The following is a 127,383-nucleotide window of genomic DNA, read 5'->3' on the forward strand; positions in this document are numbered from 1 at the left end:
ACAGACATTGATAAATAATTTATTGTTCACCAATTAGGAGTGGCTTCACAGATACTCTGAATCTAGTTTAATGGCATAATCTAATTATGTCAGCCAGGCCCAAGATTGACAAGTGGGGAGGGAGTGATATTTTAGCAATTCCTACTGTCCTCCCAGAGACATCACCTTGCCAACAAAGGTCTATAGTAAAAGCCATGGTTTTCCCAGTAGTAATGTATGGAAGTGAGAGCTGGACCATAAAGAAGGCTGATCACCGAAGAATTGATGCTTTTGAATTATGGTGCTGGAGGAGACTCTTGAGACTCCCACGGACTGCAAGAAGATCAAACGTATCCATTCTTAAGGAAATCAGCCCTGAGTGTTCACTGGAAGGACAGATCGTGAAGCTGAGGCTCCAATACTTTGGCCACCTCATGAGAAGAGAAGACTCCCTGGAAAAGACCCTGATGTTGGGAAAGATGGAGGGCACAAGGAGAAGGGGATGACGGAGGACAAGATGGTTGGACACTGTTCTCGAAGCTACAAACATGAGTCTGACCAAACTGCAGGAGGCAGTGGAAGACAGGAGTGCCTGGTGTGCTCTGGTCCATGGGGTCACGAAGAGTCGGACACGACTAAACGACTAAACAACAACAAGTGTCCTCCCAATACTAACATTCTTACTTTGAGGAAAGATCAAACTACTTTGACACTGGTTTAAGTATGCAGTAGAACAGTTTCTCAACCCCCAGGTGTTGTTGGACTACAACTCCCATCATCCCTAAACACTGGTCCTGCAAGCCAGGGATGATGGGAATTGTAGTCCAACAATAGCTGGGGACCCAAGTTTGAGAAACACTGTAGTAGAAAATGCTCTACCTGTTTCTTAACACTGTTTTTGTATATTCCAATGGCTTACTCTGTAGACCAGGTATGAGAAAACTTTGGGCCTCTTGATAGTGCTGGACAGAGATGATGGGAGTTGTTGTTCAGCAGCATCCAAAGGACCAAAGGTTCCCAACCTGCAACACCTTTTTCAAGGCAGGATACTAATACTATTATGGAGGTGATTTAACTGTGAGAAACAGCATTCAAGTTTTATTCAGTCACGTGAAAGATGAATTCAAGACTGTGCTTGTTCAAAGATTCTGTCAGTGGAAGTTTTTTGTGTTCAGAAGTGCACAATTGTGCATGTTGGAAGCAAGGAGGTTTGCTCTTATTGGGGAAATGGTAAAAATGTACTTCTTAAAAATAAAAATGGCCACACCTACCATTATCTTATTATCTAGACCACAGTGCACTCTGAACCTTTAACGTGCAGAATTTTGCAGCATGCCAATTTTTGGCAAATGAGCAAAATGAGAATCCTGGAGAAGTTAGAGCTCCACAAAAGTAATGGGCTTAGATGTATTGCTTGGTTTGCTTATGAAAAGGGGGTTAATATTCTAGGCTAGGACCCAAAACTCCACATTAATATAGTGACTGAGACTCTCGTCCCCCACTTCAAACCAAACCATTTTCGAAACCAAGAGGAATGTCACTAGTTGCTGACTTACAGCCTAGGTATACAAATCACCATCTGAAGGACAAGGGCCTGGATTTTATTTATTTGTAATGAAGAACAAAAGAGAATAAACACTTTCAAGAACAAGAGAAAGGATAGGAGTGAGAGGAGGAGGAGGAGTGAGCTGTGACATCTCAAAACAGAATCCACTTTTGTACATTGTGGTGTTTGAGTGCTGCATGGTGGAATGCCTAAAAATATTGAGGTCTGGGCTCATTCTGCATCCAACTGCACCCAACATCACACCAGCTTTTTCTATTAAACTGTGCTAAGGTGATTTTATATTTCACAAAATCTACAAAAATGATATTTATCTTTTCTTTCTTGTAACAGACTGAAATTAAACCTTAAAAGGTTTTCAAAGCTAACATTAACTAAAAATACAATTATGGGAAAAACTGTGAAAGGAAAGGTCTAATCTACAACAAATCATGCTCTATTTAAAAGCTTCATAAAACAGTTTAGTGTGCTTTTTATTTGGCTCAAGGATGCCATCGACAAGGCCTGCCTTAGGCTCACAACACACGCTTGAAGGGAGGAAGAAAAAGCAGCTAGTCACAAAGTTCACTTTGCACATATGTTGTGAAAGCATTCAAGACCCCCTGTACCCCTTTTGCCCCACACTACAAATTTAACCCAGTAACTATTATGTGGTACTGCAGCCAACAGCAATTCAACAGGGAGTTCCTTGGGTAATGGAGAGTTAAGAACAAAGAAGTACCGTATTTTTCGCTCTATAAGACGCACCAGACCACAAGACGCGCCTAGTTTTTGGAGGAGGAAAACAAGAAAAAATATATTCTGAATCTCAGAAGCCAGAACAGCAAGAGGGATCACTGCGCAGTGAAAGCAGCAATCCCTCTTGCTGTTCTGGCTTCTGGGATAGCTGCGCAGCCTGCATTCGCTCCATAAGACGCACACACATTTCCCCTTATTTTTTAGGAGGGAAAAAGTGAGTCTTATAGAGCAAAAAATACGGTATGTTTTATCATTTGGACAAGGAAGAAGAATTTAGTTTGAAAATTGCAGACACACAGCTCAAAAATGAGAAAAGAGTCTGGCTTTTTCCATTTAATTAAATAAATGTATACAGGCATACCTCATGTTGCGTCTGCTTCAGGTTACGTCTTTTCAAGTTGCGTCCTGTGGCAACCTGGAAGTACCAGAACAGTTACTTCTGGGTTTTGCCGCTTGAGCATGTGCAGAAGTGCTAAATCGCACTGTGCATGTGTGCAAACGCTGCGCTTCTGGATGTGAACGCTTTGAGTTGTGGACGTGCCTCCAGGATGGATTATGTCCGCAACTCGACGCAAAAATCTATACATAACAAAGAATCAGCAATGGGTTGGGACTCTTCCACTGTACAGTGAAGTAATTAAATGAAAGGTTAATTTCAAAGACATGGTAATTTATCTCATTTCTACCATTCTCATCACACTGCAGAGCAAAAGGGGGAAAGTTACGGGAACACCCATTGTGGCACTGATGGATTTGTCTCCAAGGCCTGTAAATAGGGCACAGAATAGCTTCTAAAATGATGGGGAGTAGAGATACAGATGGACTGATTATAAGAGGTGCAATCTCTTACTAGCCGGGGTGTGTGGTGTCATAATGGACCTGCTGCATGAACTGTGGCTCTAGTACAAAGGGGTAGTGGGGGGTGTACAGGAAAAGAGGAGCTAGCATCTTGCCTTATGATGCATGACCATGCATTGCTGCTGCCAGGATGTAGCAATCCCCTTCCTCCTTTTCACCCTGTGCCCAGCAGCTGTTCTTTCCCCCAACTCAACATTTTTGTTACAACAGAAATAGAGGGAAAGGGAGAACAGCAAATAACATGGGGGAACAGGAATCTCTCCTTGCCCCTGACAAGCAAGCAAGCAAGCAAGCAAGCAAGCAAACAAACAAACAAACAAACAAACAAACAAACACACAAACAAACAAACAAACAAACAAACAAACCTGATTTGCAGCTTTAGGATTACTGACCACACAGTGCAGAGGGAACAGCTCAATGCCCTGAACCAGCCAGCTGCCCAACACTTTTGTAAATATTGCAAAATAGAGCTTCTTTAGGGCTCAGTTTCACTACTCCGTAGTAACAGAAGTCAGGAGCAAGATGTAAAGTCCTGACAAGTCACAATATAAACCTGAGATTTATTTATTTGGCAGTTTTACCTCAACATCCTTAACTCATAAGCTTCTGTACGACTCCCATTTAAATCACACCATATGTCACTGTTAAGTGTCAGACAATGAAAATAATTTAAAGAAAGTGGCATCCATTGTCCAACAATACATTGAAAAAATGATTAAGTATCAAATTAAATAGGATAAATAAAAGCATATTTACATTTTTTTTCTTTAGAAAACCAAACCTAATAAATTCAAACTGTGCAAACTGAAGAACATCCAACACTCAGATGTTAGTCCTTTAAACTTTACGTTACCAATCTTACAAAAACCTAATATTCAAAAATACACATTGCATCTATTGAGACACAAAGAAATTGCAAAGAAGTTTAAGACTAGTAAAAGAGTTATCACAGGCACTTCACATGTAAACAATCTACAGTACAACTGAAAAAAAATATTTTGGCACCAACCTAGAATACTGAAAAACCCACATAAAACTTGTCCTTTATACTGTATCTTATTCTGCCATCATCATCATCAATATCAACATCATCATCATCATCCGCCCAACTAAAATACGGGAGATGGTACAACAGCAAGAAGTGCAAGAAATTAGGGACACAATCTTCTGGAAACTGGAAAAAAATGCATCACATGATTTATCATCCAGATTTCTCACACCATGCTGCAGTGATTCTTTTGTTGTTGAAAAAAATGTACATAAAATAATTTTAGACTTCTTTTAATGGAAATGTGATTAAGAGCTGCTATGCATATTATATTTTTAGCGTGGCCCCATAATGCACACACTAAAACCATAATATATGCAAGACAGCATTGCACATTTTTCAAAATGCATCCATGACAAAGAACCAGCAACGGGTTGGGACTCTTTGCCATATAAAAATCTCCAAAGCTCTATGTTTCTTGTTCATTATAAAACGTGTGCAGCAAACCTAGGAGACAGCCTAACACAGTGTAGCATAAAATAGGAAAAAGAAATAATGAAATATTAATAAGAGAACTCAGAATGTGTACTACCTTGAAAAAGAGATTTTGATAATCTCAAAATCCCTTATAGCTCTGGATTAAGCAAGCAAGCAGTACAATTCTTTACCATACTGGAAAACTGTCAGTTTAACATAAACATATGTTTAAAGTAAGGCGCGGTCTACAGGTGAAACTCAAAAAATTAGAATATCTTGGAAAAGTTCATTTATTTCAGTAATTCAACTTAAAAGGTGAAACTAATATATGAGATAGACTCATGACATGCAAAGCGAGATAATGTCAAGCCTTTATTTGTTATAATTGTGATGATTATGGCATACAGCTGATGAAAACCCCAAATTAACAATCTCAGAAAATTAGAATATTAAATGAAATCAGCAAAACAAGTATTGCAAATAGAGCAATACTGGACCTCTGAAAAGTAGAAGCATGCATATGTACTCAGTACTTGGTGTGGGCCCCTTTCACATCAATTACTGCCTCAATGCGGCGTGGCATGGATGCTATCAGCCTGTGGCACTGCTGAGGTGTTATGGAAGACCAGGAAGCTTCAATAGCAGCCTTCAGCTCTTCTGCATTGCTCGGCCTCATGTCTCTCATCTCTCTCTATGGGGTTCAGATCAGGCGAGTTTGCTGGCCAATCAAGCACAGTAATCCCATGGGCACTGAACCAGGTTTTGGTACTTTTGGCAGTGTGGGCAGGTGCCAAGACCTGCTGGAAAATGAAGTCAGTATCCCCATAAAGCTCGTCTGCGGAAGGAAGCATGAAGTGCTCCAAAATCTCCTGGTAGACGGTTGCGTTGACCCTGGACTTAATGAAGCACAGTGGACCAACACCAGCTGATGACAGGGCTACCCAAATCAACACAGACCGTGGAAACTTCACACTGGACTTCAAGCATCTGGCATTGTGTGCCTCCCCATTCTTCCTCCAGACTCTGGGTCCTTGGTTTCCAAATGAGATGCAAAGGTTGCTCTCATCAGAAAAGAGGACTTGGGACCACTGAGCAACAGACCAGTTCTTTTTTTCTTTAGCCCAGGTAAGACGCTTCTGACGTTGTTTCTTGTTCAGGAGCGGCTTGACAAGAGGAATACGACATTTGAAGCCCATCTCCAGGATCCGTCTGTGTGTGGTGGCTCTTGATGCACTAACTCCAGCCTCAGTCCACTCCTTGTGCAAGTCCCCAACACATTTGAATGGTCTTTTCCTGACAATCCTCTCCAGGCTGCAGTTATCCCTGCTGCTTGTGCACCTTTTCTTCCACACTTTTCCCTTCCACATAACTTTCCATTAATGTGCTTCAATACATCACTTTGGGAACATCCAATTTCTTCTGCAATTACCTTTTGAGGCTTTCCCTCCTTATGGAGAGTCTCAAGTGTCAGGTCAGCAGCCTTCCCCATGATTGTGCTTCCTACTGAACCAGACTGAGAGACCATTTAAAGGCTCAGGAACCCATTGCAGGTGTTATGGATTGAATAGCTACTGCACCTTTTCACAATATTTAATTTCTGAGATTGTTAATTTGGGGTTTTCATCAGCTGTACACCATAATCATCACAATTATAACAAATAAAGGCTTGACATATCTCGCTTTGCATGTCATGAGTCTATCTCATATATTAGTTTCACCTTTTAAGTTGAATTACTGAAACAAATGAACTTTTCCACAATATTCTAATTTTTCGAGTTTCACCTGTACAATATCTGGCCTGCAATCACTTCTGATGGCTTAGGGTGTTCCTCTGAAGGAAGCTGAACTGGAATCAATCCACATCAACACACATCATGGCAACAAGTTGGTTCTCTGAGTGTCCTGTTACAGGCAGGAAAGCTGTGATGCTTTAGATGAAGGTATTTCAAGAAGAGCTTGAACAGTAACTCCAACTTTCACAAGGCCCCTTTCTTCCAAAATGTGATGGGGCAGGCAAAGTCTTTCCTAGGAAAGAAAATGACTTTTCAGTATGGTTTGTTGCTGTTAATGCCCACACAGACATCCTAACTTTCCAGAATAGCAATTTACTCAAATGTCCTACTTCCTCAGGGATTGGGAACCTCTGGTCCACACCCAGGTACAGCCCATGGAGGCTTCCCTTCCAGCCCTTCCTCCTACTGGAACAAGTTAAAGACATTCCTCCTCTCCCTCCCACAATTGTTCATACTTTGAAGAAAGGCCTGCCCCCAGCAGTTGTTGAACTACAACTCCCATCATCCCTAGCTTGCAGGACCAGTGGTCAGGGATGATGGGAGTTGTAGTCCAACAACAGCTGAGACCCACGTTTGAGGAACATTGGACTAATGTATCTTGCATGAGTCTGTTTTATTAATAAGTTTTCCCAGCTTATACTAATCAACAGCAAATTCTTCATCATTTGAGCAGGTCGTCACCCCCAAACCTATAAAGCCACACTATTGCTGAGGTTTGCTCAAGTGAGATGGGGAAACCTGTGGCCCTCCAAATGATATTGGACTCCCAATTCCTATCAGTCTCAGGCAAAATGACCAGTGGCCCAGGTTCACCCTCTGGCATTTCCAGGTAGGGTTGGAAGACTTCAGTGTGAAATCCTGGAGAGCCATTGCCAATCAGTAAAGTAAGTACTGAGCTACATGGACCACTGGTCAGAGTCCTGGGAAGGCAGATTTTGGAAAAGGGATGACAACATCCCTTTCCCAAAAGATCTAGCAAAAGCTAAGCTGATCTGGTTGGTCAATCAGAAAATCATTTCAGCATTTTTACCTGTGGGACACCTAGTTTTTTGCAAGCATCAAGGAAGTTTTCAACATTTCTTCGGCACTTTGCCATACTGAGTTTAGGCTGTTAAGAGGGAGATACAGCTGTCATTATTAATATTTTTGCAAAGAACTTGAAGCTTTACATTACAAATATACAATAGCAGCTCTGATCACTTAAAACAGTGGTCTTCAACCAGTGTGCAGCAGCACCCTGGAGTACCTTGAATGATGGTCAGGGGTGCTGTGGGCAACACTGGTCTCTGTCCCTCTTTCCTTCCCTCCCTTCTCTGATGCCCTCTCACATCTCTGCCTACCAAAGGCTTGCACAGCTTTTTACTGCAGCAGCCCTGGCTATAAGCTCTGCAGGCAAACTCTGGGAGGCACCTCTCTTTGGGGCGGGAGGGGGGGCACCAACTCAGAGACCAGGGACGGCAGCAGTGGCTGCTCGGAGGGCTGCCAGCTCTGCAGGCAAGGAGTGGTGCAACTGGGCTCCTGAGCCCGACAGGGGAGCCACAGAAAGAATGTAGTTGGTCAAGGGAGCCATGGACTCAAAAAGGTTGAAAACATCTGTCTTAAATTATCACTTAAAGCAACTGATCTTAAGGCACAAGGTTATAAGGAGGCTTACATAAATGCATTGTGAAGGGATGTAAAAAAAGGGAATGGCCATGTCTGTTTTGAGAATAGATGGCTTACTCACCACAGCTGGTGATGGGACATGAATACTGGCAACAGATCGAGGTCTTATATGATTGGCTAAATGGCACAGAACCACCCCATCCATTAATGCTGCTCCAATGTCATCTGGCAAACTGACCTTCAATCGCGACTCTAGATTCTAGGAAAATAAGAGAGTACAATAAGGATAATGCTCATTTCAAGGCCACTTTAAAAGAAGCCAGGTTTCATATTTTCTGTGTGTATTATTTAACTAAACACATTCAAATGACATGAACGTTAACTCTGCAAACCAAGGAATTCATTTCAGACAGAATAAAATTACATTGCGCAGCTGCTTTATTTGTTCTCTCTCTTCCCTTAAGTGCTCCATTTTCCTCCTCATTGTGAATCCGGGGTCTGCGGCACTGTAGTCCTGGCGAGAGCGGCCAAAAGCTGCAAATGGAACGAGGAAAATCTGAGGAGGTTTTGTTTCCTTAACTAAACTGTTCACAAGAGTCACTACCAACAAGACAAAAAGCCACTGATATTAAAACTAATCTCAGTAAAACGTTCCTGTACCACTTGATGACTTGAATCAGAAAAAAACTTTCTGTTGGATACCTGGATGAAGAATACTCTGGATTTATGCAAATCAACAGAAATCAAGCATATTGCTGACAGTGTGGTGAAGCATATACAATTCCAGTTGTGTAAATGGATTCTGACTTGGGCTCAAACAAGCATATAAACTACTTTGTCCCAAGAGAGATCATTACTCCATCTGGCCCAGGACTAGCTACTTCAAAAATAGCTCTCCAAGATCTCACAGTGGGGCTTGGAAATATGTCTGCCTGGGAGCCATTTTATTAGTGAAGGAGGAGATTGCAAAGCAAGGGCTCTGCAACACCAAGGCTCAACTCACATCTAGCCCCCCTCCCCATCCACTCACCCAGAGGTCCCAGTGTATAATTTTTTTTGGGGGGGCTGCTTTGGTTCAGGGTGGTGCCCAACTAAGTCAGGCTTAAAAGCAGACTCAGGGACATCAAGCCACAGCAACTAATTTTAATGGGTCAACTGAGCTACATACAACCAAATAACCTTTGCTAGTTTTGTTCAATCTGCATATGACTATTCACATCCTCCCTAACCACCTCTGTATGATTCTCTGCTGAAAAATCACCTTCTAATGTGACTATTTGATTCTCCTACAGCAGTTTGTGAAGGACTTCTCATGCAATTTCAGCATATGTGAAAATATATGAATTATATATCCCAGCTTCTAAGAAACCCACAGCAAGACTGATAAGAGCAATTCTATCCTTTTGCCACCTCCAAAATAACCTATTTTCCATGCATCCCTTAGATGTTCAGTATGTGTGGAATGGTGCCTACCTGATCTGGGCTTCAGTCCAAAAGGACCATGAGAATTGCCATCGGCCCTTTCATAATCCTAGGGGTGGGGGGAGAAGGGGGATGTCAGAAGGCCCCAAAACATAACTAAAGTCACACAGAAGATTGTTTTCATGTGGCAAGTACATAGTCTTCCTTGACAGAAAGGGGGAAATGTTTTATTTTTTTTTAAATTTAGCTCAATTATAATACTGTATTTGGGGAGATGCTACACCAAGATTGCTCACTCCTTTCTCTCTTCTCTGCATGCATAACAAACATTGGCTGTCGCCAGGGGAAGCCCCAAGGAAATGAACTGGGCTTATACAGGAGAATCTTTTCTTTGGAACACAAGCAACACTTAAAACATGAATTCATCAATAATTCATTCAATAATTATTATTTTTTGGTCATGAAAATGGGATATACCTTAAGCAGTTAGAAGCTTACTTTTCTGTCATACATTATAGCTACTGTATAATATACTCCAGATAATTCTTCAGAAGAACTGTCTTTGTACAGTATTCTCTAATTTAGAAAAGAACGGCATATTTCATGTGAGTTCCATGCAGCGGTGTTAACAGGTAGTGAAAAACACACTGACACAAACAGACTTGTACCTCAGATGACACAGGAGACTGTGGGGACACATTAGTATTATCACTGTCTTGCTAAAAAGAAACCAAAAAGATGGAATTATAAAATGAAAGATATGTTTTTAAATAAAAAATTGCATGATTATGAACATGTATGATATACAAGTATTCTTACACATAGATGTATGATTGAACATGTGTATGCAACAACTAAGACATGGCTGCTCAGCAGTTTCACAATGAAGGATTTGGGAAGTTTCTGAACCTTGGTCCTTCTGCAAGCGGAACAGTGTGCCATTTTTAATACTGCATTTATGGCGCTGAACTCAGGAAACTGTCTGCTGGAGAGTTCAAACTGGATGCCATGGCCAGCTGGAGAAAGCAAAGAACTAAGCACAAAGCTAACAATGGGAAGCCCTAGTATTCACTGGGGAGTGTGGTCAACATCTACATTAAAGCTATTAACTGTCATTAAATGGTCAGATATAGAAGTCTGTATGAGCTTTTTTTGTATGAGCTTTTTAAAAAAATGATACCTGGTTTCTTAATCTTTCTAAATTCCCACTGGAGTTTGCCCCTGAGGCATCCACCAACCCCCTTAAGTTGAAGAACACAGCATATCTGGTGAAAAAACTTCTTAAGTGATTAAAAACTAGGTGTTATTTGGGAAGCTTCAACAGTATAAAGACAGAGGGGAGTGGGGAGTTGGGACACACACACACACACATGATTCAGCTGCACTAGGAATTCTGCCAGTGAACTTCTAAGTAGAAACTATGACCTGGACACTTCTGCATTCAGGCAATGACTGGGTTCATCACATTTTCCCATTTCATCACATTTTGCCCAATTTGAGTTAACATTTCAGTCAAAGACCCGAAGCAAAACAATTCCTGCAGCGCATGTGTTTGGTTGCCTTGCTTTCCTCTCCTTTTTACCCCCTTTTAAAACCACTTTGTCACAGAATTTATTTTTTTAAAATCAAGGTTTTGAGAAAACCAAAGATCCCACTGGTCCCTGCATTCCAGAATACCCCCTCTTTCAAAACAACAAAGCTGATTCAAATAAAAACTGCTAGAAATGAAAAGTGTGCACCTTACCCCATTTGCCGCCTAATACAGAGCAGCACCTAAAAAAATTAACATTACCAGCATGCACTGCCACTGTTAATCACTTAGTGGAGATGGCAGTGACAATGAGAGAAGCAATAAGGGGAAAAAGTGGGGGAGACCCTAAACTCCATGCGAAGTTCAAGGAACTGAGCCTCAACACTTTAGAGGCTCATGTTGACAGACACCATGGAAACAAAGCATCAAGGTACCCTACACTGGACAGGATGAATTCCACCTTTACAAGCAGCATCGGCTTCCCAGAGGTTCAGAAGTTTTGTACATGAGCCTAAAGTAACGTTACAGCCAACTGGATCAGCACAAGTTCCAATTCCTTATGTAGTTGGCTTCTTGTCACAGTGCTAACTCACCTCATCATTTTCATTGCCACTTGAACTCTTCCGGGAAGACTTGTACTGAAAGGCAAACAGTTTGTTTTAAACAGCTATTTATACCATATCATTTATGTTATGTTGCCAGAATCCACTCCTTAGCTGTGCTGCTGCCTTCTGGACCTGTGGCCACAGTTCATGCCTTTTCATGCTGTCCACAATGTCAAAAGTCTCATGGGCATTTTAGGGTGGCAACTGACAATTCTTGTGTTTGAGTGGGCTGAATCCTGCCCACGGGTTAATGATCCCCAGCTTAAATCTTCAAGTACAACAAAACATATTACATGTTCTAAGCAAAAAGAAACTGAAGGACATATATTTTACTTCCTTCCATATTGCAAATGTCTTTTATAAAGCCCAGCATGGTATGTGTTTCTTCTCCACGATGTACTCAAAACTGGATTTTGAGGAAGCTAGTTTAGCAACTGCCTTTCTGTAAAATTACTATTTCCGGAACAAAACTGTTTAAGGGTTTGGTGGGGAACTTGTGGTCTTCCAGGTGTTGCTGGACTACAACTCCCATTATCCCTAATATTTTCAATATTGTGATATATCAACATCATGATATATAAATGGAAACTGCTACTACTTAAAGGTCTTAAACTGATAACTGATGATATTATCAATCACCTCATGGTGACTTTCAACAGCAGGAAAGCCAAAATGTATCCCAACAGTATGGCAATGAGTCATAGTGCATACAAATAATAGTGCATACAAATAATCTGAGACTGTCAAACTGCCAGCAGGCCTGCTAGGAGACACAAGCGGCAGCAGCCTGAGGATGGCAGAATCAACAATGTTGGGGGGGGGCAGAAGCAGTGGCGGCCTGCAAGGCCTTGTGGTGGTGATGGCAGTAGTGGAGGCAGCCTGCAAGGCCTTGCAGCAGTGGCAAAAGCGGTGGTGGCCTGTAAGGCCTTGTCATGGTGGTCACACACCCCTTTTTAGAACCTAACTTCGAAGCTGCATGGATTGGGGAGAGGGAGAATTCTGAAGCAGCTATGTGACCATTTTAACCACAAATATCAATCAAATACCGATTTAAAATATAGTTTGCTTTGAAGTGTGACACTGTATTGCGCTTGTCTTACTGTACATCCCGGAATTTTTAAGCGTCATGAGTGAAACATCTGACAAAGTCAGCTTCATAATGGAAGACATTCTATATTTCAATCCAACTTGAAGCTTCGCACAGAAACCTCAGTTATGCCCACTGGGTTCCAAGGGAAAGACTTCTATCCTCAGAAAGCAGGCAGTGCCCTCTGGTGGTGAACTCTTACTTTCAAATTTAAGCTGTGTTTCTGGTTCTAGAGTTCAACACAAAGTCAAAGGGAAATGCCAGCAAGTTGAAAGATTTGGGAAATCTTAACAGCAGAAGTAATTTTCCCCATCCTGCCATCAGTATAAATTTTATTTATTTTAGATAGCATGGAAGAAAGACAGGTGCTTGGAGTCTCGTACCAATATGGGAATACAGCTGAAGAGTATGGTTAAGCAGACATTCTAAAATACCTAGTCCAGTATAAAAGGCTGAAAAGCCAATAAAAATTTTATTAAAAAAAATAAAATAAAAGGCAAGGCATTGCTCCAACAGCTAATGTCATTGCTATGCCTCATTTTGTAATGGAAGTAATTAAAGACATAGACATGGATGTGGTTGCAGGTTAGTACAAACAGCAAATATTGGATACTTCCTGAAAAGGACTAGGCACATTTATAGAGAAGATTTGCTGATAATTATAACAGCCTTGCAAATATGCACAGAAAAGTTACTAGATTGCTGGGAGAGGAAGGATGTGAGGAGGCAGGCAAAGCTATAGCCTTTCCGATGTAGCAAGAGCATTTTCTTGCAGTGCAATACTGAAATCACTAGACCCTAGAGCATAATCCTGCTCAAACTCTTTTTGCACGCTTTCAGCCTCTTCTCTTCTTCTTCTCTTCCATAATTTGCATCAACTTTTAAAAAAGAGAGTTTGATATCAACCACTGTCTGAGGTTCAAATAAGTCAAATTAGGCTTTGGTTATATGCTTTGAATGGACTAAGATGGAAGTTGACACTGAAGTAACACTGAACTTCAGCTGTTTTTAAAAGGAGTAGTTTTTGTATTTAGATTGTGTGCATGTGAGAAATTGGCTATTTAGGAACACTTTGTGTGAAGAGTTGCAATCTCTTTAAATTATACCAAATTTCAAGTGAGAAGATGGAGTCTAGGGGAAGAATTTTTGTTCACTGAATGGATTTTCTTCCAGCATACTCAATTTGTACAAAGTAATGTCAATCACACAGCACTTAGCTACATAAAGTGCTTTTCAGCACTTCCTGTAACAACCATGCAAAATTGCTCTTTATTTTCATTTTATTCAGTAAGGAAATCAAGGGTCTCAGTGGATCTAGGCTTTTGACCTCAGTCTGCAAGTACAGCTAGACACAACAGATATTTTCCTTGTATATCCTCCAAATGCTTACTGACTTAAAACAGAAAAGCTAGGAAAACACTAATTCACGGTAAAGCAACCCTCATAGGCTAAACATGCAACATGAAATAATGCACAAAACCAACTAGTATTTGACACCTTGAGCTGTCATTCAACAACAACATGCTGTTGAGGGGGGAAATTCCATTTCAGTTGTCCCTTGCCAAAAGGTATGGCCAGGGTGATACCTTAACCTAGGCTTTCCTTTTTTTATATAATAAACCTTAATTTTTGTAGAGATACTCAGGCCGCTAATCAGATTAAGCATCAAATTTGCCACCATAAAGGAACAACATACCTTGAAATATTCTTTTCTGATTTGCTTGCTCCGCCTCCTCTCCTCATTTTGCCAGATAACTGGCTGCATGTCCGGCCAGTGTTGCTCATTTGGGTGGTCCTTCCGATCCTCCAGTGACTGATGGGAGAAATAAGTAGCTTCGTAAGACAAGAAATTCCACTCTGACCTTCCAGCAAGCAGTTCAGATTAAATTATGTACCGTATTTTTCGCTCGATAACACGCACCTGACCATAACACGCACATAGTTTTTAGAGGTGGAAAACAAGAAAAAAAAATTCTGGATGAAACAGTGGATGTATCATTTTTGTGCTTCATGCTGTGGCCACAGACATGTGATTTGACGGTGAGTTTGGAGTAGCCCAATGCAAAAATCCTGAGAATCCATGTGGATCTGTGCTTTGTAACCACGTTTTTGCACCACTGTGGCCCCAGGCAACAGTGGGTGCATGATTTTTTTGGTGCAGGTTGTAGCCATGGACATGCTATGTGATCTGATGGTGAATTTGGGGTGACCCAATGCAAAGATCCTGAGGATCCATGTGGATCCGTGCTTTGTAACCACGTTTTAAGTGGGGAGGGAAGGAAAAACAAAGAAGGGGCAAGGAGAACGAGAGGGGTGTGCAGAGAAGCAGCTGGCTAACAATGCAGGAGAGGGGTTTAACGGGAGGGAGGAAAGGAAGGCAAAAGTTTCCCCCCACCCACCCATGCCAACCCTCTTTCTCTCTCTCTCCCACCTGCATGTTTTCCGGCTGCCTGCGAGTCCCTAGAATGCTGGACGCAGCAGCAGCAGCACCAGAGCACGGAGAGGAGGAGGTGGTGGCTGTCGGCTGCGCTCCTAGCCGATGGAACCTGAGCCGGGTGGGCCGGAGCCTGCGTGCAGTGTGACTAAGAAGGAATTAGAAGGAAGGACGTGATCCATTCCTTTCCCCTCTGCTTGCCAGGAGGGAAGGGATTTCCCTGCTCTTTGTTGCGTTTGAGCAAACACAGCAACCGAAAACAGAAGAGGGTGGGCAGTAAGACCCTGAGGCAGAATGCAGGAAAGCAGCAACCTCCTCTCTTTAGCCTTCCCTCCTCCACGCGATCTGATTTTTGCCCCTGTACTCGGGCCAGTCAGCTCTAGGGACCACACATTCACTCAATAACACACACAGACATTTCCCCTTACTTTTTAGGAGAAAAAATGTGAGTGTTATAGAGAGAAAAATATGGTATATCCTGGTCCTCAGAGTAGTCTGCTGGAACCACCCCCAATGAAAAAATAAGTAGGGGCTCCCCAAACCAGGGATGTGGAACCTTTTTCACAGTCAAAGGTCACATTTTTTCATGGGCCACCTTCAAGTGGCTAAGTGCCAGTAGGGTTTGGGGCAACAGATGCATAATAGGCTACAGGTCAGTCATGCAAAAGTCACAGGCTTGGAGGGTCACATATGGTCCCTGATCTCGAGGATCCCCACTCCTAAACAAAGAGCTCTGAAGATCAGAGAAGAGTTTACTGGCTGCACAGCTAGATTCACCCCTCATTACTTCTTACTTAGGGCATTGTAAACTTGCTGATCAGAGCAATGAAGATGTTCCTACTTCCAGTCAAGAAACTGAATTACATTTGGTACCAACTTTTTTGTTTAAGATAACAGTACCATGTGTAAAAAGTTACTGAGAGGAAAGTAGAAGGGTAGAGTAAGAAAATGACTATTAAAATATTACAGTGGCCACTAATTTTCCCATTTAGTCTAAATTATTGTCATTATGTTTCCATTTAAGTAGCCTTGCAGTTGGGTACAGGACATACAAGAGAATGTAGTGAAAAATACCCGAAGACTGATGCACACAACTACCTCATTCAGGCACAGCACTAAACTATGCTTTATACTAAAATTTTGTATTACATGAATGAACCTGAGTGACCCTGAGGTTAACATATTCCATTACCTATCAACTCTTTTGATGTGGCCATTCTGCTTCCATTTTTAATTAACCAGAGTTTAGCATTATATCTGAATATGGACAAACTGTGATTAAACTGTGGGATACTCAAACAAGCCAGTTTCAAATTCTGGTTCATGAAGCTGGCTTGTTTCAATAAACCGCTACACTTGATCTTAGCCAGAAGGCTGAGAAGTGATAAATGGTCATAAGATTAACCACATTATGCTATGGGGATTGTGCTGAATTGTGTTTAGCTGAACACATGTGTGAAAGCTTTCTATCTCCTCATGGCTAAATAATGCCAACCAGGTTGCCGCATGTAGTTATGAACTTCCATGTTTCTGGAATAAGCAAGCCATTCATGTGTATGACTCATGCCTCAAGTCTCTGAAAGACTGCTTCCTTCCCCACACTCTCCTGGGTGCCAAGATCAGCAAAAGGGGCCCTCTTGATAGTTCCTATGCCCTCAGAGGCTTGGGTAGGCCCAGGAAAGGGCATTATCTGTGATGTCCCCTAAACTGCAGAACTCCTTCCCAGCAGAGGTGTGTCTGACACATTCATTATACAGTTTCCGAGGAATACTGAAGTCGCACTTCTTTACCCTGTATTCTATTAAAATTTATAGCCAAATAACCAGAACAAGGAGTGTTTAGAGTCCCAATCAGGTGTCATCTTGTTTTGACACAATTTTGGCTACTAGTGTATATGCTGGAAGACACCCAGAGTGGCTGGGGCAACCCAGTCACATGGACAGGGTACAAATAAATTATTATTATTATTATTATTATTATTATTATTATTATTATTACCTCCTGCCCTGGGACCTTAAGGTAAAGTGTGGGTTGATAATGGTTGGTGATGGTAATAATAATAATAGCAGAAATTCCTCATGCGTCTGTTTCACTACACCATGGAAGAGAAAGTTCTTCATTAATAGGGGGAAATGGCCTGATACATTTGTCAAGGCAGTTTATCAAAAGGTTTGCACCTGGAGAAAGCAGGTTAAAAGTGCAGTAATTTAAAGATCAGCACTTCTGGGAGAAAACAATCTTTTTGTATTCTATTTTTGTTACATTTGTGCCAATGGCTAGAACTGTCAACTACCCTCCAGAGTCTGTATAGTACATTTGGCTAGTTTACCACCATACATGGCCATGGCCATGAAATCAAGCCAGTCAAGAAAGTAGGAGCAAAACTATCACAGCTGTGCAGACAGTATTTTGGATCCTTATGTATCTCTGCATTACCTGCCAACTGTATGGGGATGATGGAGAATTTGCTTCATCTGCTGAAAGACTAGATGAAAACACACACATAGTTTGTTAGAATGGATTTTTTCATCTTTTACACTGAGCCAAGTCAAGCAACTTACAATTATATACATATCAGCAAAAAAAGAGTCTTGTATCAAAATGACCTAGACATATATTTTTAAAAAGGGAGGGAGGGAAATCATTCTTATGGGCTATGTAGATGTGGGTAATCACACTCAGAAAGCTTGTTTACTAAGGAATAAACGAATCTAGAAAATCACCATGTTCTTAGTGTTCACAGCTGAGAAATCTTATAATAACTATACTCAATGAGAGTCTCCATTAAGGAATTCAGGTAACATACTCTGGAAGAAAGAATTTAAAGAGGGTTGTTTCATATCATGACTTGTCTTTTGGACGTCTATCTTGTGGAAGTGCATTCTTGTCACAATACTGAAGTGTTAATTTTAATGATTAATCAGCTGTGCTACATATCTTTGAAAACTTAACACCAGAACAAATTGTTTTCTCAAGTACTCAGAAGTTTAAAAAAAGGCTTTCTGGACAGTTGTTTAAATACATTAAGAGATCAGGAATTTACAACTGTTAACGCTGACTACAGCAAACAGTGCTGTGCAATAAATCAACATGGTATCTAGGGAAAGCTGTCTGCGTGCATTTCAAAGATCCATTTTTTTAAGCACACTTGTGCCTTTATCTCTGCCCTTAAAACACTCTTGAAATCTATGTAAAGCTTTGTAGGCTGTTTAATTCTGAAACACCTCGAAACCAACAGTTATGAAGAGCACCCTTGCACAGTGATATATTCTAGAATCAATTTCTGCTATCTGAAGGTAATGTGGAACTTTTGAGAAAGAATTAGGCACTTCTCAAGCAGCCTTTATTCAACCATCCCCACCATCATCACCACCACAGGGTTCACCCAAAGTATTTTACTACTAAGAAAAGCACAATTGATACCTTTTTTCTGATTCCATGGTCTGTTTTGGTCTGTTTCTTGTACTTGCTGAAGTGGAGTGATTCAGGAGTCTAAAATCAAACACACAAATGTGCACTTGAAACCACAAAAATTTCATGCTGAAATTGTGTAGTTTAAAATGCATTTGAATATTTACTGTCCAGCTCTGAGAATTTGAGCAAAAGTTTAGAGTCCAGATATCTCTACATGCTAATAGTCAGAGGAAAAATATGTTACTTTAACACCATTTTTATTGTTCTTAACTAATTTGAAGCCTGTTGTTTTTGGGTTACATGATCAAAGAAGGTGACTATGAGAATCACTGAGAAACATTCAGTCTGACTGGTGACTTAGTGAGGAAGATAGTACAGAATAGACAATATTTGACTAGATGCAACACTGACAATGGGGAAGAAAGATTCAGAAAAGGAAACATGACAGAAAAAAGCTGAGAAAAGATATGTGGTATTTCATCACAGAGAAGTTATTTGAAGATAGGTACAATAGCCACGCTCTTGATCTAGTGAGACCCAGAGCACCCCCATCTATTTCTGAGTCAGATGTACAGAGCATGCCTGAATATTGGACACAGGCAGAAGCATTTCCACAGTCAGACTTCTAACCATTGGGAAGACTTGCAGGCACACTACCCATAACCAAAAATATAAGTTGCCCCGTGAAGAAAAGAACAACACCTTTAAAAATCGCTCCCCTGTGTAAAGTTTCATCACTTTCATCCTCAAAAAGTATTTGTATTATTAAAATTCCAATATGTTTTCAATTTTGTTTTTATGTGAGTCATAATGGAATAATACAATTCTTGCCTCTATTTTTAAACTGTTGCATACGAACTGCTCTGAAACTGATTCTGATAAAGGGCAGCACAATTATTTTTTTAAAAAAAACACAAGCAAATAACGATAATCAAGCAATTCTATTGATGGAGCTGGTACTTTTAGAGCCCACTCCAGCTCTGATCTGTATCCTGCCCTATGCTATAGCTCCCCAGTTTGGGGTAAGGATTCTTACTACTTTAAGCCTTCGCATCTTTAGCAGCACACCAAAAAATGTTTTCATAGAATCATAGAATTGGAAGGGACCGAAGGGGTCATCTAGTCCAAGTCCCTGCAATGCAGGAATTGTCTGTTTGTCCCTTGTGTTGTCAGCTGAAATTCATGTGCCATAAAAACAAAATACCTTGATGCGCGTCCTGCGACCCTTGTCCTCTGGAAGAGCTTTTCACTGAATGAAGTTCTATAGCTTAATGGTCTCCGTCTGAATTCGTATTTCATGTACATCAAAACCCAAAGATGGAAGAAGGAAGGAGTAAAGGTTGACAGGAGAGGACAGGGACGTCATTAGTATAGTGAGCAGAAAGTAGTAAGGAGGTAGAGCTTTAACAGGGTTTAAAAGACAAAATGCTTAATGGTTGAGCTTTGTGTTACTCTTTTTTCCCCCTTTTTTCTTTTTGACAAGGCAAGAATCAGAGAATTTTGAGTAATCTTAGTTTACGCTCAGTCAGATTGCTAAACTCAGTTCATTTCAATCATTCACAGTTTTGCACTTACCAGTTTTAAAGTGGACAAATTGCACTCAAATGTTAGCTGCAGAGAAGCAATAAAGTTTGTTCATGTTTATCAACACTAAATCTCAAATATCTGAATATTAGAAGAGTCTGGTTGCTGGATTAGGCCAAATGCCTTTTGAGTCCACCCTGTTCTCAGTGGGCAACCAGATGTGTCTAGGAAGCAGGACCAGAGTTTGATTGATTTCTTGGTTAAGCTTCTGTGTCATTTGCCAAATTTTAAAACTCCACAAGCCTTTAACACAAAATGCAGCCAGGGGACTTGCATATAGAGTTCGCCTACTGTTGTGATCCAAAGGCTAAATACCTGTTCTTCTGTTCTTGTTGCAGCAGCTGGGCAGCTATTTTCCTTAGGTCAGTCACTTCCTTCAGTTCATCATCTTCCTCTGCCAATACCTGACCCTTCTGAACCCTAAAAAACACCACAAACATTTCTGTTTTAAATCAGAATGCCAGAGAAACAACAGAAAAAAACTAAGATTCCCTCCTCCAACAGCTACTCATATTTCCCATTCTAGATATTTTTTAGTACCCACTTGATTTGCATAATTTTAAGTTGTTTTAATCTGGTTTTAATATTGTGCGGTATTGTGTTTTAATACTGACGTTGAGTTTTTATTGTTGTAATCTGCTCTGGGACCTTCAGATGAAGGGCAGGCAATAAATCTTCATAATCATCAATACTAGTTAGAATGCCCAGTTAGTACTGCTAGGGAAAATACCTCTTCTCATCTCCCCAGTTTTCATTTTCTTCTGTTTTCTGAGACTTTTCAGTCTGCTTTGCTCGTTCCTAACATGCACACAGGGGTGGGAGGAAAAGGAGAGAAAAGAAAGTGTGCAGGGGTCACATTACTGAACTTCACAATATGTAAAGCGGGTTGCTAATATCCAAGTTATTCTTTAAGATGCTACCTTAATATACGAGATCGATGGCCCAGTTTGCACATCTCCTTGATCACAGGAAGCCACATCCTCTGAGCTGGGGTCAAGGTAATCACACACTTCTGGGTCTGGTCATCAGGGATGATGACAAAGCAAGGGGGGGAAAGGGAGATTTATTTTATACAGATAGATGTATAGCTCAAATAACAAAACAGAACTCCCTGAGACGAACATATAAAAACTAAACCAAACCAAACCAAGGCTGGCATGGCATATTACATTCACAGGAAACTATGATAAAGGTGGTTATCTATATATTTATTATAAAACAGAGACAAGTAAGTGGAAAGTACCATTATAAGGAAGAGAGGAAGTGTGGTGCAGATGACTTACAAAATACAGAAACATAAATCTGTAACTGAAACTATCAGAGGCACAAGGAATACAAAAAATAAAAGGCCCTATATTCCATGAAGAAAATTTGTCAGCCAATTAGATGTTACTTATCCCAGATTTCTTGAGGGACTTGTGGAAAAGAGAGATGTAAATTTTCTTTTTTTATATATTCAATAAAATCACACCAAACTAAGACAAAAGTGGTTATCTTTTCTTTTTTTAAAAAAACAAGTATACCGGTTTTCATGTAATGCAATTTTCCATATATTAATTCACCATAATGAGGTGTTAATTTCAGACAATGTTTTCCCTCTCCGGGCGACTGGTAGATGTGCAGCAATAAGAAGGCAACTTAACAAAGGTTTTGATTTTCTATTCTCTCCTTAAAAAAAAGACAATACCAACATAGGTGAGAATTATTTCTCTTTTTTGTGGGAGTGGGGTGATCTTATTTATTTCATCAAAAATGCATAAGGCTTCAGGAAGGACACATTCCATTCTTTCACGTGTCCTCCTATGGCTGCCAAACTTGTGGTTCTCATAACAAAGGACTAATCCTCAAGGCCAAACCCTTGCAAGGTCAAAGAGAGCCACTGCAAGGAGATTGAAAGCACTTGCTTATTTTTAAACAGTTTCCCAAGGGAAACTGTTAGTGTAAAACACGGTTGGGGAACTTCAGGCCAGAGGGTGGTCAAATGTGGCCCTCCCAGGGCTTTTTATCTGGCCTTCAACACTGCTCTACAACATCCTCAAATGCTTTCTTTCTGGCTTCAATGGGTCCTTTTCTATGAGAATGCCCCTTGCTTTCCTGGATGGAAGATGGAGGCATGCAGAAACCTCTAGCTTTTAAATGTGGCTAGAAAGTACCCTACAGTGCATATCTATTGCTTGACCCATTTTGCCTCTGGCCATTCCCAGCACTGGCAAGTGCCACCGCTGCCACCTGAAGATTACTCATAAGGAAAAGTGGCTATCAGATGGAGGATAAGTTCCCCACCCTCAGCTTAAACAACAATTTATTGAAACAAGCCAGGGTTAAACCATAGCTGATTATCCAGGCTTCTTTCAAACCACCATAATTTAAACTGACAAGGCTTTCCAGTTAGTGTAAATCGGTATGCTATCAATTGTCTCCTCACGGCTGAGGTAGAGGAAGAGAAGGGGAAGTACATGTGCCCAATGTTCTTTGAGGCCTGTAATCAGTAATGCAGTGTTACGACCAAAGCAGAAGAACTGTGAGTACAAAGAAGACATTCCTGAGAACCAGAAATTGGAACTCACCTTTATGCAGTTCAGGTTTATTTCCTAGTAACTGATTGTCGTTTCTGAGTGTCTGCTCCCTTGTCGATTCCGATACCTGAGAGTGAAGGCTGATTGTGTCATCATCGGATGGCTGAAAAGAGCAGTTAAGAGCATAACCTGCATATTCCACTTGTTGTTCTGATAAACTTTGCATCAGAAAATCAGCTTCCCACCACCAGCAGCAGAGGCCACTGTGGCACACTGCTGGAGGGCAGGCCTGTATGTAGAGCATTTCCTACTCACTGAGACAGGAGAAGACATATTTTCCATTTAATAAGGTATCCAACAGATGTCAAGTTTTAAACGAGCTACTTAAAATGACCTAGAATCATAAAATTGTAGAATTGGAAAGGACCATGAGGGTCATGTAGTCCAAACCCCTGCAAAGCATCTTTTGACCATGACTCTGAGATTAAGAATCTCGTGCTCTACCAACAGAGCTATCCCAGCTCAATGAATGTCAAAAGTACACAAGTTCAAGTTCTGTTTGCTCAAGACACACAAAAAAAATAGGGGAATCCTTCAGGGTTATTTCATTTTACCACCATGAAGCTGGTAAGATTTAAGCTGGTACGGATTTAATGTTGAGGGATTGTTTACTGGATGGTAAGATAAACGTCGCCTGGACGGTTAAGTCCAGTCAAAGGTGACTATGGGGTGCAGTGCTGGCATGGGTAATGCTTCAAAACACTGCTGTTAAGGATAAAGTATATAACAAAGCAGGCAAGCTATCTTATTGTACTTTACAGTCATTTTTAAACTGGAGTTTATTGAAATCAAATGGATGGAGATTTAGCCAAACTAAGAATTCTGAGACAATGGAAAGCAGTCAGAAGAGATGTTAGAGAAACCCACTGCCCCTGCTACCTCTTTCCTTTGAGTAGTTTAGAAAGGACAGGCTTACTTCTGTTGTAGATAACCTTTTATCCCCATTATCGCTGCCAATGCCAGAGTCTGGGCCGTGGTTTTTATTTGGATAAAAATCTTCCATACTGTAATAAAAGAACAAGTACCTTAATTGTGACAAATACTAAGACGCAGGTTCTGGTTCTCTGAGTGATGAACAGCCACTTCTTGTAGAGCAAGATGCTCTTTTGAAGGTGGATTATTTACAGAGCTTCTTGGTATTAAAAAGGTGTGTCCCACTGAGATGCAATTGGACAATCACAGATCATAAAAAGTCAAAAGGGACTGACTATATTGTCTGATAATCCTGCAAAATGTCAACACTAGAGCTGTGTCAGGCAGGGTGGATGGCCACTTCTCCCTGTTATTTGTGGTTACAAGTCCTGTGCTTTTATCCCAGAGTTTTCCATACCAAATCACAACACTGACCCCAGAAAATACTCATTGCCCCACCTACTCCTTATTTTACTGTAACCAAAAACATACATCACTTATTCCCTACATTCCCACCCCTTTCTCTGCTGTTTCCTTGTGTTTATTTCATATTGGAATCCCTTTGGAAGAAGAATCTTCTATATCTCTTCTTCATAAACCTCCATATACATAGACGGTACTATATAAATAGTTCATGTTAGGAAGAGAGGTTAGTAAACATGTGCAGAAGTCATCTTCCTAGGATTATTGAAAATTTTATTTATTATAGAAAGATGGACAAGGGATTGAGCTTAGCAGGAAAAGGTACCCTAATGTGTTTCTGCAATCACATAAAGGTTATTTTTTGTACTGCGATCTGAACTAGTACACATATGCACAGTTAGGGAAAAACCTGGGGCAAACGGCTCCTGTAACAATTCCAAGCTTAATTTTACAAAGTCAACATACAAAAACAAAAGAAAAAGAAACCAGAATATATGTTGAATGGAATGCAACACAACAGAGGAAAACTGCTCATCCTTTAACAGCTCATCCTGTCTATGGAGAATGGTTATGTATACATTTTTTAGTTATTGAATATTTACAGAACATTCACAACTGGTAAGAAAGGATCAGGTCTCTGCTTGTGAGGTGTGAACTGCCTCTGAAAGACAGGCCTACAGGCTTTTCCCCTGCTGGCAAGAACAGCTTCTACCAACTCAGTGTGCCCCCGATGTTTTGATACTCCCATGCTGACTCGGCCTGATGGGAGTTGTCGTCCAAAATATCTGGAGGGCATCAGGTTAGGAAAGACTGGGCTAACACATGCAATGCTCACTAGGACCTCTATTTAATAATGCTAATGCTGCCCCAGTAAACCAGATGCAAGTCTGGAGAAAGTTCTAGTTGTCTAGAGGCAATTTTAGGTGCCAATGGTAATTATGCAAATATGCTTATTACAGCGTACAAGACAACTTTTTAACCTCTAAAAAGTCAGGGGCCATCTTATACGCCAGCTATGGGTTCACTGGGCAGCAGCAGTGGGCTCCGCACTGGGAGGAAGCTGCACGGCAAAGCTGCCCAGTGATGCTAAGCCAGCTTTGCTGGGCGGCTTCTCCCAGCGTGGAGCCCACCACCTACTGGTGTGGTGGCGGCAGCTGCGGCAGCTTAGCTGGGCAGTAGCAGTGGGAGGCGGGCTCCGCTCCGCACTGGGAGGAAGCCGCCCAGCAAAGCCAGCTTCGCTTCGCTGGGGCAGCTTCACCAGGAAGCTTCCTCCTGGCGCGGAGCCCGCCGACCACTGCCGCTGCCCAGTGAAGCTGCCGTATATAAGACTGGGCGTATAAGTCAACCGACGTATTAGGCGACTGGGCATATAAGACGACAACCCCCAAATTGGCAGCTACCAATTTGGGGAGTCGTCTTATATGTCCAGTCGCCTAATACGCCGGAATCTACGATACTTTGTAGGAGAAATGTTTCACATTTGTGCCAATATTTAATCAATGCACTGACTCACTGGTAGGAAAAAAAGGACACTGAACACAAGCAGTGTTCTTAATAAAGTTCATAAAATAACAAAAAGAAAAATATCCTGTAATGTGTCAAATATCCTGTAATGTGTCGGTAGTGCTCTGGAAACAAGACCGGATCATTCGGAACCCGCAAATACAGGAGAAAAAAATGAACAGAAGCAAAATAATAAACATTATTAATTTATAGCCAACGATAAGTGAACTTACGGAAATATGTTCTGAAAGTTATGTGAGTTTAGACTTGAAAAACTATGTTGTACTTCTGACATTAACTGAGAAGGATTTTCCATTCCAGGAAAATAATGTAATTGTTTGACAGTAGGTGGCAGACTTCCCTTTCAGTAAAACTGATCAATTTCTAGTACAAGTAGAAGAAAGCAACTTTCACATTACATATAGACCTGTGTAGCCACAGGAAATGCAACACTTTTCATGAGTAATTCCTTGCTCCCTGCCCCTCCTTTGGTACAGCTTTGAGGAGAATATTGGAACTTTTGTTTTTAATCATGAGGGATGAGCTGAAAATACCTTTAAATATATGGCATTCTTTATGGAAGATTCTGCACAAGTGGAAACAATTTAATTCAACAGTTAATTGCTATAATGCTTAGATTATTCAGAGAACAAACTCACTGTGAGAACACACCCTACTGAGATGGGAAAGAATCTGCACAAAAATAGTAATGGGAAAGATAGCATCCTAAAGGCTACAACAACTTTTACTTCAGAAGTACTGAAATTATTGCAATAAAGCAAACTCAGAGCATTTCTCCTTCAAGTTTGATAAATGCTCATTTTACACATTCTGAAAAGGGGAATGCAAGTTTACCTGTCCGTGAGCGGCTGGGAAGGTATTCTTTTACCCAAGGATGGAAGATCCAAAGAATCCGGCTTTTTATCTATTCTGAGGCATGCCTGAATGCTGAGGAATTTAAATATGTGTACTTTGCCCTTTAAACATATCTGTTAAGAAGCAGATGGGGAAAGCATTCATTTAGTCAGATGGGAGGATTTACAGAAACCTTAGCACCATTTTTATTGATTACCTCCAATCCTCCCCCAATACAGTATGCGTAACACAGCACAGCACATTCCCATCTGTACCCTTGTAGTACAGATAACTGGGTAGATTAAACAGGACTAAACACATCCATCAAGTTCAGCAGCAGGTATTGCTGCTCACCTTTCCTCAACAGTGGACTGGTTTTTAATATTATTTTCCCTGCATCTTATTTGAGAAGAGTGAAACTCATCTCAGAATATGACCAGTTGATTATTACAAAGGCATGCCCCACTTCTGGCCACTTTCCCCCAGGCATATTAAAACCAACATTGAAAAGTGATCAAGAAGAAAAAGTGCTTCCACAAATGGATTTTGGTCAAGAAGCACCTTACTCCATGGGCAGCTAGATGAATAAGTATCTCACATAAAGAATTGTTTCTACTTTAAAAATGAGAAAAGAATGTTTTAATTGAACCTGTGCTGGTGGTATCTGCATTGGATTATTGTCCAAAATTATGACTTGCAAGCGATGTAGCTTCCTGAAACACACAGGTATTTCTGTGATTTTATTACATGAGAAGTCCAGCTTGACCAAGGGAAGGTCTCCTAATTCTATTGGTGGGAAAGGGGAAAAAATCAGAAGCTCATACATCAAAAATATTGATATTGTTTAAATGAATTAACAAAGAGGCTGGAAGGAAATACAAGCTTACCATCAGGTAGTATATGAATATTATTTCTTCTTAAATTTAATTCTCGTAATGACTGCAGCTTTCCAATTTGCTGGGGAAGGACTTGGATCTCATTACAGCTAATATCCTACATTAAGAAACAATGAGTCAGAATGTCAAATAGTGACTGAAATTTCAAAAGCATACATTGAAGAAGGTGGCTAAAGCAAATGAGTATGTTTTAAGGAATGCATGTGCTTGGAATTTGGTTACAGCATTCTTGAATTTTGCAATAGAAAGGAAAAAAGGAGATATCCTAAGAACAGAGGAATTTTGCTTTTATGCAAGGCATATTTTTTAATCTTAAATACTCAAATAGATTTTTTAAAATTTAAATTTTTAGCCACCCTTCAGCATAAAGTACCAGGGTAGGTTTAAAAAAAAGGTAAAGCACCCCTGACAATTAAGTCCAGTCACGAATGACTCTGGGGTTGCAGTGCTCAGCTCGCTTTACTGGCCGAGGGAGCCGACGTTTGTCCCTGACTAACTGCAGCTACAAAAATCTGAAAGAAACTCTTGCAGATGTGGCACTGTCTGTGCTGGACCATTGTCTTGCCTTGGTAATGGACTGGATGAGAGTCAACACACTCAAGCTCAATCTTATAAGACTGAGGCACTGTTAGCAGGTGTTTTACTAGATTGGGAGGTTGCCTGCTCTGGATGGGGTCGATCGGGGGTACTTCTGGATCCTTTGCTGTCTCTTGGGGTTCTGATGTCCTTGGTGGCATGGATTCCCTTCATCAGCTTTGGCTGGTGGCCCAGCTGTGCCCCTATATGTACAGGGATAGCCCAACTTCTGTTGTCTATGCTTTGGTAACCTCTAGGTTATATTACTGCAAATAATGTAGGGCTGCCCCTAAAGACAGTTTGGAAACTTCAGCTGGCACAGATTTTGGCAGCCAGGTTGCCCGCTGGGGCAAGATGATTAGAGCCTAATGCACCAATCCTGGCTTGACTGCACTGGTTGCTACCATATTTTTCGCTCTATAAGACGCACCAGACCACAAGACGCACCTAGTTTTTGGAGGAGGAAAACAAGAAAAAAAAAATCTGAATCTCAGATCCCTCTTGCTGTTCTGGCTTCTGGGATAGCTGCGCAGCCTGCATTTGCTGCATAAGACGCACACACATTTCCCCTTACTTTTTAGGAGGGAAAAAGTGAGTCTTATAGAGCAAAAATACGGTAATTATGTTCTGGGCCCAGTTCAAAGTGCTGATTTTTACCTAAAACCCTTAAGCAACTCAGGACTGCAATATCTCAAGGGCTAAAGGTAAAGGGACCCCTGACACTTACGTCCAGTCGCGAACTACTCTGGGGTTGCGGCACTCATCCCGCTTTACAGGCCGAGGGAGCCGGCGTTTGTCCACTCCACAGACAGTTTTTCTGGGTCATGTGGCCAGCATGACTAAGCCGCTTCTGGCGCAACGGAACACTGGCACCAGAGCAACACACGGAAACGCCGTTTACCTTCCCCCCGGAGCGGTACCTATTAATCTTACTTGCACTTTTGGGCATGCTTTCGAACTGCTAGGTTGGCAGGAGCTGGGACCTCAACGGGAGCAATAGGAGCTCAACCCATTGTGGGGATTTGAACCACCAACCTTCCAATCCGCAAGCCCTAGGCTCAGTGGTTTAAACCACAGTGCCACACGTGTCCCCTACCAGGGTAGGTTAGAGTAATATAATTTACAATTATAAACACAGATAAATTGCTAAAATTATAAAAACTGTTAGAACTATACCATGTAATTCTGCTTACATGGCATTACACTTGTAATGTGGGAAAGAGTGAAGATAAGATGACTAGGAACAGTCATATATATGGGGCTGGGGGAAAATCTTTATTTACAATATTCCTTTTGAATCTTGATGACAAGGAGATTGTAGATTATTGACAAGTAGCAAGAGCTTCAGAGTTCAGATGATTTCCATCTTTTGAGAAATATCAAATAAGTGGGATATCAAATGAAAAAGTTCTATTCCTTAAATAAGGTAAGTCTTTTTATGGAATGAAATCTACTAATGCATCTTTAAAATGAGGACTTAAGCAGATGCATAAAAATTAATCCGTTAGATTTTCACTATTTATTCCATCCTAGAAGTACCATATTGGCCTGAATATAAGCCTCACTTTTTTTTCCAAATTCTGACCACGAAAAGTTAAACTGCAGCTTAAATTTGTGACCTTACAAAAATTGGCTTTTACGATATCGCTGCTGAAACAGACATGTGGTAAAACGGAACAGGTGTGAGTGCCTGTGAAATTTTAAGGGAGTGGCTTATATTTCCCGCCCCGAGCTGGCCACAGTGATCCATGCGATGGTCATCTCCAGGCTTGACTACTGTAATTCGCTCTACACGGGGCTGCCCTTGAAGCTGTCCCAGAAACTCCAGTTTCCGGGGTGCAAAATGCTGCAGCGAGGCTCCTCACGGGGTCTCTGCCATGGGAGCATATTCACCCAGTGCTTTACCAGTTGCACTGGCTCCCGGTGGAGTACAGGGTCAGATTTAAGGTGCTGGTTTTGACCTTTAAAGCCCTTCACGGCCTAGGACCCTCGTACCTACAGGACTGCCTCTCCCGTGCCCCACGGAGAGCCTCAAGGTCCATAAATAGCAACACCCTAGTGGTCCTGGGCCCTAAGGAAGTTAGATTGGCTTCAACCAGAGCCAGGGCCTTTTTAACACTGGCTCCGGCCTGGTGGAACGCTCTGCCTCATGAGACCAGGGCCCTGCGGGATCTGATTTCTTTCCGCAAGGCCTGTAAGACAGAGTTGTTCCGCCTGGCCTTTGGCTTGGAGCCAATGTGATTCCCTCCCTCTCTTTCTTTTTTCTTTCCTTCTCCTCCTGCGTTGAGGCTATATTTTATTTTAATGTTGTAATATTTTAATGTTGTGTTTTAATTTTGTTTTTAAGTTGTAATCATTCAACTTGTTTTTATTATTGCTTGTAAGCCGCTCTGAGCCTGGCCTTGGCTGGGGAGGGCGGGGTATAAATAAAAAAATATTATTATTATTATTATTATTATTATTATTATTATTATTATTATTATTATATTCGGGTATTGTCTTTTTTTCCCCCTTTGAATTTTAAAGGTAGGTGCAGTTTATATTCGGGTGTGGCCTATATTCGGGCCAATATAGTAAATTGCAGGATCCAGATAGCATTTCAGTCACAAAAGATATAATTCATATTTTTGTTTCAAGCTACATATAGCACCATTTGTTTAAAATAAAGTTGAAGGAAAACTCATTGCACTTCTATTGAAACAAAAGGATTGCTCTGGGATATTTAAGTATGAATGGATTAATTTAAATTTGCCACTCACTGTGGTAGGGCTTACTACTAATTGAGAATTGGCCCAAACAAAGAATTAATTATAAAGATTCAACAAAGAGAGAAACTATACCATGACACTCACCAATTCCATTATATCTCTCAATTTTCCAATTTCTTCGGGAATGGACACAAGTTTATTATTGCTGACAACCAAAACTTTAAGCGGCAGATCAAACAAGTATTTTGGCAATGTTGATAAAAGATTTCGACTAAAGAGATTAGAGAAAATATATGGTTATGTCTGGCAGCTATCACCATTCAGATACAGAGATCTACAAGCCACTTAAAACCAGCATGAATATTTGCTCAAAATTGTTACTTTAGTGAGAATCTCATTGATAGTAAAGTGGTGTGGTTTTTTTTAATTCTCTTTTTCCAATCAGTACAAACACAAAACTAAAAAGACACATACAACAAAAACAATTAATAACAATAATAACACAAATTGACAACACAAATTTAGATACAGCAATATCCCTATGCCTACTCCTTTTTTATCACCACTCTCTCCCCCCTCTATTTCCCACCGTTATCAGCCTTGTCACTTAGATATTTGTTCCAAATTTCTTCATATTTATCCATTCTTATTTTGCGTCGACAAGCAATTCTTTTGTATGTAGCTAATCTGTCCATATTATCAATCCGTATGCTCAGTGAAATCTTTTTGCGACTCTTCCAATTCATCAAAACAAGTTTTTTTACTTCTAATTTAATGCAATACAACCACTTTTTTTTTGGCCCCTTGAGATCTTCCAAGTTTCCGGAATATAATTTAGAATTAAATTCGGTTCTCCTAAATAACAATTTCTTTTTATTACTTTTGCTATAAATATCCTCACCTCACTCCAGAATGGTCTGATCATCGGGCAGTTAATCAACATATGTATTAAGTTCACATTTTTACTCCCCCATCTCCAGCAATTATCTGCACTTGTTATTTTCTTCTGATTTAATCTTGCTGGAGTCCAGTGTACTCTAAATACTATTTTCTGTTGAATAAGTCTAAGTCTTAAATCCATAGAGGCTTTTTCTATTGATTTTATACTTGTCTCCCACATATCATTTGTTATCTGTACTCCTAGCTCTTTACACCATTTTTGTCTTCCATATTCTAAATCGTATTTCTTCCTGTTAAGTAAAGTTTTATATAGGATTTTTTTGTTTTCGTTGCAGAGATTAAATCCTGTAACAGCATGCGTGTTTCCAATGCAGCTATAGCATCAGGGCCAAACTGCTTTTCCAACATATGTTTCAATTGGATATATTGCCAATGTGTTTCACTGGTTAGTCCATACTTTACTTGCAAAGTCTTATATTCCACAAATTTGTAGTTCTCATCAATTAATTGATTCAGTGTCAAAATACCTTTTATCATCCAGTTTTGCCAAATTATTACTTGATTTGCAATTTTTAATTTTGGGTTGGCCCATATTGTTAATTTCTCATGCTGATAAGGGTTGTCCTTATTATTTTTATTTATGTTCATCCCCCCAAAAAATTTATATCTGTTGATGAGGTCGCTGCAATGTTGTTTTCCTTTCTTATTAAAGGTATTATTTGGTTCATTTTCTTCTGTTTTAGACAGACAGCTAGAATTTTTGTCTGTCTTCCTCCCTGATCCCAATATGTTTGTCTTAGACATAATAAGCTGAACTCAATTTTTTGAGCTAGTACAGTGTTACCTCGGGTTACATACGCTTCAGGTTACATACGCTTCAGGTTACAGACTCCGCTAACCCAGAAATATTACCTCGGGTTAAGAACTTTGCTTCAGGATGAGAACAGAAATCGTGCTCCAGTGGCGCGGCAGCAGCAGGAGGCCCCATTAGCTAAAGTGGTGCTTCAGGTTAAGAACAGTTTCAGGTTAAGTACGGACCTCTGGGACGAATTAAGTACTTAACCTGAGGTACCACTGTATACTATTCAGTTCTAGTGTTTGTTGTTGTATTCTTTCATATTTAACCCTAGATGGGTTATTTGCCCTATCGCCCCATAATGTTTTAAAATAATTTTTAGGTTATTTTCTTTTAATCTTTGCATCTTGACCATGTTGGCAGAGAAAGATATTATCTTCCCTCAGATATAAGCTTTGTAGCCTTCCCATTCCATCAGTCTTGACGTTAATGATTTGGAGTTATTTTTAAAATATATTTGCGTTTCTGGCATTATATATTGAATGAACTTTTTATCATTTAGTAATGATATATTAAGATACCATCTCCTCATACCTTCCTGGGTATTGAATAGATTATATTCCAATATTACTGCTGAGTGATCAGCTATAATGGGAATATCAATGTCACATCGGCTAGTAAAGGAATGATCAAATCAATTCTGTGCTGGGTATTGTGAATTCCTGCAAAATATGAATAAGATTTTTCCCTAGGATGGTGCAGTCTCCATGAATCCACTAAATTCCAATATATCATTTAATTATTAATTGTCTCTCTTTTCATTCTTCTTATTTATGGTGTGAGCTGCTGTTTCCATCACACATATATATTAATGGAGGAAAAAACCCTTTGCAAAATCAAGTTGTAGTTGGTAGTTGCATTTCCCACATCTACCCTCATTTGGGGGTGGGGGAGAAAAAGGGAGATCCCTCTCATGTGATGACTTCAAACACCTAAGCTAGCAACTTCATTTGGAACAGAACTTGCTACTTTCCTACTTTCTTCTCAGTTCATTACATGATATTAAAATTCACTTTCTATAAAGCCAGAGGGGACCCACTGAGTTGGTCAAAATATTGAAAGCTTAACAGTAAGGCAGAATGCTTCAGTCATTTGCTTTATTTCCTTAAAGGGAACTGGGGTTTGGGATTTTGAAAGGGAGGAATACAGAGTGATATGATTAATTGTAACAGGCTTTGTTAAGGAAGTTCCTCCAACTCTAGAATATATATTTTAAAATAAGAATACAGTCAAACCTTGGTTGTTGAATGTAATCTGTTCTGGAAGCCCGTTCGGCTTCTGAAATGTTTGACAACTGAGGCACGGCTTAGTTGCAAGAGCTTTCTGCACTCAAGCAGAAGCTGCTTCAGACTTTTGGCTTCCGAAAAACATTTGAAAACTGGAGCATTTACTTCTGGGTTTTTGGCATTCCAAAACAGAGGCATTCAGGAGCCAAGGCTTGACCTTAGTAGGTATAGCTATAAAGGGCCATTTAAGAGCCCCACTGCATCCAAGACCAGATCACAGGTACATGAGAAAGGAAATATTAGTTGCCACTTTTAACAATACTGTAAATCAGGCATGTCCAAAGTGTGTTTTTGGAGGCCTAATCTGGCCTAAAAAAAGCTCAACAACTTCAATCCTAGAAAAAGGTTAACAACTTTGGTCGGCCCTCACGGCCCTCCACTTCATCAAATCTGGCCCTCTTTGAAAAAAGTTTGGACACCACTGCTGTAAACTATATCTGAAATGTCAGAATTAAAAGGACAATATCCACTGCAAATTGACAGGTTCTTTTCTGCCTTGTTAAATGCATTCAAAACCGGAGATTACATATGCTGCCTAAGTAATATGGTCCATTTCTGGCCTGATCTGAGCAGTTAGAAAGCCATTCCTATTAGCAATCTCAAAATATAAAGCTTTTTGTCATTTAGTTCCCTTTAACGTTTTGCTCTCTCCTCCACAATCTCTTTTTTATGAATCTGAGGTCTGTTGTGGCTTCCTATAATCTCCTTTTATGCCCAGGGGCCTCTTAGCTTTTCCTCTTCTTATGCCAATTAAGCATTTTTGTAGGTCTTCTCTGCAGCCACTTCTACAGTGGTACCTCTGGATACGAATGGGATCCATTCCGGAGCCCGATTTGCATCCAGAAGTGAACGCAACCCACGCCTGTGTGCGCGTGGGTCGCGATTCACCACTTCTGTGCATGCACGTGACATCATTTTGACTGTCTGCGCATGCAGCGAAACCTGGAAATAACGTGTTCCGTTACTTCCAGGTCGTGCAACCCGAAAGTGCTCAACCTGAAGCAATTTCAACCCAAGGTATGACTGTATTTTTAAAGCTAGGACCTAACTGTTGTAGAACAAGGTACCAGGTAACAAGAGGACAGTTCTCCTACTACAACATCTGAGCTCTCTAAATCTGAATAATTCAAATAAGTCACAAAGCTAACATGCAGAATTAGCAGGAAAGCCTCTGTCTTTCAAAGTTGAAAACTAAAAGCACAACTGACAAGCTAACTACAGACAACAGTCAGTTTTATGAAAGAGTTTACAAAAGCAAGTTATGACAATATGTTATTTTTTAAAAGCTGGAGTAGCTGTCAGACTCACAATGCCAAAAGGCTACTTCAAATACATTTTTCTTGCAGGGCTAGTCTTTGCAATTGGGGGGGGGGGAATTACCCACCATGTATGTATCTATTTTGCCATGTATATGGAAATGCATGCAGCAAGAAAGAAAGTTGTACATTCTTCACGCTACACTTGTGTCTAACACTCAATACTCCAACTCAAAAATAATCAAACACAACACACACAAAGAGAACACTAATGTTATTTCAGAAAACATTGTCCTGTATCCAACTAAGTTTTACTCAGAGTAGACCTGCTGAAATTAATAGACCTAAGTGAGGCATGTGGCTACTCCAAGTATGACTAACATTGGATACAACCCATCATCAATCTCTCCTGTGTTGTAGTTGGTCCAGCAAATTTTTCACAGGCATGCAGAATGAGCAAACCTCTTTTAGCATTCCTAGAAGCTCAAACTGAAATTTAAAACTTTTACCTTTGCCTCTCAAACATCACAATCTGAAAAAAGGAATACCAGGAACAAAGTTAGACTTCCTTATGCTCTACCTTTTGACTTATTGACTGGAAAGTGGTTCTTCAGTCAACTGTCACCCACAGGAGGACGCTGATACGGTCATGAGCTAAACAGGCTACCTTGGATGACAAGCAATTACATTTAGGAAGTAGGAAAATATTACCTACCTGATATTGAGATATGTTAACATTTGCAGATTTTTAATTGCTTCAGGGATTGATTTGATGCAGTTGTGATAGAGGTTCAATGTCTCAAGTGGTGAAAACTGCAACACATCAGGAGGAATTTCAGTAAATCTGTTCTTGGAGAGATCTAAAAAAAAGAGAGGAGAAAAGACATTTCCACGGCTCAGTCTTCTAGTTTACATTTGAGAGATGTGCAAGAAATATGCTGTTCTTAAACGATGGCAATTTTATTTTGGAAATTAAAGCACAGATAGATGAAAAATCAAGCATCCACAGTCTATATAGATTGGAATCATCTTCTGCTCATTTCAAATTCTGGGGATAGAAGGGAACTCCCTTCCACCAGTATTTAGATAAATTAAGTAGGTAAGATAGGCTTTTGTGAAATGTAATATGGCACACTTCTCCTTAATTCTAAAAATATTCTCCCGCCAAGTCACTATTTTGCACTTTCAGTGCTCTAGTAAAGAACAAAGGAAATCCCGCAAGCCTGAAGTTTGCCTGTCCAATGCTCTTGGAGAGGAAAGAAAGGAGCCACTGTTCCCTCTCAGTAACCCATCAAGCAAAATAACTCCAGCAAACTCTTGTTCCATCAGCAATTGATTTGTCCTAAGAAAAGGCATCCACCTCTGAAAAACTAATTTCTTCCATGAAGCATTTGGATTTGGATTAGCCACTTAATCTTTCTCCCAAACTTAAGAGCAGCCTAAGAACACACAATGGAACTCACTCCTGCAGGAGGCAGTGACAGCCATCAACTTGGATAGTGAAGCCCACAACTTATGTGCATTTAATTGTGCATATTCAGCTTTAAACACTTGGCAAAATAATAATAAATAAAAAGTGAGCATAAAGGTGGGCATGGGGGGGGGGAAGACCTTATTCATCCGAAGATCTCAGGGCAGTTCACAGCAAATAAAATAAAATACAAAATAAAAACACAAAATGCATAGTAAAAGCAAAGCAAACCAATAACCCCCCTCCCTTATTTAAAAGGGTGTACCAAAGGCCTGGTAGAAAAGGAATATTTTGTCTGGCACCTAAAGATGCATAATAAAGCCGACAGACGAGCCTTCTTGAAGAGAGCATTCCAATGGGAAGCCATTGCAGAAAACACCCGTTCTCATGTTGCCACACTCTGGAACACTTGTGGAGGAGACACGTGAAGAAGGGTATCAGATGATGATTGCAGGGCTTTGGTCAGTTCATTTGGGGAAAGACAGTCCTTGAGGTAGGGACGCGAGTGGCGCTGTGGTCTAAACCACTGAGCCTTGGGTTTGCCAATCAAAAGGTTGTGAGCTACCATTGAGGTTCCAGCTCCTGCCAACCTAGCAGTTCGAAAGCATGCCCAAAAGTGCAAGTAAGATTAATAGGTACCGCTCCGGGGGGAAGGTAAACGGCGTTTCCGTGCGTTGCTCTGGTGCCAGTGTTCCGTTGCGCCAAAAGCGGCTTAGTCATGCTGGCCACATGACCCAGAAAAACTGTCTGTGGAGTGGACAAACGCCGGCTCCCTCGGCCTGTAAAGCGGGATGAGTGCCGCAACCCCAGAGTAGTTCGCGACTGGACGTAAGTGTCAGGGGTCCCTTTACCTTTAGCCCTTGAGATATTGCAGTCCTGAGTTGCTTAAGGGTTTTAGGTAAAAATCAGCACTTTGAACTGGGCCCAGAACATAATTACCGTATTTTTGCTCTATAAGACTCACTTTTTCCCTCCTAAAAAGTAAGGGGAAATGTGTGTGCGTCTTATGCAGCAAATGCAGGCTGCGCAGCTATCCCAGAAGCCAGAACAGCAAGAGGGATCTGAGATTCAGATTTTTTTTTTCTTGTTTTCCTCCTCCAAAAACTAGGTGCGTCTTGTGGTCTGGTGCGTCTTATAGAGCGAAAAATATGGTAGCAACCAGTGCAGTCAAGCCAGGATTGGTGCATTAGGCTCTAATCATCTTGCCCCAGCGGGCAACCTGGCTGCCAAATTCTGTGCCAGCTGAAGTTTCCAAACTGTCTTTAGGGGCAGCCCTACATTATTTGCAGTAATATAACCTAGAGGTTACCAAAGCATAGACAACAGAAGTTGGGCTATCCCTGTACATATAGGGGCACAGCTGGGCCACCAGCCAAAGCTGATGAAGGGAATCCATGCCACCAAGGACATCAGAACCCCAAGAGACAGCAAAGGATCCAGAAGTACCCCCGATCGACCCCATCCAGAGCAGGCAACCTCCCAATCTAGTAAAACACCTGCTAACAGTGCCTCAGTCTTATAAGATTGAGCTTGAGTGTGTTGACTCTCATCCAGTCCATTACCAAGGCAAGACAATGGTCCAGCACAGACAGTGCCACATCTGCAAGAGTTTCTTTCAGATTTTTGTAGCTGCAGTTAGTCAGGGACCTGCCCTACCAGGCCAAGTGGAAAAGGCCTTTCAAGCAGGGAACAGGTCCTCCACTTGCCATTGAACCCAATGTGTTTTGACTACATGCAATTTTGAGTTTCGGTGCAATCCCAGGAACATAACCCCCATCTATGTTGCAGGCTTACAGTACTCTGTTTCTATGGTCAGAAGCAGTTATGCTTCTGAATACCAACTGCTGGAAACCACAGGAGGGGGAGAGCTTTTATACTCGAGTCCTCCTTGTGGGTTTCATACAAGCATCTGGATGGCCACTGTGAGAATAGGATGCTGAACTAGTTGACCTGATCCACTAAGTACAATTTTTGTTCTTGTATTTATAATCACATTAGGGAAAGGGACATAGCTCAGTGGTAGAGCATCTGTTTTGCATACAGAAGATCTGAGGTTCAATCCCTGACATCTCCGGGTAGGTGGAAAGATGCTGCCAGTCAATGTAGACAGCACTAAACCAGTGTTCAAAATTCGCCAGGTGCCAGACACATTTTGCACATGGCTATCAGCCAGTTGTGACCAAGTGAAGATGCCTAGGCACCAGGATGGAGCCTGAAATCTCCACCATCTGGAAGTGCATGCCTGGAGATCCTTGGATCTTGACTGCTTTCACACACTAGCAACACATCCTGTAATTCCATCCATTATATTTTATCTGCACAATCAGAACAAATGTTAGGAACCCAAAGGTCATATTGAAAAATAAAACTATTGAGCCATCTGGTCCAAAAATGACAACTAGACATTCTGTTTTGGCAACTGTGACCCTGGTTTAAGGAACCATTTGGGGTCTGGCTTATATATCGGAGTTTCAAACAGTGAACTAAACTAGATGGACCATTTGTCTTGTTCAGTATAAGGCAACTTGTTGTGTTCATATTTGTTACAAGTGATGCTCTACCACCATCATGACCAATTCTCCTTATCCTCCCTCCTCCACAACTGTTGCTTGAGGCTAAGGCAAGCACCTAAATCTTATTTGAACATGATATTCTGTAAAGAACGGTGTACACTGATGTATACAGATACATAATACTCAGCATGAAGAAGATATTCTGCAAAAACTGTTGGAATAAAATGTATGAGAGATGCACGTGAGAACAAAACTAGGCTATGAAATGCCCACATTATCTATGGAAAACTCAGCTGTGCATATCTTTAAAATGATTCTTTGTAGATAGTTCATCTGTGTCTCTTCTGGTTTAATAGTTCTTTTCAAAGGGTGGGAGAAGCATCAGCACGAACTATGGGATCAAGTATTGCTGCATACTAACTTCTACATGTGAAATAAATAAGAAATACTTCTTTGACTTCATCCCTTTGTGTTCTCCAATGTCACATAACCTCAAAAGCTTGATTAATAATTATTAAAGCCACAGTGTTTCCTTCCTTGTCTGTAGACTACAGACATCATTCTATTCTGCCAGAAACACGGAAGTGAGAACAGATAAGTACTCTCCTGTTTCACACAGAAAAATCACAGCTTTGTACAGAATCAGAAAAGTCATTTGCCTGACACCTTGGAGTGTAAATTCAAAGAAAAATATTTTTGCAATAAGTCTAGTATTTTACCATCAAATATGATAAACCTTTTCACTAACAATCTCAAAGATTTTTAGGGTAACTTTTTCCAGGATAGCTAGGTATGGTGTTGTTGTTTTTAACAACACTGTATTTTAAATAGTCATAATTAGCCGTGCAAATAAGCCCAACTAGCTTTCAAGAATGCCACATTGCCTGCAGGAGGGTGGCTGGGGAGGGATGGAAAATCCTGTTCCACCTGCCTATTTCGTTTTTATTCTATCAGCCCACTTGGCCTCCATGCTGGGTGGGAAGAGGATTGACGGAGCATTCTACCTTCCACCCCCCCCAGCGCCCTCTAGCGTGCACACAATTTTTTTATGTCAGCCCACTCAGTTACCTGCATGCAATTATTTATTTTATTTGCATATTTATAAACTGCTTCATATCAGTTACCAAGTGCTGTACAATAAAATATACAAAATTTCTAGTGGGTACTAAGTACACCTCTGAGGCAAGCAGTACCCTGGCATTGCGTCATCTGAGCTCAGTTGCCATGCATGGACAGATGGCACAAGGTGGTGTCTTTGATCCCTTGTCACTAATGGCTGCCAGGCCAGTGCTTAAATATAAAGCTAGTCATAGTCAAGAAAACAAATCAGCTGCAGTGCAAAGTATAAAATCATAGCAGCAGGATAGAGAGGTTAAAACTTCCCAGAGAATAGCTGATGCCAAAAATACCTTCTCTAGAAAGGGAGTCATAACCAGAAAGGCCCTTTTCTTTTATTTGCCACTTTAGCAGGTTCATGTGGCAGACACTCCTCCATGTACTACGGATGGAAATGCTTTTATAATGCTAGAGGTCACAGGATTGGGTAGCCACATTCAATTATTTTCTTCTATCCTCCCTGTTCTTCCCCAACCTTTATTCGTACCATGTGTATTTGAAACCATGTGTATCGTAAACCATGATGATAAAATTGTCAACCACCTGCAAGACAAAAATTACTAAATGCATTGAATGGGCACAAGACGTTGGACATAATATTATGTTTGCTGATTGGGAACAGTTGTGGACCACTGGGATTAAATTTACGGCATGCAATGCCTTAAGAGAGAATATTATGAAAATGATGTATAGGTGGTACATGACCCCAGTCAAGCTTGCAAAAATCTATCATTTGCCCGATAATAAATGTTGGAAATGTAAGGAAAATGAAGGTACATTCTTTCACCTTTGGTGGACGTGCCCCAGGATTAAAGCTTTCTGGGAAATGATTTATAATGAATTGAAAAAGGTATTTAAATATACCTTCTTGAAGAAACCAGAGGCCTTTCTCTTGGGCATGGTCGGCCAATTGGTGTCAAAGAAGGATAGAACGTTTTTTATGTATGCCACAACAGCAGCAAGAATACTCATTGCAAAGTATTGGAAGACGCAAGATTTACCCACTCTGGAAGAATGGCAGATGAAGCTGATTGACTGTATGGGATTGGCAGAAATGACTGGCAGAATCCGTGACCAGGGAGAAGAGTCGGCAGAAGAAGATTGGAAAAAATTTAAGGACTATTTACAGAAATATTGTAAAATTAAGGAATGTTGAATGATGCTGGATTGAAATTAAGTGGTTTCTAGCTGTAATGGTATAAAGGAATATGAAAAAAAAAATTTTATAAGTAAAAATTTAAGGTTATAATAACCTAAGATGTTGGATAGAAAATAAGGTGTTTTTACAAGCTGTAATGCTTTGAGATAAGGATTTGCTGAACAAATAATTTGAACTGGACTACAAGAAGGGGAGGTATGAGGAGGTCAGAGAAATATGTTATTGAAAATTATGTATTGTGAACTATATGTGTTTTTAATTTTTTTGTTTGTTTTTTGTTTGTATAAAAATTGAAAATTTTAATAAATATCTTTTTAAAAAAATTACTAAATGCATTGTGTGTGTTTCCTACCATTCACACATTAGCAACAGCAACGTATGTAAAAACACTTCACAATGTATCGTTAAGAACTTTTGTCTAAAAATTCTATATACCGTATTTTTTGCTCTATAAGACGCACTTTTTCCCTCCTAAAAAGTAAGGGGAAATGTGTGTGCGTCTTATGGAGTGAGTGCAGGCTGAGCGGCTATCCCAGAAGCCAGAGCAGCGAGAGGGATCGCTGTGCAATGCTCCCTCTTGCTGTTCTAGCTTCTGGCTTAGCCCCTCAGTCCCTTCCCCCACCTCCCAGAAAAGCCCCCAAGAGCCGCACTCCCTTTAAAGAGCACGCGGAGTGTGTATGCAGCTCTTGGGGGCTTTTCCCCAAGGAGGGAGAAGGGACTGACGGGTTGCCCTTCTCCCTTCTCGGGGAAAATCCTGCAATGCATACAGACTCTGTTCAGCGCTCCCTTTAAAGAATTTTTTTTTCTTGCATCCCCCCTCTAAAAACTAGGTGCGTCTTATGGTCAGGTGCGTCTTATGGAGTGAAAAATACGGTGCGCTGACAGCTAAAGCCACTCCACTGGCGGATCAACTTGGGGCCTGGTCAGCACATTTCTTTAAATATCTGTCAGAAATATCTGTCAGACCACAAGACATGTGTGTGTATGTGTGTTCCTAAAGTGGAATAGGGAAACTGCAAAACTGCAGTTTTGTGTGTTTGCGCATGTGTGCGCCCACCCCTCTTCGCTGTGGAAGGTGATAACCAGATACCCATGAATTCAGGTTTTCTTCCAAAGTGGGCATCTAAACAACTACATCAAATATAGCTAACAGAAATTCTCAGGCACCTTTAATTTAATTTGTCAATACAGTCATACTTCGGGTTAAATATGCTTCTGGTTGAGCGCTTTCGGGGTTGTGCTCTGCGGTGACCCATAAGTAACAGAATGCATTACTTCTGGGTTTCGCCGCTCGCGCATGCGCAGACGGTCAAAATTACGTCATGCATGGAAGAGGCAAATCACAACCTGCACACGCGCGGGTTATGTTCGCTTCAGGATGTGAATGGGGATTCGGAACGGATCCTGTTCGTATCCAGAGGTACCACTGTATTAGCTGAATGGGCAACAAAACTGCAAATGGGTGTCAAATAACTGGATAGGTGCGGAGGGAAATGGTCCAAACTTCATATATGGAAGCTGATGGGATCTGAACAGGCAAGTGACTTACAGCGGTACCTCTGGTTACGAACTTAATTCGTTCTGGAGGTCCGTTCTTAACCTGAGGTACCACTTTAGCTAATGGAGCCTCTTCCACTGCAGCTGCGCCGTCGCCGCCTGATTTCTGTTCTCATCCTGAAGCAAAGTTCTTAACCCGAGGTACTATTTATGGGTTAGCAGAGTCTGTAACCTGACACGTCTGTAACCTGAGGTACCACTGTATTAGGCAAGATCTTGTGGGTGTAGTGGATCAAAATAATAAATTCCATATGAGAGGATTGTGCAAAGGCAAATTCCTTACTAGGGATTATTACAAAGTTGCAATCAGAACTGCCCACATCTGTACGCCTTTGTATCAGTCTATTGGTCATTTTGGAGTACAGTACTGTGTACCACTTTGGTCACTGCATTTCTAAAGAAAAGAAAAACCAAAATTATCAAAGGGTTAGGAGCAATTGGGGTCTTTACTAAGGTGGCTGGGGAAACATACCATAATTGGGGGACTTATAAAAGTATGCATGAACGAAATAAATACCCGCCCCTACATCTCTTATAACCCTATGTTCCTGGTTACTCAATAAAATTGGATAGGGAGTACCGTATTTTTCGCCCTATAGGGCGCACTGCCCCATAGGACGCACCTAGTTTTTTGGGGGGAGGGAAATAAAGAAAAAAATTTATTTCCCCCCCAGGCGCGGGGCTGGCGCGGGGGAAGCCCGAGCTTCCCCCAATCCCACCCCAGAGAACAGCCTGCTATCCGCAAGCCTAGGGAGGCCAGCGGTAAGTCGCGCAGGTCTCCCCAGGCTTCGGAATGCAGGCAGCTCTGCGCAGCCATCGGGAGGCGGGCGCAAAGTGGCGCCAGTCTCCCGAGGGTTGCGCAGAGCTTCCTGAAGCCTGGAGAACGAGAGGGGTCGGTGCGCACCGACCCCTCTCGCTCTCCAGGCTTCAGCGAAAGCCTGCATTCGCCCCATAGGACGCACACACATTTCCCCTTCATTTTTGGAGGGGAAATGTGTGTGCGTCCTATAGGGCGAAAAATACGGTATTTTCAGACCATACAACAGATGCAGAACAGACAAAAGAAAGTACTTCAGAGGGCAGAATTTATGGAGTTTTCACTGTCACACACATTGTGGAGATCACCACCGGCTCAGATCACTTTAAAGAGGGGTTAGACAAATGAATTGGTCTTATAATGAGCCACAATGGCAAAATGCATCTTGGATGTCCAGGCACAGCATGACACCAAATTCCAGCTGCTGCATAAAAGCCAATGGAGGAGGTCTGGTCTCTTTCACCCCTTGTTTGGAAGCTCCAAAAAGCATCTGTGAAGTCTGTTGGGGACAGACTGCTGAGCTAAATCAGCCTATGGTCTAATCCAGCAGGTCTCTTCTTATGCTCTCACAGTTACAAATCCCATGTTTGTAATAAAAACACTGCACATGGCGGGGTAGGGGTGGGGTTTGCAACACAGAATCAGCTAACCCATACTGTGCCAGACACGGGATTATAACTAAGATGGTGTAAAGGTCATTTAGACACAATGAAAGGCCTAAAAGATGAGATCATAGTAATCAATCTGCATTGCAGGAAGCCACACACTACTTTCTGCCCTGAATGTTAAACCTCTTAATAAAATGGTAGAGTTAGCGCACTGACACCATACAAATTTGGCATAAATTATCCCAAACATTTCCAAATACCTGCTACTGTAATGAGGCACACTGGCTATTATTAACCTATCTACAAATATGCATGTCTTTGTTCTTCAGGTGAACTATGCAACTACCTCCAGCATACAAATAATGATAATTTGCTTACAGCATGTGCATGTTGCAAAGAAGGTCAGAAGAGCAACTGGGTAGTAGGGGTGTGGAACTCTACAAAGTAGTTATCCAGTTAATCTAGCACTCTTCAGGAGTTCCTCAGGAATGCAGGCGTCTATTCTCATGCTACACAGCCCATGTGTGTCATGAAAGCATTACATGTGTGTAAGTAGGTAACTGTTTTGTTTAATGAGACAGATACAGCTGGCTTAGGAAAAACCAACCCAAATGCTATCGTCTATTCACTTGTCCCAAACCTCTCGATGGTGCTTCTTATTCTGATCTTCCCCCTTAAATCCAGACTCAGCAAAAGTCTCTTCAAAGCCACAATCTTTTCCGCTCTCAGGCATCCCCAGTAGCAATAATCAAGTTACTTCAAAGCAGCATGGATTTGATTTAAATCAAATCAATTTAAATCATGATTTAAATCTCTAGTCAGTAAGACTTGATTTAAATCCCTAGTCAGTAAGACTTGATTTAAATCTTTCTTTTTTACATTCTTGCTGGTATAATCTTAATATTTACAACCAGAGGAAGGTTTCATTTTTGGAATAATAAATTTTCAGAGTAGCTTTTACAGTTATATCAAAAATTACTGATTTGGTCATACTATTAGAAATACCGTACATAGACAGATGAGCCTGGATAGCTCAGTTGGTTAGACCATGGTGCTGATAACACTCAAGGTTGCAGGTTCAATCCCTGTATAGACCAGCTGCATATTCCTGCATTGCAGGGGGTTGGACTAGATGATCCTCAGGGTCCCTTCCAACTCTACAGTTCTATATTCTGTGACAGATAATTATGAAATGATTGTGAAGTTTAATAAGTTAACTCTTTATATTTGGACAACTTTTCTGCTGTACTTTATTGGAAGGAAAAAAGTAATAATTTCCTTAATAACAATTTAAACAATTTATTTAACTAAAGCAATAACATTATAGCATACGTGTGATGGGATGGTGAGCTGCTTGTGCGTAAAATCCTAGTCCCTCAGAGTTTGGCTAAGTCCACAAACCTCTGTCTGTGACGGAGCTCCTTAAGCATGGCTCCATCAGTCGCTCGTTGAATCGGACAGTGGGCGTTTACGGAACTTCTTCCAGCATAAAAGCTCCTTAACGGAAACGCGTCTTCTGGACTCTCGGCGTGACAGTTTCCGGCGAGGAGTGGGTGTCCCTACAGGAGGTCCTGAAACCTCCCCACTGTTCTCGCTTGAAGTGTCTCTGAGCCCTCCCTCCGACTCACTTTCCCTTGGAACTCCACTTCTCCCCCTGCTGGTTCCCTCCTCAGCTGAATGGTCTCTCTCACCCTCCGTGAGCCCTTTCACCTCCTGCGTCTCAGATGGCAGTTCCCTGACATCCACCTCCCCTCCAGGGCCCCCTTCACCCCCTTCCCTCCCCTCCTCTGCGGGAGGCGAGGGAGCAAAACCCCTGAAGGAACCTCCCTCATCTTCCGAAGTTTCGAACACTTCCCTCCACCTGTTGCTGTTTCCGGTTTCCAAGTACTCCTCCTCATCGGAGTCTGTTCCTTCTTCCAGCTCCGATTCCCTGAATCCTTCCAGTTCCTCCTCATCGTCGGTGGTGCCAAAGTACTCCCTCCAGAACCTCGCTACTGGCTGAGGTTTCCTGGGGAACCTTTGGTGGAATGTTTCGATCAAGATCTCGTCACGGACCTCCTCTGCCGTCACCCAGGTGTCTTCCGACTCCGGTTCCCCTTCCCACGCGACCAAATACTCCACCTGATTACCCTTCCACCTGGAGTCGATGATTTCCGCCACATGGTTGCTGCTTTCCCTTTCTTCTATGGCTGGCCCCCGTGTGGATACCCCTTCACCTTCCCCCCTATATGGTGACAGTAATGACCTGTGGAATACTGGGTGCAGTTTCATGTGGTTCGGTAACCGGAGTCTGAAAGCCACTGGGTTGACCTGTTGGATGACCTCAAATGGTCCCAATCTTTTGGGTCTCAATTTCTTGCAACCCCCCTTGAACGGCAACCCTTGGGTTGATAGCCAGACCTGACTCCCCACCCTAATGGTTTCACCTTCCCTTCTGCTCTTGTCTGCCTGCCTCTTATATTCTTCTTTGGCCCTTTCTAAGTTGAGTTGGAGTTGACGATGGATCGCTTCCATTTCTTCTACAAAATGTTCAGCGGCCGGGACACTCCATCTCTCCCCTCCTCCCCCTGGAAACGCCCTGGGGTGGCACCCATAATTAGCCAAAAAGGGGCTCATCCCGGTGGACACATTCTCTGCATTATTGTAAGCAAATTCCGCTAGCGCCAACCTTTCGACCCAATCATTCTCTCTGTCATTGACATAACACCTCAGGTATTGTTGGAGGATACCGTTTGCCCTCTCCGCCTGCCCATTGGTCTCAGGGTGCCTGGCAGTCGAAAAGTTGACCTCTACGTGCAACAAGCTCATAAGTTTCCTCCAGAATCTGGACGTGAACTGTTTCCCTCTGTCGGAGACCACCCTCAAGGGGGCGCCATGCAGCCTAAAAATATGTTCTACAAACAATTTCGCTGTCTCTTCCGCCGTGACTGCATGTGAGCAAGCTACAAAGTGACCCATCTTAGTTAACAGGTCTACTACGACTAGTATGGCGGTTTTCCCCTGGGATTTAGGCAGATCAGTCATAAAATCTATCGATACCGCCTCCCACGGTCGTTCTGGTGTGGGTAACGGTTCTAATAACCCCGCTGGCACCCGCCTTTCTCCTTTGGCTCTCTGGCATTGGTCACACCTTCTCACATACTCCCGTACATCCTCCCTCACCTTGGGCCACCAAAACTCCCTGGTCACCAACCACATGGTCTTGTGTTGCCCAAAATGCCCCGCTGTGGGGTTGTCGTGCAGCTGTTTGAGTACTCTCCCCCTCAATTCCCCTTCGGGTATATATAGTGCCCCTTTGTAATACAATGCCCCGTTTCTTTCTTCAAAACCTCCGGGGTCTTCTCCCTCTCTCCTTAAACCTCTGAGCTTATCCTGGGCGTATTCATCATTTACCGTTCCCTCTACCAGTTCTCTTTGCCCCACCCAGGCCGCCCCACACACCCAGTGGTCCTCTGGGATAATATGTCTCTCTTCAGGCGCTCCCTCCCCCTCCAAATATTCAGGTTTGCGTGAGAGAGCGTCCGCTCTGATGTTTTCTGGACCTGGCACATAGCAGATTTCAAAATGGAATTTGGAGAACTCCTGGGCCCACCTCACTTGTCGTTGGTTGAGCACTCGTGCCGTTCTCCAATACTCCAAATTCTTGTGGTCCGTACACACTTGCACCTTATGCTGTGCGCCAATTAGTAAATGTCTCCATCTCCGGAACGCTTCGTGAATGGCGAGTAGTTCTCGGTCATATACGGTGTAGTTCCTCTCGGATTTGTTCAGCTTACGCGAAAAGAAGGCACACAGTCTCCATTCCGACTTATTGCTCCCTGGCTGAAGCAGCACCGCCCCCACCGCCCGGTCTGAGGCATCAGTTTCCACTCTCATGGGTTTTTGTAAATCCACATGCAGGAGCTGTTCTTCCGAAGCGAATGCCCTTTTCAATTCCTCAAATGCTTGCTCCGCCTCCGCCGTCCAAACGAATTTCTTCTTGCTGCTTAGACAGTCCGTGATGGGAGCCGTTAAGTGGGCAAAGTTCTTGATGAATTTACGGTAAAAGTTCCCAAACCCTAAGAACCTTTGCACATCCTTTTTCGTTTTCGGTGTCTTCCATTCCAGCACCGCCTGGACCTTGCCTGGATCCATGGCTAATCCCTTGTCTGATAAGCGGTACCCCAGGAATTCCACCTCCTTGGTGTGAAACTGACACTTCTCCAATTTCACCCACAGCTGGTTTGCTTGCAGCTGGCTCAGCACTTCCCTGACATCCTTTACATGCTGCTCCTCATTCTCTGAATATATCAGCACGTCATCGAGGAAGGCCACGCAATTCTTGTAGAGCAAAGGTCCCAGGACATGGTTCATGAGCGATTGAAAACAGGCGGAGCCTGATTGCAATCCGAATGGCATGACTAAATATTCAAAAGCCCCCAAAGGGCTGAACATGGTGGTTTTCCATTCATCCCCTTTCCTTATTCGTATCAGGTTGTATGCCCCTCTCAGGTCCAGTTTCGTGAATATCTTTCCCTTCCTCACCCTGGTCAAAATGTCATCAATCCTGGGCATGGGGAAAGTCACTGGTTCTGACACGGCATTTAGCCGCCGGTAGTCCACTACAAGCCTGGGTTTATCCGTGTGTTTTTTTTGTCCACAAAAAACACTGGGCTCCCCCCCACCGCTCTGGACTCTCTGATGAAGCCCCTCTTCAGGTTTTTATCAATAAACTCCCTTAACTCCTGCATTTCCCTGTCTGACATGGCGTACAGCTTGCCCACGGGGAGCTGGGCCCCAGGGACCAGGTTAATTTGGCAGTCAAAGTCTCTATGCGGTGGTAGTTTATCTGCTTCCCTTTCGCTGAAGACCTTGCTCAGGTCAGCGTATTGTTTGGGCACCTTCCCTTTGTCCGCCACTTCCGTCCCTGCTAGAAAGGCTTTTGCCCCTTCTGGCACCTTTCCTTCTCTGCAGTGTTCCAGGCAATGTGCTGACCCAAAGGAGACCACTCTCTGATGCCAGCCCACTAGTGGGTCATGCAACGCTAGCCAGCTCATTCCCAAAATGATGGGAGCCCCTCCCAGGGTGGCCACATTGAACGCTATCCTTTCGGTGTGCCTGGCCACCCTCATAACCATTGGGACGGTCTGTAGGCTAACTTCTCCTCCCAACAGCTCCCTCCCATCGATAGTGGTCACCTGCAGGGGGTTGCTTAAAGGGAGTATCTGTATCTGGTGTTCAGCTGCAAACTCCTTACTCATAAAATTACAGGAGCTGCCTGAGTCCAACAGCGCCTTTGTCTTTAGTGGGTATCCGTTTGCCAGCTCTAGCAACACCTCTATTACTAGGGCTGGTCTTGGAGGTTCCGGAGTGGGCACTTTTACTGCTCCTTGGCCTGGCTGCAGTGCCCTGACGGTGGCAGCCAGGCGTTGGCTTTTACTGGCTCCTGGACTCCCTCCTCCTTTCCCCCAACAGCTCCCGCCATCCCTTGCCATTCCTTTCTTTGCGGGCAGACTCTGGCAAAGTGACCTGGCTGCTGGCAGAGATAACATTTCTTGGCGCTCTTTCCCTCCTTCTTCCTCCCTTCACTGGGATTTGAAACTGCGCGCGCGCGCGCTGTTCCAACTTCCATCGGCTCTCCTGGCGGGAAACTTGGCTCTGGAATCTCTGGAATGCGGAAATCCCTCCAACGCTCTCCTTTCCCCTCCCACTTCTCCAAGGCTCTTGCCTCCTGGCGCGCTCCAATGGTCAGCGCTGATTTGGTCAGCTGGTCCATAGACTCCGCCCTGGGCGCCCGGGAAAGTTCGTCTTTCACCGCCGAAGAAAGCCCCTCTTCAAATAGCATTTGAATGGGTTCCGCCGATAGGTCCCACCCCAATTTATGTATCAACATTGTAAACTCAGTCCAGTACTCACGAACCGATCGGCTACCCTGTTTGCAAGCCATCAATTGTCTGCGCACCAGTCCCTGTTCAATCTCGCTGGAAAACATCAAATCCATGGCGCGAAAAAACTTCCTCGTGTCCTTCAGCATTTCACTATTCCCTGCCATCAGGGGTCTAACCCAGTCTCTCGCCCCCCCTTCGAGATGGCCAATCACAAACGCCACTCGCGATGCCTCGTCGGGAAAGTCGTTAAACTGCAGTTCGAGAGCATACTGCATCTCTGTCCTAAAGGCTTGGTAGTTCCTGGGGTCCCCCCCAAACTTCTGCACCAATCCTGGCATCTTTCTTGCTAGTGTAGCGCCTTTTGCCTTTTCTGCATCCTGCGCCCTCCTTTCCTCTAGCCTCGCCGTTTGCAGTGCTAGCTGGACTTCCAACACCCTGTACCTTTCTTCCAGGCTTGGACCCTCTCCAGCTCCTCCTGCTCCCCCGGCTCCGGCTGGGTTGCTCATGATGCCTCTCTGCACAAGCTGCTTTCAGGGACTGTCCGATTGCTGTGATGGGATGGTGAGCTGCTTGTGCGTAAAATCCTAGTCCCTCAGAGTTTGGCTAAGTCCACAAACCTCTGTCTGTGACGGAGCTCCTTAAGCATGGCTCCATCAGTCGCTCGTTGAATCGGACAGTGGGCGTTTACGGAACTTCTTCCAGCATAAAAGCTCCTTAACGGAAACGCGTCTTCTGGACTCTCGGCGTGACAGTTTCCGGCGAGGAGTGGGTGCCCCTATAGGAGGTCCTGAAACCTCCCCACTGTTCTCGCTTGAAGTGTCTCTGAGCCCTCCCTCCGACTCACTTTCCCTTGGAACTCCACTTCTCCCCCTGCTGGTTCCCTCCTCAGCTGAATGGTCTCTCTCACCCTCCGTGAGCCCTTTCACCTCCTGCGTCTCAGATGGCAGTTCCCTGACAATACGTATCCATGTTCATTAACTGATGTGGTTAAACATGTGTTTTTTTTAGTTTTAGTACACATGAAAAACTTAAAACAAATCCTTATTTCCTGATGAATAGCCTTTGGACTATGATGTAGCTTAAATAAAAAACTATCTTTAGAAAGATTTTTCCTCCAAAAGCATTTTATTTTAAAAATCGGATTTAAATCAAAAAAATCTGATTTATATATATAAAAATCCAATTTTTAAAAAATAAAAATAAAAAATCATTGATTTTTATCTACCCTACTTCAAAGCCTTGGAGGTCCACCATCTCAGTGCTGTCTGAAGGCCAGTGCTCAAGCATATAAATTTTGCATCCCTCATTACAGGGGCAACCTCCCAACTGTATGCTTGAACAACCCTCAAAGTCGCCTCATGTGCACAGGAACACTAGCACCAATTTAGGACTGCATTCATTAATACAACCACGAAGCAGTACTTCCAGATGTGTGCATGTCTTCCCGTTTCCTCAATAAAACATATCCATGATGATAGATTGGGCAAGAGATGTAGGACATAACATAGTGTTTGAGGATTGGGAAAGATTGTGGAAGAAAGGGGTCAAGTTCACTGCATGCACAATGTTAAAGGAAAACATAATGAAAATGATGTATAGATGGTATCTGACCCCTGTTAAATTAGCAAAGATTTATCATAACTGTGATAATCTATGTTGGAAATGTAAAGAAAAAGAAGGTACCTTCTATCATATGTGGTGGACCTGCCCCAAGGTGAAAGACTTCTGGTAAAAGATTTATAATGAATTGGAAAAAAAGTTGAAATATACATTTATAAAGAAACCAGAGGCCTTTCTCCTTGGAATAACAGGTTTGGAATTGCCCAAGAAAGATGTTAAATTATTTTTGTATGCCACAACTGCTGCTCGAATCTTATTAGCTAAGAAGTGGAAAACGCAAGAACAGTGGAAGAATGGCAGATGAAGATGATGGATCTTTCAGAGCTAGCCGACATGACTGGAAGAGTCCATGACCAGAAGGAGGAGGAGTACCAGGAAAAATGTACGAAATTTAATGATTATTTAGTTAAATATGTTAAGTTAAACTAATTGTAAAAAGCTTGCAATTACCAGATAGACTTAGGATTTAAATATGTAACATGATGAATTAATATGTTTAATGCTGAATTGGAAAGAAAGAAAGATGTTAAGTGATTAAGTTAATTTTATAAGAATACTGATTTGGAAAACCGTTAAAATGATATGCATTGAAATTTAACCAGGGGGATACGAGGAAGTCACTTAACAATGTTAATAAGATTAGTTTTAATAAGGTTATGATTTATGTTTGTTTGTTTATAATTTTGTGAAAATCAATAAAATTTTTGAAAAAAATAAAATAAAACACATCCATGGAACACAAAAAATGGCAAGGGTTCATGTTCCACACAACACAATCTCTGGATTTACAATTAAAAAGCCTATCACTCAAATGGCAGCAAAAGTGTTGCACATTAGTAAGGTTAACGTTCTGACTGCTAAGGGGTTTGGAGTTTCAGAGCATGAACACACACACACGAATTATGTCAAAATATGCTGCTTGCTTATCACTCAAACTGAAAAGTTCCACTGTATATCTTTCCAAGTTGTCGAAGCCACAGATCAGGTTTGGGCCGCTAAAGAAATCCATTCAAACTGAAGGAAGAAAAGATATTGCTGCATTTAAGGTGGTCATCATAGATGTGCACTAAGGAGTATCCTGCTTTGCATATTGACCTACAGACCATATTCTTTTCGATACTAATCCTATCTTTCAGTTATTAAAAAACTTGCAAAATACTGAACATAGTGTAAATTCCAAGGAAGTCATCAAAGAGGGGTTTCTGTTCTTAAGCAGGTAGTTATGCCCTGCTGAATTCCATTTCTTGTAAAGCTTGGCTATTTGTCAAGTGATAATTAGCTTAGCCTAGAAATATGATCTGGCAATCTATATCAGAGTTTATATACTGCTCTAGCAAAGACTTGTTATGATGTAAAGCAAGTTTGCTATTCAGTTGCAGGGGAAAGGCAGAGGAGTGAGTTGAGGTGAAGTTTTACCCTTCCGGAAGAATCAATATGGTACTTTTTTATTCTTTTTAGATAAAGTCTTTTGAGGCTGCTACAGAAAAACAGTGCCACACACAGTTTGCTTACCTTGACTCCATTTCTTTGCTCTTTAAGGTAAAGGTAAAGGTACCCCTGCCCGTACGGGCCAGTCTTGACAGACTCTGGGGTTGTGCGCCCATCTCACTTAAGAGGCCAGGGGCCAGCGCTGTCCGAAGACACTTCCGGGTCACGTGGCCAGCGTGACAAAGCTGCATCTGGCGAGCCAGCGCAGCACACGGAAACGCCGTTTACCTTCCCGCCAGTAAGCGGTCCCTATTTATCTACTTGCACCTGGGGGTGCTTTCGAACTGCTAGGTTGGCAGGCGCTGGGACCGAGCAACGGGAGCGCACCCCACCGCGGGGATTCGAACCGCCGACCTTTCGATCGGCAAGCCCTAGGCGCTGAGGCTTTTACCCACAGTGCCACCCGCGTCCCTCTTTGCTCTTTAATGAGGGTTAAAAAGAACGCTCAAGAAAGAATCTTAAGTCACTAGTGGGTCTGGCAACCCTATTGAAGACTGCGCAGAAGACTGGTTATCCACAATAAGGGATGAGAGGCATGTACCTATCATTCCCCGAATCTGATATTTTAATGGTAAACAAATATAACTTGGTTCCAAACGAAGGGTAACAAGTCCTATTGAAAAGCTTCTATAGTATGAAAGGGTTGAAGTTTTTTCTGTTGTGAACCATCCCAGGATCGTCAGATGAAGGATGTTATGTTATACTATTACTGCTGCTACTACTACTACTACTACTACTAATAATAATAATAATAATAATAAAGTAGCTATACATTATAGTATGCCTGGCATTCATGGCTTCCTCATACTGCTGGAAGAAAGAGGAAGTTTTGGGCACAATTGTATAGTCTTTAGGAGAGCATCCTAGCAGTGTTCGAAATTCCTCAAGCGCCAGGTGTTTTGCAACTGGTGCAAGTCCAATTGTGACATGGAGATCTCTGGGTGCCAGGTTGGCAACTGACATCCCATCTGGCAGGCCCCTCCAGCTTTCTTAAGCAGGTAAGCAGAAGGGCTTATTTATAGCATTTATATCCCACCTATTCATCCAAGAAGTACAAGTTCACCCCGCTCCTTGGTTAAACCCTACAATGACCCTGTGAGGTTAAGATGCTGTGACTGGCCTAAGGTCAGCCAGTGAGCTTTATGACTGCATGGGGATTTGAACCCTAATTTCCCAGGTCTAAATCCAACACTCTAACAACTGCACCACACTGGGTACCTAGAGTACTTCTGCTATGGGGCAGCCATATAAATTTAGTAGGTAAATAAATAAATACGGAGAAAGCAAAATGTTACTTAGAGAAGGATCTGAAATATTCTCCTTGAAGCCTGAATTTGTTTTATTCTGGATTTTTTAATTTGATGTTTTTATGTGTTGTAAACTGCCTTGAGATTTTTTCTCTTTAAAATATAAAGCAGTATAGGAATGAAATTAATTATAGTAAGAAATTTCACTGGTGACCATAACCCAGGTTTAAGGTGCTGTTTGGCAATAGATATATGAATGATTTTCTAACACTCCACCATAGGAGCCATGGGATACTACAGATCTCACCCTCTTCAGGTAGAGAAGGGGATGCCCTTGGAAACTCATTTCCTGCCAACATGGAATGAACCATTGCTGGTGCTTCCCGGCATTTAGAGCTCCAATGGTGGAAAGGGCAAAAATGGGCCGTTTAGGATTGGGGTTCTAAATCCCTCTCATTCTCTCAAAATAGTCCTAGAATGTTGGGGAAGTATGTTGGCCCTGAGATCAACATACAGATTTTCCTCCTCATTAGCCCCAACAGGAATAAAATCTATTTAAAACAAAGAAAGGAACAGGGGAAGAATAAAAATTCCCTCCCCACAACTTCCACCTTGGTGGCAAGAGCCCGACAAGGTTTTGGATTTGGTGGTTCATCCACCTCCCACCCTCATCCCCGCTCTGGCTGGCTGGTTGTTTTTTCCTGCCTGTGCTGCAGTAGATTCTCATGGCATTTGGTGAACACTATGTTTGGGTCAAGAGGGCACTTTCAAACACAGACATTCTTGTAGCGGGAAGTACACAACTAAATCTGAGGCGTCTTGTCATCCAGCACTGTTCACTCCTAAAGAATTGGAAGAACTCACATTTGAAAAATCTGTCTATTTCTTTGCTGGCTTATCTACCCTGGACCAGAACAGAAGGACCTTGAATAATGATCTATTCTATGTGCTTATGCTTAGACTGAAGCCATAATAGTTCATTTGTTGACATCTGTCATTTTCACAATACTCAGTTGCAATGTCAGAGAAAGATATTAATTCATTTTCAAAGAAGGGAAATTATATTTTCTTGTTGCTAAGGGATAGGGCTTATGTTTCTATGTAAGGGGGGTGGGGGTGGGGAGATACTAGTATGTAAGCACCATGTCAGTGATTCAACTAATCTCAAGAAAAAGCCCATAATGCCAGGTTCTATTGTTGCTGTTACTGAAGGCATCTCCCTTGCACCAGCGCCAAAAACAGCATAAATTATATTTTATTGACAAATTTTATTGACATATTTACAAATTTGTCCAAACATAAATAATAAAATATGACTTAACTGACAAAAAGTGAATTATGGGGGGACTTAAATACAAAATATATCATTTAAAAATACATAATAATGAAGTGACTACAGTAAACCAGTTCTATGGATTCTTCAGTCAATCAACTTGGAAAACACAAATAATAGAAATGAACTAAAGGGTATTGCAATATACCATATTGCAATATATGTTGTGGGTATTTCTCTTTCATTTGTTTTTTCATTTGTATATTTAATAAAACTGTACCATACAGTATAAAGATTATACTGGTTTTCTTTCTCCCCTCTCTGAAAAAAACAATACTTAAGGGAATCTTACATACTTTTGGTTTGCTAGGCTATGCTCAAAATATGTCAAGAACCTTTGTAGTAAAACGCTGGCTATCACAAAAACATATTTGGCTTTTCCAAGTCCATGGTGTTGCTATGCCTAATCTTACAAAAAGAACATTACCACACCCAACGTTTTTATAGAAAGGCAACATGCCTCGGAAAGACCTTAGCAAAACTTCTTAGTGCTTCTAATAGGCACAATTCTGGCAAAAGTCTGTCTGGACATTATACCTAATATGGGCCATTATATCTAAGGAGGCTGATAATGGAACAGTTTATTTGCCAGTAATTTGCCAAAGAATACGAGTTAGAGAAACCAACTAAAAGACCCAGCAGAACATAATTAATGTGAACATTAATTCAACGGCTATTCAACATTAATTCAATGCTATTCAACGGCCACCAGCAGTCCGAATTCCATTACTATTTCAAATAAGGAGAAAGAATCTAAACAGAAAAGTATGCTTTGGGCCAGACGTGAGGATCCAGCCTTCTGGGGCACTAATTGTACTACTTCTCAGCAGATGAAAGTAAATCATGACTAAAGCCTTGGCCTTAATTGTTCACAAAGAGGAAGGAGGGTTTAAGGTCCACTGAACAAAGACATAAATGGATATTATTATTATTTTATTAATGCAGGGAGAAACATGTTCTATAACCTCAAAGTGTTCCTTTGAAAGATGGCACAAAACAACAAAAGGATGGCAGGACAGCAACTAAAGAGTACTTGCACAAAGCCCTGAAGGATGACTAATGTCATGAGAAAGAAAAGGGGAGTTGTTAATTCACCTGGGCTTCTTGGTAGCTTTTGATACGATTATCTGAGGTGGACTGGAAGTACTGCATGGTGCTGGTGGAAAACTGTATACAGTGGCACCTCGGGTGGTACCTCGGGTTAAGAACTTAATTCGTTCTAGAGGTCCGTTCTTAACCTGAAACTGTTCTTAACCTGAAGCACCACTTTAGCTAATGGGGCCTCCCACTGCCACCGTGCCACTGCCACACGATTTCTGTTCTCATCCTGAAGCAAAGTTCTTAACCTGAGGTACTATTTCTGGGTTAGCGGAGTCTGTAACCTGAAGCGTCTGTAACCTGAAGCGTCTGTATGTATGTGTATGTGTGTGTGTCCTCTACTCTGGGTCACTGAAGGGACTGTATACATGTGAAGGTAATAGATGGCTAATGAAAGACCCTGTGTGAGAGTCAGGGATTCTTTTTATTTCTGTTTTCATTTCTATCTAGATTTGTTTCTTGTATCTTATTGTACTATGAAAAAGCTTTAATAGAATTTTATGGGGAAAGAGAAAAAGAAAAGGGGGGGAGCAGTATAGATTAGTGGCCTTTAACTGTTGGGTTGGGATCACGACTGCAGGGTTAGGCAACCTAAGGCCCATGGGCCGGAAGCGGCCCATGGAGGCTGTTTAACCAGCCCAAGAGCCACCCCTGAACCGAGCCGCCTGCTCAGCAAGTCCCCGCACGCGGCGCTAAACTGGCATAGCGTGGCACAGGGACTCTCTTCTGTGGCTCCAGAAATCGCTTCTGCGCATGCCCAGACGCCGGAAATTGCATCTGTGCATGTCCACGGCACTGGAAATCGCTTCTGCACATGCCCAGCTAACGAAAATCACTTCTGCGCAGGTGCAATTTTTGGCATCTGGGCATGCATAGAAGCGATATCTGGCGCCACAGCCATGCGCAGATGCGATTTCCCGCGTCAAGCTGCACCGGTCCGGCCCATGGAAGATCTCCGCGGGAATGATCCGGCCCATGCCCGGTAAGCCTTGCCGACCCCTGCACTACTGCATCACGGCCTGATTTAAAGAGAGTCACAACAGCACTACCATCATGCAAATAAATGGCAGAGGGTCTCCAAATACATGTTTGGTTTGAAGAAGATTCCTAAGTTTGAAAAAGTTAAAGACTACAGATCTAGTTTATCTCTGAAGCTGCTGCTGAATACAGTGTAAGCATGGAATTTAGTCTGTTTTTTGTGTGGTTTTCGTAATGGCAGGAGTCCAGATTTTTCTTCTCATATGGTTGCGGCTTACCCCCATTCTTTTGCATGTTCCAGAGTGAAAAGAAATTACTTAAGATTATTTATTTAACAATTATATAGTTTGCTATTGATAGCTGACAAGACTGAGGGTAACTAGTCAAGTGTCTGCAGCACTGAAGAGGATTCCAAGCCTCAAAATCCCATGACTGCCATACAAGGCTCTGAAGAGGTTTATTTGAACTTATTTCTCCTGGCACATCACACAAGCAGGGCAATTCTCCAGACAAAAAGCAAATGAAATAACTTTCAAGTTTTGGCATCCAAAACATGCAAGATGCATCGTTAAATTATATTTCACCACTTCATTTCAAGAGCCCTCTAACCATGGGCAGCCCAAGCTACATTTTGCTCCTTGCGCCCTAAGCCAACATCGCCCACGCATCACATTTTTTCTCTTTGCAATTATGAATGTTATAAGCCTAGTTTTAAAAAGCAGTACTCAGGAAGCCACATTCTATTCCTGTTAAACAAGAAACAGGGAGAAGATGAACTCAGTGATCTGCCTGTATAATAAGCTGAGGCTTTCACATTCTGCTGGACTCTACCTTAGGGATTTATGCCCTATTTTAATAAAAATGTATTCATGAAATATGGAATATCCTGGGAAAATTCAGGGGAAAGATGCACACCCTTCTCACAACAGAGCACAGTGTCATTTGTTCTCCACAACTGAACCAGGGAGTGACCCCGTGACCTAATATGAGCCTTGCTCCACAACTTCTCCTGCAGAACCAGGGAGTGACCCCGTTATGAAATACATATAGTGACCTAATATGAGCCTTGTGTCCACATATTCTGTTCTTTTGCCAACTCAACCCTCCTCAGCATACTGTGATTAATCCAGGAAGTCTTTAATCAAAAATCAGCATCCCGTTATGTCCAAGTCAGGAAACTATGCTTGCCAAGATAGAACAAGCCAAGATCTTTAACCAGCTTCAATCCTGACACTTCTGCCTTTTAAAAGATTATAAACCCTTATTTGTTGCTGTTACTTTGCTGAGCCTGATGTGTCAGGTTAAAAGTCAAAGATAATAATATTCTGCAATTATTTCATACTTTAAAAAGTATTTGGGATGTGCTATTGGTCCAGAAAACAAAACCAACCATGTTACTGACATGCACCAATGGGAGCATGTTATACCTATGTTGCAACACCTGCACTGGTTGCCCATTTTCTTCTGGGCACCCTTAAAAGTGGTTGTGACTACTTTAGAAACCCTATATGGCCTGGGTCCAGGAAAATTGATAATATACCTATTCCCTTATCATTCTACGCTCTTCCTAAGATCAGAAAGAGATGCCCTTCTCTGTGTCCCTCCTACTTGGCCTTGTGAAACTCCTAGGCCAACCCTTTCCTAGGCTGTCTTTTGCCAAGTTTTTGTAAGCTAAGTATCTACTAATTTATTTAATAGCAGTTTCATATATGCTCTCAACTCTTTCTATATTTTTAGTGTATCTTACAGTTAACTTATGTAAAACAAAATTTGTAATTATCTAATGTGATTATTAAAGTACATTTTCTACTACTGCAATAAAGTTTCTGGGGTTGTTGTTTTTTAAAAAAATTATCAATTTGACCAATCAATCAAATCTTTTTGGTCAACAAAATGCCCAATCCTGCCACTCCACAACAAAGTTGAACTAGTACAAATCAAAGGGTGTGATCCTAACCTAGGTTGCTGAGGGTGGAGGGAGGCTTAAATGAACATCGGAACCACAGCTATACCTACAGCCTTGTCACACACACACGGGGGTTGCAAATTGCTGGGCTAGCTTGGAGCTGGCGCAGCAATGGTCCCTGAATCAGCCCAATGTGACAACAGCAGGACCAGCTCAGGAACCAGCAGAGAACCTGCCAATGGCACTTCTGCTTATGCAGCACAAGAAAGCGTTCCATGCTGGCTGAGTTACACTGGCAACAACCTGCAGGCAGAGGCTAGAAGAGCAGGGCAGGATTATTCTGCCCAATCCGAAGTACAAATGCCACCCCCACCCTCAAAGAGGGTTTGGACTGCTGTACCCTACATTATAAAATGGTAGGTGAAACACTTGAAACTTTCGTAACTCAAGAGTATTGAAGCTTGAAAGGTAAAACAGCAGCTCCTTGAAGGTAAAGCAGCCTACACTGAATACAACCAAGAAACCAGGGTGGACATTTTATTGCTGCTTTCAAATTTGCTCCCTGCCCCTGCACTTGCTTTCTCTGACAAAGAGCTTTAAACAAAATTTTGTGAGATTTTGACTGAGAGGGCCTCATTAATATAAATTTCATTACATTTTCTTACTTTAACACTGCTAAAGCCAGGTAAAATCAATCAATCGTTTTATTTGTAAGCCGTCTTTCCAAATTTTAGACTATACTCAATATATTCAAAATAACGTAACTACCAACAAACAAAAGTAGTCATAAATATATAATCAAAAAGTACACAACCAAACTGGACCAATTCCACATAAACCATAAGATCCAAAATAAAGATCCAAAAAAAAAATAACAGCAACAACAGCAATAGCCCCCTCCCAACAAAATCCTAAACAATTCTCTAGCCCGTGGGTAGGCAAACTAAGGCCCGAGGGCCGGATCCGGCCCAATTGCCTTCTAAATCCGGTCCGCGGACAGTCCAGGAATCAGTGTGTTTTTACATAAGTAGAATGTGTCCTTTTATTTAAAATGCATTTCTTGATTATTTGTGTGGCATTGGAATTTTTTCTTTTCCCCCCTTCAAATTATAGTCCGCCCCCACCCCCAAGGCTTGAGGGACACTGGACTGGCCCCCTGCTTAAAAAGTTTGCTGACTCCTGCTCTAGCCCAAGATTCTGTTCGGCAGTCTCAGCTTTCATAGCTGGAGTCATTCAGGGCCCCACCCTCCCAGGCCAGGAAAGGCTTGCAAGACAGGGAGCAAGCCTTCAAGGACTCACTGTCAAGATGGTCTTTGATTTTAAAAAAGCAGATTATCACTTCCTGATATGTTAACTGTACATGATTAAGATGTCACTGTCTACATGCATTGTTGTATAAAGATAAATTAGTAATGAGGCACCTTAAAACCTAACAAATTTATTGAGGAATAATAGCTTTCATGGACCACGGCAAGAGTAGGGATCTTTCCGCAGAGGCCATTTTGACAGGTAGGTGACCCCAGCTACCTGTCAATTCCCTGAATGTCACTATTATGTCAGATGAAGTTTTTCTTTGATGGTAGGGCAAAGACACAAAGCTTTGTAAGTGCCATGAACCAGCTGATCAGCAGTGCCTGCCAACTTCGCTTTAAGTAGGGAGCAGGGTCCTTACCTGCCCCACACCTGGCCTCATATATGACATCAGGTGCAGGGTAGGAGAGCATGAATTGCAGGGGGCGTCTTGCAGATCAAATAACGACCCTGACTATATCTAATTAGGCCCACAGGCCAGAGATTCCCCTAGAGTCCACACAAAGCTGGGAGGATTGAAAATAGCAAGGAAATGAAATGCAGAAAGTACTAACAGTGATAATGTTATTAACAGCAGTTATTCACAAACCACCTATTATTAATACTAAACATCTTGGCATATTAACTATGTATGTGCCAAGTTAATGAACTTCTTTAGGGGACCTAAGCTTTGCTATATGACAGACATTTTATACAGAAGATCTTTATATTGAAGAATACTGATAGCACTATATATAGTAATGATCTTAGTGTGTTCAATATACTTAAGTAGAATCTGTTTATAGGCAGGAGACATTCATTAATTTTATCTCTTGCTTTAATTGTACTGTTTCTAAGGCAACTAAAATTTATATGCAATGGGTAAACAAACTTAAAAGTTATTACTGCAAAATACAGTGGTACCTCGCAAGACGAATGCCTCGCAAAACGGAAAACTCGCAAGAAGAAAGAGTTTTCCGTTTTTCGAGGTGCTTCGCCAGACGAATTTCCCTATGGGCTTCCTTCGCAAGATGAAAGCCCATAGGGAAATCTCCGGGGACAGCGGGGAAGCGCAGCGCGTCTTCCCCACTGTCCTCGGACCTCCTCCGAAGGCTGGCGGTGGGGCGGAGAGACCTTCTCCCCCCTGCCAGCCTTCGGAAGGCTGCTCCGAAGGCTGCTCCGAAGGCTGGCAGTGGGGCGGAGAGACCTCCTCCCGCCGCCAGCCTTCGGAAGGCTCCTCCGAAGGCTGGCGGTGGGGCGGAGAGACCTCCTCCCCCCGCCAGCCTTCGGATGGCTGTTCTGAAGGCTGGCGGTGGGGCGGAGAGCCCTTCTCCTCACCGCAAGCCCCGCAAGCGGTTTCCATAGGAACGCATTAATTGATTTTCAATGCATTCCTATGGGAAACCATGCTTCGCAAGACAAAAAGCTCGCAAGAAGAAAAAACTCGCAGAACAAATTAATTTCATCTTGCGAGGTACCACTGTACTGTCCAATTTCACATCTGCCCTTCCAGATTTTCTCCTTCCAATAAATAGAGAACTTAACAGAGATCCAAAATGCAGCCGTCAACAGAGATTAATGGAGAATGAGGACTCAACAGTGACCATGGGATCACAGAATAGTCACAAGTGCTGTAGTCTTGCATCCAGAATGATAAATCAATTATCTAACTCTGCACTCTAAGCCACCATCTCAATCTCCAAGCTATCATTAATGTTCAGTTTTGAGAAATGGAAGAATACCAAGCAAGATTTCATAAATGTTTACAGCTCTGATGGATAGTCCTACAAGACTACTCCTGAAGCTTATGAATCCCATTAAATTTACATTGGTCCCAAGAGTGCCTCAAATAAGAACTCTGCATTATAATTTAATAAGTATCTATATATAGCCAATATGCTGCTTTGCTTGTATTTATAAACAAAACCACAGCATGTGTATTTCTTAATGTTCTAGAAGCATTGTAGCATTGTACCTCTCTGGATTAGCATATTTAAACATCAAGCCAGTGCTCCAGTCAAACAAATCATTTATAAAAGAAGCAACCCATTAAAAGCAGTCACTTGTATCTGACATTCCACACTCAAGACACTAATCTGTCATGATTCTCCTACAATCACACCTATCGTCCAGCTTCTTTTTTCTCTTGCAAGTCTAACCAACTAACCTAATCCCTATTATGCTAATTCCCCAACCCTTCTCTCAACCTATCCTTGTGCCTCAAAGCTTCACCTTGCAACTGCAGTGCACCCAGTTCCTATCCCATTTACACACACGTGAGCGCGTGCACACACACACACACACAGAGAGAGAGAGAGAGAGAGAGAGAGGGAGAGAGAGAGAGAGAAAATCTCTCTCTGGCAAAGTCTGACTTGCAATCTATCTCACTGTAGCATCCCTGTAGCAAATCTGTAGGATTTTGGATTAACCCTAGCCTTAATCCACAAAGTACCAGGTTTTTCTCTCCCATGAAAACCCATCCCCCACCCACTCCCACACACCTTCTACAAAAGAATATCAACCCACCCCACAGCCTCTCCATCTTGTGCTGCTACAATGAACTTCTTCTCAAATGCTCTGCGACATTTCAGGCCAGCCCTCCTTCTGGCAGCAAGCTGCACTCCTCTTTTTTCCTCTCTACCCCCAAATCCATTATCGCATTCCCCACACATACTTCTCAATGCAGCCCCATCCCCCTGCCCTGTGCTTCAAAAGTGCAGCTCTAATCCCAACAACATACCACAAGCTGTACAATATCTTGCTCCACTCTCAATCCAACCTTGTCCTCACATCCCCACAATGTCACCCCGCCACACACACCTTGTCTCCCTGCAACAATGCCAGCCCCGCAGGTATGCTCCTGCCTCCCACTGCAGCTCTATCAGCAGGGCAGGCCTAACCTAACAGACCAACATCCTACATGGTACCTTTGTGATAGATTTTAAATTGCTCCAAACCATCTCCTGAAAAGTAAACAAATAAACTAGGCCCCTAGCCCTGTAATCCAGCCACATGCTAATCCTGTCACCCTTGCCTCATACTCAGTCACAGAAAGGCAGCTTTGACCTTGCTCCCCAAAACACCACTTTTCTCAAGTCAGCATCCATTACTCAACCCCCTCTCTCTTTAACTTCTTCTCCTGAAGAGAGAAATGGATTCCCCTTTTCAAGCTTCCTCCCCACCCTTGGCAGCACAGCCCTCTGCCACCCTAGTTTCTTCTCCTGCAGAAGCAAACAATAAAGCCAATTCAGCCCCCCTCCCCTTCATACGCTGCTCCTTCCCCAAGCATCCCCATCCTTGCACATAGCACCCTCCTCCTCATGGGGCCTGGATCTTCCCCAGCCCCCCTACTTGCAACTACTCCCCCCTTGTCACCTTCACCTTCCTCAGCAGCGGCCGCCTCTCCCTTAATGTACACAAGCCTCCTCCCACTTCCCCTTTTCCACCTCCAGCAACATTTTCTGCAACCAGCTCTAGCTGCCCCCATAGCAAACCCCTAAATCACAAATACCATTTCTGAAGCCTGTACCCTTTTATACAAACCCTGCTTCCATCTTCACTCATTCACACACAAACACACACCATTTCCATTCCTTTCCATCCTTCCTTTTTTGCGATCCCCTCTCCTTGCATGCAGGCACCTCTCCAACCGCAAGCCCCCAACTCTTCTCCCTTCAACTCTTCTTTTTTATCTTTCCCTCATGTCTGATGCATCCTCTTCATTGACTGATTGCATTTACAGTGGTACCTCAGGTTATGTACTTAATTCGTTCTGGAGGTCTGTTCTTAACCTGAAACTGTTCTTAACCTGAAGCACCACTTTAGCTAATGGGGCCTCCCGCTGCCGCTGCGCTGCGGCGTCGCAATTTCTGTTCTCATCCTGAAGCAAAGTTCTTAACCTGAGGTACTATTTCTGGGTTAGCGGAGTCTGTAACCTGAAGTGTCTGTAATCTGAAGCGTCTGTAACGCGAGGTACCACTGTAAAGCCCACCTTTCCCCCAGCAAGCTCAAAGTGGCATACATTCATTCATTCATTATTTGGAGCACTTGCACCCCCAATTCGTCTGCCAAAAAAGGCTACCAGAGCAGCTTACATACATGAAGTCAAAACAAGACGCTCTCTACCTGCAGGCTTACATTCTAACAAACAAACGAACAAAAATACAGCATACAGGGGGGGGGGAAGGAGGGAAGAGGGAAATGAAACACAAGAAAACTCCAATGTGGCACTGAGGAAGCCTGGTGGAATGACTGCCCTCAGATGACAGCTGAGTGCAGTGCTCTCCTCCTCCCCATTTTACAACCTCGCAACCCTGCGAGGCAGGTGAGGCTGAGTGACTGGCCCAAAATAAGCCCACCCCACGGCGACCCCCACTCCATGCAACGACCGACACCCCCCACTCCCACATCCGTCACCTTCTTCTCCCCCCCCTTCCTTCCCGCTGGCTCCTCTTCTTCGTGTCCCCCCTCCATTCCACCCATCCATTCATCCGAAAACTGCCCCTCCCCTCGCACCCCTCACTCCGCCGCCCACCCTTCCCGCGCCCTTCTCCTGCGCGCCCCTTCTGCCAAGGGACACCCCCTGCCCAAGAGAGAGCCCTGATCCCCTCTCTCTCACGCACAGACCTCGCCCCCACCCCGCCCCACCTGTCTTTCCTCACCGGCCTGGGTGGTGTCGCTGAGGTCGTAGGCGGCGGCCCCGGGCGCTGCTCCGGAGGCTTGCGGGAACTCCCGGAGCTTCCTGCCGCTGAGGCAGAGGATGCCGGAGCTGCCGGCTTCCTCCAGGGCCTTTTCCAGGCTGCGGCCCGAGGGAGGCGCCGGGGAGGACGACGACGAAGACGACGCGGACGACGAGGCGCCGCCGCCGCCCGAAGCGCCTCCGCCGCCCGCCGCCCAGGCCGGCCCCGTGCCCGGGTACGAGAGCGTGAGGTGCGCCGGCAGCCCGAAGAAGCCCGAGCCCGGCAGGCCCAACTCCGAGCAGGGCGGCGGCGGCGGCGGAGGGAGAGGCAGCGGCGGGGGCGGCGGGGGAAGGGGCGGCAGGGACAGCGGGGACGAGGGCGGAGGGCCGGAGGGGCCCGAGCTGGGCCCGGAGCCCCCTGCTCCGCCGCCGCCACCTCCTCCCGTGGTGCCTCCGCCTTGCCCGGCCGCCATCGATGCCGCTGAGGAGAACCGACGCCGCGCGACCCACAATAATAACAAACGGCGGCAGGAGGGAGCAGCGTCGGCGCGGGTACTGCGCAGGCGCCGGGGAGGGGCCGGGCGGCGCGAGAGAGAGCAGGCGGGGGGGGGGAAGGGGGCGGGAGCGTCTCCGCCTGTCTGAGGCGGGAACGGGCGGGCGCGAGGCGAGGCCGTTTTCTCCTCAGGAGGCGCCTCAGGGATTCAGGGGCGGCCTCCCGATTCTGCCGTCAGAACATCTGAGGAGCCGGGCCGAGGGGTCTTAGGGGGGCCCCGTTAAAATATATGGGGGGGCGCAAGTTGACGGGCATTGCCATTCAGAGGGTGGGTGTACACGCCACCTCATGTCATCAGGGAGGGGCTCACCTGACCCGCCCCCACTCCCCCGTAGCTGCTGAGGTCCTCTCACAAATTCCCCCAAAACAAGTTAGAGATGAGCTTGGGGTATCTCCAAATCTGGGAGAGCTGTGTACAGCTATTAACCAAATGAAGAACAACAAAGACAGCAGACCTGATGGGATACCTGCCAAAGTCTTCAAAGTGGGCGGAATTGAATTTACACAACTTCACAAGCTCATCGAAATAATCTAGGAAAGAGAGGAAATCCCAGCAGACTTTAGAGATGCCACAATTACCAATCTCTTTTTTAAAAAGGTGACAGAACTGATTGTGGAAGCTGTCGAGGCATCTCTATTAGCTGCGGCCTGCAAAATTCTTGCAAGGATCTTAGCAAACCTTCTCGTAACAATATCCAAGGTGACCTTTCCTGAATCCCAAAATGGTTTTCGGCCTTCTAGGGGGACAGCGGACATGATTTTCACCACTCGACAGCTTCAAGAAAAATGCAGAGAGCAAAACCAACCGCTGTATATGGTGTTTATTGACCTGACTAAGGCTTTCGACACTGTAAATTGTAATGCCCTGTGGACTGTCCTTCTGAAAATTGGCTGCCCAGATAAATTTGTAAACATCATTCAGCTCCTCCATGATAATATGACAGCAACAATTGCAGATAACAATGGCTCTCAAAGTGAACCATTCACAGTGGGATCAGGTGTTAAACAGAGTTGTGTTATTGCCCCAACTCTATTCATTATTTTCATTGCCATGATCCCACACTTTGTCGAAGGGAAACTCCCCACAGGAGTAGAAATCATATATTGAACAGATGGAAAGCTCTTCAGGCTGAGCAGGCTGAAAGCAAAGAGTAAGATTACCATAACTTCTGTCATAGAACTTCAGTATGCTGATGACAGCGTAGTGTGCGCACGCTCAGTGGATGGCCTCCAAACCATCCAAAATATCTTTGCAGAAGCTTACAAAAAGCTTGGCCTATCACTCAACATCCAGAGTGATGCACCAACAAGTGCAAAATAACCCCTCTGCAGCGCTACAAATCCAACTCAATGGTAACGTTGGAAAATGTGGATCACTTCTCCTACCTAGGTAGTTATATTTCCACAAGGGCCAACATTGATGCTGAAATCCAGCGTCACCTGAGCTCTGTGAGTGTGGCTTTCTCCCAATTGAAGTGCAGAGTGTTTGGGGACCGGGACATTTGCAGGGAAAGCAAAATGCTTGTTTACATATTTATTGTACTACCAACCTTACTATATGCTTGTGAAACATGGAGCACTTATAAACGCCATCTCTAACTCCTTGAAAGATTCATCAACAGTGTCTCCGAAAAATTTGACACATCACTTGGGAAGACAGGCGAACTAATATCAGTGTACTGGAAGAAGCAAAGATCACCAGTGTGGAAGCAATGACTCTTCAACATCAACTTTGTTGGACTGGTCATGTGCAGATGCCTTGTGATCGCCTTCCAAAGCAACTACTCTATTCCAAACTTAAAAAATGGAAAGCGTAATGCTGGTGGTCAACAAAAGAGGTTTAAAGACTGCCTCAAGGCAAATCTAAAAAAAATGTAGTATAAACACTGGCAACTGGGTGACAAACACTGGCCTGCAAGCACTCCAGTTGGAGAACAGCCTTTACCAAAAGTGTCATGGGCTTTGAAGACACTCAAACTCGGGACGCAAGGACGTGTTAGGAGGAAGGCATGCTTGGCAAATCCACACTGTGATCAACTCCCACCCAGAAACCAATGTCTCCACTGTGGAAGGACGTGTGGATCCAGAATTGGCCTCCACAGTCACTTACGGACTCATTGTTAAAACCGTGTTTATGGAAGACAATCTTACTCCACTACAAGTGATCACCAAAGAAGAAGAAGAAGAAAAAAGAAAATTTCATTCAAGTTGGCAAACCGACCAACCAAATCCTCCCCCCCCCCGCAATGTGGGTTTTTGAAGAGAAAACGCATACCCCCCCAAAAAAATATTTCCCATTCACACACACTTTTTATTTCATTTTATTTTTAGACATGGGTTTTGTAGCGTTTCCATATCCAGCCACTAGCCATAGCAATTAAAAACAACTACTTCTGAACATAAAGGTAAAAACTTAACTATACAAAATACATTCTGGTGGTTTGTAATCAAATGATAGAACTTATTCTGATTGCCCCTACTAAAAAATGTTTTGCAATTTTTGCTGTCACCTGATTGAAACCGCTTCAGTGTTATTTATAAATGGAAAGTGCTGCATTACATTTTTTTCATATTAATTTTTTATATAACAAAGCAAAAACAAAAAGTCATATGGCATTACTTTTTTTATAACAAAGCAAAGAAAATGTTATTACTCTTTTTTTCCTTGCTGGCTTATATGAAAAATCATCACCATCCATCTCTGCTGGTAGTCAGCGCTTGGGGATTTAAGGAGAACTGTCATCTTCACCACCATCATCTTTACCTTCTGCATAGATGGAGAAATACAAGACTTATTGTCCTTTCTGCTCAGACAGAGCTTGTGGATTTATGTAGAAATATAGAAAAGGCTGTGCTAATCCAGAAGAAGAAGAAGAAGAAGAAGAAGAAACAACCCTCCAAAAAACCTAGCTGGAAACCAGACATAATGGTGGAATCTACACACATATAATAAAAACCATTCCAAAAATCTTTTTTAAGTGTTTTTTAAAAATACATTGAATTTTCTGTAAAGCTCGCCATCTAGTGTCACATTGTATATTGCACTTAAAACACAAAATGTTTTATTTGCAGCTGTATAGCTGAAATGTCATAAAAATAGCAAGATTCCAAGTCCAGGGCTCTCCATCAAGAAAAGCAAGGGGGGCCATCTCCTAGAGACTGAGCCCTTTTGGGTCACCCCAATATATTTTGGGGGGGGGGTTGCCCCCATGTTCAAAAGTGGAGGAAGAGACCAAGCACTGCGCCGCTTCAGTGGCCAGCTCCTTCGGTGGTGGCAGGAGGAGGAGCCATGGACATTGAAGCTGCACTGCCACTGCTTTCAGCTCCACACCCAGCTTCTCTGACATCCTGACATCACACACACGATATTGGGACGCCATGTGCACAACGTCATGTGCCACGCAACATCGGCTCCTCCATTCTCCTCTGGAAGCTGGCGCCTCTGGTTGGAATCATGAAGTGGGGTGGTGGCAGTCCAGAAATTAGGCTAAATGTTGTAAGCAGCAGCCATGAGGTCAGGCTGCATGTTAAGTTTCATGATGCCTGCAACTTTTATAGAATCATAGAACTGTAGAGCTGGAAGGGATATTGAGGGTCATCTAGCCCAAAACACCCTGCAATGCAGGAATCCAAGTGGCTGCCCAACTTCTGCTTAAAAACATCCAATGAAGGCGAGTCCACAACCTCCCGAGGGAGACTGTTCCACTGTCAAACAGGTCTTACTGTCAGAAAGATTTTCTGTATGTTTAGTAGGAATCTCTTGTAACTTGAAGCCATTGGTTTGGGTCCTACCCTCTAGAGCCGGAGAAAACAAGCTTGCTCCCTCTTCCATGTGACAGCCCTTATGGTATTTGAAGATGGCTATCATATCTCCTCTCAGTCTCCTCTTTTCCAGGCTAAACATACTCAACTCCTTCAACTCCTTCAGAGCTTGCAGTTTGATCCATCTTTTAGATTTAGGGGAGCTAGTCTCAAACGTTTGTTGGGGGAGACCTAGGTTTTTTGGGGGGAATTTATTTGTCCTGTCTTCACACTTTTTATGATGGAGGACCGCTGTAGTCACCCCCAACGACACGTTCTCAAGATGGAGGGTGAGGGAACAGCTGCAGTCGCCTGTGGTTCCTGCGCAATGTTTGCCATCTTGCCAAAGGTTGCAGGCAGCTTTACCTGCAGCAATTGCATGTTGATTGCCCTCTTAAAAGACCAAGTCCAGCAACTGGAGGAACGTGTAGCTACGCTCCAAAGAATTAGAGAGATGGAGCTCTTCTTGGAAGCAACAGAGCACACCGTCTCCACCAAGGAGGAGACAGGGGACTCCCCTGAGAAGGAGGCTAGTTCACCAACACAGGAGCCAGATATATGGAGAAACGTGACTCAAAGAAGTAGGAGGCCCAGGGTTCGCTCTGATTGTTTAGAAATACGCAATCGCTTTGAGGTCCTTTCCCCTAGCATGGAAGACGAAGAGCAGACTCCATTTGAGGATCTCTCCCTCATTACAGTCGATCAGGTATATGAAGACGAGCAGCAAAGGCAGTCCTCAGGGAATGTCTAGGCGACCTTGGAACGGACAGCTCACAGAAGAACCCCGACCAGACCTAAGAGGAGGCGTGTAGTGGTGATAGGGGATTCCCTACTGAGGGGAACAGAAGCAGTGATCTGTGGGCCTGACAAGATGTCTCGGGAAGTGTGCTGTCTCCCCGGGGCTAAGATCCAAGATGTAACTGAACGACTGCAAGGAATCATAAAACCCACTGACAAATACCCCTTCCTCTTGGTTCATGTGGGAACCAATGACACTGCAAGCAATAGCCTCCAGAAGATCAAAAGAGACTACGAGGCTCTGGGCAGGAAATTGAAGCAATTAAATGCACAAATTGTCATCTCATCTGTCCTCCCAGTTGAACGACGTGGCCCAGGGAGAGAGGGAAAAATAGTGGAAGTGAACAGCTGGCTTCGCAAATGGTGTAAACAGGAACAGTTTGGATTCTTAGATCACGGACTGCAGTTTCTTGAAGATGGACTTCTGGCAAGCGATGGGCTGCATCTCACAATGGTTGGGAGGAATGTTTTTGCCAAAAATCTCAGAAACCTCATCAGGAGGGCTTTAAACTGACTAATGTGGGGGAGGGAGACAGTGCTCCTGAAGGTAGGAGTCTATCAATTGATGAAGATGATCATCCAAATGTCATAGACCGAATGGAGCAAGCAGCACGCAGACCTAGTGGTGGGAGGAAAAAATCCTTAAATAAGAGACACGGGGGAATGATTAATGGACTTCAATGTCTGTACACTAATGCGCAAAGCATGGGAAATAAACAAGATGAGCTTGAGCTCTCGGTACAGCAAACTAAATATGACATAATAGGAATCACTGAAACCTGGTGGGATAAGTCCCACGATTGGAATGTAATAATGGAGGGATACAATCTATTTCAGAGAAACAGACCAGACAAGAAAGGAGGAGTGGCGTTATATGTCAGGGATGTGTATACCTGTGAAGAGATCCAAGATTTAGAACCTCAAAGCCAAAGTGAGAGCATTTGGGTCAAAATTAAGGGAGAGAAGAATAACAGTGACCTCATTGTGGGAGTTTACTATAGATCCCCAAGCCAAACGGAGGACATAGATGATGCCTTCCTGGAACAGATGGCCAAGCATGCAAAAGGAAGGGAGATAGTAGTAATGGGGGACTTCAATTACCCGGATATTTGTTGGATGTCAAACTCAGCCAAGAGCATAAGGTCAAACAGATTCCTCACTGGCCTTGCAGACAACTTCATTCTCCAGAAAGTGGGAGAAGCAACAAGAGGAACAGCCATTTTAGATCTGGTCCTAACCAATGTTGATGACCTGGTTAGTGGGGTAGAAGTGGAAGGATCATTAGGCGCGAGTGATCATGCTCTTCTGAAGTTTACTATACAGCGGAAAGGAGCAGCCAAGCATACTAGGACTCAATTTCTCGACTTTAAGAAAGCCGACTTCATAAAACTTAGGGAAGTGCTGGGTGAGATCCCATGGACAGTAATACTAAAAGGAAAGGGAGTTCATGATGGCTGGGAGTTTGTTAAGAGGGAGATAGTAAAAGCACAACTTCAGGCAATACCAATGAGACAGAAACATGGAAGGTGCCTAAAGAAGCCAGGGTGGCTATCTAAAGAACTTTTAACTGAGTTAAGATTAAAAAAGGATGTGTACAAAAAATGGAAAAGGGGGGGAACCACCAAAGAGGAATTCAAACAAATAGCCAGCATGTGTAGACACAAAGTCAGAAAAGCTAAAGCACAGAATGAACTCAGGCTTGCTAGAGAGGTTAAAAGCAACAAAAAAGGCTTTTATGGGTATGTTCGTAGCAAAAGGAAGAACAAAGAAACAGTGGGGTCACTCAGAGGAGAAGATGGTGAAATGCAAACAGGGGGCACAGAAAGGGCTGAACTCCTCAATGCCTTCTTTGCCTCAGTCTTCTCCGATAAAGAAAACAATGCCCGACCTGAAGAATTTGGAGCAAAGGATTCAGCAGAGGAAACACAGCCCAGAATAACTAAGGAGATAGTACAAGAATACTTGGCTAGTCTAGATGTATTCAAGTCTCCAGGGCCAGATGAACTGCATCCAAGAGTATTAAGAGAACTGGCAGATGTGATTTCAGAACCACTGGCAGTCATCTTTGAGAATTCCTGGAGAACAGGCGAAGTCCCGGCAGACTGGAGGAGGGCAAATGTTGTCCCTATTTTCAAAAAGGGGGAAAGAGAGGACCCAAATAATTACCGCCCAGTCAGTCTGACATCAATACCAGGGAAGATTCTGGAGCAGATCATTAAGCAAACAGTCTGTGAGCACCTAGAAAGGAATGCTGTGATCACCAATAGTCAGCATGGATTTCTAAAAAATAAGTCATGTCAGACTAACCTGATCTCGTTCTTTGACAGAATTACAAGCCTGGTAGATGAAGGGAACGCAGTGGATGTAGCCTACCTTGATTTCAGCAAGGCATTTGACAAGGTGCCCCATGATATTCTTGTAAAGAAGCTGGTAAAATGCGGTCTTGACTATGCTACCACTCAGTGGATTTGTAACTGGCTGACTGACCGAACCCAAAGGGTGCTCATCAATGGTTCCTCTACATCCTGGAGAAGAGTGACTAGTGGGGTGCCACAGGGCCCTGTCTTATTCAACATCTTTATCAACGACTTGGATGATGGACTCAAGGGCATCCTGATCAAATTTGCAGATGACACCAAACTGGGAGGGGTGGCTAACACCCCAGAGGACAGGATCACACTTCAAAATGACCTTGACAGATTAGAGAACTGGGCCAAAACAAACAAGATGAATTTTAACAGGGAGAAATGTAAAGTATTGCACTTGGGCAAAAAAAAATGAGAGGCACAAATACAAGATGGGTGACACCTGGCTTGAGAGCACTACATGTGAAAAGGATCTAGGAGTCTTGGTTGACCACAAACTAGACATGAGACAACAGTGTAACGCGGCAGCTAAAAAAGCCAATGCAATTCTGGGCTGCATCAATAGGAGTATAGCATCTAGATCAAGGGAAGTAATAGTGCCACTGTATTCTGCTCTGGTCAGACCTCACCTGGAGTACTGTGTCCAGTTCTGGGCACCACAGTTCAAGAAGGACACTGACAAACTGGAACGTGTCCAGAGGAGGGCAACCAAAATGGTCAAAGGCCTGGAAACGATGCCTTATGAGGAACGGCTAAGGGAGCTGGGCATGTTTAGCCTGGAGAAGAGGAGGTTAAGGGGTGATATGATAGCCATGTTCAAATATATAAAAGGATGTCATATAGAGGAGGGAGAAAGGTTGTTTTCTGCTGCTCCAGAGAAGCGGACACAGAGCAATGGATCCAAACTACAAGAAAGAAGATTCCACCTAAACATTAGGAAGAACTTCCTGACAGTAAGAGCTGTTCGACAGTGGAATTTGCTGCCAAGGAGTGTGGTGGAGTCTCCTTCTTTGGAGGTCTTTAAGCAGAGGCTTGACAACCATATGTCAGGAGTGCTCTGATGGTGTTTCCATCAGAGGGTTGGACTCGATGGCCCTTGTGGTCTCTTCCAACTCTATGATTCTATGATTCTATGATTCTAACTGCTCCTTATTAGGCTTGGTTTCCAGACCCTTGATCATCTTAGTCATGCTCCTCTCTTATTTTATACACCATCAAAAAGTAATCTCGGGATCTGCCGATATAACAAGTGCCTGTTTCTACTAGTGTGTTCTGTGCATTCTGCTGAAGTCATATGATGAATATGGGTGACAGCTGGGCTTTCATTTCAAGCAATGGGCAGGGACCTTCACTTCTTTATTCCAGCATCCCGGTGTGTAACCTGGTGGTCTGGATGGGGGCAAACAAACTGACTTAGAAAGGCAGGTGGGTAGTTCTTGAGTCTGGTGGGCATGGTTTGGGGAAAATGGCTGCATAGGACAACTGGGACACTCTGGCCAATCAAGACTAGGTAATTTGCTGGAGGCTCCCCACAACTGTGCAAAGGTAGAAGAGCTTCTGGAAGAGTTGTGCAGAGGCCAGCAAATGAACTATGGGTGTAGGGGGTGCCATATTTGCCATCCTTGGTACCTCTGAGAAAACTCATCACACCCAACCTGCTGTAGCCTGACATTGTGTGTGTGTGGTGCAGCAGAAGAGGACACTGTTGTAAGCTGCCTGCCTGAAAAAGTTTTATCAGTCCTGGGCGCCTACCCATCATCCCTAGAGCAAGAGACTAGGGAGATGCCAGCAGATTGCAAGAACCCTCTTCTTTGTGAGATTTTATTTTTTTATTTTGAGGGTGGTGATCTGTGAGTTTGCTCGTGTGAGAGCCAGGATGGATGAGTGAAGACCTGGGAGAGAGTCAGGAGACTGAGAGGTGGTTTGTGGGAATGGGTTTCCAAATTTATTGCTGTATTGATTAGTAATTCACATGAATGGTTCTATGGGTTCTTTTTGAAACTTATGTCATTGCTGTTATTTTACAAACTGCTTAGAGATATCTTTTCATATAGTAGGTTGTATAGTAATTGCCTTAATAATAATCATCATAAAAGTCAATATTATCTCACTAAATTTTGAGAGTTCTTCGGGGTATTGACAGGTATGTGGGTAACGTGTGGGACAGTATTCATTCATTCATTCAACTTTTAAAACCACCCTTCATCCAAAGTAGATCCCCAAGTGGTCTGCTTTATTTATTTTTATTTATCTATACTGCCCTTCATCCAACGATCAGAGGGTGGTTTACAATATAAAAACACAAAAATACACAACATAGTAACAAACACAACAATACCTACACCCCAGTTTAAAAGGCCATAGATTGTTTAATTAGGCAAAGGCCTGGGAGAAAAGGAATGTTTTCATCTGGAGCCTAAAGGTATGTAATGATGAAACGAACAAGGCTGGCTCGCTAGTGGGAGCATCCCACAAACAGGGTCTGGGTTGGTTTATATGGGGAAAAGTGGTTTTGCATTCCCGAGCCACTTAAGGCTTTATTGGTCAAAATCAACACTTTGAATTGAGCCCAGAAACTATTTGCAGGATTGGTGCTATATGCTGAAACGTCTTCCTCCAGTGTGGAACCTGGCTACTGAATTCTGCACCAGCTGAAGATTCTGAACCATCTTCAGAGTCAGCCCCACGTATCATGGTAATCTAGCCTAGAAGTTACTAAAGCATTGAAGACAGACATTAGGCTATCCCTGTCATGATAGGGGCCCATGTCTAGGCCACCAACCAAAGCTGATGGTGCATTTGCAGCAGCACAACTAACTCCTTCACCTGTCCAGCTGCAGCAAAATATGTTTCTCCCTCATCGGTCAATGCTGTAACCTTCCAAGTTTGACTTCACCCCCAAAGGTGCACTTCTACATTGATTCCCGAAACAGACGGATGCCAGCAATAATCAGATGAATAGTGCTTTGGTTGGCTTTCTCTGCTTTAGTTTGGTTTCTGATGTTTTCCCCAGATTAGCTACTACATTATTGCTATCTGGAAAAGAAATAGCACAACAAATGCAAGATAAAAATAAACCAGAACACTTGTAGTACAAAACGCTTGTTGTATAAAACGTTACAGGAGTTCATAGGATATACACAAAGGAAATGAAGCACAGTTTCACCCCTTATTTTTCATTTATTTATTGCATCCCACCTTCTTCTTCAAGGAGCTTAAGGTTGTGTACATGGTTTGCCCCCTCCTCAAGGTTGTGCTCATGGTAATCTCCACTAGGTCAGGCTGAGAGGCAGGGACTGGATCATCCAGTGAGCTTCATGGATGCATGGGGATTTGAACCCTGGTCTTCCAGGTCCTATTCTGACACTGTAACCACTAGCCACCCCAAAACCTTTGCAGGCACAAAAAGCAGAATTGTGGGTGACTGCCCCCATAGCATCAAGATCATGTTTAATCATGAGCAAGCAGTTAAAAAACATATTCATTGGAGTTCATAACATCTGGAAACTGCTGCACTGGCTACACCAGATCTTCACTGACTGGCAGGGGCCTGAGTTAGAAGCCTTTCTAACCCCTACCTTGAGATGGAAGAGACTCAAACCTATCGCAGTTTAAGAACAGTCAAGTTTAAGAACAATTTGGTTTACAAACTCCGCAAAACCAGAAATAGTGTCTTGGTTTGAGAACTTTACCCCTGTCTAAGAACGGAATCCAAACGGTGGAAGGGCACCGGTGGTGGGAAAGCACACTTCAGTTTAAGAATGGTTTCGGTTTAAGAATGGACTTCAGAACGGATTAAGTTCAAAAACCAAGGTACCACTGTATATATGGCAGAACATGAGCTCTGCTGCTTAGCTATAACCATTCACAAACATCAGCTGTTCCCTTCCCTGTTGGGACGTAATTCCTCTTTTGAAATATTCTGAAAACACAGTACTGTCCAAAACACAGAATCATGGGATTGTAGCATTGGAAGGGGTCATCTGGTCCTGCCCTGGCAATACAGGGAGCTCAGCTAAAGCATCCATGACAGATGGCCATCCAACCTCTGCTAAAAAACCTCTTAGGAAGCAGAGTTCACAACCTACTAAGGGAGTGGTGATTACTTCTTTGCCCAATATAGGGCTACTTAATATGTTTAAAACAACATGTTCTCCAACTGTTGAGTTCATGGACCCTTTGACGAGCTTATAAAGTTGTCAATGACCCCCCCAACCCAAATTCTTAGGAATGCAAATGAAATGGGGGGGGGGTTAAAAAAAATATGGTCAACATTAATCATCAATCATCATAAAATGTGAAAAATCAGGAAAACTATGGTATGTTGAAATGCAATAAATAAAGATTAATATGGCATTAATGTGAATACAACATACAACTCTCCTAATCCCAACCATTGATCATGCTAGCTTGGCCTGATGGAAGCTGAAATTCAAGCAGCCATTTTAAGTTATCATTTATTTATTTATTTATTTATTTATTTATTTTATTAAATTTGTATACCACCCTTCACCTGAAAATCTCAGGGAAGTTCACAGCTTGCTGTTATGAGGACTTTTTAATTGCTTTATACTCTGTATGGTTATAATAATAATAATAATTTATTATTTATACCCTGCCGATTTGGCTTGGTTTCACCAGCCACTCTGGGCAGCTTCCAACAAAATATTAAACTACGGTGGTCTGTTAAACCTTAAAATATTTCCTAAACAGGGTTGCCTTCAGATGTCTTCTAAAAGTCTGGTATTTGTTTATTTCCTTGACATCTGGTGGGAGGCCGTTCCACAGGGCAGGTGCCACTACCGAGAAGGCCCTCTGTCTGGTTCCCTGTAACCTCACATCTTGCAGTGAGGGAACCGCCTGAAGGCCCTCGGCGCGGGACATCAGTGTCCAGGCAGAATGATGCGGGTGTAGATGCTCCTTTAGGTATTCTGGTCAGAGGCTGTTTAGGGCTTTAAAGGTCAACACCAACACTTTGAATTGTGCCCAGAAACGTACTCGGAGCCAATGTAGGTCTTTCAAGACTGGTGTTATGTGGTCTCGGCGGCCATTCCCAGTCGGCAGTCTAGCTGCCACATTCTAGATTAGTTGTAGTTACTGGGCCACCTTCAAAAGTAGCACCACATAGAGCGCATTGCAGTAGTCCAAGCAAGAGATAACTAGAGCATGCACCACTCTGGCGAGACAGTCCGCAGGCAGGTAGGGTCTCAGCCTGCATACCAGATGGAGCTGATAAACAGCTGCCCTGGACACAGAATTGACCTGCGCCTCCATGGACAACTGTGAGTCCAAAATGACTCCCAGGCTATGCACCTAGTACTTCAGGGGCACAGTTACCCCATTCAGAACCAGGGAGTCCTCCACACCTGCCCGCCCCCTGTCCCCCCCAAAACAGTACTTCTGTCCTGTCGGGATTTAACCTCAATCTGTTAGTCCCCATCCATCCTCCAACTGCCTCCAGACACTCACACAGCACCTTCACCGCCTTCACTGGTTCTGATTTGAAAGAGAGGTAGAGCTGGGTATCATCCGAATATTGATGAACACCCAGCCCAAACCCCCTGACGATCTCTCCCAAAGGGTGCATGTAGATGTTGAAAAGCATGAGGGAGAGGACAGAACCCTGAGGCATCCCACAGGGGTCTGAACACTCATCCCCCAAAACCACTTTCTCGGCACGGCCCAGGAGAAAGGAGCGGAACCACCGTATAACAGTGCCCCCAGCTCCCAGCCCCTCTAGATGGTCCAGAGGGATGTTATGGTTGATGGTATCAAAAGCCACTGAGAGATCCAACAGAACTAGGAAACAGCTCTCACCTTTGTCCCTAGCCCACCGGAGATCATCGCCCAGTGCAACCAAGGCAGTTTCAGTCCCATGGTGAGGCCTGAATCCTGACTGGAAGGGATCCAAATGGTCCGCTTCTTCCAGGCATGTCTGGAGTTGTTCAGCAACCACTTGCTCTATCACCTTGCCCAAGAATGGAAGATTTGAGACCGTGTGATAGTTGGCCATATTGGCCAGGTCTAGAGATGTTTTTTTAAGAAGCGGTTTAATGACCACCTCTTTCAGCAGGTCGGGGAAGGCTCCCTCACAGAAAGAAGCATTCACCACCCTGCGAAGCACATCACCCAGCCCTTCCCGGCTAGCTTTTCAAGGAGACAGGTGGTTGGTTTCACTCATCCAAGCAGCTTGTCCACATCCTCGGAGGTAACAGATTGGAACTGATCCCACGCAAATTGACTAGACAGGACTCTAGCACTCTCCCACCCCGGCCCTGCTTCCACGGTGGAGTCTACCTCTTCCCGAATCTGAGCAACTTTATCTGCAATAAACTTTGCAAAATCATTGCAGGAGATCATGTGGCCTGTACTGGGTCCCGATGGAGCAGTTGGTTCTGCTAAATTGTGAAGCACCTGAAAGAGTCTCCTGCTGCTGTTTTCTGCAGATGCAATAGAGGCGGTGAAGAAAATCTTCTTTGCCGTCACCATCGCCACTTGGTAGGCTCGACATTGAGCTCTAACCCGTGCCCAGTCAGCTTCAGAATGAGCACCAGGTCTAAGGCATGTCCGCAACTATGCATTGGGCCAGACTCATTCAGGGACAGCCCCATGGAGGCCATGCTTTCCATGAAGTCCCGAGCGGCCCCTTGTAAGGTCGTGTCAGTGTGGATGTTAAAATCTCCTAGGACAACCAAGCTAGGTGTCTCCAGGAGAACATCCACCACGACTTGAAGCGGCTTGGGCAGGGAATCCTTGGTGCAGCAGGGAGGTCAGTGCACCAAAAGGAATCCTGTACTGCCTCTATTGCCCAACTTCCAGAACATGCACTCAGAGAACTGGGTCTTCCCAATAGGATGCCTGGTGCAAACTAATGACTTCCTAAAAATCACTGCAACCCCCCCCCCAAGGCCTGGGTTGCTGTGCGTAACAGAAACCTAGTGGACAAACAGCGACAATGACAGGCTGATCTGCTTCATCCAACCAAGTCTCTGTTACACATGCCAGGTCAAGTCCTCCATCCATGATCAAGTCATGGATGGCAATGGTCTTATGAATCATTGACCTGGCATTGCACAGCAGCACCTTTAAGTCATGTGGGTATCCCTTGCTGATTCCACTATCCGTCTGGACAAGACCAGACCCAGAGGCAGGGTTAGTCCTCAAATAACAACTAAACCTGCCTCCTCGGTAATGACATGGTCTGGTCTTAGCGTAACTCCTCCTTCTACCCATAGTTTATTTTTTATGTATACCACTTACAAACACTAATGATTAAGTGACATATAAATGCTTTAGCTAAACGAACAATATCTGGAGGAGACCTTGTAAACTTCTCCCAATCACTAGTATCCAAACCAGCATAGAGAGTGACACATACCCAACTTGTATTCCTGGGCAGCAGCATCAATAGAAATATCAAGGTGTGTGCTGCAAACGATGGGTGTGTCACACCTGGTGGGGGTGGAATGTAATCTTCCTTGCAGTAAAACAGTACTGGATCCTAGTGGAACTTACACATTCCAGCTTGTCAATATCCTTCTTAGATTATGGCACTCAGAACTGGACACAGTATTCCAGGTGTGGTCTGACCAAGGCAGATTAAAGCAGCATTATGTCTTCCCTTGACCTGGATACTGTATTTCTGTTGATGCAGCCTAGAATAGTATCAGCTTTTTTGCTGCTGCATCACACTGTTGACTCATGTGAAGGTTGTGGTTCCCCAAGACTCCAAGATCCTTTTCACCTGTACTACTGGAAAGCCAGGTCTTCCCCATATTATATTTGTGCTGAGTAGCTTTGCAGAATGCCATGTTCTCCAGCAGTGGAAGTACTGGTGCAGGGAGAGAAAGTGGTGGCAATTCCAATTTTGCCTCAGGTGGCAAAATGGGAAGAGCTGCCTCTGGTTACTATCCACTGGTCAGAAGCAGTAATGTTTGTGAATACTGGTTGAGCCTGCTTGAAAGTTTCCTGCAGGCAGGGGTGCCAACTTGAATAAAATATTGGGGGGGGGCAGATAAGCCCTGTCCTGAATCATCAATAACACACCATTTGAATAGCAATGCCCACCAAATATTTTATGAGGGTGGGGATGGCGAAGGGTCCTCGGACTCTTGGAATTGACTCCTATGCCTACAGGCATCTGGTGCAGGATGCGAGACTAGATGGGTCACTGGCCTGCCTGTTCCAGCAAACTCTTCCTATCCTCTTGAAACACTCGCTTTGGGGTGCAGAAAGATAAGGGTTGCTGTGCTCTACCTCCACTGTCTGAGACGGTAACCTTCCTGAATGCGAGTTGCTGGAACCCTCAGGCGAAGAGAGCGCTGCTCCCGGGCTCGGGTCCTCCCCATCAGAGCACCTGCTCGGCCACTATGAGAACAACATGCCGGACTACACACGGCGCTGCCTTCGGCATGATCCAGGCTGTTTTGGGATTTGAGAGCGGTGCAGAGGCCATGGAGAAGAACGGGTCTGCAGGTGGACCCCGCCCGCCTCCCAAGCCGCGCCACAGGCCGGGGCCGGCCTCCGCCCCGGACGGGCGGGGGCGACTCTGGTGGCGGCGCCGGGGAATGGGAATGGGACAGCTGGCCAGGGGGCGGGAGCTCGGAGGGCTCTCCTCCGGCCGGCCGCCGCCACCCCTCTCTTTCCTCAGAGGCCATGGCAGCGCCGGGGGCCGGGCAGATGCTCGAAGCCGCCGGTGCTGGGGCAGGATCGGAGCCGGCGGTGGCTGCTGAGGAGATAGATCTGTCTCTGGGTAGGTGCTGCTCGCCACACTCGTCGGGTGTTGGTTGGGTGTGTCCTAGCGTCTCGGGGACCCACCGGGGACCCACCCCACCCCATGGACTTGCTCTGGAGCCGCATAGGCTTTATCCTCGCGGAACCAGATCCACTCTGGGTGCCCTTCTCAAAGCTGGGGTGGAGGGGGCTGGTTCCAGGTGAGAACCGCCCCTCCTCCCAAAAAATATGCACTATATACCTTCTGTATATGGGGCGGGGGAGGCTGCCTATGAACCTCTCTGAGGCGCAGAAAATGTCCGGCCAGGGAAGGTTTGGCAAAGTTTGCAAATTCCTTGCAGCCTTCTTAGGTGCCCAAAGTTGGATCCCCACGGGGTCTATACCTATGCCATTCCTGATTCCACAGGCCAATTGGCTTAGTTGAACCCAAGAGGGGTCTTCTCCCCCATCTTCTGCTTGACACCCCCCCACCTGCAACTTCCTCTCCTTTTTCCGTTTCTCAGTAAATCCCTCTCCTTTCACCATGGACAGCCTATTTTCAACCCAAACACTTCTCCCTCCTCCATCCAGAGAGAAGGGAACCATCAGGGAAAAGCAGATGGCTCAGTGTGGACTGGTTGTCTGTAGCTAAGTCTTACTCAGAGTAGACCAATTGAAATTAATGGCCCTTACTTAGCCGTTCTAATTAATTTCAGTGTGTTTACTCTGGGTATATCTAGATGCAGCCTGTTAGGTTCAAATCACAGCTACATTTTGGCTCACCTCACCATACCCCACAGCAGTTTTTCCAAGCTCAAAACCCCACAGTCCAGCACGGACATGATAAACTGGCCCTCTCCAAAAATAGAAGCTTGATGTGATGCCTGGTCTATTTATGGCATTGACGGGCAATGCAAATCATCATTTCCTTGGCACAAGATCTGTTTGTGCACACAAACATCACACTCATTTTTTCAGTCAGTGATCTGGAAATATGCCCCTGCCCCGTCCAACAGAATTACAATGAAAGAAAGAGGAAAATCTCTCCACTCTCTATTGGCTTGCCTGGCTAATTTGCCTCCCTAAAGCCCCCTCTGAAAATAGGAATGCTGGAAATGTGCTCTCTGTTATTCAGGATTGGCATTTGGGCATCCACTGTTATTTGATCAGACTTAACTTAATAACCAGCACCCAGTATTTAATGATTCCCTCTCTGACGTTGAGTATTGGGAGTTTATGTTTGATACTATTACTGAAAACCTGGCTTCCTCTCATCCCCACACCCCAAGCTGAAGGATATACAGCCTCCTTCATTTTTTTCCCCTTGAAGGACTTGCTTTTGGGGGGGGGGTCTCTTCTGAATACTTTCAAACTTTCTTGAATGGTGGTAATTATTCACTTCAAGGATCATGCTTGGCTCAATGGCAGAGTAGCTGCTTTGCATGCAGAAGATCCCAGGTATCAATCTCTGATGGCATCTCCAGGTAGGGCTAGGAAATTTTGCCTTTACCCTGGAGTGAGAGTTCCCGTCAGTGTTGACAATACTAAGCTAATGGTCTGGCTCAGTACAAGGCAGCTTCTTCCTATGCTTCTATGATTACGCAAATCAACTCAGTTCTCCAGGTAAGGAGACCTTGCGTTCAGAGTAAAGCCATACTGATCGCTTCTATATTGGTTAGACGGTGCTATTAATACGGCTCAGAAATTGCCGCGCCTGTTCAGTTTGTTGCTCACTCTGCTATCCTTGCCTCATTTAATGCAATACATTTTCCCTATTTGAATTAAAAGAAAATCAACCCTAAGATAAATCCAGATTAAAACACATGCCAACACTTTACATATTTGGATTAGGTTGTCTAAATAAAAATATTTTTAGCAGGTGCTGAAGAGTATCGTGAAGACGCCTGCTTGATATGAGCAGGCAGGGAGTTCCAAACTGTAGAGGCTGAGACACAAAAATATGCATTTCTTACAAATGCAGAATTGGTATTATGTGGCACCTGTAATGGTGCCAGTTCTGCAGGTCAAAGGGGTCAACTGGGCACATATTGCAGATAAACTGGTCCCAAGTTATTAAGGGCAACTGGAAACTACCCTCTGTTTTGGAATTCTGTTTTGGAATACTGGGATTCCTTAGAGCAGTATTCTGTGCCACACTCTCCTTGCCCCACATACTGAGGGTTAGCTTTCCATCCTCTTGTCTTAAAATGCTGGGAGGCCAACATGAAACAAAAGAGAAGATTTCCTTGACGTATTCTGTGTGTGTTGGTTTCCCTAATTTAGATGACATCATAAAGCGCAACAAGAAAGGGCAGACAAATGCAAAGGAAAACAGATGGAAGCAGCCGCTCAAGAACTGGAATCCAGCCTATAGCAACAGAAGACGTCGATTCTGGGGCTGGGTACCAAGGAACCTGCAAGGTATGTGTGAGAAGCAATAGCAGGAAGAGAAGGTTTGGGAGTTGGCAAAATTCAGGAAATAAGTTGGTAGGGCTTTTTGTAACGGTTGGCATCCTGAGATATCAACCCCTCCTTCAGCTTCATGCAAGTACCTTTAGCTAGGGGTGACCAGAGGAGGGTACATAATGTAATTGAACACTAAAATGAATATTAAATAATGAATGAATGAATATTAAAATGAAAATAATGAACACAAAAAGAGACAAAACGTTTAAGTGATTTATAGCATGAACTGGCTCCCAGTATGACTTGAGCACAGCTCTTTCAAACTGTAGCACAGAACTAGGAATACAGCACAACAAAGAATCTCCTCCTTTCATGGTTAATGGGCCTTTGATGAAGTGGGAAAATAATCTATCAAGGTAGGGATCAGTAGTGTTGTGGGAGAACAAGGATCTGCAGAGGAGGGATGCTCCTGAATTGAGATAGGCTTTTCATGTTGGAGATAGACAGATGGGGCTTGTCAACCTGGGACAAGCCATCTAGGAAAAGGAAAACTTTGATCCTAAACATCATCATCATCATTATTAAAGTTTGTATTTTTATACAAACTCCCCGCAGATCTCGGGGAGGTTCACAAAAACAAAGACAACCCAATAACCCCCCTCCCTTCCATAACATATTTTAAAAGGGCATCAGATGTCAATCAGCCAAAGGCCTGGTTGAAGAGGAACATTTTTGTCTGGTACCTAAAGGTGCATAATAAAGGTGCCAGCTTGACCTCCCTGGGGAGAGCATTCCACAAGCGGGGATCCACTGCAGAAAAAGCTCATTCTCAAGTTGCCACCCTCCGGACCTCTCATGGAGGAGGCACACAAAGAAGGGTCTCAGATGATGATTGCAAGGTCTGGATAGGTTCATATGGAGAGAGGCGGTCCCTGAGTTATTGCAGTCCTGAGCTATTTAAGGCTTTATAGATTAAAAACCAGCATTTGAATTGGGATTAGAAACTAGGTGGTAGCCAGTGCAGTTGGACCAGGATCCAACTTCAACCAGGCCTCTGGCTGATTAATATTCTACAGCCTTTTAAATGTGTTTGTGGGGAGAGGTGCTATTGTTTTGTTGTTTTTATTTTAACTATTTATTTGTGCTTTTACCTTGTGAACAGCCCTGAGATCTTTTGATGAAGGGTGATATATTATTATTAATAATACAATAGCAAAAGTGCAGGTAATCTCACATACTCATCCCCCTTTGGAAGAAGGGGCAGGGGAGAGTCAGATGTGGCAAATAGCAGAGAAACATTGTTTTTAATGATAAATTGTCGACACCTGAGGATTGAAGAGGAATCACATTCTGCATGGTGTGTCTCTTTAGGACCCAGCAGGTTCAGAGGAGAGTTTCAAAAGCAGCAGAATTACAGTAAGCCTTTCTGGAATGGGGTGACCAGTCCCAGGAGGAGAGCAGCCCTTGGGCCAAAAGGCATGAGCCCCCTAAATCGGCCCAGCTCAGCTCAACAGGTAGGACTATGGCAGTCTTTGCCAACTGATACCCTCCAGGAGTTTTGGACGGCAGCTCCTATAAACCCAGACAGCTCAGGATGGATGGGAGTTGTAGTCGACAACATTTGGCAGACTCCAGGATGAGGAAGGCTGGGCTTCGACAGCTGTTCCCCTGCCCATGATGCTTTATGTTCAAGAAGCCAATCCTGAGGCAAACTGTGCTAATTTGTAGGTGCAGCAGGAAGATGCTACCTTGGTTGGGAGCAGGGATGGCACAACACCCGGTACCCAGCAGAGGGATCCCACAAGGGTCAATCGCTTTCGAAGGGCAGGAGCTGCTCCACCAACCGCCCAAAGGTAAGGAAGCTTGGTTTCGGGAGGAGTAGACTTCTGTGCAGGGGGGCAAACCTGAATAAAATATTGGAGTGGGGAGGTAAGCCCTACTCTGCCCCATTGATCACAAAATGCAGCACATGCACACCAGTTGAATGGCAATGCCCATCAACTTTTGGGGGGAGGGGGCGATCCCCTCAAATATTTTATTGGAGGAGCCAAAGGGACCTCAAGCCCTAGGAGCTGGCTCCTATGCTTCCCTGTTCCCACGAAAGTGTGTGTGTGACTGCAAGCCACTTTACAGGACACGGTGTCAGTTTTCGCCTCCCAATCCTGGGGAATCTGAACATTTGCAAAATCAAGTAGCAAATGGCTGGACAATTTTTCAACTGAGATTCCAAATTCAGCAAATATATTTTTATATGTTTGGGGAGGGGGTCAGGATCCAGATCACCCTGCCACCTACTTGGACACGACGTCATCGCCTTGTAACGTAGAAGAACAGGAGCCAGAGTTTTGTGTGGGAATTTGGCTGATGCTGGAAGCTGAACTGTAAGGCTGTGATTTGCCTGGAACCCCAATGTGGAAGAAAGACCCGGGGTGTGAGTGCTCTGAGCCCCTCTGTCCTATGCTTTGTAAATGTAGCCATACTTACTAAAGACACCACAGCCTACTCTGACCTTCATTCCCTACAAACGGAGCCCTGCGTAAGCACAGTCACTCCCCGAGTCTCGCCACTTGGAGACTGGCGTATCTACCACAGTATCTATGGCTTGAGTGTGCGCAGAAATTTGTGTTAATATAGGGTCCTTTTATTTCCCCCCAGTAATCAGCCTTTCCGGCTAAACCGAAGACCAGCTTTCTTCCAGAGGCAATCCAGATTCAACTTCAACCGAAGGGTGAGTTCTTCATTGTCTTTTATATCATGCTTTTGAATTCTGGTGCTGGGGGAGACTCTTGAGAGTCCCATGGACTGCAAGAAGTTCAAACCTATCCATTCTGAAGGAAATCAGCCTTGAGTGCTCACTGGAAGGACAGATCCTGAAGCTGAGGCTCCAATACTTTGGCCACCTCATGAGAAGAGAAGACTCCCTGGAAAAGACCCTGATGTTGGGAAAGATGGAGGGCACAAGGAGAAGGGGACGACAGAGCATGAGATGGTTGGACAGTGTTCTCGAAGCTACCAGCAGGAGTTTGACCAAACTGAGGGAGGCAGTGGAAGACAGGAGTGCCTGGTGTGCTCTGGTCCATGGGGTCACGAAGAGTCGGAAATAATAATAAGAATAAGAATAAGAAGAAGAAGAAGAAGAAGAAGAAGAAGAAGAAGAAGAAGGCCGGGCTCAGAGCGTCTTACAAGCAATAATAAAAACAAGATGAATGATTACAACTTAAAAACAAAAATAAAATACAACATTAAAATAATGGAACATTAAAATATTAAAATGTAGCCTTATCGCAGGAGGAGAAGGAAAAGAAAAAAGAAAGAGAGGGAGGGAGGGAATCAAATTGGCTCCAAGCCAAAGGCCAGGCGGAACAACTCTGTCTTACAGGCCCTGCGGAAAGAAATCAGATCCTGCAGGGCCCTGGTCTCATGAGGCAGAGCGTTCCACCAGGCCGGGGCCAGTGTTGAAAAGGCCCTGGCTCTGGTTGAAGCCAATCTAACTTCCTTAGGGCCCGGGACCTCTAGGGTGTTGCTATATGTGGACCTTGAGGCTCTCCGTGGGGCATACCAGGAGAGGCGGTCCCGTAGGTACGAGGGTCCTAGGTCGTGAAGGGCTTTAAAGGTCAAAAGCAGCACCTTAAATCTGACCCTTTACTCCACCGGGCGGGAGCCAGTGCAGCTTGAAAAGCACTGGGTGAATATGCTCCCATGGCAGAGACCACGTGAGGAGCCTCGCTGCAGCATTCTGTACCCGCTGGAGTTTCTGGGACAGCTTCAAGGGCAGCCCCACATAGAGCGAATTACAGTAGTCAAGCCTGGAGATGACCGTCGCATGGATCACTGCGGCCAGGTCGGGGCAAGAAAGGTAAGTGACCAACTGCTTGATGCGGCGAAGGTGGAAAAATGTCGCCTTGGCTGTTGCTGTAACTTGCGCCTCCATGGAAAGGGAGGCGTCAAGGATTACACCCAAACTCTTAACAGAAGGCAATGGCACTAATTGGGCCCCCGCAAGAGAAGGGAGTTGGTCCCTCATCCCCATGCCATCCCGACCTAGCCATAGGACCTCTGTCTTCGAAGGATTTAGTTTTAATCGGCTCCCACGAAACCATCCAGCCACAGCTTCCAAGCATCTGGTCAGTGTGTTCAGGGCCGAGTCGGTGTGGCCATCCATCAGCAGATAGAGCTGAGTGTCATCAGCATATTGGTGACAGCCCAGCCCAAAGCTCCGGATAATCTGGACAAGGGGGCGCATAAAGATGTTAAAAAGCATCGGGGAGAGAATTGCGCCCCACACACATTTCCCTCCCTAGTGCCACCCTCTGTCCCCGACCAGAGATAAAAGAGCACAACCAGTTACGGGCTATGCCCTGTATCCCCACGTCTGCGAGGCGGTGGTCCAGAAGATCATGATCGACCATGTCAAAGGCTGCTGACAAATCTAAAAGGATCAGCAGTCCTGACCCGCCTCGATCCAGTTGTCTACGGAGATCATCTGTTAGGGCGACCAGAGCCGTCTCCGTCCCAAAACCAGGACAGAAACCGGACTGAAATAGATCTAAAGCCGATGTTTCCTCCAGAAACCTACCAAGCTGTTCAGCAACCGCTCTCTCAATTACCTTACCCAGGTATGGAAGATTTGAAACTGGGCGGTAATTGGATAGGTCTAAGGGATCTAATGAAGTTTTCTTTAAGAGTGGACACACCACTGCTTCCTTCAGTTTCCCTGGGAATGTCCCCGTGTCAAGGGACATGACTAAACAACTAAACAACAACAACTATTTATTTTTTCCATCTGTACCCCAACCATTTCTCCAAGGAGCTTAAAGTGGTTTACATCGTCCCTATTGGGAAGACCTCTCTGAGTGCATGGTCTGGAAGTTGGGCAATAGGGGCAGTACAGGATTCCTTTTGGTGTACCAACCTCCCCACTGTGCCAAGGATTCCCTGCCCGAGCTGCTTCAGGTCATACCAGATGTTCTCCTGGAGACACCTAGTTTGGTTGTCTTAGGGGATTTTAACATCCATGCCAACACAACCTTACAAGGGGCCACTCCGGATTTTGTGGAAAGCATGGCCTCCATGGGGCTGTCCCTGAATAAGTTTGGCCCAACTCATAGTCACGGACATGCCTTAGACCTGGTGTTCACCTCTAGTGACGTGGGTGATCTGACAGTAAGTAAAAGTGAAACAAAAGAAGTGCCATGGTCAGATCACTTCCTAGTGCAACTGGACTTCTCTGCGACCCTTCCCCTCTGCAGGGAGGTGGGACCGATTTGGATGGTCCGCCCCTGCCACTTAATGAATCCAATTGGCTTCCAGAGAGTGGTAGGGGATGTTCCAGAGAGTGATAGGGGATGTTCCAGAGAGTGGTAGGGGATGTTTTATCCCATGTTGATGGCCTTTCAGCTGATTCCCTGGTGGATTCCCTGTTGGAATGCGGAGTTAACCAGGGCTATCGACTCTCTGGCTCTGAGTGCCCTCTCCAATTGGATGGAACCCGGACAGTCCTGTGGTTATCTCCAGAGCTGAGGGCAAGGAAACAATCACTGAGACGGCTAGAGTGCCAGTGGCAGAAAACTCATTCTTAATTGGACCGGACATGGGTCAGAGCTCAACGTCAAGTCTACCAAGTGGCAATGGTGACGGCAAAGAGGACCTTCTTCACCGCCTCTATTGCATCTGCAGAAAACAGCAGCAGGAGACTCTTTCAGGTGCTTCACAATCTATCAGAACCACCTTCGTCACCGGGGCCTGGTAGGGACCCCAAGATCTCCTGCAATGCTTTTGCATAGCTCAGATTTGGGAAGAGGTAGATTCCACCATGGGAGCAGGGCTGGGGCGGGAGAGTGCTAGAGTCCTGTCTAGCAAGTGGACAGGCTGCTTGGATGAGTGAAACCAACCACCTGTCTCTTTGATCCTTGCCCATCCTGGCTTATAAAAGCTAGCCGGGAAGGGCTGGGCGATGGGCTTCACGGGGTGGTGAATGCTTCTTTCTGTGAGGGAGCCTTCCCAGACCTGCTGAAAGAGGTGGTCATTAAACCGCTTCTTAAAAAAACATCTCTAGACCTGGCCAATATGGCCAACTATCACCCAGTCTCAAATCTTCCATTCTTGGGCAAGGTGATAGAGCGAGTGGTTGCTGAACAACTCCAGGCACACCTGGAAGAAGCGGACCATTTGGATCCCTTCCAGTCGGGATTCAGGCCTCACCATGGGACTGAAACTGCCTTGGTCGCACTGGGCGATGATCTCCGGCGGGGTAGGGACAAAGGTGAGAGCTGTTTCCTAGTTCTGTTGGATCTCTCAGTGGCTTTTGATACCATCAACCATAACATCCTTCTGGACTGTCTAGAGGGGCTGTGAGCTGGGGGCACTGTTATACGGTGGTTCCGCTCCTTTCTCCTGGGCTGTGTTGAGAAAGTGGTGTTGGGGGATGAGTGTTCAGACCCCTGGGCTCTCACTTGTTGGGTGCCTCAGGGTTCTGTCCTCTCCCTCATGCTTTTCAACATCTACATGCAGCCGCTGGGAGAGATCAGGGGGTTTGGGTTGGGTGTTCATCAAGATTTGGATGATACCCAGCTCTACCTCTCTTTCAAATCAGAACCAGTGAAGGCGGTGAACGTCCTGTGTGAGTGTCTGGAGGATGGGGGCTGAGGTTAAATCCTGACAGGACAGAAGTACTGTTTTGGGGGGACAGGGGGCGGGCAGGTGTGGAGGACTCCCTGGTTCTGAATGGGGTAACTGTGCCCCTGAAATACCAGGTGCATAGCCTAGGAGTCAGTGGCGTAGCGTGGGGGGTGCAGGGGGGGGCGTCCGCACCGGGCACAACATCGGGGGGGGGCGCACTCGCAGCTCTCTGCCCCGAATTAATCCACGGGTTAGGGGGCGCAAATTACTTGCCTGGCCCCGGGTGCTGACAACCCACGCTATGCCACTGCTGGGAGTCATTTTGGACTCACAGTTGTCCATGGAGGTGCAGGTCAATTCTGTGTCCAGGGCAGCTGTTTATCAGCTCCATCTGGTATGCAGGCTGAGACCCTACCTGCCTGCAGACTGTCTCGCCAGAGTGGTGCATGCTCTAGTTATCTCTTGCTTGGACTACTGCAATGCGCTCTATGTGGTGCTACTTTTGAAGGTGACCCGGAAACTACAATTAATCCAGAATGTGGCAGCTAGACTGGCGACTGGGAGTGGCCGCCAAGACCACATAACACCGGTCTTGAAAGACCTACATTGGCTCCCCGTATGTTTCCGAACACAATTCAAAGTGTTGGTGCTGACCTTTAAAGCCCTAAACAGCCTTGGCCCAGTATACCTGAAGGAGCGTCTCTACCCCCATTGTTCTGTCCAGACACTGAGATCCAGCACCGAGGGCCTTCAGGTGGTTCCCTCACTGCGAGATGTGAGGTTACAGGGAACCAGGCAGAGGGCCTTCTCAGTAGTGGCACCCACCCTGTGGAACGGCCTCCCACCAGATGTCAAGGAAATAAACAAATATCAGACTTTTAGAAGACATCTGAAGGCAGCCCTGACATTTTAATGTATTTTTAATATTTGTTGGAAGCCGCCCAGAGTGGCTGGGGAAACCCAGCCAGATGGGTGTGGTATTATCATCATCATCATCATCATCATCCCTTCCCCTCCTCATTCAATCTCAACAACAACCCTGGCCACCCACTCAGCTTCATGGCTGATGGGGATTCGAATGCTGGTCTCCTGGGTCCCAACCCGACACTCTCACCTCTACACCACATTGGCTCTCAGTGATCGAGTGAGGGATGTGTTGCCATTGCCCTCTGGCTTCAGTTGGCCCTGCAACCCATTCTTAAAGGGGCAACTGTAAGACTGACCAGATTTAAAACTGCATTGTGTTTTCCCTAAGTAGTCACAGTATTCTACAAACATTTTCTCTGTAATCCTTACAACAATCATGTAAGACAGAGGAGAGGATCTTAAATGGTTTTTAACAAATGTGGTTTCTTACTGATAATTTTATTACTTTATTCTTTTTGTAATCTGCTTAGAGGTTCTAAGATTTTGCAAAATAAACAAGGAATCCACTTTAAGCTACAGTCTGTGGAGAGCTTTGATCCATACTGTGGAACAAAGTCTCCTTGCTTTGGGAGTTTTGGTTTCTGTCATGCTTGTTGTTCTCTTCCTTCTTACAGCAAACAAAGTCCAATGTGGAGGGGAAGCCTTTAAAGAGGAGGAGGTAAGTTGTGGAAAGAGCCCCCCTTTTCTGAAGGAAGAAAAAGCAGTGGTGGAGGAGAGAAAGTAAGGATTGGCAATATGCCTTCCTGGCATAACCAGAGCCCCTGCTCTGTTTTTCCCCAGGTGGGAGGTTCTAGGGTTGCACTGACCTTACTTTGTAGGAGAATTGTAGAGGGCACATCAGTTGGATCTTGATGAGTGTCTGACCTTTGGAGCCTTCTCAACCTCCTCTAACGCTGGCATGTCTTCATCAGTCTGTGCTCCATTCACTCCAGTCCTGCTGCTGCTGCTGCTGCTAGGAGTCTGGTTCTTTGCTTCCTCTCCCTGTCTCTCTTTCTCTAGGTGGCAGCCAGAACCCAATCCTGGAGGTGTGCTGACCGTTTCTGTGTCTAACCCCCAAGCAAGTCAAGCAAGCATGTACGTTATGTTGCCTTGAGTGAAAACAATGCCCATTCTCTATTGTGCATCTCACCTTCCTGCTCTATCACCCTTCCTTCCTTCCTTCCTTCCTTCCTTCCTTCCTTCCTTCCTTCCTTCCTTCTTTCTTTCACACATTTATCTCCCTCCTTTCCCCCAAGCTGCTCAAGCAGGTATGCAGAGTCCACCCCCCCCACACATTTTATGGTCACACAACAACCCTGTGAGGTTGGTTGGGCTGAGAGTGAGCCCAGCAAGCTTCCTGGCTGAGTGGGGGCTTGTACCCTGGTCTCCCAGTTCCTAGCACAGTACTCCAACAACTGTGCCACACTGCCCCTCACTTTGGATTTCTGGCCCACCAGGCCTGTGACACTTGCAGCCAGCTCCCCTTTCAGAGCCAGGGGCATAGGTGAGGGGGGCACAAAATTAGCTAGAAATATGTCCATAAATATGTCTATAAATAAATAAAAATATTGATTATTGCCTCATAAGGAAAGGTTTTTAATAGAGGGTGAATTGAATTGGGGGGGGTGTTGGAGGAAAGAAGGAAAGAAGAGCTAACTTGTCCATAGGTAGAGGGCGCAATCTGGATGGTTCTGCCAGGAGTGCAAGATCACCTACCTACGCCTCTGCGCCTCTGGACCTATGCAGGGGTGGATGGTGCTCATTGGGACTGGTAGGGTGGAAGGCAAAGAGGCCAACAGTAGGTGGCGCCAGAGCCAAGGAGTGGCAGAGCCAATGTGTTCTGTGCCTGAGATGGAGTGGGAAGGGGCTGGCAGCCCTCATGGACTGGCCAGAATCCACTGGGCAAATGCTCATCTTCCAGAGTGTGGGTCTTCTGCCCTCAAAGTACAGAACTTCTGCTGTTGCTCTCTCAGAAACCGTGCCCAGGTGGGCTGTTTCGTTTTTCTTAGCTGCTTGATCCCTGAGGAAGTTGTAGGTGACGCAACTCTGGCATCTCTTACTTGGGAAGGTTTGGGAGATTAACAAATTCCACCCTTCTTCCTTGGCTCCATGGAAAGAAGGCATCTTTATATTCTGTGTGCATTTCACAGGCCAGGAGCCAAGCACCCCTTCCCGAGGGGGAGAAGAGGCCCAGAAAAGATGAGCCGTTCCCAGCCCAAAGGTGTTCCCCTGAGATTCAACTTCCGGGCTATGGCTAACCAGGTTAGGAGCAGGAATATTGGGAGGCTTTTGGAGCAGGAATATTGGAAGCGGGAAGGAACTGATGTCATCTGCCAGAGCAGCTGGCTAATTGAAGGGAATGAGGTGATAACAAGGCTTTCACATCTTAACTCTTGTTTGTAACCAGGATAGAGGGAGGGACACAGGTGGCGCTGTGGGTTAAACCACTGAGCCTAGGACTTGCCGATCAGAAGGGATCAGAAGGTTGGCGGTTCAAATCCCCGTGACGGGGTGAGCTCCCGTTGCTTGGTCTCAGCTCCTGCCAACCTAGCAGTTCGAAAGCACATCAAAGTGCAAGTAGATAAATAGGTACCGCTCCGGCGGGAAGGTAAACGGCGTTTCCGTGCGCTGCTCTGGTTTGCCAGAAGCAGCTTAGTCATGCTGGCCACATGACCTGGAAGCTGTACGCCAGCTCCCTCGGCCAATAAAGCGAGATGAGCGCCGCAACCCCAGAGTCGGTCACGACTGGACCTAATGGTCAGGGGTCCCTTTACCCTTTACCTTAGGATAGAGGGAGGTGGAGGGCAATATGAAGCAGACTCTGGGTACTTGGTTCCTTTTCTTTTTTCGGGTTCCTACGTCAAACCAGCAGTTTAAATGGCAACACTCCTTTGCAAGATTGTGCGCCTTTTTAATTGTTTGTCCGCCTTTTTAATTGTTTGTAATCAAGAAAATGATCAAGAAAATGATAAGTTGATCAAGAAAATGATAAGTTGCCACTGCCAAAGCATTGTATGCCATCTGGCTGAAGACTTTTTGTTAAAGTTCAATTGTGCTAAAAGTTGAACCTATGCTGGGGGTGCGGTAGGGGGTGTTCATGTGGCCACCTCTAGCCACCTGCTGAACTTAGGAGTGGGGAGGAAAGCCCTGTTCTTACCTTCTGAGCTTTCTCATGCTTCAGAGGACCCACATAATGGTGCCCTGGGGGGCGGTACTAAAGAGTTCAGTTTAACCTGGAAATTAGCCAAGCTTCCCCCCAATTCTGGGGACACTAGCTTGTCTCCCTTGCAGTCCAACCCCCAGCTTGAACTGGGGTTGGGTGGACTCCTCATCTCTTAACTCCTGGGCTTCAAAATATAGAAGGTGGGTTTTGTACCCTATTACACATGCCCTCAAGGAAACCATTCCCGCACATCATAATCTCTAGGTTTTGTGTTATAACCTTGCCATGGGCAGCTTCGTGCAGGAATGTTTGAGTGTGATGGATTTTTCTCACTTCAGAGCAGGGTGTGTTTAAGCTGAAGGTCGCCAGGAACTCACATGAAGATTGTGGTCATACATGTGTTGTCTCCAAAGCTAAATCTATCTGTGTTCAGCAGAGCTGTGTATTCACCATTCCACCCCCTCCAAAGAATAGCAAGAACCTTAGTTTTCCTTTCACAGTGCTACAGTTCCCAGCACCCTTAACAAATCATTGTTCTCAGGACTTTTTGGGTGTGGGTGGGTGGGAGGAGATGTGCTTTAAATGTGCTGTGTGCTGACATCTCCAAGCACATGTCTGTGGGGATTCAAGACTAACTCTTATGTTTTTCTTCCTTAGACGAGCTTGACGTTGAACGAAAGGTTCTCTGGGTTGAGGAACACACGCCATTTCACAGCGAAACAGAACACAGGCCGAATGGTCACTCTGCCATTGCATTTGGTGAAGTCAGACTGGCTTTGCAAAGGAGTTTGCCCCTAAACCCAGTTGGTTGGTTGCCTGCCTCTGTCTGGGTGGCAGCTTGGCATCACAAAACACAAAGAGACAGCCCCATGCAACCTCACACTCAAAGATTTCTGCCCATGCTTCAGACATGCAGCCCTAAGAGTAGCCCTGACTCCCACTCTAGGCCCCTCTGCCCCAGACTTCTTCCTGATGTAGCCTACCGTCTGATCCAGCTTTGAGGTGTGATTCCGTATGGCTGCTAGTACAGTTGTGTTTTTGCCGGAGAGCCATGTGGTAAGGAAGATCTCCAAGCAAGCTTCATAGGGGCCCTCCTCAATCCTCTGATGTGCCCACAAAGGCATGATCAAGCACCCTCATGCCACAGCTGCCTCTGGAGTGACCCTCCCTCCAGTAAGAGGCATGCCTCACAGCTGAGTGCCTGGTTGTTTGTGTAGTGTGGGGGCAGGGAATCTTGTGGGCTCCCAGATATTGCCAGATCCAATGGCCTTCTGCCCCAGCCAGCATGGCCGACCGTCAGGGGTGATAGAATCCAACAACATCTAGAGGGTCACAGAACTCCCCATCCCTGGTCTAGTGAATTTGAGGTTCTTTGTTTCTCTCCCTCTGCCCCGTTTTGCCTGGAAAAGCACTTTGGCAGATTCCTTTTGATGATTTGGGTGTGACAAGCTGTAACAGCGCGCTGAATAAAACAACTTTTAGAAGCTGAAACACTGGGCTGTTTTCTTTTCTAATGAAAAAATATTCACTATGGAGTTCACAGGCACAAAACACAATGTTGATATCATCCAGGAAATGGGTTTCACTTGGAGTGCATGGGTTGCATGAGAGCATGTTGTGTGGGATAACCAGTCTCGTATATCCAACATCTCAGATAACAACATGCTTCAGTCTAATTAATGCTGGAAGGGGTTAACATCATAGAGTAAGCTGTCCTGCCATCTTAGCCATGTCACTTCCCCTTACCTTGGGAGGAAATAGGTAATCAAGGCTATTGTCCCCCCACCCCTGGTCCACCTGAAAAACTCCGTGTGTGGAGAGAGTTGAGCTAGTTGCTCCAGCTCAACCACATGGCTCTCACCAGACACTCTGGCGCTCCTATACCAATAATCTTTTGGAGGGATTTAGATAAGTAGGAGAAGATACTTTATTTAGCCATTATCCTTCCTCTTTCTCATTTGTGTGAGAATGCAAATGATCTGTTTCAACATAGTTAAATATCACCACGCAGTTTACCTCTGGAAGCTGTGAGGACAAGCCTGCAGAATCTTCTAGAACAAGGCGGCCCAACTCTTCATACCAAGTGGGTCTCAATAGTACTTCAACATAGAACCAGTGGACTTCTGGGAATTGGACTCCAGGCTGGGGGGGAGGTCTGGCTGTGTGGTGTAGTGGGTAGAGTGTTGGGCTGGGACCTAGAAGGCCAGAGTTCAAACCCCACACAACCATGAAGCTGTCTGGGTGAGCTTGGGCCAGTTCCTGCCTCTCAGCCTAACCTGCCTCACAGGGTTGTTGTGAGCATAAAATGAGGAGGGGGAAGACCCTTGAGCTCCATGGAGGAGCGGTGGGAGAATAATGCTTGGCCTCCACCAGGGTTGCTAACATGAGGTAAGCCCCTCCCTGCATAATCAATCACACACCCCAATGGAAGGGCAATGCCCATCCACTTTGGGCTGGGAGCTGCCTTTGGAGTGAAGTCTAGCCAGTGGAGATAATGCAATAAACACATCAATCTCCTGTTCCGCACACTGGCTGACTAGATGCCTCTGGGAGGCCCACAAGCCAGGCAGGAAAGCAACCTCCCCACATGCTGCTTCTCCCCAATTTTACAAGGGTAAAATACAAAGGTACCCAAGCCGCCTTTAATTTGCCCCCCTTTGAGGCTTGGTGATCCAGGGAGGCAAAACGAGAAGCCGTTAACATCTATTTCACTTACGCTCCAAGTCTCCTGTAGAAATACAATGTCATACCCTTGGGTGAATTGGACAAAAGACACGTCAGATGCCTTTTTAGACCATCCTGCTGTATTCCACGTTGTAAAGCTAAGGTTGGGTTTGGCTTTGCTAAAATTTAGTCTTTGTCAATTATCTTCTGAAAAGTTTTTGGAATTTGCCTATTTATGTGGCAGCTGGATGTTATTTATTTTAACAGTATCTTTGCACGGGGAACAGCCCAGGAGTTTGATGAATTCAGACAATGGATATAAAGTACTCACACTGAAAATCGTAGAGCCTTTGTTTACCTGGGCACCCTCCGGAGGATGTTCCATCTGCCTGGAGCCTAGTTCCTCCTCATCTAAGTATCTCATTTTAGTCCTGAAACCCGGTGAGCTCAACATGGTGGTGGTTTCCCTTTGGGGGGGGGCAATCTACTACCTTCTCCTACACATTGCACTTTTGTAGATGAAGGCAGATTTATCTCTGCCATTACCTGAAAGTTGTGAGGGTGACAGACTGCCAAGTTGTGTGCCTGAGAAGGGAACTCTTCCCCCATAGGAACCTTTTTGGAGGGAGTCTGGTCGACTGCTAGATCCTCCTCTCTGGCATCCTTACATTCGTCCTTTCCAGTTAATCTGTTTCTAAGTGTTGTCTTTCTAAAATTTTGATTTGTGCTAAGGAAGGTAATGTCCAAAAATGACTTATTAGAGCATTTTCTTCTGGAGAGAGATTATCCTTCCGCTCATTTGCGGATGATGCAAACCATATAAGGGTGCACCTTTCCTTTTTGATTTTAGAGTCTCTTGTTTATGATGGTCGAACAGGGCTTTGGGGGACTAGTGCCCCTTCCTAAATTTTTCCTGTTCCTCATTTGTCATTGATTTGTCGCTCTTGGCAGCAGAGAATAGGGTCATTGGTAACCTATTTTCGAAAAGTCTTGGTATTATTATTCTTTTCTTCAGGAATAGATGTCTTAATCTGTGGATAAGTTTAGCCAGGTTCTGATCTTGAAAGGTAATCATTGTTTGTACCGAATAACCATCATAGTATAAATTATAGAAGCAATGTCGTTTGGCTTTACTACATGTGGCAGCATATCATTTGGGATGTTCAGAAGACGCATTATGTGGTCTGTCCATGATAGAAAGGCCTTCGGTTTTGGGTAGTTGACAAATACAAGTTTGGTATCAACATCTAATTCTATCCTTTTCCCTGGGCCAAAGTTTGCCAGGCAACTGAGTTTCCCTGTAATATGTCACAATCAATGTTATGCGTCATATGTTCTCTGATATCTGTACTTCCAGATGTTTTCCTTCCAGGGTTCAGGGGTATTGCTTCTATTGCTTCATTTGTTTTGATACCCTGCTTCAGGATAGTGGCTTGGCATCGTCTACACTTGAGGGATTGCCTTACGCCCTGTGTGCCTACTCAACCTGCACAACTGGGACTGTTACAGCTGCCACGTAAGACTCATTCCACACTTGCAAGAAATCTATATTTTAGTGCAACAGCACTAACACTTTGGAACTCCCTGCCTAGGGACCCATGCAGCTGCCTTCACTGTACTCTTTCCCACACCTCCGTAAAGCATTCTGGTTTAGGGGCCTTTGGAAGACATGTGGAAGGCTGCAGGGTGTGGAAAGCCTTTTGCTTACTGCTGAGTTTAATGGTCATGGCAATATTTTGAAATGTGTGCCTGTATTTCACTGGATCATTAAACATTTCCATGAGGAGTTTTTGTAAACTTGCTTTAAGTTTTTTTGACAATCTACTGGGGTAGAAATGATATAGGATGAATTAAATTACATTAAATTAAAATGAACTCTGTTGAAACTGAATCCAAAGTGGTGAAGGTCTCACTCTCTGCTTGCATCATTCTTGTGCTTCTGCCTGATTTTGTTTTGTCTGGAAACTGAGTGAGATAAAAACTTCTCATGCTACAGCACCCGCTCCCCTGCAAATGTTTAGGACCTCAAGGACGCTAACCCTTTCTCCAAATTCTTTTTAAAAAATCAATTTTTATTAAAAGATTTCAACGTAATATACAATACACAGCTCTGCTGTGCCTCATTCTGAAGGAAACAGGAATCTTGGGAAAGTGCCTGGAAGCCCTGGAACCTCGTGTTGCTCAGAGATTGGGGTAGCCTGCAGCATGTGTGCATATGTGCTTGTGTGTATGAAATAGAAATTTGGGTCTACTTCTGGGTGTTAAGGAGGAAGAAAATGCAGGGAGCTCATTTCCCACCATCTCTCCAAGTAGAGCTGGCCATTAGATTAAAACATTGCACCCTCTGCCACAGCCACAGATGTAAAGATGAAGTAGAGCTGTGAATCAGCAACATATTGCTGACAATGTACTCCAAAACTCTGGATGACCCCATTTAAACAATGACTGGGTTGCCTAGACTCACACATGTGTGTATAACATAGAAGTTCAGGGGACAAAGTGCATGCAGTATGCTACTTGTGAAGTGCTCAGAAGGAAGAATATGCAGAAAGATCCTTCCAGGTGACCTGTTTACTGAGCATTCATCCTGATTTGTTTGTGGGGTGGTGCTACTACATGTATCAAGCTTTCCAGGGCATTTACCTATCACTTTTCCTCTTGCAAAAAGCCCAGCTGGAGGGACCTGGAAGTGTGCGGGGAAGAGCAATTTTGTAGTGGGTTTGTTGCACAGGAGCACCAAGTTCACTAACTGGCTGATTCAGATTGAATCCCATTCAAATAATAGTGCAATGGTGTGTGTTTCAGCCAGCCATCCGGCTCCTGCAACTATTCCCTGGGTGCCACCACACTTTCCTTTCTGTGTGTTTGGAAGGGAATGGGAGCTATGCTCCCCTCAGAGACACCCCACTCCTTCTTCATTAGCTGTGTTGCTCAACAGTTGAGGCAACCTTCACAGTTCTGGGATGCCAATACAAAAGACTATAAATACAAAATATATTTATAGTGCAGGGGTTCCTCCAGAGGAGATGACCACATGTTCGTTTTGCGTTCATGTCTTGCTTGCCCAAAACTTAACACAGTGGTTAGATTCTACTAAGGGAATGGTCAGAGTGCTTTAATCCATTCTCACTGGAAAAGCTGAAGTTCTGGGCTGGACCTGAATCCCTCCCACAAAATACTGACAGTCTGGAAACACCCTGGGTGCAAACATGTTTTCCTGGGGAAAGGATCTTTGCCTCTTCCTCCTTCCTCACCTGCAGTAGTGCCCTGGCAAATCACAAAGTGCAGGCTCCCTTCATGGTACTCACAGCCACACCGCTTCTAAGATTATACAAATTTAATATATCAACAACAAATAAACACAATAAGGCTATAATGATACAATCTGAATCATTAGGGGTGCATTGCAGCAGTCATTGCAAATCTCCATGAGTCGCCTTTCAGCCAGAAGCTCTGCAGCACAGGTGGTTCTGATGATTCCCCTGTAAGGAAGGCTTACAATGTAGGAGGCTTTGGGAGAGGGGGGAAAGTGGGGGCATCATAGAAGTATGCATGATGTGGGAAAGGTGCAGAGCGATGTTTTCTCCCTCATACCAGAACCTGGATCTCTTTAAGAAAGCTGAATGTTGGAAGATTCAGGCCAGACACAGAGTGCCTAGTGACACTGAAATTACCTCCTTCCAGAGGTATTAACAGGGATGGCTTTAAGAGAAGATTAGTCAAATTCATGGAGGGTTAGACCATGTTGCACCTCCAGCCGCAGAGGCAGTCTACCTCTGCATACCAGTTGTGGGCATCCCAAGTGGGAAGAGTGGGGCTGCATTTGGAGTCTGCTTGGGGCTTCTCTTGGACATCTGCTGGGCTGCTGAGAGCTGGACTAGATGGGCCTTGGTCTGATCCTGCAGGGCTGTGACAATAAGAGCCTGGAGTATGGCTGCTTCAGGAGCTATTCAGTGAACAGTTGAGCAGAGTTTCATCTCCCTGGGAAGGGGCACGTGCTCAGCAAAGCTGCCTCTTGCTTCTGGTCCTATGAGTTGGGGTGGGGACAGGGAGGAAAGGGGTGCAGGCTTCTGTAGAGGCTGGAATCTCTCTCCTGCCTCTCTCTGCCACCTCTGATGTGCCCTAAAAGGCAGTTGGCATAGGAAGCAAACTAATAGTCAGGTCCATCTGTACTGGCTCAGTTTGACCTATTCTGCCAGATGCTGTCTTTCATATTCACGCCCAAGAGCCTTTCCGCTCCAGAGATCTGGGGCTGAACCCCAGGAGTCACTCCCCCCCCCTTTCCAAATGCCTTTCCTCATTCTTTTTGTGCCCTCCAGGGTGCCAACTTGAATAACATATCCCCACCCCACATAATCAATCACATGACATGGTGCATGCACACCATTTGAATGGCAGTACACATCAACTTGGGGGCCCCGACCCCCTCAAATATTTTATTGTGGAAGGGGTCCAAGGGGACCTGGGCCTGTGAGAGCTGGCTCCTGTGATGCTCTCTGGCTCCTTCCTTGCCTGCTGGTCTCCCTTCCTCTCTCTGCCATCCTAAAACTCTCTCTGGATTTTGCTCAACTCTCTCTCTCTCTCTCTGTGTGTGTGTCCATGTTGCTTCACTTTCATTGTCCTCCCTTCAGTCTCCACCCGTCACTCTCTCTCCTGGCCCATCCATGGGCATTCCACTGCCTGCAGCATGCCAGGGTTCTACACATCCAGAAGCAAGGCCTCAGGTGTTTCCCCTGATTGCATCTTCACCACAACCCTGTGAGGTAGGCTAAGTGGTTGGTAAGGGACTGGCCCAGTATAGCCCAGTGAAGCTGCCAAAGCCAGCAGGATGGCAGTTAAGATTAAACACACACACACACACACGTTCCCCTCAGATGAGAAAGCCTGGATGAGTCATGCTAGCAGCCTGTGGCCCTGATGGGCTTAGAGGCAGCCCAGCACACCTGGTATTCCACCTCTCAACCAAGGAAGAGAGAAAGAGCCAAGCGCCACCAGCGCAATTAGCAGCCACCTTGATGACGAGCATCCAGGACCCTTTCACACAAAAAGCAGCCCGTTAGCAAGAGCCACGCGGCAAAGCGCACGGGCAGAGGCGGGCACCCCAAGGCCAGGCTGCATCTCTGCCCGCCCCCGGCTCTGCCCCCTTGTCTGCAAGCAGGCTGCCTCCTGGGAGGATCAGCGCTTTTCTCACGGGACAGAAGCGCACGACTTTCCCCTCCCACTTGCCGCCCGCCCCAGTCCTTCTCCGACGCCTCAGATCCGTGCGCGCAACGACTCATCCCAGGTGCTTGCAGAAAGCGACAGAAACTCCAATTCTTCTTATTCGGTAGGTTTTCTGTGATCCAGACAACTTTTTACCAAAAAGTATGGGTTGACTACTGATTTACCATTTAAACGGCAAAAAGACCTAGGTTTGTAGGACAGGTGAAAAAAACCACGAATTACATTTAAAGTTCTGCGAGATTGTTGCTTGGTGCGGTTAACGGAATGGGGGATATTGAGAAATAAGAGACTTTGGGAATTAGAAGGTTAGGATTTAAGGGTTAGATGGCTTGGATATTTGTGGTAGATAAAATTAAAGTAATTGCGCACTTTAAGAACCACTCTGTTAGACGTGCGTGGCGTGTTAAGAATCTGGAAATAGATATAAAGTTAGTTTATGCGCAAAGACTCCATTTTGGGTTTCACCAGAAGCCGCTTTTTACAGAAAAGGGGTGACGGATAAAGAGAAATGGTTAACCTTTCGAGAGTTCTTAAAGTCGAAACGAGGAGATTGTAAAATTAAAACAAGGGAACAATTAATAGTGGAAGGTTACAATTTCCAGTGGTTTTCTCTTTTACAATTTATAAAAGAGGGCTCGGTTCTTTTTCGGGGGAGGGGGTGGCGGGGATTTTTGCTGTTGCTGATGTTAATTTTTTACATCTTTATTTTGGATCATATGATTTATGTGGAATATTATGATTTGTGTGGATTTTTTTCAATTTGGTTGTGCACACGGTTTGAACTTTGGAAAGCCAACATACACCACTGGGTTTTTCAGGTATCTAGAGAAATTGTGGATTTTAGGACTTAGAAATGGGTCAGTAGCTTTATTTGGCACTGCCAGAAAAGACTGCCCCTTAAAATTCTGTTTCTAACGCGTAGTATTTAAAGGCAAACTTTATCCTGTTTTATGTCAGGAGTTGGGAATTCTAGAAGTAGAATTCCTTTTTACACGTTCTTACTTCCTGTACTGCTTGAATGGAAGAGTAAAAACTTCACTTACTAATTAATTATGTTAAGCGAGGCAAATGTTAGGTCAGGAAGCGAAAGAGAGACTATGGAAAGAGAGACTAGAAAGCCGAGTAAACGGGACTGTATTGCCTTCGCTGCCCATTTCTGCCTTCAGGCACAGAGCACAGTAATATTTCAGGTGTTCTAGTGTATAATTCGGAGGCAGGAGGAGAAAGGGAAGGCTGATGGGTCTGTATGCATTTGGAGCAGAGGAGGAGGGTCTGTGGAACTGCCCACCACTGCCGTGTACTGTTCCCAAGATAGGTAAAGATCATTAAACAGTTTTCAAATTGAAAAAGGTGTTTCATTTTTTTAGATCCTTAGTAACACCATCCAGATCATTTAATCACAACCTACGACCCTTGAGGTTTTTACTGAAGCAAAAGGATTGATTCCATCCCTGTATTGTGATTTGAGGATCGCCTGTTTCATAGCAGCTCCTGTGCCTCTGCCTTCTGCTGCATTTAAAATGAAATTGCTGGTCATTTCCCCAGGAGTAAAAAGACCTACTATGGGCTTATTCTTGGGAATTACTTTGCAACAAACAACAAAGCTAACACAGAAGGAAGCTTTTTCCTATTCAATACATATTGTTGATATTTAACACCAGGAGGCTGCATGTGTTTCTGCCATTTGAAGGTAGGCCTGTTTAGGGAAGCTTTTAATATCTGAAGGACTTTTGTATTTTAATATTTTGTTGGAAGCTGCCCAGAATGGCTGGGGAAACCCAGCCAGATGGGCGGGGTATAAATAAATTATTTTTATTCTTATTGCAATTTGTATGAGATACATGGCAAGGAGTATAAGTAAGACTTGTTTTGATGATTCGACTCCCTTTGGGGTGATTTTTTTTCAATGTCTCTGGGGTGTTGACTGAATGGTCAGTTTATAAAACTGTGCTACTGTGGTTGGTCGCTTTTCTGAATAATAGATTTAAGTTTTATATTGGTTGAGCTATTTTTACATAAAGTTGCTCTGTTAGGTGGATTATTTAATTGTATGTATATATTGTGATGATTTCAATTCTTTAAAAAGTGTTTTACAGGTGTTGTTCAAATAGATAGCATTTCATTATTTTAAATAACGCCCTTTCCTCTCAAAATGCCCCTGGCCTAATACCCCGCTTTGGTACTGATCTCCTCCCTCCTCCTCCTTTCTTTCCTTTTCTTCCTAATGATCTGATTTTAAAAGAGAATTGGAATTTAATTCAAACATGTTGAAGACCACACCTAAAAGCTTTAGCAATGGAGTCATTGCTACTTTTTCCCATTGCAGAAAGTATCTTACAAGGCTGAGGCATTTTTCTGCTGGAGAGGTGGCTCCACAGAAACACCCTCTGTCATACAAGCAGTCCTCTGCAAGAAGATCCTTGGGCTGGAAGTGACCATATTCCAGATGGGGGGGAGCATGAAGCCTGGCTCTGGGCTTTCATTTCATGTTGGAATGGAGATGTAAAATCACCTCTTTTGTATTCAGGTCAGGACAAGAGATCCACACTTGAGAGCGTGATGGAGGGTGAAGGGATCAACGGTAATCCAGGACAAGCTGCACTTGCTGCTCAGGTAAGGTCAGAAGGGGAGTTGGCAGATGAATGGTTTCTATAATAACTGAAATGTGCTTCATTTGCAACTAAGTAGAGCCTGTGATGCCTTTAGCACCCTGGGGTGGAGCTCCTTCTCAGTAATAGCACTGTCTGCTCATTCCCAACTTCTTCACCCAGTGCCTCTATGCCTTTTGTAAATGTCTGGAGTAAATGTCTACCAGGAAGTGTCTGTCCTCTCCAGGTCGTTGAAAACATGAAGGAGGCGCTCAATGGCCTTAAGACGGCGGTGAAAACAGTATTAAAGCAGGTTGAAGCATTTTTTGGGAAGCTCCATGAGCTTGAAGAAAAACTCCAGCAGATGCTAGCAACACTCCAGCAAGCAAGAGGTATTTTTGAGAATCCTGTCTTCACAAATTCTGGGGACATGGCCCTCCCAATGATGTTGGGTCTCAAGTCCCATCATCCATGATGAGCGCTGGCCATGTTGGCTGGGGCTTAGGGGAGTCCCACCACAGTCTGGAGCCCAGTTCAGTGCGCCTTTGTGGGGAGCTGGTAGCCATGCCAGGGCTTGGCATTGGGTCTCTAGATCAGGGTTGAGGTGGTGGTTCCAGGAAATGGGCTCCAACGGTTCAGGCCCCTTCCATGGGCGCCGCCATTACAGTCCTTCAAAGGGTTTTAAAATATTGATAAGAAATGGACTGAAAATAAAATAAAATAAAATAAAACGTCTTTTTTGCTTTGGCCCCTGCACTAGCAGAGGAGGGCCCATGCCTTTCTTTCCCCTGGCTGGTTAACCCCTGCGTGGTTCCTCTGTTCTTTTCTTCCAGTTGCTAGGGATATTGGCTTGGAGTTGGACCTGGGCTAGGTGGTGCATTCCCTCCGGGCTTCCCTGTCTCTCCCGATTTGCTCCTATCATTCTCCTCCTTCCCCACATGTTAACTGCGGGTGCACTTTACCAATACAGTCGTACCTTGCATCCCAGAAGTGACTGTTCCAGTTTGCAAACTATTTTTGGAAGCCGAATGTCTGACGGGGCTTCCACAGCCAATCGGAAGCCGTGCCTTGGTTTCCAAATGTTTTGGAAGTTGAACGGACTTCTGGAATGGATTCCGTTTGACTCCCAAGGTACCACTGTATATGTTCTCAGAGCAGGGGCAACCCTATTGCCACCTTCAGTTCTGGTAAAGCTAAGAATTGCTTATGCAGATCTTGATGCCCTCAAGACCGAGGCTGTCATCTGATGCGACCAAGTACTCCTATTAGAGAACCAAATCCTCAAATAGTTGAAATGCCTCACTTGTTCAATTGATTATCCATTTAGGAGCCATTTATGCTTCTTGGGCTGTGCCCCCAATACAACAGCTTTTGTCTTGGTACAATTTCTATTCAAATGTTTGTTATGACCCAGTGTCCCAAAGTTCTTTAGTACCTCATACCCACTTATGTTTGTGCTAACAACACGGTATCATTGGCATGTAGCAAAATGGATACATTATGCTATGAAACTGAAACAGGGGAAAAATCTGGCCATTTTGGTTCCTTTACTGCATCATTTACATAAATGTTAAAAAGCACAATTTTAAAAAGAATTTAAAAGTATTTAAAAATATTTAAAATGATATAGGAATTACAAGGTTAACCTTTTAAAAAGATATTTACAAAGTTTTAAAAGCCTGTATGTGTAACTGATGATGATGTTGGGGGGTGGCGGCAGGTGTGGTTGTAAGACTCCCTTAAAAGTGATTTACAGTGCTGGCTCTTGGGGATTGAAAGGGCACATAAAAAGGCCTTACCCCAAATTAAAGAAAAAACAGCAAACAATCCAGTCAAACAATTAAAAAAAAACACCTGTGGAGCTCAGATGAACAAGTCCCACTTCGGTGCCAACTTGACCGGAATGACATGCACAGATGCTCCTTTCTTTTCCTGAGTTATAGCAGCTCTTTTGGCTGAGGTGTGGCATGCATGCTTGCCTAGAGAATTCGGCAATGGCCACTTCCAATCTACCAGGAAGCCTTTTTTCTGCTGGAGAAACAGCTTGCACCAGCAGAGGGAGGCAGCACTCCACAGAAAAAAACTGTCATACAAGCCGTCCTCTACGGCTGAAAAACATGAGGTATCCTAGCATTGCATGACAGAGGGGGAAACTGCTTTGGCTGGGAGGGGACTGGAAGTGACCATATCATAGCTGTCAACTTTCCCCTTTTCTTGCGAGGAATCCTATTCAGAATAAGGAAATTTCCCTTTAAAAAAGGGAAACGTTGACAGCTATGGACCATATTCCAGATGAGGGGGAGAATAAAGCTCTAGGCTTTAGTTTTATGTTGGAATGGAGATGTAAAATAACTTGTTTTTTATTCAGTTGAGGCCATGAGATCCAAGGTGACAATCAATGGGGATCATCCAAGTTTTGCTGTGATATCTGCTGAGGTAAGCCCAGAAAAGTTGCTGACCTTTTGGGGGAAATTGCAAAAAAAAATGGACGTCTTTGAGCTTTTTTATAGTAAAATCACCAAAAACAGCACTGCTGACATGGGTTGCCATACGTCTGGATTTTTCTGGACATTTTGCCAATTTCTGCCCAGACACTGCTTCCTACAGCAGTATTCCATGTATGTCTGGGAAATTCTGGATGTATGGCAACCCTAGGGTGGGTGGCAGGTTAACTTAATCTGGTTGGATCGTTTAAATTGCCAGAAAAAGGGCCAATTTAAAGCAGTAGCTGTCTAGTTCACATAGTTCCTGAACAAGCATACATGGAAAAATGGTTTCTATAATAGCTGAAATGTGCTTCATTTGCAGCTAGGTAGAGCCTCTCTGCTAATGCAGAGCACAATCCAAAACTTCAGGCAATGCCATTTATATACCCAGAATCCAGAGCAGCTCTGAAGTACCACCGCTGTAACACCAGTGCTTGGCCTTCTGGCACCTGCAGCTAGGGAAAGAGCTCTCTGGGCACTGCCTGTGATGCCTTTAGCACCCTGGGGTGGAGCTCCTTCTCAGTAATAGCACTGTCTGCTCATTCCCAACTTCTTCAACCAGTGCCTCTATGCCTTCTGTAAATGTCTGGAGTAAATGTCTACCAGGAAGTGTCTGTCCTCTCCAGGAAGTGGCAAACATGAAGGAGGCGCTCAATGGCCTTAAGACGGCGGCAGAAACAGTACTTATGTCTGCGCAAGTATTTCTTATGAACCTCCAGGAGCTTGAAGAAAAACTCCAGCAGCTGTCAGCGATACCCCAGGAGCCACAAGCAGGAGGTATTTTTGAGAATCCTGTCTTCACAAATTCCGGGGACATGGTCCTCCCAATGATGTTGGGTTTCAAGTCCCATCATCCATGATGAGCGCTGGCCATGTTGGCTGGGGCTTAGGGGAGTCCCACCACAGTCTGGAGCCCAGTTCAGTGCGCCTTTGTGGGGAGCTGGTAGCCATGCCACGGTTGCCTTTGCTGAGTGGAAGGGGTGGCAACCCTCCCCCCAGGAGGCCAGAGGCCAGTAGCAGACTGCGCATGTGCCTCTGAAGGGCACCAAGGTTTGCTGTCTTCCTTGTGGCCAGGATTTCCTGTCTTCCTTGGTTGTCCATTTTTGCCATAAAAAATGAAAGTACAGCATAATGGAAAATACCCTCCAACATTTCTCTGATGAAAATAGGGTCATCCTAAGGAAAAGTGGGACATTCTGGAATCTAACTGGAAACTGGGATGGCTTCTCTAAATCAGGGACATCCCTGGGAAATAGGACACTTGGAGGGTCTGTGAAAATACAGTTTATGGTTGTACATGCCATATACCAATTTTAACCGGTGGTTCTTTGGCTTTTCCCTCAGCTATTCTTTCACTTGAGGAGGAAGAAGAGGTGGAGGAGGAGGAAGAGGAAGAAGAGGAGGAGGAGGAAGAAGAGGAAGAGGAGGAGGAGGCAGAGGAGGAGGAAGAAGAGGAGGAAGAGAAGGAAGAGGAGGAAGAGAAGGAGGAAGAAGAGGAGAAGGAAGAAGAGAAGGAAGAGGAGGAAGAGAAGGAGGAAGAAGAGGAGGAGGAACAGGAGGAGGAAGAGGAGGAAGAGAAGGAGGAAGAAGAGGAGGAGGAGCAGGAAGAGGAGGCAGAGGAGGAGGAAGAGGAGGAGGAAGAGAAGGAGGAAGAAGAGGAGGAGGAGGAGGAAGAGGCAGAGGAGGAGGAAGAAGAGGAGGAAGAGGAGGAAGAGAAGGAGGAAGAGGAGGAAGAGAAGGAGGAGCCCCCGAAGAAGAAAAACAAAGAAAACTGAGGGAATATATTTTCATTTATATTTCTCTTATCAGTTATATTCCTATAATTATTTTAAAAGTTCAGCAATATGATGTGTATTTGTACTGAATAGAGATTAGTCTTCTGAGCACAGTCTGTGAAAAGGTTTCTGAAGATCAGCAGCACTTGGCTTTAGCTTGCTGCTAAGAAATCACTTGTTGCTCCTTCCTTTCATATATCACTGTTTTATTGCAGTCCTTGCCATAGCTGTCCAGAGAAGTATTCTCAGGATCCTGTTGAGGTTTCTGCCTTCCCTCCTTCCCCCCGGACAGAACTGGTTCTTTGGAATCTGGTAGCCACTGTCCCTTAAAGTTTAGCCTTTTGAGACGCAGGACCCACTTTTCACCCAAGCATGCACCTGAGAGCTCCTTTCTTAAATTTCTGGGCCATGCATTTATATTCCCTGAATTGTGGAGGCTCCATTGACAGCAACGAGAAACCGAGCCTTTAGAGTCATCAGCCCAGACCTGTGGAACTCCTTGCCAATAGAGATTAAGAGGGTGCTTTCTGTGCCAACTTTTAAACAACTGCTGTTTCATTCCACCAGGCCTATGCGGGCACAGCTCCCACAATGGTATATGGGTGCACTTATACATTTTGTCATTCAGTGGTATATATTCCTTTATTAATAAATAAAATAGTTAACTGAATATGTTGAGAGTGCTTCTGTTGTGACCCTCCCTGACCCCAGCTGAGAGCAACACTTTAAAGCAGGTGTGGGGAACATCATCCAGATGTTGTGAATCTGTAGCACCCCCACCTCTGGTTATCAGCTGTGTTCCTGGGGCTGTTGGGAGTTGCAGTTCAGCACCATCTGGGGGGGTTGCCTTGGGTTTCTGCCTTGGGTTTCTGACGCTGTGATAGAAACCCACAATGGAGATGGCGCAGCAGAGGAGGATGCACAGGCCGCTTTGCATTACAGTGCAGAACATGTCTGGGTTCACTGGGATTAGAGATGGCAGCAGTGACCAACCCTTTTTCCCGCAGCCAAAGGGCCCCCTGCCTCCCATCTGGGGTAGTGTGTCAGTGATGGCTGTGGCCACTGCCAACTCCCACCTCACATGCACACATCAGAGCACCACAGTGACCAGCTGGCAACCCCTCTCCTGTCAAATCCTCAGCAAAGGACAAGGGCCTGGGGGGACAATTTCCTCCCCATCACAGCGCTGGGATGGGCAGAGTGCTTGAAATCTCTTTGCTCAGCCCAGTGCCGAGATGGGGAGGAAAACTGCAACCGCTCTGCTCTTCAGATGAGAGGCAACAGGACTTGCTGTTACTTATGAGATACTCAAGGTCACTGTCGTCCACCTCCTTCTTCCAAAATTCCTGGATCTGGGCAGTGCAAGGATTCTTCCATGAATCATTCTTTTAATTTCCCCAGGCAGTTTCAGTTTTTGATTGACTCACATTCCTGGGAATGTTGAACCTTCCTCTTGTTCCTGTGCTGTTACATAAACAGCCGTTCAGTAGTTGATGGGGGAAGTTTCTCTAGGGTGTCTCAGTCCAACCATCTAGTTTCCAACACATTCCCATCTAATTGGGTGGTTGGGGTTGAGAATGTGCCAAAAAATACTTCCAAGGCCTTTGGCCGCAGAATGGGGCTTCCTAAACATTTCTTGCTGCTGAGGTCTTCCAGGTTTCACTGAAGGTGAGGAGCCAGCCTACCTTCTCCTGGCGAGCGGCTCCAAATCTTTGCTTTCAAAGAAACAATAAATGTCACAATTCAAAATGTAAGTCATTTTCAAAGGAGGTTGAATCGGTGCACATACACTCTCTTTGACATGCTCATAAATTCTGGTAAAATATTGTGGTGGCACATCAGCACAATCTGTTTCTTTTTTGAAACCTTTGTTTCCTGCTCTTCTGGTGCAAAAAACCAGCACACCGGGTGGCTTATGGCTTTTAACATTGCAATGACATTTGAAGCAATATAAAATAATTGTGCAAGGTGACAAGGTTGGTGTTTGAAAAAAGGCTAAAACGTAAAAAGTCTGCCAGAATCACCTACATTGACGGGCAGCAGCTCTCCTGCATCCCAGGCAAGCAGAAGCCCCTGGGAGGACAATAAACACTTTTTGGGAACTGTGCAGGAGAGGAGTTTCCCCCTTAACTGAGGACTCTGGAAGAAGCTGTTCTGGCAGCAGGACATCTCTGAAGACTCAGCTGGGGTTCTGTAAAGCCTGGTGATACATCACATTGGTTGAGGTGTGGTGAGCTACAGACTGACTCCAACAAGTCACCAACTGAGAGTTTCATGGTCCAGATCCCATTACACCCAGAGGTACTGAAAACCTTAGCAACTTTAATGGCTTTGAAAGGAAATCAGAGAAATTCAATGTTGATATTTATATGCTGTCCATCAGACTGGGTTGCCCCAGCCATTCTGGGTGCTCCCAGCAAATTAAAACATCAAAAACAGTAAAACATCAAACATTTTAAAAAAAACTTCCCTATACCGAAGCCAATTGGATAGACTGTTGAATCTTATTCCAAATACTTTGGAAAGGACAGGATCTTTCACTGCACTTCAGAGCAGTCAGCTAACATAGGGGTATAGGACAGGCCACAGCGCACTCACAGGTTGGTCCCCTCACCTCGGCATCTGCTGCCTGAGGCAGCTGCTTCACTCTGGCTCATCACATGGCTGACCATGCTTGGGAATATGAGTGGGAGAGGGCCATTGCACTCAGGTCCTGCTTATGGGTTTGCTGTGAGCCTCTGCTGGGCAACTATGGGGAACAAGGTGCTGGATTAGATAATCCATTGGTCTAATCCAGAAGGACTGTTCTTACATCCGGGGTGGAAATGGACTGGAGTCAACTCCAACTTGCAAAAATCCCTGGAACACCAAGACTTGCAGACTCCCACACTAGCAGAAGCTGGCTGAGCAAATGAGCTATTGCTTCACTTCTTTAAAAAAACAAAAACAAACCCCTTTTGCCAAGCTTGGCGATCACTTCTAGTAGCAAACATACAAATTAAAGTTGCATTTTTGCGTGGGTAGGAAGGGTGTCATTTCCCTTTTGCTTATTTATGTCCTTGGCTTTTAGTCTCCACAATTGGCACAAACACAATTGGAAATCTTCTTCAGTTCAAAGGGAGGTTTACAGGCAAGGTGACACAGCCAGTTATGTTTCCACAAAAAAGGAAGGGAGGAGGAGGAAGAGCGAGGAAAGAGCTCTCCACCTCAGCTCAGAATTATTTTGGAAGAGAGGAGGGGGGGAGAGGAAATCTTTCTTCCCTTTCAGTCTCTCCCCCCCCTTCTTTTTTAAGAATATGCCAACTCACCCATCGAGGTACAATGGGATGCAGGCCCTCCAGGACTTGCTCCTCTGCTGTAAACATAGTTAAAATTGAGCTGCAGCTAGTAAGACCAAGCACTGGGTGCCTCTCACAGAAAGCAAATGCTAAAATTGGGTTCAGTGCTTCTCTCCAGAATCTCTTTCCAGGATTATAGCTTCACATGTCTCCTTCTAATAGCAAATTCATCTGGGAAGACCTGATAGACGGTAGCCAAACACATGGAAAACACATTTGGGGGTGGGGAATAAGAGTGCGCTGCTCCACAAACCTTAAAAAGCACCCTGCTGTGTCCCCCCCTGCCCCGGGGCTGTGGGTGATGAAACAATTACTGAGACAACTAAAGTGCTGGTGGTGAAAAACCCTTCCAAATGAGACCAAACACGGGTTAGAGCTCAATGTAGAGCCTTACCAAGTGGTGATAGCGATGGAGGAGGAGCGAGGAGGACCACTGTTGCTGGATCTGTTGGTGAAAACAGAACCAGGAGACTCCTTCAGGTGGTTCATAGTCTAACAGAACTACCTTCACCATCAGGGTCTGATAAAAACTCCAAGATCTCCTGTAATGACTCCGGTAATAAGTTTTTTTGCAGATAAAATCACTCAGGTTTGGAAAGAGGTAGACTCCACCATGGTAGCAGGGCCGGGGTGGGAGGGTGCCAGAGCTCTGCCTAGTCAGAGACATAATATGGCTTGCCAGTTCCCGGGGCTATGTGGAAGAGGGGGTAGGAGGGAGGGAAACAGACGGAGTACTCATGCGCATTCAACTGCCTAATGGCATCCACATCACCCAGGGGATCACAGCCACAGAGATAAGAAAAGAAGAGTCATCCCATTGTCTGGAGAGGTCGCTTACTTGTTCGCATGGACAAGCCATTGTCATTGCACCCCAGTGATGGAAGAGTGCAGCTGTACTGAGGCAGCACCAGGCGCTGAAATTTTGCACCTCTAACAATTTTGTGCCTGGGGCAACTGCCCCTGTGCCTCCGCACCCCACTATGCCACTGGGTCTAGTCAAGTTGTATGGGATCAATTACAACCTGTCGCCTCTGAGGATGTGGGCAGACTTGAATGAGTGAAACCTACCACCTGTCTCCTTGATCCTTGCCCATCCTAGCTCTTAAAAGGGAACCAGGCATGACTGAACAATAGGCTCTGTGGGCCGGTGAATGTTTCCCTCTGTGAGGGAGTCTTCTCGGACCCCCTTTAAGAAGTGATTATTAAACTGCTTATTAAAAAGACATATTTGGACCTGGCCATTATGTCCAATTATCGTCCGGTCTCAAACTTTCCATTCCTGGGCAAGGTGATTGAGCAGGTACTGAACAACTCCAGGCATGTCTGGAGGATAATGCAAAATATAGATGTTTTTGGCAAAATCTCAGGATATACCATAAATAGGTCCAAATCGGAGTTGATGTTATTAGGATTTTTTTTTTTTGTTCAACTGTTTAAACAATACCAATTTCATACTTGTACAGAAAATGTTAATTATCTAGGCACATTAATACCATGAGATTTATCAGCAAAATATTCCTCTTAGCTCTTCCTCCTGACTAGGCTGCTTCTGTGGGAGAAGAGAGCTGTCACGTGCCTTGCCCTCCACCTTTTTAACAACCCAACTGACCTCAGTGCATTTTGTCCTTTCCCTCAGGCAGCAAAATGTCTTAGGCTGGCCTTGGGCTGGTAGGAACACTGAGCACAAGTACTTGCCACATTGCAACATTTTGTTTCAGAACCCACTTGCATAAATTAAAAAAGGAAAAGAAGGGAATGCTTTTTTAAAAAATGATGTGCCCAGAACTCCTTTCTCTGATCAGTGAGTAAGTCCAAACAGCTCTGTTATGTACTGAGTTGAATAGGATCCAAAAGGCAGCAGTCTGATTGGTCCTAGAAGAATAGGATTCAGAATGCAGCAGTCTGATTGGTCCTAGAACAATAGGATTCACAACGCAGCGGTCTGATTGGTCCTAGAAGAATAGGATTCAGAATGCAGCAGTCTGATTGGTCCTAGAACAATAGGATTCACAACGCAGCAGTCTGATTGGTCCTAGAACAATAGGATTCACAACGCAGCAGTCTGATTGGTCCTAGAACAATAGGATTCAGAACGCAGCGGTCTGATTGGTCCTAGAACAATAGGATTCAGAATGCAGCGGTCTGATTGGTCCTAGAACAATAGGATTCAGAATGCAGCAGTCTGATTGGTCCTAGAACAATAGGATTCAGAATGCAGCAGTCTGATTGGTCCTAGAACAATAGGATTCAGAATGCAGCAGTCTGATTGGTCCTATAACAATAGGATTCAGAATGCAGCAGTCTGATTGGTCCTAGAACAATAGGGTCCAGAATGCAGCAGTCTGATTGGTCCACAGGAGCCACCCAATCCAGCTCCAGGTGGAAGTGAATCCACAACCTGATTGGCCTACAGGTAATCCCGGAATTAGCCAATCACGTGGGGCCCATTGTGTAAATAATGTATATAAAGCAGACATTCTGGGGGAACTTCCATTCCTCCTCACCACTATGAGCTGAATAAAGAGCATGAAATCCACTCTCGACTCCGAGTATATTTCAAGCTCCCACACATCTGGGCTTAGGACTTCCAGAGTAGATGTGTGATCCCAAGCTATTGTTTGGCATGCCATATTTTTCACTTCAGAATTGGAGCACTCTTGCCGAGACTGTCCCTTTGTTCAGAATGTCACAGGCCTACAGTGAAAAATTGACACTTCTGATTTCAGGTTCAGGCCCTCCAGGTGTTTCTGGACTCCAGATCCTATAATCCCAGATCATTGGTCATGATGGTGATGGGCGCTGGAGGCCAGCAAAATCTGCAGGGGGACAGATCCCCCACCTCAGCTGTAGAAAAATAAGCTTCACTGTCTTCAGGCAGGCTTTGAAATGTGGATCCAGCAACTCCCAAGTTAAGGGGCAGACCAGTGATAGCTAACCCTAGTTCAGGATGAGGGCCACACTGATTCGTGGTCAACATTCGGGGGGGGGGGCACATGTCAGAGTAAGTGCCACTGAAGTGTAAAAGTGGGTGCAGGCTTTTTTTTTAATGACCACATTGTTTGGGGCTTGGTGGAGTCACAAAAAGCTTTGGACCTCACAGAATAACAGCAAGGGATCCTCAGGAGAGGTTAGTTATAACAGTACAGTGGTACCTCAGGTTACATACGCTTCAGGTTACAGACTCCGCTAACCCACAAATATTACCTCGGGTTAAGAACTTTGCTCCAGGATGGTAACAGAAATTGCGCGACAGCAGCGGAAGGCCACATTAGCTAAAGTGGTGCTTCAGGTTAAGAACAGTTTCAGGCTAAGAACGGACCTCCAGAACGAATTAAGTTATTAACCCGAGGTATCACTGTACTGTTATAACTGACCTCTCCTGAGGATCCCTTGCTGTGGCGGGTGGCGGGTGGTGCTGTGGGTAAAACCTCAGTGCCTAGGACTTGCCAATCGCATGGTCGGTGGTTCGAATCCCTGCGGCGGGGTGAGCTCCCGTCGTTCGGTCCCAGCTCCTGCCCACCTACCAGTTCGAAAGCACCCTTAAGTGCAAGTAGATAAATAGGTACCGCTTTATAGCGGGAAGGTAAACGGCGTTTCCGTGTGCTGTGCTGGTGCCGGCTCGCCAGAGCAGCTTCGTCACGCTGGCCATGTGACCCGGAAGTGTCTGCGGACAGCGCTGGCTCCCATCCTCTAGAGTGAGATGAGCGCACAACCCTAGAGTCTGTCAAGACTGGCCCGTACGGGCAGGGGTACCTTTACCTTTACCTTTACCACTGTATTATTTTCCCCATATGTGGGGGTGGAGTGGGGGGGCAGGGCTTATAAAGTGAAGTTGATCCTCCACTGTGGGCACTGGTGGAGGAAGAGGAGTGCGGGGGGAGCACACCGCTCCTGGCAGCGCAATCCCAGCAGGGTGCCATGGTGGCTGCCCCCCTCCCCCGTGCTGGGCAGATGGTGCGCCCCGCACCCAGGACGCGCACCAGCCCTGCTCCCGTCTGCTCTCCACCCCCCAGTGCCAGAGCATGAAGCTCCGCCACTGACTGTGGGTTACTTTTGTTCAAAGCAAGGTTCTTCTGGGGGGAGAGGAAGTTGCAAAGTAAGTCAGAGGCAAAGCAGCCCAAAGCCAGGTTCTATATTTGCACACATGATTTGCAGTGAGCCAAAGGCTGAATTGCTGCTGTTGTTTCATAGTCTAGAATAGCAGGTGTAGGCGAAAGGTCTAAAGTTAGACAACCAGGTCTTTGTCAAGGCATTTGCTGACCAGCAGGTCATAGAGAAGAGGAACGTCAGCATTTCAACTCTGAGCCAAAAGTTTGGCTTTTGCTATTTTTTGACACCCTTGGTCATGAGCCAAGTGTGATTCTCGAACTCTGAATGCTGAATTTGCCAAATCCATACAGGCCCTTTTCATCTCTCATGCTCAGGAAGTAGCAGCCACAGCTCAGGAGAGGGTTTTTAATTTGATTCTTTTCCATGGGGTGGGGAAAACCCAACACTTTTAATCTTTTCTTATTTTTATGCAAATTGGGTGATCCAAAACAAGGAGGGTTATATCTGCACCCTCTCTTTAGCACAGATGGCCTGCAGGAGAACTTCCTGTCCTTAAAAGTAAAACTGAACTTTTTTGGCTGGGAAGGCATTGTCTGCCACATTTGCAGTTGAAGGCAGAGCTGGGGGTTTTGGGGGGGGGGGGGCAAGAAGGTTCAGCAGAGGGCAACCAAAATTCTCAAGGGGCTGGAGAAACTCCCAGAAGAGTAGAAGCTGAAACATTTGGGGCTTTCTAGTTTAGGGGGGAAATGAGTAACAGAGGACACAGTCAGGGTACATGCATAGTGTAGAGAAAGTGGAATGTAAGGAGTTTTTCATCCCTCCATAATTCTAGAACCCAATGGCGCCATCCAATTGTGGGTTACTGGGTTGTTGTTTTTATTTTGATTACAGGTGTACCTTGGAAGTCGAACGGAATCCGTTCTGGGAGTCCGTTTGACTTCCAAAATGGCCAGAAACCAAAACACGGCTTCTGATTAGATGCAGGAAACTCCTGCAGCCGATCAGAAGCCGTGGAAGTCCCGTCAGACATTCGGCTTCCAAAAATAGTTTGCAAACCAGAACATTCACTTCCGGGTTTGCGACGTTCTGGAGCCAAAATGTTTGGGAACTAAGCTGTTCGAAAACCAAGGTACGACTGTATTTATTTTATGGTTTTATATTCTCATTTTTCTCTGTGAACCGCCCTGAGACTTGCGGGTATAGAGTGGTATATAGATTCAATAAATAATAAATAATAATAATTATTATTATTTTTACTAATCTTTTTATTGATATTTTGGAAACGACATCAAACAATACAAAAAAGAAAAAAGACTGAAAAGAAGAAAAGCAAACAAACAAACAAACAACAACAACAAACAACGCCTATAAACATAAAACAAACAAACCAACATAACATCACTCAATTGACTTCCTTCCATCTCAGTTTAGGCAAAATAAACTCATCGCTTATCTGCAGATTGTATTATATCAGCTCTTTACATCGCAGGTTTTAGATTCTGCCCACTGTGATTTTGGTAATACCTAGATTGATTTCAATGTAACTTACAAATTTACTCCAGTCGTTCGTAAACTTAACGATTTTTTGATGCCTAATTTTTTGTGACATTCTAGCTAATTCTATATACTCATATAATTTCATTTGCCATTCTCTAATGGTGGGGATATAGGAAGTTTTCCAGTTTTGCGCTAACAAAATCCTGGCGGCCACCATTGCATATTGAAAGAATGTTTGGTCTTCATTTTTGATCTCCTCTCCGATCATACCTAAAAGGAACGCTTCAGGTTTTGGGGGGAAGGTGTATTTCAGTATTCTTTTTAATTCATCGTAAATTTGTCCCCAAAATCTTTTCACTTCGTCACAGGTCCACCACATGTGAAAGAAATTACCCTCTTTAGTTTTACATTTCCAGCATGTGCTGTCTCCGGTCTTATACATCTTCCCCAGTTTTGCCGGGGTGATGTACCAACGATACATCATTTTCTCCATGTTTTCTCGGAGAGCAGCACATGCTGTGAACTTCATACCTTTCTTCCAAAGTTTTGCCCATCTGTCAAACTCCAGATTATATCCAAGGTCTCTGGCCCATTTGACCATGACTCCTTTTACCTCTTCATCTTTAGTATCCCAGTCTAACAGTTGGTTATACATTTTGGATAAAAGTTTAGTATTACTTTCTAAGATTTCCACCTGGTACCTGGACTTTTTTTCACTCATTCCTATTTTTTTATGATCGTACCATAACGCATTAATTTGGTGAAATTGTATCCATCCAGTTAATTTATCCTTTAGCTCTTCGTACGGTCTAATTTTCCACCCTCTTTCTGATTTAACTAGGAGATCTTCGTATGTCCATCTTTCACATTCCAGATTTAACTTTTTTGTTGTTAAGCTATCAATTGGTGAAAGCCACCAAGGGGTGTCTCTTTCAATCAGCTTTTTGTTCCTGTTCCAAACTTCTAATAACGAGCCTCTAATGATATGATTAGAGAAGCCTCTGTGGATCTTTCCTTTATCATGCCACAAATAAGCATGCCAGCCGAATCTAATGTTAAATCCCTCTAGATCCAACAAATCCGTGTTTTTTAAAATGGCCCATTCTTTTATCCAACAAAGACAAGCGGCCTCATAATAAAGTTTTAAGTTCGGAACTGCAAAACCCCCTCTTTCTCTTAGATCCGTGAGGAGTTTGAATTTAATTCTTGCCCTTTTCCCTTGCCATATAAATTTAGCTAAAGTTCTTTGCCAATTCTTAAAACATGCCGTACCTCTAATTACCGGGATATTCTGGAATAAAAACAGTAGTCTCGGAAGAATGCTCATCTTAATCGCGGCCATCCTTCCTGTCCAGGACAATTTTAACCTATTCCAGGTATCTAAGTCTTTCTTAATTTCTCTCCAGACCTTAGTGTAGTTATCCTCCACTAAATTTATATTTTTCGGGGAGATCCATATTCCCAGGTATTTTACCCTTTTCACCACTTTAATACCTGTTTTTAGTTCTAGCTGGTTTTTTACATCTTCGGCCAAATTTTTTGTTAAGATCTTAGTTTTTATTTTATTTAACTTAAACCCAGACAATTTACCGAATTCCTCTAATAACTCCAGGGCATTACTGGCACTTTCTATTGGGTCCTCTAAAGACAATACCAAATCATCGGCGTAAGCCTTTAATTTATATTCTTTTTCTCCAATTCTTATACCTCTTATTTTTGGTGTTTTCCTTATTTTATTTGCGATTATTTCCAAAACCATAATAAATAAAAGGGGAGACAACGGGCACCCCTGTCTCGTGCCCTTCGCAATTGTAAAAGAATTAGTGAGATTATTGTTAATTATCAGTTTGGCCCTTTGGCTTGAGTATATTGCTTTAATACCTTCCAAAAATGGTCCTTCTATTCCTACTGTTTTCATACATTGTATTAAAAACCTCCAAGAGACATTATCGAAAGCCTTTTCGGCATCGATAAAAATCATCGCCGCAGGAATGTCGGTCCTAAGATCCAAGTACTCAATAATGTCCAGTATATGCCGAACGTTATCTTTTAATTGCCTGTTAGGGAGGAATCCCGCTTGATCTTTATGAATAGATTTTGTTAAGTATTTCCTGAGTCTGTTCGCCAAAATATCTGCGAAGATTTTGTAATCTCAGTTAAGTAACGATATCGGCCTGTAGTTACTTACGTCCATCTTTTCAGCATCCGCTTTTGGTATTAATGTGATGTGTGCCTCTCTCCATGAATCTGGAATCTTCCCTCCTTGTAGAACATCATTAATCACTTCACTAAGCACCGGAGCAAGATATTCCCTTAAAACCTTATAATACTTTGCTGACAGTCCATCCGGTCCAGGTGCTTTTCCGGGTTTCATCTTCTTAATAGCCTCATTAATCTCTTCCATTGTAATCTTCTTGTTTAATTGAGCTCTTTCTTCATCAGTTAAATATTCCCCTCTATACTCTTCCAAGTATTTTCCTATTTCTACATTATCTTCCTCTCCTTTTTCATACAACTTTTCATAGAATTGGAGAAACTTTTTTTTTATTTCATCTGGATCTTCTATTATCATATCTCCCGATTTTATTCTATTAATCACATTTTGCTTTTTGCTTTTTCTTAATTGCCACGCCAGTAATCTCCCCGTTTTATTTGCTGATTCAAAATATTTTTGCTTCATGGATTTAATTCTCCATTCTACTTCTTGATTTAGTAATGCTGAATATTGTGATTGTAACACTTTAACTATTTGTTTAGTCCTTTCATCTCCCGAGTTTATTGTTAATTTTTTCTCACAGTCTCTCAGTTGGGTAATAATTTCTTCTTTCTTTTGTTCTCTAAGTTTCCTTCTGTAATTGTTTTGTTGTATTAAAAAACCCCTTAACACTGCCTTACTCGCATCCCAAACTATATTAATTGGGGTTTCTTTATTCAGATTTAAGTCAAAATAATTTTTCAGAGTACTTTTAGCTTTTTCGTTCACCTCGTCAATTTCGAGGTGAAATTATATATTGAAAAGCAAAAAAGGAGGACAGCCTGAGGTGCTGCCAGCCCGAGCTGGGAATAGAGGTGCGCGGGGTTGCCACTGCCATGCCCCTTTCACCAGCTCGGGCTGGCAGGGGTGATGGCGGGCAGAGCAGCCCAATCCCAATCCTGAGCCACCTGAGCCTGAGCCCCCCAACAACTCCCCCTCAACCTGGACATTTCCTTTAAAATGTAAAAAATCACCCAGATAGGCATTTTGGTCCCCAAAAAGAGGACATGTCCAGGTTTCCCCAGACATATGGCAATCCTAAATTGTGGTGAAAGATGATCCTGAAAATACTAGCAAAGCCTTGTATGGTACAGCATGGAAAGGGGAACTAGAATAAAGGACTGAAGAGGCTGCATTAGTGAGCTGTTTGCATAAGCACTTTTAGACATTAAGAGTTAGGGGTTCTCCAAAATGGGTGTTTTATTGTGTGTGTATCCTACACGTTCCTCCTGCAATTTCAGCAGAAGTGGATTTATTCTGCCTTATTTGGTGCTGTGATGCTGCCCCAGTGCTACCCTATTGTTGTATGCCAACACAATCTCTGAGCAGTGCAAGATACCAGGGGTCCCAGGCACTTACCCAGGACTCAGTTTCCTTGGAATGAGGCTCAGCAGAGATTGTGGTGTCTTTATGATATATGGTTTATTCACACACATATACAACCTGAGCCGAAGATGGAGAGGCTCACAGCATTAACGCCCCAGAAGGTCTTGCTTCTTTCAGTTACAGCCTTCGAATCAAGAAGAAATCAGGCATGGCTCTCTCTCTGTGACTTCTGCCAACTTCCAGCCCAGCTCTCTCACACAACTCTGACCTTTTCCTTTCTCATTCCCAGCCAGGCGAAGGAGGAGGACCACCCTCATTTGCCCTCTGGCACAGAGCAACCTCAAGGTACATAGGTGGCAACTATGACCCTTGCTTGGTTAATTCAACAATGGAATCCTCCATTAGATTTTCACCCTTGCAGACTAGCTCCCAAACTCACAAGGCTGAGGGACTAGGGAAGACATACTTAACTGCCAGAGCACTGCCTAACCTGTGAGCAGCACCTCTGTCTAACTGGGACACAGTTGTTTGTATTCAGGATAGATGAGAATTCAAAGGAGAGGAAATGTGCTGAAAAATGATCCTGGAGAGACTGACAATGCCTTATATGGTATAGCTTTGAAAGTGAAAGTAGAACCAGGACTGAAAATAGTTTGCTAGGGCTGCTGTAGAGCCACTTTTAGACAAGTTGTTGAGTGCAGCCTAATCTCTGGGTGGTCTGTGCTTCCCCTAGGTTCAGTTTCTTTGGAGCAAAGTTCAGTGGAGACGGTGAAGTCTTTCAGATAAATGGTTTTATTTACACATTTATATGCAACCTGAGCATAGGCTGGAGGGGCATGCAGCATTAATACTTCAACAGATCTTTTTAGGTTCCCATGCTATGTGTTATGTCCAGCATAGAGCAAGACAAATGCCTGTGTCTCTAGTCTCCAGCACCAGCCAATCCACCCCCCCACCCCCATCTGTTGTTCTTCATCCTAGAATGATGTGGCATCCAACCAGGTTAAGTGGGGAAAGGTCCCTTTGTCTCTTTAGCAAATTCTTCGGAGATGTAAATGGAAGTACTTAACTGTAAATGGCCAGCTAAGGCCATTATCTTACAAAGAAGCTTGTCTGGTTCAACAGCATCTTCTACTAGATTCTAAACATCACTGGATACAGAACCACAGGCCTGGAAGGGACCCATGGACACAATCCAGACTGACCCCCCCAAACTTATAACAATATGATTTCCACCATCGAAGAATGGGAAGTACAGCATCTCTGTACCAGGTGGAAAAGTGAAGATGAGTGATGGATGAGGGAATAGGGACAAGGCAGCTGTTCGGCATTCAGTCTCAGGCTGGTCCTTGGTACCAACATCCCATTCATCCAGCACTCCCCCCACCCCAGAACAGGATGCTAATGCAACATGGCTGACTTTGTAACAACCTGACCTCATGGAAAGGGAGGAAATGAGAAATGTTGTGGTTAAGGACAGGAAAGGATTTCTCCACCAAGGCTATTTCAAAACCAATTTTTAGGTGCATTTAGCTTTGTGTTCTATAGCTTTTAGCCCAATATTGATCAATGGGGAATGGAGGCTTATTTTGGGATAATTTGTGGTGCACAGCCCTGTCTTGTCTTATGCTCTTGTGTGTGTGTGTTTTTCAAGGTCTTTTTGCTTGTTCATCAGGATCCTTCAGAAGGAAGAGACAAAAGAGTACAGTGGGTACCTGGGGTTAATAACTTAATTCATTCTGGAGGTCCGTTCTTAACCTGAAACTGTTCTTAACCTGAGGTACCACTTTAGCTAATGGGGCCTCCTGCTGCCACCGCTGTTCTCATCCTGAAGCAAAGTTCTTAACCCAGGTACTATTTCTGGGTTAGCGGAGTCTGTAACCTGAAGCATCTGTAACCTGAAGTGTCTGTAACCCGAGGTACCACTGTGGTGGCATTTTAGGACAACATAACAAAAACTTATGCAGGCATAGCCTATTCTATCAGACGCATAAAGGAGACTGGGGATGTTGATTGATAGTTCAAGGTATTGGTTGAGGCCAATTTATCTGAAAAATCCTATCACCCCTTATATACCCAATTGATGGCTCTGCTCTGCAGATGACGGCTTCCTGCAGGTACCATCTTATGGGGGGTCCATTCTCTGCTGTATTTTCAATGCCTATTTCCTCTTCCTCTTTCAAGAAGCCTTCTAAGGAGAGATTTTTGGTTGTTTAACTGTTGTGTGTTTGCTGCCCTGGACTCTTTTGGGAGGAAGGGTGGGATATAATAATGCCGAGTTGTGCCTCCTGCCCATAACTGAAGGTTTTGTGGAGGCGCCATAGCCTCAGTGTGTCAGCACCTGCATTGCATGCAGAAGGTCCCAGGTGCAGTCCCTAGCACCTGCAGTTAGAAGCTCAATGTAGGTAGGAGCTAATGTCAAAGGCCTTTCTCTGCTCCAGACCTTGGAGAGCTTCTGCCACTCAGGGTAGAAGTGGGATCAATAAGGTTTAGGATCAGGGACCTCCTTCTCTTAAATGAGCTCCCTTCCCACTGCTCTTCACTTCCCTCTATAGCACAGGCAGAAACCGCCTTCTTGACTGTTGGACCTCCTAGTGGTCTCATCTGCTCAGTCGCCTGGAGCCTGGATGTCAGGCCTAATTCAGCTGCAATTCAGCACCGAAACTCAGAGATGAGCAGTAAGGTGGACTCTTTATTCAGAGAGACAAAACCCAACAGAGAAACTCCACAGGCAGGACTAGCCCCAGTTGCCAGAACAGAGGATCTTAGCCTCCTCCTAAAGTAGGGCTATCATACACCAACAACTTCTGGGTTGTCCTTTAAGAAGCTCAACAATTTTGGGGTGTTCCTAAAAATAGTTCAACAGCTTTCAGGGTGTCTTGGTTTCTACTTTTAGAAATATGGCATCCCTATCCTAAGGCTCCTCCCCAGTCAGCTGACTCAACAGCCGTGGAGGGGATCTCTGTGCCTTTTGTTCTGCTCCATGTAATGCCTCCCTTGTTCCTGGGGACAGAGGAGGAGGGGAGAAGGGAACAGTGGACATGGCAGGGGATCTGTTGCAGCCTCAGCCTCCACCTCCTTCTCCTCCTCCTCCTCAGCTGCCTCAGTCTTCCTTAAACCTGTTGCTTGTTTTAGCCTCCAACTCATCTGCTCCCCCTTCTTCTTCTTCTGACCTGTCTCCTGCATCCCACCAGCAGTCTCCTGGCTTGGAGCCTTTCCACTTTGATGCTTCCCTGGGGGGTTCCCTGGCTGTAGCCTCCCACCGTTCCTTCTCCTCTAGCCAGTACCCTACACTGTCTTTGCGTGCAGGAGAAGCCCCTAACTCACTGAAGGTTTGAGACCCATCAACTCCCCTCACCTGACAGTTTCTAAGAGCTGCAGGTGAGAGCTGTAGTGACCAAAGGCAGACAAACTACCCCAGAAGGAGCACGACATGCCCCCCACCAGAGGTACTACCCCTCCCCTCGCACCCTTGAGTCATGAAGGACAGAGAGTGGAGAGATGAATGTGTGTAGAAACCAGCCTCCCTTAGGAAAGCAAAGTTTACATTCATCACTCCACCCACATTCACTTGTGGCCCCTCCCACCACAGGCACACGGCCCCTGGAAGGCTTCCCAGAGGAGAATGTGGCCCTTAAGACTGAAAAAGATCCCCAACTCCAAACTAGTGACTGCTATTGATGGCTCCAGCTGGATGTTGAAATCGCCCTCTAAGTTCCTTCTCAGATCCATGTTCCCTTTCAACAACTGGCTTCCTCCTGCAGGCCAAACAGTCCCCTCAGTACAAGGACCCATTGTTTCTCCGTGTGCATTTTCAGCAGCCTCCCATGTGACTGCCAGTGATATCATTTTCCCATCCTCAAATTTTGCCCCACCCCCAGCAGCCTAAAATTCTCATCGGATTATATCTTCAAAGGAAATAAGACATCTCCAGCTGAGCAAGACCTGGTATTTTCCCCTCTTCAGATAGCTCTGAATATTCAGCTGAAGAGAAAAAATGCCCACAGTCCTTTCAAAATTTCCATTGTATTTGTAGGAACATCACCTGTCTTGGGAAAAAAGGAAGGGACAAATGTTTCAAATGCTAGCTCTTTTATCCATAATTGCTATTCTTAACTCCATGTAATATCATTCATTACCCAGTGTTGCACTGTATTCCTGTGTTTCTCCATGCCTGATTTGTGGTGTTTTATTTTTCATTTTGGCAACAAAAGCCAAATGCCATGTCATCCTGCCCAGCGTGGACTGGTAAAGTGTGGCTGGGGTGTTCTGGGGCTTCTGTACCTTGAACTAATAATTTCTTGTTTGCATGTTCTACCCCTGCTGCTGCTCCCTGTTCAGTTCAGCTAGGGATTAATTATGCTTTGTCATTTGATTTGTCAGGGTCTGTTCCATACATGCAGGGTGGAGAAATAAGTGTCAATTACTGGGGGTTTTTTGTGAGCTGTTGGGGGGGGGAGGTGGGAGGTAATGGGGGAAAAACACACATTAAAGCAGCTCTGTGTGCACGGAGAACAGAAACCAAGTAGTTAAGGGGCAGTTCATCAAATAACCCCCCTAGTTGTGTAGAATGAGAAGAACTGGGGCAGCTGCAAGGATAAAACTACAGTGGTACCTTGGGTTACATATGCTTCAGGTTACAGACTCCGCTAACCCAGAAATAGTACCTCGGGTTAAGAACTTTGCTTCAGGATGAGAACAGAAATTATGCGGCGGCGGCGCAGTGGCAGCAGGAGGGCCTATTAGCTAAAGTGGTGCTTCAGGTTAAGAACAGTTTCAGGTTAAGAATGGACCTCCAGAACGAATTAAGTACTTAACCCGAGGTACCACTGTACTAATTAATATTATGTCTAACTGGTTTGAGTGAAAGGCTTCTCAGAAGCTAGGGCATGTAATAAAATACAGCAATGTACAAAAGCAGGTGGACAGTGAACATTAAAATCAGTAAAAATAATTAAAATGTCCAGGTGCTCAAGAAATGTTTAAATGATAGCTGAGACCTGTTGGCATAAAAAAGGTACTCAAGAGATGCCTGAAAGTCAGTATTTCATTATAGATCAGCCTTCCCACTGATCTAGATTCTAGATTATTGCTATCACCTCAGACTGCTTGGATCACTATCTCCTAGGCCATCTGTGGAAGGGAGGCACAGCCAGCAGCAAGAGCTGCCCCACAGCTAGAGAAACCACAGGAATGCAACCCCATGGCTGAAACTGAGGAGGAGTAAGACTTGGTGGGTTGGGTAGTAATTCTGGTCACTGAAGGGAGGTGTATGTCTCTCTTTGT

General features: G+C 44.4%; 2 protein-coding genes across 5 annotated transcripts; one reads left to right on the forward strand and one right to left on the reverse strand.

The window, feature by feature from the left end:
- Positions 1–6,070: 6,070 nt before the first annotated feature.
- On the reverse strand, positions 6,071–66,103 carry LRCH2 (leucine rich repeats and calponin homology domain containing 2). Of its 4 annotated transcripts, XM_053373376.1 has the most exons (22): positions 65,557–66,102; positions 35,543–35,687; positions 30,674–30,800; positions 27,237–27,342; positions 26,999–27,135; positions 26,350–26,483; positions 23,573–23,660; positions 22,648–22,759; positions 21,001–21,098; positions 20,811–20,878; positions 20,396–20,500; positions 19,701–19,778; positions 18,506–18,574; positions 17,519–17,567; positions 14,345–14,461; positions 11,550–11,594; positions 10,094–10,144; positions 9,477–9,534; positions 8,428–8,537; positions 8,125–8,262; positions 7,429–7,506; positions 6,071–6,630 (listed from the first exon to the last, which is right to left on the reverse strand). In XM_053373376.1, exons 1-22 carry the CDS (start codon positions 66,044–66,046, stop codon positions 6,511–6,513), a joined length of 2,523 nt encoding a protein of 840 aa, XP_053229351.1. In that variant the 5' UTR covers positions 66,047–66,102; the 3' UTR covers positions 6,071–6,510. The 4 variants fall into 4 exon arrangements, with proteins under 4 accessions (XP_053229351.1, XP_053229352.1, XP_053229353.1 ...); XM_053373377.1 differs by lacking the exon at positions 10,094–10,144 and having other exon boundaries at positions 65,557–66,103; XM_053373378.1 differs by lacking the exon at positions 19,701–19,778 and having other exon boundaries at positions 65,557–66,101.
- Positions 66,104–81,663: 15,560 nt separating this feature from the next.
- Positions 81,664–96,387, forward strand: LOC128406596 (UAP56-interacting factor-like). Its single transcript, XM_053374133.1, has 9 exons — positions 81,664–81,843; positions 84,087–84,224; positions 85,581–85,723; positions 85,938–86,062; positions 86,865–86,937; positions 92,369–92,412; positions 92,754–92,828; positions 93,884–93,995; positions 95,554–96,387. Exons 1-9 carry the CDS (start codon positions 81,747–81,749, stop codon positions 95,692–95,694), a joined length of 948 nt encoding a protein of 315 aa, XP_053230108.1. The 5' UTR covers positions 81,664–81,746; the 3' UTR covers positions 95,695–96,387.
- Positions 96,388–127,383: the final 30,996 nt, after the last annotated feature.

Source organism: Podarcis raffonei, chromosome Z (genome assembly GCF_027172205.1).
Source record: "Podarcis raffonei isolate rPodRaf1 chromosome Z, rPodRaf1.pri, whole genome shotgun sequence".
NCBI classification, from domain to species: domain Eukaryota; kingdom Metazoa; phylum Chordata; class Lepidosauria; order Squamata; family Lacertidae; genus Podarcis; species Podarcis raffonei.

Excerpts from the sequence above, each read along its gene's own strand:
- LRCH2 (XM_053373376.1), bottom strand. The coding sequence starts at position 66,046 with ATGGCGGCCGGGCAAGGCGGAGGCACCACGGGAGGAGGTGGCGGCGGC. Across the intron at positions 18,575-19,700 it reads GTCGCAGGACGCGCATCAAG|ACTCCTGAATCACTCCACTT; the intron begins GTATTTTGTTTT and ends GTTTGATTTTAG. Across the intron at positions 11,595-14,344 it reads TCAGAAAAGAATATTTCAAG|TACAAGTCTTCCCGGAAGAG; the intron begins GTATGTTGTTCC and ends TTTGCCTTTCAG.
- LOC128406596 (XM_053374133.1), top strand. The coding sequence starts at position 81,747 with ATGGCAGCGCCGGGGGCCGGGCAGATGCTCGAAGCCGCCGGTGCTGGG. Across the intron at positions 84,225-85,580 it reads GGTACCAAGGAACCTGCAAG|GACCCAGCAGGTTCAGAGGA; the intron begins GTATGTGTGAGA and ends GTGTCTCTTTAG. Across the intron at positions 92,829-93,883 it reads CAAGCAAGTCAAGCAAGCAT|GCCAGGAGCCAAGCACCCCT; the intron begins GTACGTTATGTT and ends TGCATTTCACAG.